This window comes from Notechis scutatus, chromosome 3 (genome assembly GCF_049901735.1).
Source record: "Notechis scutatus isolate UNSWTSFEM ecotype Mainland chromosome 3, rNotScu1.2, whole genome shotgun sequence".
Taxonomy (NCBI): domain Eukaryota; kingdom Metazoa; phylum Chordata; class Lepidosauria; order Squamata; family Elapidae; genus Notechis; species Notechis scutatus.
Genome location: NC_142011.1, coordinates 54,104,345 through 54,228,465, shown reverse-complemented (window position 1 = coordinate 54,228,465; position 124,121 = coordinate 54,104,345). Strand labels below are relative to the sequence as shown.

The 124,121-nt window shown below is 38.6% G+C and overlaps 3 protein-coding genes and 2 long non-coding RNA genes across 7 annotated transcripts; 2 read left to right on the top strand and 3 right to left on the bottom strand.

Annotated features, from left to right (window-relative positions):
* Positions 1-8,516: 8,516 nt before the first annotated feature.
* SYPL2 (synaptophysin like 2) lies at positions 8,517-26,177 on the bottom strand. Its single transcript, XM_026677897.2, is given in 7 exon segments — positions 8,517-12,721; positions 13,966-14,157; positions 16,591-16,795; positions 21,432-21,556; positions 25,837-25,889; positions 25,892-25,907; positions 26,121-26,177. Coding segments are annotated over 7 exon segments (777 nt in total). The 3' UTR covers positions 8,517-12,592.
* Positions 26,054-59,574, top strand: PSMA5 (proteasome 20S subunit alpha 5). 2 transcript variants are annotated; one of them, XM_087959962.1, is made up of 9 exons: positions 26,054-26,585; positions 43,926-43,992; positions 47,210-47,336; positions 48,112-48,179; positions 49,641-49,748; positions 49,848-49,906; positions 56,313-56,415; positions 57,149-57,235; positions 59,303-59,574. In XM_087959962.1, the coding sequence occupies exons 3-9, from the start codon at positions 47,288-47,290 to the stop codon at positions 59,378-59,380; spliced, it is 552 nt and encodes a 183-aa protein (XP_087816088.1). In that variant the 5' UTR covers positions 26,054-26,585; positions 43,926-43,992; positions 47,210-47,287; the 3' UTR covers positions 59,381-59,574. The 2 variants fall into 2 exon arrangements, with proteins under 2 accessions (XP_087816088.1, XP_026533681.2); XM_026677896.2 differs by lacking the exon at positions 26,054-26,585 and adding an exon at positions 42,271-42,468.
* LOC148131190 (uncharacterized) lies at positions 38,740-42,126 on the bottom strand. Its single transcript, XR_015748548.1, has 3 exons — positions 42,010-42,126; positions 41,220-41,304; positions 38,740-40,152 (listed from the first exon to the last, which is right to left on the bottom strand). It is a non-coding gene; the product is annotated as an uncharacterized LOC148131190 (long non-coding RNA).
* Positions 44,361-73,758, bottom strand: LOC148131189 (uncharacterized). Of its 2 annotated transcripts, none has more exons than XR_015748549.1 (3): positions 73,643-73,758; positions 66,923-67,060; positions 44,361-45,341 (listed from the first exon to the last, which is right to left on the bottom strand). It is a non-coding gene; the product is annotated as an uncharacterized LOC148131189 (long non-coding RNA). The 2 variants fall into 2 exon arrangements; XR_015748550.1 differs by lacking the exon at positions 44,361-45,341 and adding an exon at positions 46,439-46,605.
* On the top strand, positions 73,680-121,038 carry SORT1 (sortilin 1). The gene is made up of 20 exons (XM_026677886.2): positions 73,680-73,950; positions 92,627-92,686; positions 94,475-94,548; positions 96,002-96,104; positions 97,410-97,574; positions 99,657-99,730; positions 100,835-100,884; positions 101,954-102,084; positions 103,122-103,266; positions 103,928-104,083; positions 104,612-104,718; positions 106,861-106,963; positions 107,183-107,348; positions 108,490-108,680; positions 110,910-111,099; positions 114,904-115,020; positions 117,067-117,175; positions 117,650-117,756; positions 118,848-118,959; positions 119,197-121,038. The coding sequence occupies exons 1-20, from the start codon at positions 73,744-73,746 to the stop codon at positions 119,209-119,211; spliced, it is 2,382 nt and encodes a 793-aa protein (XP_026533671.2). The 5' UTR covers positions 73,680-73,743; the 3' UTR covers positions 119,212-121,038.
* Positions 121,039-124,121: the final 3,083 nt, after the last annotated feature.

The following is a 124,121-nucleotide window of genomic DNA, read 5'->3' as shown; positions in this document are numbered from 1 at the left end:
TTTTTATTCTAAATTATCCACCAAGATTTTTTGCTGTTCATCTCTGTTCTGGATCCTTTAGGAACAAATTAAATAATACAGGTAGTCCTCGACTTACAACAGTTCATATAGTGACTGTTTGAAGATACAACACTGAAAAAAGTGACTTATGACTGTTTTTCACACTTATAACTGTTGCAGCATCTCCATGAGCATGTGATCAAAATTCAGACTTTGGCAACAGATTCATATTTATGACGGATGCAGCGTCCTGGGGTCATGTGATCCTCTTTTGCGATCTTCTGACAAGAAAGTCAATTGGGAAGCCAGATTCACTTAACAACCATGTTACTAGCTTAACAACTGCAGGGATTCACTTAGCAACTATGGCAAGAAAGGTCATAAAATGGGGCAAAATTCTTTTAACAACATTTAACAACAGAAACTTTGGGCTCAATTTTGTTCATAAGTTGAGGACTATCTGTAGTGATCTTCTGATGAGAAGCAGCTGGATGTGGTGGTTAAAACACTGGCTAGAAACTAAGACCCTGAGTTCTAGTCCTGTCCTAGGCACAAATCCAGCTGGATGGCTTTGAGCCAGTCATTCTTTCTCAGCCCTAGGAATCCAGCAATGGTAAGCTACTTCCAAAATCTTGCCAAGAAAACTGCTGAGATTTTTCCAGGCACCCCCCAGGAATTAACCTGATTTGAAGTCACCAAAAAAAGGGGGGGAAAGTTTGACAGAAGGGTAGATAAAATTGTTATATGTAAAAAAAGAAGAGACATTCCATAAAAACATAACATTTTATATGCTAAACTAGCTAAATTCATGTAACAAAATATATTCATAATATTTGCTATACTATACAGTAATATTAACAGTTAAATGCAGTACAGATTTCTAAACAGTCCTATAAATGAAAGTCTTGGCAGTAGGGTAGTTATTCAAATATAGAAGCACTTAAGATTTATGCAACCAATTAATATAAAACAAAATAAATACGTGAAAACCTCCTACCCAAAAGAGAGCTGCTTCAGTACATGAAGACAGCTTGAGGAATAAATTGAATTTTGAAGATAACAATAGAATCATTACTTGACCCTCTCTCCCTTTTTGATAATTACATTAAGAATGTTACATTCAATGAGATCTAGAACATATTCTTGAATATAGCTTTCCAAAGTGGTAATTCTATGCCCATTCAGATTACAATAAGGATAATGAATAATATAATGGGATGTTGAACAAGCAATTATAAACTAAGCTGCAAGAAAGGTTTGTTCATATAAGAAGTCTGCGTATTTCTTTATGTTTGGAGAGTGAAGGAATCTACAGGATGTATGTACTGTAATTTCACACACATGCAATGTTTCCATTGCAGCAAGTCACTCACTGCACCCAGCAAGCTAAATCAAAATAGGACAGCCAATTATGTTGTGAGAACTCGAGAGAGGAGGGGAGGACAGAAAAGCAGTGAAGATGACCTTAGATCAAGACCCTCATTATCACTTCCAACCCTAATAACGTCTGCTCTGAAGTAAGTAAGAGTTGGGCATTTAAATGGAACTTATTTTAGTCTCAGTTACGTGGGATTGCAGCCTGAGCGTCTGCCAAGTAAGGCTTGCAAGTGCTAAAATCACCGTTCTTCTTCCTCCTGTGTGTGTGGAAGCGTCTGCTCTGCAGAGAAACAGCCCAACTGGTCTATTCTTGAGAGCGCTAGAGCTCAGCTGGCCTGCATCTTCTGTCACGGTGACAGAAGGCTCCCTTGGGCTTGAGAAGAATTGCAAGCTAGGAAGCCCTTGAATCCCTAGAAGCTTTTTCTGTTGCTATACAAATGCCCTCCCTCCATTTCTGGATCAATATCCTGTGTGCCAGCCAACATCCTCCTGTCCAGCCTGTACAGTAAATTCATCCATCACTTTGCTCTTTTCCTAATGAATATTTTCTCCCTTTAAGAGCTGTTGCTAAAGCCTCCAAACAGCAGTATTTCTCCTTCAGGATGTCACTCTGCTTGTGGTGAGTTTTAATAACAGGGTTTATTTCTACCTTTGCTCCAAAAAAATCTCCCCTTTTTTGAAACCCACCTTGCACAACCTTTAATGCAATTGTTGGAGACACATTAACACCAACACGTTTCTGATACGTTTCTCCTAGGCTATTTTGTACTGTTATGAAACTACAGCCTGAAATAGCAACGTTGCTTTATGAAGAAAGCTTTCTGGCTTCCTTGAGAAAGGATCCATTCTGGAGCTTCACCATCTTGTCTAATTAAAAAAAATAGTTTTATATTTTGTGTTATTCTGTTAAATTAGAATTCTATTCTGTTAACAGAATCTGTTAAAAATACTGGAATTGCTACAAATGTTCATTTCATTTACCTCTGCAGTGATGACTGCACTAAAGCTGCAGGTAGTCCTGGGTATGTCATCCCGCGAGCGAGCGGTCCACAATCTTTCTGGTACCAGGGACCCATTTTGGAAGAAAAATTGTCCTCCATGGATTGGGGTGTGAGAATTTTGCATGCAACCTAGATCTCACGGATGTGCAGGTGAAGCTTTGCTGGCTCACCTATTGCTTGTGAGGCTTGGTTCCTAACAGTTCATGTTAGGATCCTAACAGGCCATGGACCAGTACCAGTACAGAGTAAATGGTACCACGTATAGGTCCAGAGGTTGGGAATCCCTGCCTTAAGAGATACTTTCCAAGTGTTAGTCAAATATTAGGAAACAACCAACTCAGTGGTGGGATTCAAATTTTTTTACTAGCGGTTCTGTAGGCGTGGCTTGGTGGGCATGGCTTGGCTTGGTGGGTATGGCAGGGGAAGGTTACTGCAAAATCCCATTCCCTCCTCACCCACTAACCTGCTTTCCATCTCTGTTCTCCTGTGCAAGGCAACCAAAGAAGACCCAGCCAATCAGCTGGGACTCGGGAGGCAGAGAATAGATGGGGGCGGGGCCAGTCAGAGGTATTTGCCAGTTCTCTGAACTACTCCAAATTTCCGCTACCAGTTCTGGTCAGAACCTGCTGGATACCACCTCTGAACTAACTGTTAAAAGCCATATTTATAAACAAATCTACATTAGCATCTGTAAGCTGGTATAGAACTTCTGTTATTGACGATGAACTGAAAATTCGGAAAGATAAACCTTTGGAGTTTGTTAATCCGGGAAGAAAAATATCATTCAGGAATTCGATAGCAGTTTATAAAATGATAACTAAATAAAGTATGTGAGTATAAGTCATTACTCACCCCTCTTAATAGTAAAATTAAGGGTTAGTGAAATTGGGAACTCATTTTGGACTATAGAAAGTACATTTTTCAGACAGAACATAGCAAATTTCTAAGATTTTTTTCCTAGAAAAGGTGCAATGACTAGATTTAAAGGATGATTAAGTAAAAGAATGAAATGTATTGACTGGTATTATATTGAATAGTAACACCATCTGTTACTGGGGATGAACAGTCATTTTATGCACAGCATAGCTGGCTGGAGAATTCTGGGAGTTGAAGTCCACAAGTCTTAAAGTTGCCAAGGTTGGAGATCTCTGCTCTAAACAACCACTTTTGGAAAGGAGCAACTGGAGCAATTAGATTTCTAGCATTATCTAGCACCACCCTTTTGTTTTGATAGGATGGGATGGGATAGGGGAGGGGAAAGGAGAGGAAGGGAGGGGAGGAGACTTTATTGGGCCAAGTGGGATTATATACAGAAGGAATTTGTCTCTGGTGCAGAAGCTCTCAGTGTACATGCAATGCAACAGAGTAACATTGTCCCAGAGATGCAACTGGACTTTCTGTTGTTGTTGTGTTTTTTTTAAAGACACTTTGTTTCTCATTGAAAAAGCTTCTTCAACTCTGAAAGTTTTGCTTCTTGGATGAGAAGCAAAATGGTTTCAAAGAAAAACCAGAAAGTCCAGTTGCCTCTTGAAAAAATCACTTTTGGGACCACCTGGATGACTGAAAATTTCCATAGACAATCATAATAATAATACCAATAAGAGGGGGTAATAGAAGATGAGAAGGATAATAATATAGCCATACAAAATGAATGAATATACTTAGAAATAAGACAATACTGTGAGGATTAGGTGTTCAGCAGAAGGGAAAGAACAGTCCCTGTGTCTAGTTGTTTTAGCATGCAGTGCCCTATAGCAGCATCCTGAGGAGAGAAGTTGAAACAGTTTATGTCATGGTGTGAGGTGCCTAGATATTTTCAGTTTTTATGTACAGGTGAAACTCGAAAAATTAGAATATCGTGCAAAAGTTCATTTATTTTATTAGTAATGCAACTTAAAAGGTGAAACTAATATATGAGATAGACTCATTACATGCAAAGCAAGATAGTTCAAGCTGTGATTTGTCATAATTGTGATGGTGATGGCTTACAGCTCATGAAAACCCCAAATCCACAATCTCAGAAAATTAGAATATTACATGCAATCAATAAAACAAGGATTGTACATAGAACAATATCAGACCTCTGAAAAGTATAAGCATGCATATGTACTCAGTACTTGGTTTGGGCCCCTTTTGCAGCAATTACTGCCTCAATGCGGCGTGGCATGGAAGCTATCAGCCTGTGGCACTGCTGAGGTGTTATGGAAGACCAGGATGCTTCAATAGCGGCTTTCAGCTCTTCTGCATTGTTCGGTCTCATGTCTCTCATCTTTCTGTTGGCAATGCCCCATAGATTCTCTATGGGGTTCAGGTCAGGCGAGTTTGCTGGCCAATCAAGCACAGTAATCCCACGGTCATTGAACCAGGTTTTGGTGCTTTTGGTAGTGTGGACAGGTGCCACGTCTTGCTGGAAAATGAAGTCAGCATCCCCATAAAGCTCATCTGCGGAAGCATGAAGTGCTCCAAAATCTCCTGGTAGACAGCTGCGTTGACCCTGGACTTAATGTAGCACAGTGGACCAACACCAGCAGATGACATGGCTCCCCAAATCAACACAGACTGTGGAAACTTCACACTGGACTTCAAGCATCTTGCAGTGTGTGCCTCTCCATTCTTCCTCCAGACTCTGGGTCCTTGGTTTCCAAATGAGATGCAAAAGTTGCTCTCATCAGAAAAGAGGACTTTGGACCACTGAGCAACAGACCAGTTCTGTTTTTCTGTAGCCCAGGTAAGACGCTTCTGATGTTTGTTGTTCAGGAGCAGCTTGACAAGAGGAATATGACATTTGAAGCCCATGTCCAGGATCTGTCTGTGTGTGGTGGCTCTTGATGCACTGACTCCAGCCTCAGTCCACTCCTTGTGAAAGTCCCCAACACTTTTGAATGGCCTTTTCCTGACACTCCTCTCCAGGCTGTGGTCATCCCTGCTGCTTGTGCACCTTTTTCTTCCATGCTTTCCCCTTCCACATAATTTTCTATTAATGTGCTTTGATACAGCACTTTGGGAACATCCAACTTCTTTTGCAATTACCTTTTGAGGCTTTCCCTCCTTATGGAGGGTGTCAATGATGGTTTTCTGTACAACTGTCAGGTCAGCAGTCTTTCCCATGATTGTGATTCCTACTGAACCAGACTGAGAGACCATTTAAAAGCTCAGGAACTCTTTGCAGGTGTTATGGCTTAATTAGCTGATTAGAGTGGGACACTTTGAGCCTAGAATATTGAACCTTTTCACAATATTCTAATTTTCTGAGATTGTGGATTTGGGTTTTCATGAGCTGTAAGCCATAATCATCTCAATTAGGACACATCACGGCTTTACATGCTTTGCATGTAATGAGTCTATCTCATATATTAGGTTCACCTTTTAAGTTGCATTACTAATAAAATAAAAGAACTTTTGCACGATATTCTAATTTTTCGAGTTTCACCTGTAATGCCTAATGACCTCAGCAGGCTCCCCAGAACTTTGGAGGGTAGCTGAGAGAGTTCCTGATTAGAATATTCACATTTACCCTCTGAAATACATTCTCTTTGGAGAACGCTTTGGAAACCTCCTAGTGCCAGACTTTAACTGGAGTGAACTGCAGTATCACCCAGTATGACTTTGACTTTATTTCAGTAGGTGGCAGTACTTTGCAAACATCCAGGACTCAAAAGTCAAGCAGGGTTGGACCTGAATGTGGAACACCAGGGATGAGAGGGCTGTAGACTAAATAGGAAAATATCCTGGAAGATTATGGCAAATTATTTTGTACTGTTCCCCCCAAAATGACATAGACAAGTTCATGTAATCACAGGAATCAGGTGTGACCTGAGGTATTTTTCTTCTTTTTAATTTCTCACTTCTTACAGATTTTACCCATTTGTTATAAGGTTAAATTCAAATCAATAGGTTTGATCTTTAAAGGCCAACTCAAATGGCCTTAAAAAAAAAATATCAAACTTGGCTGAGTATTGTTGCTATTTGGATGATAAATCACCCAGGAAATCCTAGGGCTATGAACTATATTGGAAACTTTTTATAAAAATCCAGGAAAAAAAGCAATGCTCAACTACTTGCACGTTGTGGGTAATAAACTACATGGATAGGAGGAGTTGAGTTTAAACTGGGATCCAAGTTGTTTTGCAATCAACTTTCCCACTTGCCATATAAACTGACCCAGGAACTAGGATTGACTTCTTGGAGCTTTCTGATCTACTGCTGTTAAATGATGGATAGCTTTTCTGGAGTAGCATCCCTGGAAGTGTTTGCCTGCTTCCTTGCTGCTTTTGCAATGATTTTAATGAACAATTCTGGATGATGTATTCAAAGATTTAACACTTCTGCTTTTGGCCTGCTTCTATATATATTATTATTATTATTTCATTTTGTTAGTTGTCATGACTCTACATTTCTTTAATAAATATTAGAAATAACACAACCTAATTAAAATAACATAAATCCAGTTAATTATGTTAAAAATTCAGGACAACTAGGGAGTTTTCTAGTTGGACAATAGGCATATATTTCTGGATAATTAAGACAGTAAACCGGTCATGAAGAAAAGTATAGAGTTCAAATATTTTTTTCAAAATCTCTCCTGTATCTGCCTTTGAAAAACAATAGTTTTGCATATCTATGCTACAAAAATACAGCTTTCCTACCTTTTTGCAACATTAAAGAAGTGTCATAAATTACAACCAAAATTACATTCAGAATAAATTGTTTAGGGTTAATTAGGAAAAACATGACAGTTCTAATTCCTTGTTTCTGATGACCGAGGATCTAGCATTTAGCTGTTTTTCAGGGTAGAAGTCAGAGGAGCTCCCTGCATTGGAGGGCCCTCTTGTGCCTAGGTGCTTGAAATACACAGAACAAGGAATGTTATGGGAAATCAATGCATTGTAATTTGCCTCTCCTCTTCCCCCTCCTGCTTACTGTGACAGAATGTGACTCAGCTAAGATACTGAATCCTTTGCTCGTCTTCCCCAACCCAGTACTCTCCAGATATGAATATACACTCCCAATATTTTAAATACCATGTGAAGGTAAAGCATATGGTCTGCCAAAATGAAAAAAAAAATTGAGAAACACGAATGTTCTCAGTATTTTGTGCATATCTTTGTAAAGTTCGCTTTATACTATACCTTAACAAGAAAATTCTAGCAACCTAAAACTTGGTGGAAAAAATAGCCCCATTGTACAAACACTATAATGTGTTTTGAGTTATTATTAATATAGATTACACGGTCGTATTGTATCTGATATGTTCTGTGTATTTCTAATTTTTTCTTTTACTAAAGAGAGCACTTCTTAATTTTATCAACATAGTTATTTTTCATTAGTATGCAATGATAAAAAGCAACCCAAATGCATTGGGCAATTCTTATTGATAACTGGACCAAGTTGATTTGAAAGACAAGAGTTGCTATTGTCGAGAACTTGGAATGACAGTGGATTTTTTCCCCATTAATTTGGTAGGCTTTATAGCATGCCATTACAGCATGCATAGAGATCTTCACTTCATAATGATTAGCTGATTCAGTTAGCTGACCAGTTGTTTTTTGTGTGAGTTATTCTGAAGCAATATAGTTTACCAAACTGAATATGGACATTTGATCAGGGAGACCAAACTTAAGATCCAGTTCAATTATGAATGCAACTGAGTGGACTGTGATGTCAATGCAATCTTAGTCTTGGCTCTTAAATGGGACTAGAACTGACTTAATACGGTAAGTATCAGAACACCTGTCTCATCACAGTGCCAGCAGTGGCTTTTGTGTCCTCAATTAATCCAACAGTTGTTTCCCCTGACATCTTGACTTCACCAAATCAGAATCAGTCTGGGTGGGGAAGTTTTTCAGACTTCCATGAAAATAGCCGGAAGTAGATAACGCATCATATGGTAGCCAGTCTGACCATATGCATGAGATGCCTTGTTACAAATAATGGAAAGTGGCATCTTCAACAGCATCTATGCATGTTTCAATTTAAAATAAATAAAAAGTTGTTTTAAAAAATGCAAAATAGAACTTTTCTTCACTTACCTGAATATGTTTGGGGTTATTAATCTCCAACTCTCCACATCCCTATCTCCCCTTGTTTTCAACAAGGTAAAAAGGGACTTATGTCTATGTTTTAAAAAAACCAATACACTTTTTTGCTTTCCAATATTTTATGTTATTTTATTTTGTTACAAATCATTGAGGTATCTTGCAGAATAAAAGTTCAAATCCCCCAACACTCATGAAATTCCATGGATGGCCTTCTCTTTCTCTCTATTTCCTCACAAAACATTGTTTTAACATCAGAATGGAATCGCCTCCCACATATATCTCAATACTGTTCCTTTTTCAATGCCTTATATATGCTTTAGATTAGATCAATACAGTGAGTAAGTGGTAAAGAAGAGAGCAAGAAAAGGCTTCATTATAAACTAGAGACAAGAGGGCAGACTGCCATCAACTGCTAGCCTATTCAATCAGTGGTTTATTATTATTATACTTGCCACAGGTCAGTCAGATATTTAGACTAGATTTGTCATTTTTATCCATCTATGTTGGAATAAATAGTTCTATTTTTCAGATAAAACACACAGCCATGTTTTAAATTCCTCAAATGTTCTGGACATGGTGAAATATGCTTAATTTGGAGAGAAAAATACAACAAAAATTTGATGGCACTCTTCTAATATTTTAAAGATTATCACTTAGAAGGCAGCAATTTTTTGACTCGGTTGCCATAAAAAGGGTATATTTTTAGTTGCACATTAGAAACACATTGTTCTATTAAAAATAGGTAAAAATGAAACAAATGATTTAGAAGATTGATGGTCAGAGACTGAGCAACCTAAAAGGTACTCTTGTTTTGAATATTTTGGCATTATGCCAAAATTTCGGCTATATGCTTTACAGGTATTTGTCTATTTATAGTGCATGCATGTATTCTACATAGAATAATTACTATTCAGTTAGGCATCTCAACCAATCACACTAAATGCACACAACGAATTCAGATCACATTGGGAATCTTTTTCATCCTTTCCACTTTGTAACCACAACATAACAGAGAAAATATATAACATAGGCAATAGTCTGGCTACAAAATCACTTGCAAATTTTTGACAAAACCATTTTTTGTCGTTTGCCCACCATATATTATATGTTTAAAAGTTAGAAGACACCATGTACTGACAAGTATGTGTATGTGAATATATGTAAAACTTGTCATACGCTACACCAAATACAAAAGTTCTAAAACAGTCAATCTCTGGAAAATAGACAGTTCAGTAACATTGTCATTAAGGCAATTATACTTAGGAACTAGATAGGACATTGATCAAAGCAAAACTATAAGTGTACATAAAGGCTATAGCCCTTCAAAGTGAACTCTCCAAATATTTTATTAGAACAATACTAACAATCACTAGGAGAGTAAAAATATGCAATATCCTGTCACTAGAAGAGTAAAATGCCTGAGAAAGTAAGCAGAATTGGTAAGAATAGATGCCCAGAATTCAGTAATGACCTATTGGTTGCTCCACTTTTATTTTCCCAGGACAGAGAAGATAGACAACATGAGCATCTTAGTTACACATCATTAATCACCATTTGCTACACTGAATTTATAAGAAATGCTATGCTTCAATTTTCAAAAACCCAAAGGCAGCAAAAGCAGTGGCCCTTCATTCTTTCTAGCATATGTCATGCCCAAGATACAGCCTCAGGACAGTGAGTCAGTCATCTAGGATGGCTTTGGATTCAGTGTAATGGGTTTATCTGCACCTGCTGCCTGGTCAGCTGTTATACATCTCTCTTCTATGTTGGCTACAGAAGAAATGGCAAATGTAACACAACTGTATTTATTTCAAATACAGAAGCAAGCATATTTTAAGTCAGGAAGTGGCTTGCAGAATTTGCATGACCAATGGCATGCAACTATCGTATACTTTTTAAAGAATGTTTACTGCCAAGGGGACAGAATGCACCAGATACTTGTTTCTGTTTACAGCATCAATTTACAATATATTGTTCAATATTTGCACAAATGTCAGATCTTCAATTGGTAGCAAACAATAACGGTATTGTGACATTGATTTTTATTAATTGAGGATCTTGGACAAATCTTTGCAAAGGTAGCAAGTAATCTGTAAGATTCAGAAGAATGAATCAAAGATATAAACAAGATGAAAGACACACATATCTAACTACACTTGTAGGTTCAGTGTTTCAGAAAAAAAATAGAACTCCTTGAAATGAATGATTATCTAAAGACACACTATTAGCTAAAAGCTAGGTATGGACTAATTTGTTGCACACATGATGGACTACCAGAGAAAGCTATTCTAAGCTAGTCAAACAGTTTTCTTTTTGGTTTATAGTAACCTTTTTCTTCTTCTTCAAAAAAAAAAAAAGGACACTGCAGGGCCATTAGGAGACTACATATCATAGTTTCAATGCCAAAATGCCACAGGATTTCCTAAAAACTATCACTGTGGTAAAGAAGTACCAGTAATAAAAATTCAGGAAGAAAAGGAAGTTTACAAAAAATACAAAGGACACCTGCTTAACATGAAGGTCCCACACCTAACAAAGCACCAGTATTAGTAATATTAAGATTTCTTCTCCCTTTGCTGATAAAAGAAGATGTGGAAATAAGAGAAAGTCCAAGGCCAAACAAGGTCTGATGTAATAGATTGAATTCAACAGAGAAAATCATCATCCTTCCATACTCAGGCATCCCTCACCTTCCTAAAAGCTATCCACTCCCCCCGTTTAAGTTTAGGTCTATTTGAAACAGAGATTTAAGGATTGAGGGGTGGAAATAGCTTGAGAATAGCTGATATTCTCAAGAGCAAGTTGTTTCTAATTAAAAAGATGGAGGAAAGGAAAAGCTAGATTTATTATACTACACTTAATTTCTGGCAGTCTTGTCCTCTACCTAAGAGACACCCAGAGTTGCTAAAAGCTTCCTTAAGAATTCCCATAGCAACCTGGGTGATTAGGGTGGCTCATGTCACCATCAAATGATGTTGCTAATTGCAGCCAAATGGGAGTTAAATTCGAGATACGAACAAGTATACATTAGCAACTGATAATCAATTCAAAAAATGAAGAATTAACTATTTCCATTACAGAGGATTTAAAGGCCATTGCTAAGTTACTAGACACAAAGATTCTGAACAATATCGTAAGTTATATAAAACAATCCAATCTGTGCTCTGCATGTTTCTCAGCCAAGTTTTGGGCTGTCTTAAATTCAGGTGAATTGAATTAGTCTGCATATTCAAAGAAGTTCATATTGTGAAATATTTTAAAATAAAACAAAATTTCAAGGAGATTTTGAAACAGATGTCAAATTCTAGAATGCTAGAAGTATTCCACTAAAGCTACTTCTGGATGGTCAACATTTGTGTGCAATCTAGGGTTAGCAAAACCAGCTCACATTGGCAAGGATTACCCTTTGTGGCTCAAAATGATCAATGAGGACTTTCTCTTATTTCAATTTGGTTGTTTTTTTTAAAAAAAAAACCTTTTCCATATTAGCCATGCAAGGCCGATCAAGACACCTGTGTGCAAACAGTATCTTAAGTTGTAATCAATTGCACTTAATTGAAGCAAAAATATGTTTAGAATATGTATACTCTGTAATACAAAATGAGAAATGTAACACCCTGCTTCCTGCCTTTAAATGTATTAAAGGTAAAAAAAAACTTTTTTGTTTTTATTTTATTTTGCTGCTCAGCCAAGTGGCATGTTACTATTTCTACATCTATTATAGCTACAAAGTAGACTATTTTCTCTCTAAGGCACTTAGATGTCCCAAGTTTTGTGGTTTTAATTATTTGGTTTTCTCCAGGTTCTTATTCAACTCTACTGGCTTCATTTTTAAAAAATGATAAAAGTCATCGGTAAAGACATATTGCCATACATCCTGAGATAGGTGACTAATGTGAAAATGTACAGTAGCATATGCTTATAAAATATCCAAATAAAGAAGAGTTTTGTTGTAACTATGGATAGTCTGTGTATCTACAACAACAAGAAGACCAATGATTGCAGCTGGAGAAAGGCCTCCCATTTCAGTCACAAAGGGAAGCCAATATGACTGCTAAACAGTAGCAAAAATGGCAGAGAAGACATATTTCCTGCATGGGACGAGCAAAGGGACTGCATGTTCTTGATTTGGGGAAGGTGAGGAGAAGGCGGCTTCAATGGGGGAGTGGGGTTTCCTTATTGCTTATCAACAGCCCCTTGTTCAGCAGAATTTTCCTTGTTGCTGGTCTGTGCATGCCAAGGGGTTTCTTTAAAAACAAACCAGCAATTTCCAGCCCAGAGTATAAAGTTGACAAAACCAAACAGCTGAGGAAGAAAATGAGAAGTGTATAGTTAATACAAAGCAGTTATTGGTGAAGGCTGAGTACTTATATAAAGTCAGTTCAGTACTTTTTAATGCCCCCTTGTTCAGATTTTCACAATAATTAAAGAACAGAAAAACAACCATCTTCCACTGTTTTTACACATGTTCATGCACAGTAGAAATACTTTCTCATGCTTATTTTTGTGAGATCCAAAGTCACAGACGAACATAATTTTGAAATCGGCCTGTCCGTTACGAAATTATGCTGCCTTGACTGGATATTCTGTCTATTTGTCTGTTCTTTATCCACTGAACAATCAAATCGGTAATACTGTAACCTAAGTAGAAAATAATGAAATGAGAGGAAGGGCTAATATTCCTTATATGTGAATTTCAATAATAATGATTGTATTCAGTAGAACATAAACCCCACCCAGTTTGGAGTCAGGGTATCTTTCAGTGGTGGGATTCAATTTTTTTTTTTTACTACTAGTTCTGTGTGCGTGGCTTGGTGGGCGTGGCAGGGGAAGGATACTGTAAAATCTCCAATCAGAGGTGGTATTTGCCAGTTCTCTGAACTACTCAAAATATCCACTACAGGTTCTCCAGAACTGGTCAGAACCTGCTGAATACAACCTCTGGTATCTTTCTATGTGAATCTTACAATAAGCAGATAAAGTCCTCTCTTTTCCTCCTACTTTGGGGAGGTGGGGGTAGTAGTGTATTTTAAATCCTTCCCAAGGAATATATATATTCAGAAATGTACCTCTTCCAAGTAACATTTTTGCTGTTGTTTTTATTAGGCATGTTTGTATTGATGGCTAACGTTCTACAAATAATTTATATTGCCTGACTTTTATTTTAAACCCACTGCTGTTTTTCAATATTTCCTTTTAAATGTTAAACAATCATGTTTTAAACTGTAATATTTTAGATATACTTCTTGTATTTGTATACTTATGCTGTTCTTCATTCTTCTTTAATCACCATGATTTGCCTTCTCTTGATTAGCAACTGCTTGTTGAGCAAACTTAAACTGAAGTTTCTGTTTGCAAAAATGATGTGTTTGCTCAGCCTCTTTCATGACATAATTTCAGAGTTACTGCAGAAGACGACTTAAAAGACTAGCCCTGTCGGTTTTCGGAATGGCTTTGATTTAGTAAAAGAAATGGAATGGTACTATAGTGCAGCTGTACTCTACATGCTCTCCCTCCCAATCATTATATTACTTCCAAGCAACTCTTACCACAGAGATGTTGGCCAAACCCATAGAAGGAGTGGCCCCAGCATTGCACACTGCATTTTTGAATTGACATACTGACATGGCTGCAATAAGGCTGGAAGGCCGTGTAGCTCCTTTCACATCTGATAGACCTTTGCCCCAAGCTGAAAATGCCACCAGCCAAAAGAAGGTAAATGAGACAGACACACAGAAGTCCTGAATGAAGGGGGAAAGAGAGAGAGAAAGAGTCATGGTTAGTATACTCCATGACAGTAGCTCTATTCTGCTACATCCTTTCATCCAAAATACTCATGGCCAAATGTGGGGGCAGACCATTTATTTTAATCAGGCATGCTTGTTATTTCACACTATTTGTCGGATAACAATGATCACTCCACTGCATAGTAAGGTATACATGCTGCACCTAGTCATATTATAGTTTGTTTGCTGCTGCCTCAACCATTATTGGTTTATAAACCAACTGTGACTTATTCAACAAATCATGGATAAGCAAATCCAAACTAACCACATCACATGAATCAGATGATAATACTGTTGCATAGATTGATTCTTCTTGTGCTAGTACTCCAAGGTCAATAAAAATGCAAAACAAAGAAGATAGGACTTCCAAATTGGATGCAAGTAGTCCTCCCTTAACAACCACAATTGGGACTGAAATCTCAGACATTTAGTGAAGGAGTTGTTTATGCAAGTCATCCCATGATCTAAAGACCTGGTTTTTCTCTGGGGACCGAATGAGAGTTCCACACTGGAAGGGACTGCTGGATGGATGGCAGGCTCCACATCCCCCTCCACCTTGCTCTCTGTTTTCCCATCCACCTTTTTGGTTATCAGATTAATGTTTTATTCTTGTTGTTTTCCTTTGTCATTGTTTATTTCAGGGGTCTCCAACCTTGGCAACTTTAAGCCTGTTGACTTCAACTCCCAGAATTCTGGGAGTTGAAGTCAACAGGCTTAAAGTTGCCAAGGTTGGAGACCCCTGGTTTATTTCACTGTTCTATTATTTCACTTCTGTCTGCACTCCTTTCCTTTTCTCCCTTTTTATTATTGTAAGCCACCTTGAGTAGCCCCATGGCGAGACAGGCAGCAAATAATTTAACAAATAAATAAAACGACGGCTTCATTCAACCATTTTGGCACACTCAGTTGTGGCAATTAAGCAATCTTATGGTTGTTAAGTGGATAAAGTCCTAGTTAAGGAGCCTAGGGTACCTTGGGACTGGGAAAGACTCTAGGAGATCCATTGTAGGCTCTGCGCAAATGTATCTCCCCTCAGCAAATGTATCTTCACTTGAAATTTCAGCCTCTGAGCAGAAAGATATTCATATGCAACCTGCACCAAGCCTCCTAGGGCGTCTTCGGTCTGATTTAAGCATGGTATATAAAATCATACATTGCAATGTCCTACCTGTCAATGAATACTTCAGCTTCAACCATAACAACACAAGAGCACACAATAGATACAAACTCAAAGTTAACCGCACCAAACTTGATTGCAGGAAATACGACTTCAGCAATAGAGTGGTCAATGTCTGGAATACTCTACCCGACTCTGTAGTTTCTTCCCCAAACCCCAAAAACTTTAACCTTAGACTGTCTACTATTGACCTCACCCCTTTCCTAAGAGGTCTGTAGGGGGCGTGCATAAGCGCACCAACGTGCCTACCGTCCCTGTCCTATTGTTTCTCTTATTCTTCTTTTATTTTTCTTATATGTACCCATTTCATGTATTCACAACTATGTATACACTTATACTTATTATCTTGTAAACAATTGGCAAATCAAATAAATAAATAAAAATAAATAAATAAATACCTTCCCCTTGCACCCACACCCCTTGCCTTACCGTGCTTCCCCTCCAGTCAGTACCTGAAAATCCTGCTTGGATTTTGGCTCCCCTCTTGTCTTTGGGGGTTGGGTGAAAGAGCTCCCTGCTAAAGGATTTCAGCTCCATGCAAGCAGGCGTGAAGGATTTCAGCTCCATGCAAGCAGGCATGAAGGATTTCAGCTCCATGCAAGCAGGCTCTTTCAACAAACCCCAGAGGGGAGAGGGAGTTTTAGCAGGTGGTAGCAGCTTGAAACCTTTCCCGCTGTCTTCCCCATTGAAGATTGCAAATGTTGAATGCATTATTGAATAGCACTTGGCAACTGCGAACGTAAATGTCAGTGGTGGGATTCAAATTTTCTTACTACCGGTTCTGTGGGCGTGGCTTGGTGGGTGTGGCAGGGGAAGGATACTGTAAAATCTCCAGTCAGAGGTGGTATTTGCTGGTTCTCTGAACTACTCAAAATTTCCACTACCGGTTCTCCAGAACTAGTGAGAACCTGCTGAATACCACCTCTGGTAAATGTGAACAGGTTGCCAAACAACCAGATTGCAATTATGTGACCATGTATATGTGTGTGTGTGATGTTTTGCAATGAGGCCAATGTTCATTCGAACCTTAAACAAGGACTACCTGTAAACATACATAGTGGAGCATTGTACCCTTTTTCTCAGGTTTCATATTCAGAAATGATCATTTTGTTAATGGAGTTTGCTCTAAATGAATTGTGTTTGTATAGAATTGGTTCTGTGATGTAGGACTTGAAATCTAAAGAACTTGAAAACCAAACTTGAGATCTTACCGCAAAAGGTAGCTTCTTATTTTCCTTATAGAGGGAGTGAAATCGTAGATATACTGCAAGAGCTGCCATGGTATATAGAAAAGTAAAAACCCCCAAGGTCACGAAGAATTCAGCTGGTGCAGAAAAGTCTCCCATGAGATGCAGCATTCTTTTAGAAGTTGATCCTTCGATACAATCTGGCATATCAAATGGGATTTTATACAACCTGGTCAAATTGAAAACGAAAGCAAGAGAAATAGCTTAAATGTAATTTGAGTACTTAGTACAGAAGAATTAGGCTACAGGGTATCTCTAACATCTAGAAAACTGTATGGAGGAAATACCATATATATTTGCCTCATTCCCATCTTCGTTAAAATGTATTTTGCAGGTTTTAAACAGTTTTCTTCGAGACAAAAATGAAAAGTACCAAGCAGCCATTTTTTAAAAACAGTTGTCTGAAACAAACACCTGAACAGCACAGTTTGGCTCAAGATTTTATGAGACTGCCTCGTGTCCTATCCAGTCCTGTTTAGTGTACATCCATTTAAGTCTTTATGATAAATCTTGATAAATTTTCTTGCCAATAACAACACTAATAAAATACTTTGGCAGATTCTCTCAGACCCTATACCAATTTTAATAAATGTGAATTTAAAAAGTAGCTAAACCTTCTTTGGAAAAGATTATCAGAATTAATGGGTTAAAGAGATGATACTTTAAAATTTTCAATTTATATGCGGAGAAACCCTTTTGGATTAAGCAATGTTATGTAAACATATGTGTAAAAATATTTTTATAAAGTCAAAAAATAAAGGTATGAGTTAGGAAAAAATACAGCTAAATCTAGTTTCTCAGTGCACCTTTATAACTTTCTGTACTTGCAAGCTCTCCTTGCTTCCAACACATCCATGTATCACATCATAGACTGCCTTATTCTATTTCCATATTATTTTTAGTGTGACTCATATTGAACATGCATCTTGGAAAAAATGTAAAGGAAAAGAATTTATTTGAGATTTCCCTGTTGCAAACCATAATGTATGGGTTTATTGTAATGCTAGTTTAACAATTGACAGTGCATATACAGAATTTCTTGCAATGAAAATACAACTATGAGAGAAGAGGTTTGTATCCTTAGCAACCATGCCTAACATAAATCTGAATTCAAGAGACAAAAAGGCCTCGAAGGATGGGGAGGGAGGAATCTATTCCACCTAAAATGTTTTTCAACCCATATACAATTCATTAAGATACTATATTTTGTTTTGAACTGTCACTGCCAGTACCACAACAACCCTTCCAATTTGTTCCCCTTCTTGTCAAAGGCATTTTAAAATACTTCACAGACATGCCTCTATTTATAGCTATCAGATGTTGGCAGGGAGGGAAAGATGCACACAGATATAACCATGTTAGATCTTTCATGCATTGATTTTATTCCAGCTTAGATCTTGTTTCTGTTTATCCAAAAGCCTTGTGGTGGCATCTCCATGTAATGTAGAAAGTTTTTGTTGTGCTGATTTGTGCTCCACAAAAATATAACCTTCTATCTGATCTGGCATACCAAAAAGAAGTTTAGGATATTATGTATACTCCAATGCTGCCTCTTGTTTTTAGCAATGGCACTGGTCACCAAGGCCACCAAATCTTAGATCACTAAGATTTAGATAAAGAACTGCTGATATATTTTTTTTTGTAAATTTTATTTGAGTTTTCACAAAGAGAAAAAAAAATACAAATAAAAGATCTTTTTTGAAAGTAGCGTAATCCCGGATTACATTTCTTCGTACAGACACAAATTCAGGTTCATGCTCATTTTTATGTTCTATTCCATATCTTATTACTATTTTACATTTTCTGCATAGCTTCTCCCCTCTTTTAATTTTCTCAATTTTATTTTAATTATCTCATCTCAATTCAAATCATTGTATTTATATTTTTCCAGTATTGTACTTATTTTTCAAATTATTTTTCTTTTCTTTGGTTGTTTTTTTAAGTCTTAAATTCTCCATTCTCTTTCCCCCCCCTTTCCTTTTTCTTCCCCACATAAAATTGCTTGTTCATTAAAGATGGCTTCTTCTTTGTTCCAGTCTTTTTCTTGTTTTGCAGTCTTTTCTTGTTGTTTCTCATAGTTCCAAATCTCCATTTCTAAGAATTGAAAGATGAAGCCAAAAGAACCCTTCCCTTCTTGTGCATCTTCTTTGTACTTTTTAAATTCCATTTTCAATTCATCCAGAAGTGGTGCCATTGTATAAATTTTTAAACAACCACCCGATTGATTTTAGTCATTCAAATATAATAACCAAGAATCCAAAGATCACCAAATAATCCAAATACACACAAGCTGTTTCTTTTTTGCTCTTTTTTTTCACTTTCTCCTCCTGGGGTTACTATTTAGTTGCAAAGTTTCAGTTAAAATGTATCTTTTAGAAGTCTTGTTGAAGTTTTACTGTAGATTCTTTTTAATTCTAGGCAGTCTCCTCCCTCTTCCAGATCCTGCCCTTGTTCTTTTTCTCTCCCTTCCTGCTTATGAAAAAGAAAAATTTTAATGTCCAGAAATCTTTATTATCCCTTTGGCATTTTGTTTTATTTTCAGCTTAATTGCCTATTGATGTCAAAGTGGATTTTTCTGATTTCTTATTTAAGTCTCTTAGTTGTCAGTATAGGGAAGGAGAGAGAAGGAAAAAAAAGCCAAACCTTTCCCTTTTCACTTTCCTTCGCTGCTTCCGACTCTTCTTTGGGAGCGATGTTATTTTTTGTAAGTTTAAATTCCAGGGTACCTTAGTTGTTGCTTTTACAATTTAACCCGGTCAGCCAAAACTTTCACTTCTTATCTTCCTCCTGCACATTCTTTTCCAGTCGAGTTCTCCTTTGTGGTGGCCATTTCTGACCACTGCTACAAACGCCTTCGGGAAAGGGAGTAATGGCCAGCTGAGGAGAGATGCAGCTCTCCTCAACCCTGCTGGCAGTCTCCCCACTCTTCACCACCTCTACGGGGTGGCTTAGACCCGAAACCAGCTGGCTCGGGGCGCTCCAGCGGTGAGCCCAGACAGAAACTGCGCACGATCGCAGATTTCTGTCTGTCGCTGAAGCCCTTCAAACCGGAACCAGAACTGCTGATTTTTTTTTACTGGTTTATATGACTCTCAATAAATGACAGCTGTATCAGGTCAGCTGCTGCTTTTAAGTTTGTAACAAAAATATTCCTTTTCCTCTCAAAGCAAAATCAGAGTTTTCAGAATGCTTTATTGTATTTCTGGCTACACAGCAGTTTCCTACACAGCTAGTAACCTGCTATAGCAATACTCATCTGGAAGTGAGAGGAAAGAAGAAAGGGAAACAACAATTCAGGAATGTTGTACCATAATCATTATTTTAATTTAATTCAGATGATTCAATTTTGCTACACTATGATCTGCCAGTGTTAATTCACAGAGTACAACCATGTGCATAAAGTGCATAAATTCAATTGACATCTGCTAAACTCCTCAATGAAAATTGCCCTCGGGAAGTGGTGCTCTCAAAGTTTTAGATGATATTATTTTTATCCAACTCTCCCCCTCATATCATTTGAAATACAATTTAATATATTTGAAACCACAGCGGGGGTGTGGCGGAAAGGAATCAAACTACTCATATCAACATGCTGAAATACAAATGCAAGGCAGCTGGGACCTCCACCTGCCAATCTTGGAGATAATGCCAATCTGGAAGCAAGGTACCCAGCTGGAAACAGAATTCTCACCTCATTTGGTTGTCTCTAACCGAGATATTTCAGACATGAGCCCTTTTTAAATAGATGCAGTGATATAAGCTGGTGGTAATGCTTGTCTTAATAGTTCTGTACTGAGAATACACTCCTATTGGAGATTCTGATGTCTTGGGAGAAAAGAGGCTTGGTTTCCAGCTGTCAGAACGGAACAGATATATCCCCAAACAAAATAATGGATGGTATACTTCTAGATATAATGGCCCAGAAAATAATACATTTGGGTTAACCTCTTCACCTACAAAGTTTTCTGAAAATCACAGTAGCTCCTCTTCCTGCAGGTCAATGCATTTTCTAATTCACTGTTAAGTGTTATGTAACAAGAACTTTCTCATGTGGGAATATTCCAATATATGGCATGTAGCTTATTTATACTATATATGTCATTGAATCTTTTTTTCAAACATCAAAGATCCAATAGCACTGTGTCTGCACAGTGGGTCAGAAGTGGTTTCTATTGTGGCATGCATACACTAGTTTCTTGGATGAATTATATTTTCCTGCACGAACAGTCTTCAAATCTCTGAACAACTGGAAAAAAGAAAAGGGATTCAGAGTTTTATAAAATCTGCTCTGTGCAATCAAGGCATTGAGTAGTAATACTCTATGCTGCATGACGAATCACTTTGAAAACTAAAAGAATTCTCAAAGTGATCTGAGCAATTGGAGGCATTAAAAAAACAAACCCAAAAGGAACCCAAATTTTTTTTTAGCACATCCAAGCTAACATACTTAAGTGAGATTTCTGAATGTCATACTATGCAGAGCAGTGTCCGGCCGTTGCTGTAATAATGCTACAATTCTTCCACTGCTTAATGCAATTTATTTTAAATCAGTAGTTAAGAGGTTTAAAGCAACTCTAGAGGAATAGTTTGAAAAATAGCCTGCGATATTGAGCGATTCTAGTTAAAAAATTACTTGTCACTGAAAAAGATTTAAGGACATCTTCATAAGAAGAACTCTAAGAAATATAAAGTAACCATTTCCCCTTTACTAAAGGCTATTTTTATTTCCCCTTTACTAAAGGCTCAACAGTGTTGAGTTTCACATTATATCTTCCATATCTGTACTCTGTCAGCTTTTCATTTACCTGAAAGGATATCCAAACTGCACAGTAATAGCAGTTGTCTCCTTGGGAGGCTTGGTGCATTTCACAGTAGCCCCTGTTTCTGCACTGAAAGAACCACAGGCTCCAAAGGCAAAAATGGCAAAGAGCTGAGGAGAAAGGGGAGAGGAGTTTAGAATTAAATCTGTCAACAATCAATAGGAAAAAACCCTCTCTAAACAAGGCAACATATTGAGCTTTACCAACTCCTGTGAACAATCCCAAGACCGTACAAATTGCATACTACCAAGGTTTATAATGGCCCAGTGTTTTTAATAAAACCACATCAATCACCAATGCACATCAGCCATTGAAGAAACAATTTGCAAGCAATACACACGCCTGATCAATTTTTTAAAACCTGCATATTTTCTTGGATAGATTTAAAAAATCTTGAAAGAAAGAAAAGAAATAGCTTGCGGGAAGCCAACTCTGCAGAAAAAATAACCAGGTTTATACTCAATTTCTATAAGAAAAAAAGCATCAAATTTAAAAAAAGAACAATGTATGTCTTGCTTTTTTGCAGGATAGTAAGCAGTATTAGAATCCTTAGATATAACCAATAGCTTTTAAAAAAAGCATCTGTCAGAAAAGTAACTGAAATAATTCCATCAGCTTCAATAGAAAGCTAAATGGTTTGACTGAAGTCTGCCCATAAATATGGGACAAACAACAATTATGCCACATATATAAAAAATATTTTGTTTCAATATAAATTGCCTGAAGCTACATAAAATCAATCCCCGCCCAAAAAGTGAAATCCACAGTGTAAGAATGCACTTGAAGCTGATAGATTTATTCATTTTAAACACACCATTCCATTCAGAGATATGCATTATTTTTGTAATAGGCAAAACTCAGCAAAAGCTGTAGAAAGTCAAGACTAATAGGTATACTGTATAAAAGCAGATGCTAGTGTTGGAAGAGACCAAAATTAAATTTCAGTCTGCTCTTGCTACGTATAAACTTCGCTTATGATCACATCAGCATTGCCAAGCTTATCTCCCTTTGCATAGGTTAGAGAATACAAGAGGTTTCAGCTAATCAAAATTGTCAGTTTAGATTTGGGCCATATATAACAATGCACTAGATATCAAGAAAAGCTAAATCAAGAGTATTCTTCAAGCACTGTGGTAGATCAGATAAAAATGAATGAGGGGGAAAAAAAGGATTTGCCAGTTGAACAAAAAACTGTTTCATTTACCATTAGGCTCAACTCTCTCACACATATGCATATATAGCAATATGGGCCATGCAAGACCTGGTAAGACATCCTGGGTGGATTCAACTTTGAACAACAAAGCAACAACAGAAGAGCCTAAATCAGACACTGGTCCCTGGTTTGAAAGACCCCATTGGCTGAGCCTGAGACTAACATCCAGCCAAAACAGGACTAACCAAAATCCAACTATTCAGCTATTATAATGAAGGCTGCACTGTACTCCCTATGGGTTTCCATAAGCTCAGCTAGGAAAACCGATGAAAGCTAGCAGATGTGCTGCTTAAATACCATTATGGCTGAAGAACTTCAGAATTAGTTGTGTCTATGTAAGTGCAGAGAAATGTGAGTGATACAAGAAAGAGGGTAAAAGAAAGGAGTAAAAGAAAGGTTTTGTCATGATGTATAGCATTTAGATGGAACTAAAAGTAACAGTTGCAACAAAATTATAATATAAACAGCTCAGAAAAAGGCGACTGTATCTGTCAGGCTCTCATTTTCCCCCCCTATCCTAATAAAGCAGGTACAGGTAGTCCTTGACTTACAACCACAATTGAGCCCAAAATTTCTGTTGCTAAATGAGACATTTGTTAAGTGGGTTTTGCCCCATTTTATGACCTTTCTTGCCACAGTTGTTAAGTGAATCACTGCAGTTGTTAAGTTAGTAACCCAGTTAGTAAGTGAATCTGGCTTCCCCACTGGTTTTGCTTGGAGGAGATTGCAAAATGTGATCACATGACCCCCCCAGGACACTTTAACCATCATAAATACAAATCAATTGCCAAGTGTCTGGATGTTGACCACATGACGATGGGGATGCTGCAATGGTCATGAGTGTGACAAATGGTCATAAGTCACTTTTCCATTGTAACTTTGAATGGTCACTAAATGAACTGTTGTAAGTGAAGGACCACCTGTGCCTTGATTTAATAAACTTTATCCAGACATGTTTACTGGCAGCCAATACTGACTTTCCTTTCATGAGCTCCAGTACTCCATGAAATCTGTAATTACTATTTGCAATTCCAGATTTTACATAACAGCTGATGACAGCAGTAGGGTTCTCAACCCTACTTTTGCACCAGGGGAAGAATCAGGCTCAAACTCTGAGCAGGACTGACTTATCCCAAAGCAACTGTTTAAGTGCTGACTTCTATGAATTTAGAGCCAACTCTATATTTTCTATCTGTATAGAAAAAAAAGAACTAGCATGGTTCTCAAGTATTTTGCTAGATGTGAAACATATAATTGAGAAAAAGCTTCTACATATATAGCAGGGGTAGTCAACCTTTTTATACCTACTGCCCACTTTTGTATCTCTGTTAGTAGTAAAGTTTTCTCTAACCACCCACTGGTTCCACAGTAATGGTGATTTATAAAGTAGGGGACAAAACGCCTACCGCCCACCATGAAAGCTGGAACGCCCACTAGTGGGTGGTAGGGACCAGGTTGACTACCACTGATATATAGAAAAGAAAATTCTGTATTCAGAAAATACTATCCGTACCACTGCAGGCTGTGTGTGCAGCCACATATCACGAAAAATATCCCTGTGTACTCAAGGCAAGAAAACATGAAAAATCTGGTTTTGGCTCTTCAGTAGTTAACACTTCCCAAGCTAAGACATTATCATTGAATGAAATGGATAGATCTGGTAGGATTCTTTTAATCCTTTCAAGATACAGTCACTATGACTTTTACTGAGGAGCTTTGTCATTAGAACTTTCTTGCTTTTTTAACCATGCTAATTTTAGCCTACATTCTAAAAGGGAAGCTTCTTGACATGATTGATATAATGTCTTATCACAATGCTAAAAAGTGTAAAGAGAACTGAAAATGCTTAAGACCTTGTCAGGCAATTACACAGCATAATAAAAAAATATGAAGGGTCAATTGCAGACTGTGAAAGAACCCTATGCACATATTTAAAACAATAAAAGATGACACAAACTACTACTTATATTGCATAACCTAATGTCTTGATGTATAATGGAAGGCCACTTGTGCCATTCGTCATAAGACTTTAGAGCAACATTATTCTCATGATCCAGTGCTTTAAGCAGTCACTCAATGCACAAAATTGCCACAACCAGAATCTTCATATCGCAATTCATATTGCTGTCCTCAAGCCATGCATCATGCAAAGACAAGTCCTTGCCATTTACCAAGGGACCCACTTGCATTATCTTTAAAGTACGTGAGATGTGTTTTCATAGAAGTTTAAACTCATCCAAATTTGCTGCACACTTAGATAGAATGCTGTTAGTTCAGGTTTTTCCCCCCTTATCGCTCAGTTCCTCCCTGGTTCTTTTCAGAGTCTGAACCTGTATTGGACACCCTTTGTATTGGAATCATTAACTACATGATTTTGACAAAATGTATTCTTCATGTTTAAGTAATACCACTATTGTCTAAAGATAGAACAAATGGTGGTACAGCATGTTATTCAATAACAGTGCCATATATGGATGTTTATAACATAAAACAGAATTTTGTAAAAAAAAAAAAAAAAAAGGAAGTGGGTTTTCTTTTTTTTCTTTTTAAGAAACAGAAAGTTGATTTGGGTCCTTTAAGGCTTATTCTGTTTCTCTCTCTCTCTCCCATCCCCTAACTTTTGCATTAAAATGGGTAGAAATCTGAAAATGTCCCTAGGGATCAAATTGAAATTGAAATGCTCCTCTCCCATGGAAAGAGACACACAAAAATACAGCGTTGGAGTGGAGCCTCCTGGCACTGGGTCTGTGCTGTGGACTAAATAAACCCAGAGCTTCTAATCTCCTCTTGGGAAGGCTGAGAAGAGAGAGAATTTGTGAGCTCAGGGACAAGTTAAGGCGTGGTATGTGCAGAATCAGAGCTCCAAAAAGGTTAAACCCGCCTGAGTGAAATGTGAGCTCAGCTCGCCACTGTTCCCATACATACCCCAAGTCCACAAATCCAGACTCCTTTGCACATAGAAGGACTGCCTGAGGAGGCACTCCCCTCCACCGGCTCCTGCACACAACCCAGGTCCAATTTCCCAGCCTCGTGTGGCCCCTTTCCTTGATGAAACTTCACCAAGGCAACAGTTTTAGCGCATTGTCATCCTTCCCTATCAGGTTGGGAACCAGGTTGGGGGGAGAGGGGGGGAGAAGGCAAAAGCAGAAAAGTTGCACACCGAAAGAGCAAACTTACCCACTCCAGCACCTTAATGAATCCCAGGGGCTCCTCCAGGCGACCCCACCGTAGCCCCCAAACAGCTGGGCCTGGCAAGGAAAGCAAAAAAAAAAAAAAAAGAGGCAAGGGGTGGGAGAGAAACATGGGCAGGGATTTCAGGTCAGCCAGGAGGGAAAGCCAAGGGTGGGGAGGGCGGGGGGGAGAGGGAGAATTAGGAAAGGGCGTCAGAAAGTGAGGGACAGTCAGAGACAGAAAGAAAGGCCAAGAAGGCGGGAGAAAAGGGCCAGCGAAAGGAGCCCTACCACCAGGTTGGGAGACTCCTTGTCCGCCGCCGCGCTCTGGGCTCTGGATTCCGACATGCTCCGTGGAGAGCTGGTCGCCGCCGGGTCGAGCTCGGCTTCCTTGCCTCTCCGGCGCGTGGGCGGGGGGAGTTATCCAGGCGAGGGGAGCCCCGGCTGGAGTTGGCGGCGCGAGCGGCTGCTCCCTCCTCCGCGGACCTGCGGCGAAAAAAAAGACCCGTCGGAACTCCTGTCAAAGTCGGCAAAAGAAGAGGGAGGCGCCCAGAGGCGACGGCGGGCGGGCGGGCGGGCTCGCCTCCTGCGCGCGCTTCGGCTCCTAGGCTGAAGCCGCTGAGGGCGGGGCTCCCCTTGCCGCCGGCTCCGCCTCCCTCCGAAGGGGCGGACGACCCAGGCGCCCGGCGTCTTTTCGCTCTCCGGAGGAAGGCAGGACGCGCCTCGCTCCCTCGCTCGGCTGCGGCGGCTAAGGATGTAAGTAAGGGGTCTGCGAAGGGAACGTCGGTCTGAAGCATTTTAGTGCTGGGTGGGGGAGGGAGCGCAGAGCTTGGCCAATGCAGTAAGGTGGGGGAGGGGTGGCGGTGGGGGGAGGGAAGGGCCTTGTTTTCTTTCCTTTCGTGCGAGTAAATGCATGTTAAGTTTGAAGGGATGCGGGCACATTTACGACGCTGTTTGCAAAATCAAAGTAATCCTTGCCCGAGCACAGCTTGGTTGATGGGAAGATGCCTTTCTTCCCTTTCATATAAAAAAGGGCTGTTTGTGCTGCCTGCCAGGGGTTGAGGGACGCGTATTTAATTTTATTATATTCTTGTGCCCCACCCCAAAAACGGGGAGATCCAATTGTAAACGATTGAGTTGGGATGAATGTCATTGTCTTGCTAAGGTCTCTAGTAGCACAAATGTACAATTCTAATTTTTTTCAACGCATAGGGAGACAAGTATTTCCCATTCTTAAATTCTTCCTGTAAAACTTAGGCATGTCATTTACATAAGAATAATTGACATTGCTTCCAATAGCTTATTACTTAATGTCTAAATACTTATTTTTTTTTCCTGTTTCAATCCTTTAATCAATTGGTGTATGCTCTCCACAATGAAGAGACATATTGTCCTGTGAATTATTTTCATTGGAAATTCTGCTAGTACCTGAAGGGTTTACTGTAGTCTGCTAAGTTTTATTGACTCTCTTTCCTATTTTAGTATTTTATATTGTTCCTTCCTCTCAAATTTGGCATGATGAACAGTATAAAAATGTTTTAAATAAATGTTTATATTATAACTGCTTTCACACTTAATAATTCACAAAAGTTTTATTCTTACAGATTTCTATCACTTCATCACATAAAGTCACTGAGAGTACAATCCAATGCTAAATACTTGAAAAGCTTCTGTTGGGTGCAACAGGCCTTATTCCCAAGTACAGTATTTTGCACTGGATTGCAGTTCCAATTTCTATTGTAGAAAGAGAAGCATGAGCAATACAGGAAGTCCTAATTTAGCGACTGCCTTGTTTAGTGACTGTTCACAGTTATGATGGTGATGAAAAAGTAGCTTTATGACCAATCCTCGCATTTACAACTTTTGCAGTTTGAGTTAGGTAAGATCATAAGAACATTTTCATTTTCATTTAGTGACTGCTTTGCTTAATGACCAAGTTGTCAGTCACAATTGTAATTGCTAAACGAGAACTACTTGAATGCTGAAACTGTGAGACATGTTTTGGAGAGAAGATGCTTTGTGAAAAGTGCTCCCTTTGATTGCAAAGCATCTCATGGTTCTCACCAATGGAATTTCATTTTGAGAACAGTAAAGGCATGTGAGAGGCCAGAGCCTGGTGCCCCATATCCTATCTCTGTTATGATATACAGCAGGGGTTCAAACTCATGTCGTTATGGCGGCATCATGTGATGTATCTGCACTTTTTTTCCTTTCACTAAACCGGGCGTGACTGTGGCCAGCATGTGACGCTTCCAGCCCGCCGGCCGAAGTTTGACAGCCCTGTTATAAAGTACATCTAAATGAATCAGGAGGTGTGAACAAAGAGGAAACCATTAGACCTTTACAGGACATGATTTAGTTTGCAGTAGAGCTCTCTAACTGAGCACCTCTTCAGAACATTACAGATTCATTCTGACTGTGCAAAACAATTTATTGCAAACATCTGCAAAGGAATTGCGTTTGATGTTTAGATAGTGATAGTGATGTCTTGGTATTTGATAAAACCTACTTTACATTCAGCTGAGGCAATATTATTAATGTGGAAGTTACACTTTTTAAACCCCCAAATCCTGTTGAAGTTAATAGCAATATCACGTTTTGTCCCCCGCATCTCCAGAGCTGATATGCAGATAGTGCTTTAGAAGAATACAGGATATAGGATCAGCATGCTTCTTCCCTTTGTTATCCCCACTCCCATCCTATCCACAGTTCCTTCACTTTGTAACCCTTTTACTGACAGTGGAATGTTTTTCTAGCATATCAGAGACATTCTGTGGGCTCCATAATAATTTATGTTTTGCCTGATAGTGGGGTTTCTACCCATTCTATATAGTTTTTCAGCTGGCTCTTGAGCATAAGACTGCACTTCAGACCTTTTGGCAATTAACTTCATAATATCATGAAATCCAACACTTAACAAAGATTTAAAAACTGTTCCCCAAAACAAAGCAATTTCTTAAAGGTCACTAGTGGCTCCAAATTATAATCTTCTGTCAAGGAGAAGGTTTCCATTAGCTTTTGTTAAAGTTAGTCCACAGGAAATTAATATTCAAAAGATAATCCTGTCTCAATAAGCAAGATAAATTCGTAGCTCATAAAATACTGGACCTTGTCCATTAAGGCTTTAAACATTAAAACTAGAAACTTGAATTATGTCTGGAAGCTTATTTTTAGCTCATAACATTTACTCATGTTCTATGCGAAGAGTGTCCTATGCCAATTAAAAGTCACTTGCTGTGTTTTAATCCATTTCCTAACATTTTAGATACCATGTCATATGCAGGTCTGATATACAATGATATATTTATGTAATTATTAAGTCCGGAAAAAATATTTCCTTAAAAAGAAGTTTTAGTATTTTCTTTAATTTTGTGCTTAATGTAATGTACGAGCAAAGCTAATGTAGAGTTCTTGGTAGTCTCAGACCATGGTTGTTTGCTTGCAGGTGTTTCATTACCCAACTGCTTGCACTGATGATGTTATCTAGTTGGGTAATGAAACATCTGCAAATGAGCAACCAAGCTCAGAGCACCAAGAGCCCCACAGTTCAGTCCCGAGCGAAACATGTTTTATTTTATTAAACTCATTAAAACTATTAAAGCCAATATTATTTGAGGTCTACTAAATTGTGATTGGCTATTATTTTTATTTTTCCAGATATCTTGAAACTAACTAGTAGTATACTTTTTTGGCTCTGTTTTCTTCTCATATGCTGTTTTAAATTATTTATTTTACAGTACTGATGCTACTGGTAGTATTTTAGTTTGGTCTTCAAAAGTTATTGTTAGCTATCCTGGGAATGTACTCCAAGAGTGCAATATAAATGCTCTAATCACAATACATAAAATAGCATGTGGGCCCTATGTTCTGTCTTTTAATCGCTGGCTGAATATAAAGACAGTCAGATTAAACTCTGCAAAGACTTCCATACAAAGTTTCTTTATTAGTTCACAAGGCATCCCCAAATATAACTCACGGTTATGTCAAGATTCATCTAATGTCCAATTCTTTGCACAGCTGACTTCATAGTGTAAAATTATAGTGATCTTCATCCCATAACGATGGAACAAGGGGTAAGATACCAGCACGGTGCTGGGGTCCAAGCAAGAGTAAAGGAAACTCCCCCAACCCAACCAAGGGTCAATTCAATGACCAATCAGGATTACAGATGTGACCACATAACATGAACTACATTACCCATGATGCATTAACTACATTTACCATGAGGCATTCCCTTAAGGGGACAGCTCCAAATTCTAACTTAACTACCGTGTTGCCGGCGTATAAGACGACTGGGCGTATAAGACGAGCCCCCAACATTTCCACTCAAAATATAGAGTTTGTTATATACTCGCCATATAAGACGCACCCCCACTTGGAGGCATGTTTTTCAGGGCAAAAAGTCATACGCCGGCAAATACGGTAAGTTGTAACACTTGGGGTATTCTGGATATAATTCTGATTGACCCCCGCCCTTTCCCCCAAACTTACAAAGCCACCAAAATGCTTTAGAGAGGCAGCTTTTTCGCCTTTCTCAGACTGGCACTCAATTCCTCTCCCTTTCTTTGTGACACCGTTGAGCGATCTGCTTTTTTCAGGGGAAAATAAATAAATAAAAATAAAACTGGACGAAAAACAGTCGAGTTGTTTCTTAATATCTTTCCACCTCCCCAACCAATTTGTCTCCAAGGGTGCATCCTTTCCAGAAGTGAATCGGGGGGAGGATTCGAGCAAAGGCTGAAACCGGGAAGAGAAAAATTCCCAAAGAAAATCGCACGAGCAGCATCCCATTCCTGGGAGAAAAACAAAAAACAAAAACACGAACTCTTCCCGAAGCACAAAGCAAGGATGGCGCTTTCTCAGCTTTGAGCTGCGTCGCTGCTCAGCCCCACCCTCCACTCATCCCCACGTGCGGAAGTTTCTGCCACTGGGGGTGGAGGGGATGGAAGGAGGTGAGGGATGGGGGCAAAGCCTGGAGCCTGCCTGTCCGCTCGCACGAGCGGAGTGGGTGGGTGGGGAGGAGGAGGAAGAGAGACTCTGGCTGGGCTTGAAGGGGCTTCGCAAGTTGCGGAGCTCCGCCCCGTCACGCTTCTTGCACCGAGTGACAACAACGTATTTGCCGGCGTATAAGACGACCTTTGTTATATATACTCGCCGTATAAGACGAATTCCCCCACTTGGAGGCATGTTTTTCAGGGCAAAAAAGTCGTCTTATACGCCGGCAAATACGGTATCTCAATTCCCAATTACCTATATACTGTCTGGACAGCACACCCTACAAACATATGTTATGTTCACACATATTAATCACAGCTGTTAAACTACAACATAAATAGTATGAGATTAAAATATTAAGATGGATAGGAATTAGCTCCACCCATTTTCACATCTGGAAGGACACACTTGCATGCTTTCTCTAGTTATCCATGTATTCAGCACAACCCATATGGTTTCAAATTCAATTTCATAAATCATACATATGATATGGTCCTCATTTCTAGAAGTGAGCATTCAGCTGGGGGATTCAGGGACATACAAGTCTATTCCTTATGTAGTTCCTTAGCCAAGAAAGGTATCAGTATTTCTAGATAGTTCTCCTTTGCTTGATTTTTTTCTTTAGCTTTTAATAGCCATACAGATGTTCCAAAGGTACTTTTTCAGGAAGCAACTGCACTTTCTCGTTTTTTCTTTTGAAGACATTTCACTTCTCATCCAAGAAACTTCTTCAGCTCTGATAGGATAGTGGGGAATGGAAGGATTTTCCTATCAGAGCTGAAGAAGCTTCTTGGATGAGAAGCGAAACATCTTCAAAATTAAAAACAAGAAAGTTCAGTTGCCTCCTGAAAAAGCACATTTGGGACAACCATGTCCTGGATGATTGAGGATCTCTATAGACTTTTAGCCATACAGATTGATAAGAGACTCTGAAGTACTGCTATTTTCTATCACAGGTGATAGAACAATGGTATTAATGTGATACAATTTTCTAGGTAAAATAATTTAAATGAAAATATATTAGATAATTATATAGGTTTTCAATGTGCATTTGATCTGCTGTTTGGCTGTTGCAAAGTCATTTGTTTATTAAGAACAGCATCTTTTTCCACAAGTCCCATGAGTATTAAGTTTATGTTTATTTTATCTAAAAACTAATTTTTGATAAGAAATTGATATTGACAAATATTTAAGGAGAATAAAATTGCATTTTAATACAAAACTTAAATTATGTCTAGATATACAAGTCTAAATTCCAAGCAGTTAATATTTACATTCCCATAACGTCCTTACAAATTTTCTTACAGTTAGTTTTGAATCCATTCATTAAAAGAAAAAAAATGTATTTAACCCTAAAACATTTGCCTAAGAAGAAAACAATGTCTAGAATGCTGTCTAAAAGTGCATATTTTAGCAATATTACAATATTCATCCTTGTAGAGCTTGGTAGATTTTGCAAACTATACCACAATACAGCAATTAAAAAAAATACAGGCAGATAAAATTACTAGTTCTGTTTTGACATTTATTAGAATACTCACCAGGGCTGTTTCCAAAACATGTTATTTCTTCCATATTGGTAGCTCATGTCATCCTTTAAAAGAATAGAAGTTTCAAAGCAGAATTTGTTTGCCAAGTTTATCTTGATCACTTTCAGAGATTCCTTATAGCAACAATTATGGATTGTCCTCAGTGTTTTTAAGAATCCCACTTTTCAAAGTTGTGCTAATAAAAAAATAAGGTGTTCAGTCTATGATTATTTCATATTACTGTTTAGAATATATTTTATCCAAGCTTTATTCATTAATTAATAAGAATTAATAAATATTCATTTATAAAAATATAGAAAGTTGTGATATTTAAGTTAAATGATATTAGAAATAGAAAAGGCAGTTTGAACGTTTGCAAGGATGAGGCTCAATTTAGTCATTGCCATAACTTGCTTTAACTAAGAGTGGAAACAGGAAGTTGCTATTCATTTCCCAGGGAACCTTTGAACATAAGATGTGAACTACTACTAATAAACAAAGCAGGTTTCTCATCATATATTGATGTACATGAAAATGTATCTTATGTAGCAACACTTTTTGTTTCTGCTAAAATTATTTTACTCTTTAAATCAGATGCTTTGAAAAATTACATAAAATAATTCTCTAAGTAGGATTTATAGTAATCCTGTTAGCAAGGTAACACCTTATAAACACCACACCACAGTGACTCAGGGGGCAGTTTTGTGACTCTCCACATGTATTCTCAGGTTTGTCTCAGTGCAGATATTAATTCTCTATAGCAATTGTTGGGAGAAATATCCATCTGGTTCAGTTCCAAACCAAGAGAAAGACCCTGGAAACACGGAGGCTTGGAAAGATGATTTAATGATGAAGCAGAACCACATGGGCTCTGGGTAGCTGACCATATGGAGTTGAGAGTGAGGGTTTTTAAATACCTTCTCTTAGGCTTTGAATTTGAGCTTCCTGTTCCTGTGCAAGAACATGTATTCTGTTGACTGTTGTTAGACTCCCATGGGGCCATGTACAAATCCTAGGAGTTTGTCTGAGCTAAGTTTGGTTGAAGTTTGGGCTGCTGCAATGAAGAGGCTTGTCGGGCAGTTCCTATTGTGGCTGAGGGCTATAACCCTACCTTTGTTCAGACCTAGATGCAGGGAGTAATGGATTACCAAATCTGCATTTCTAAAAGGTGGCCTCAGCTTAGTAACTGCCTGGGGGCACGAAGCTGGGGGTCTGAGTTCCTGTCTCCCTTAAGATTTTTATTTCTCTCTTAAGGGAAATACTTTATCCTGCCTTTTAAAAACATTTCTCAAAATATTTCAATTTTCTAGGAGAGGGATGGGTGCTAACTTTCTACACAGGCGTGTCCAACCATGGCCAGGCCATATGTAAGCTCCGGACAGCTAGTAATGCAGCCTCACAAGATCATAAACATTTAATACTATGTGATTTAGATACATTAACTACATTATATATTTTATTTGTGGCCCAAGACAATTCCTCTTCACACAATGCAGCATAGACAAGCCAAAAGGTTGGACACTCACCATGCTCTATAGCTTTTCCTGAATATTCATGTGCAGATTTAACTGTACACATACTTATCCTGACTCAATGGGTCTTGTTTAGCAATAGATGGGTGTAGGTTAGTATTTCAGACATTAATAAAAAAAAAATTAACAACTTTCCATTAAATATGGAGCTGGTTTTGATATACATAGTGTCAAACCACCAGCAGTTCCATGTTTATCAAAGGAGAATTATTTTGATAAGTTAATACTTAGATAAAAATAGCGACACAATTAACATCTCCATCATTCTTTTAACAGAAGACAGAATTTTATGAGCACATTAACAATTTTTACACACTATAATACAATGAAGAATGCAGATGATCAAGTGGTAATAATCATACTTGAAATGGTAATTTGAAGCTATTCCAAGGTCACTCCTCCTGGCCATATATCCTGGTTTGACCAGGATTGTTCTGGTTTTGTGCTTTATTGCAGGCATTAAAAAATTACTTCCTGGCAAATAAAACTGCACAGCTTGTCAGTGGGCATGACAGATTTATCCCATCTGTCATAGCTTGCTTCCCCTTTGCCTGTGCAATTTAGCAGCAGGCTCAGTCAAAGGGTGAGGGAGTTTAAATGCATGTGTCCCCCTTTTTAGAGAAGCATAGGATTAGTGGTCTACGCAAACAGGCCCCCTCTTTATCTGCACACAATGAGGTAAGCTTTGAAAAAGTACTAAGATCCACACTCCCTGGCTGCTGATCATGACCTTTATCCTGGTTCGTCTGCTTGAAAATATGGTAAGCCTGTTATCAAAATCAGCCTTATTCGCTTTATTCCCAGACTTTCCTTGTGGCCATTCCTTCAAACTCACATTTACTTTACTTCAGGCATTATGAAGGCGTACCTAGCTTCTTGTGGGGACCTGCGGGTTCTCCCTCATCCAGAAGGATCATCTGTCCTCACCAAAAGGCCAAAGCCACCCTGTATCCAAGGGATCTTCTTGAGTTAGGACCAACACTTTTGTGAAGTAGGCCCAAACCAAGCTTCAAATCTTTCAGACACAATTCTGCACTCTACACTGAGTGCCAAATAGGACTTTCCCAAAGAAAATTCCTCCCCCTAAGGAAGTCTTCTTGCCCCATATTGTTTGGTAATACTGTTCTGATTATTTCAGCTTCAGAGGAATGCCAGATGTATTCGTTGTGATGAATATTAAAGTATGGGTGTGCATAAGAGGGGAACAAGGCAGGGCAAACCAGTGATGGGGTTCAAAAAATTTTACTACCAGTTCTGTGGCTTTTACTACCGGCTTGGTGGGCGTGGCAGGGGAAGGATATTGTAAAATCTCCAGTCAGAGGTGGTATTTGCCGGTTCTCCGAACTGAAAATTTCTACTACCGGTTCTCCAGAACTGGTCAGAACTTGCTGAATACCACCTCTGGGGCAAATGACATCAAACATACCCTGATGTTATAACAATGTCTATGGCATGACTATGGTTTCTACCAAATAATGTATCTGTGAATGGGGACATCATTTTCATCAACCAGTTGGACAGAAGGGTTTTTACCACTAAATGGTAGCAAAGAAAGCCTCCACTTATTTGCTACCATCAGATTTTTACGATCTATTCTCGATCCATTTTGCACTACTTATTATCTTATTGGAAAATTAATTAATTGCTCTTGACCTGAAGCAATGGAAATAGCCAAAATAATAAGAGTTATATATTTAATTTCTTTAAAGTTTTACTCTACCATATAATAAATGTACTGTACTCTGAGCAGTTAATGCTTTTAAACAATAACTGGAAGTTGAGAACAGGCCAAGTTTGTTTATGCCAGTTTATTTCAACTATAGAGGTTGCTGTAGAGACAAGACAAATAACTTTCAGATTGTATGTTGATTACAGCACTTACCTACTTCGCTCTCATGATTAAAATACATTCTAGCTAGCAGAATAGTGACATACTGGTAAAGTCAGAGTGCTGTGTCCTGTTTTGATGGGTAAAGAACATTGATAGGATAATAAGTAGAGTGACTCAAAGATGGTTATTATAGTCTTTGATTTTAATCTATGGAAGTTAAATAATAACTTACTTTTTTCCTTGGCTCACATGTTTATTAGTTTATCAAAATATAAAATAAAAAGAGAAATTCAAGAAAGTAATAGAAAACTAGAAGGTGAGGAGAAATATGGTGTAGAGAGGAAAAAAGGAAAGAAAAAGGCACCAACTTCCAACTCTCTAGCACAGTAGAAGATAACAACAACTTTTTACTTTTACACAACAGTATATACTAGCCATTTCTATAAAAACAAGCCTATCTAGTTAGCAAAAATAAAATCAAAGTTTCATTTTTTTCTTTGCAAACACAAAATCCGGAAGTAATTTCCAAATAGAAACAAGATAAATATATTCTCTTCTTTAGATAAAATAATAAATTTGACTATCTCTGCTTCTCCTTGCTGTGGGGAATAATGTATGCTTCTGTTTATTCATTAATCTTTATCATAATTTATATGAAGAAGTTAAATAAGAATTTACAAACCTAGGTAAGCAGAAATGATTTCTTACCAGCTGCTTGTTTCTTCTTTTCTTGTTATGCTATGCTAATTATGTTTTCTTTTTTTATATTGCACATATTAAAATATTCTGGAAATGCTGTTTTAAACAAAAAATAAAATAATCTATAGAATTGATTTTGAAAGCCATTCAAGTTCTCCTTTCATCTGTTGTTTATTTTCTAAACCATGTATGAAATATCATTAAATAATTCAAAAACATGAAATAAATTGAAATTTTGCTTTCTTGGTGTAGATTCTTAAATATAGCAGATTCACAGATGTTAATAAGAAAATTGTGATTTGAATATTCAAGTGTACACTATTATAACATTTATTTTTCTAATGAAAAAGAAATGTGAAACTGTTGCACAAAAGATGTTTTTATTTTAAAAGGGTTAGTTAAGAATTTATGTTTTGTCATTGTACAGTACTCCTGTTCACATAAGCACCTGAGGCACAAGGACAATTGCTTGCCTCATTGCATTGTTCTTTATCTAGTGACTTCTATACATTTGACTAGAACTTGCAATATCTGCCAGCTAGGATGGCTGATCTGTATGCTAGATGGAAATCATGTGAATTATAGCCCAATTTTTGTGCAGATCAACAGATAGTGATGATTAAAAGATGCTTGCTTGGATGTTGAATATGTTAAAAATCAAAACCAAAATCCTGTCTTTTATTCCTTGCTGGTATATTTCTTTGGGGGGTTATTTGTAACCCAAGGAAAGAGCAACTTTGAAAAGCAAGGAAATAGATTTGAGATTGCATCTGCCTATGTTAAACCGATTCTGGATATTTAAAGCCAAAATTTATCTATTATAATTTGTTGGACAATTATTATATATCTCAAAATAAAATGATACTGCTTAGATTTTACATATTTTCTAGGGCATTCTTATTTTATTTTGAGAAAAAAAATAAGGAAGGACATATAGCATATGCCCTACTCCATTTTTTCTCTGGGACTTTCTGAAAAACATTGTTTGGCTTTTTTCTTAATGCATAAAATTAAATGTTTGGTAGACGCAATCAGCAGCATAAGATTTTATTATAGATTTCTATGTGATGTAATCTGAAACTCACTTGTGAATCGCCTTCTTTTAAATCACCATTTAAGCCTTGGGCTTTACACCTCCAACATATTTCCTTATGTGTTAGAACAGAGTCCCCTAGACCTACTCTACTTATGGCTGGCTCAGCATTCCTCCTATATTTAGGGAACTAGAGCCATGAAATTAATGCCTGCATAAAAATAGTTTGTTTTACATTTTGCAAAATGGCCTCAATGTAGTTGGAAGATAACCAGGGGTGGGCTGATACTAGTTCACACTGGTTCACCTGAACCGGTTAATTTTATACCGAGTATAAGCCTAGTTTTTCAGCCCATTTTTGTGCTGAAAAATCCCCCCGGCTTATACTCGAGTCAGATTCCCTCTGAAAAAAAATGGTGTGGAGTCGCGCCTCCGGCAGCAGCGACTCCCAACAGCCCCAGCCGGGAAGGGAAAGGCAAAAAGCGCTTTGCCTTTCCCTTCCCGAGGCGGCGGGACTGGGGCCGCGCCGGCGGTAGTGACTCCTGACTCAGGGGCCTCCGAGGGAGGGGAAGAGAGTGACTCCTGCCTCCCGCTGTCATCATCATCTTCTTCTTTGGGTTAGTGAATCAATTAAACCTTTCATGATAGTGAGATCGCTTCCCAAATTAATTATTTTTATTTTTGAAATTTACCAGTAGCTGCTGCATTTCCCACCCTCGGCTTATACTCGAGTCAATAAGTTTTCCCAGTTTTTTTGTGTAAAATTAGGTGCCTCGCTTATATTCGGTCGACTTATACTCGAGTATATACGGTAATTTTATGGCCAGTTCGGCAAACCGGCAAATCCCACCCTTGGCTGCCCCCGCCCACCCCACTCCACTGCTGCCAGGAGTCCCCACGTGGCCCATTTTGGATTGCAGGTAAGTGAAGGGCCTGTGTGGAGGCTCAGGAAGGGTGAAAAACAGCCTCCCGGAGGCTCAAGGAAAGCCTCTGGAGGCCGGGGAAGGCATAAATGTTTTCACTCCCAGGATGGTGCAGGAGGCTGACTAGGCCATGCCCACCATGGCCACGCCCACCCAGCAACCGGGCAGAGAACCAGTTGTTAAATTATTTGAAGCGCACCCCTGAAGATAACCTATGGAAAACATTGATCAAATAGTTCAATGTGCATCTTGCAGGGATCATACAGATGACACAAACGTGTCTGTACTACAAGAAAGATCTGAGAGCGTTATGAACCTGAACTTGAAGTGTTGTTTGGATTTCAAAATAGTAGAAATGAGACTAACAGAAAATATACTATTCTCTGCCCAGCCCAATTCTAAAATGTTCAAGAAAGAGGTCTATGATTATGGTTATGTACTTCCTTGATAATAAGTCATGCTGAATGTAAGTTTTGATACTCAACAAATATCCATACTAGTAGGCTACAAAGCAGTTGTTTTCAAATTGTAGCTTGATGGCAGGAAATCCTTTCAGTCCAATGACAGGGGATGCTCCCATGTGAGACTGTACACGCACATTGCGTCACACACAGAGTTGAATAAAAGAACTTTATCATGTTATTTTCCATTTATGAACTGCTTTGTTTTTCCCATCATTTCTTCTGCTTCTCCCCCTTTAATGAAGAAGGAAAGACACAACAGTTTCACATTCTTTTCAAAAGGTAATGCTAGGAATAGTTCTCTGGAAAAATCCTCAAACAGGTGCAGTTCCTATTTGTATAGTATTGGTGAGATCCTGGGAACACACCTACACACATCAGATTTGAACAATTTGCTAAACCAAAGCAGTTTTGGGGCAGCTGTTGTTTTGAGCTCCGAGCTTGGCAATTTGGTTGCAAATGTTTTGTCACCATTCGAGGAGACAGTCAGTGCATTTTGAATTGAATTGAAACCCAATTCAAAACACACTGATGTCTCCTCGAAAGGTGATGAAACCTAACTACCAACCCGAGCTACACATTTCAGAGTTATTTTTTTTACTTCATAACTAACCTAAATTCTTCCATGTGTGCCTTGTCAACTAACCATTATTACCTGGATATGTGAATCTACACTCTAATCCTTGGCCTTTTATGACCAACTGGACCAATCATTCTCTTTCTGCCACCCTATCTTATATAATTGTTATAGGGAAACACAAGAATATGTCACTCTGGGCTTCTAAGTGAATAGCAGTATATAAATCTAATTAATAAACATTCACAAAAATATATTCTGCAAAAAGCTGTTCCTAGACAACTGAATCAAAGTACCTACAATTTCAAATGACACCTCTCCAGTTTAAGCCTTGGACATCTTCAGCTTGTCTTTTTAAGCAAGCAGTAGAGAATATTTTACCTAGTTATTTTCTGATCCATCCAATGCACTTCTGTGAAATGTAGGGCCCTTTTAAGTGAGGCTTCAATATTGTCCACAATACCCTAGCATCAGGGGTCAGTAGTTTTCTGCTGCTGAGGTCTATTTTGTATTCGTATTCTTGGCAGCTAAGCACAGCTGTCAGCCAAGCCATGATGTAATACCATTACAGAAGGCACAGGGTGGAGGTTTTAGTCAATTTCCTGCCATCTGGAGAGATTTGTGGGACTGATACTTTCACTGATGTATTAAGCTTATAAAAACACCTTTTTTCTCTCCCTGCTTCCTGCTGATTTTTGATACTTTTCCAACAAATTTTGAGTGCTGCAAATGGTCTCCAAGGACTGCAAAAGAGAAAGAAAAAGCATGCATGGTCAACAAGCAGGGTGGCTTTTTTCTGCCTACCTATGTAAGGATTATACAGTGTTCAGCCCAAAGATTTTATTTGGCTCCTACATCCTTTCTCAGCTATCACCAGTTTTTAGTAATCAAGGTAAAGTACATATCTTGGGTTTTATGAATGCGGGAAAGATTTAAAAAAAACCTTTTAAGTGAGATTTAAGAAGAATACTTTTGCTATAAAAATGTCTAATTTCGATTTTGCCCTCCCCCAACTTCATCTACCTTGCCCACGAATCCTTCCCAACACATTCCATAATTCCACTTCTCCCACCTCATGGCTATTAATCTAAAAAAGAAAAAACTGCATTAAAGGTCTACACAAATGTCCGAAACCTTCAACTAGAATTGTGTTGAGACCAGGGGTATCAAACCCAAATCCGGCCCATGGGGTGCTTAAATCTGGCCCACGGGGCTGCCCTGGAAACAGTGAAGGACTAGCCCATTGTGCCTCTGCCAGTGGAAATGGAGCTCGGGAGCCTGTTTTCTCTGGCAGAGGACTCGGGCCACCACAGGCGCCCCCAACACGAGTGATGTTGAGCTGGCTACGCCCACCCTGGCCACGCCCACCCTGACCACGCCCACCCCAGCCCCCTGAGGTCAAACACAAACTCATTGAAATCAAGTTTGACACCCCTGGTTTAGACAGTAGAGCATAGGAGTGATTACCGGGGACTACTTTGCTACATTCTTCAACACCAGTCTCTTCCCCTTTTCCTTTCTTTTTAAAACAGCAGAAGGTATTTTAAAGAGGAAGTTAACAATTTTATCACTTTTAAGAAAATAAGAGGACTGTTTGGTGCATTGGATTTTGGAAGGTAAGTAGTGACATTCAGGAAAGGGCTTATCTGATAGAAAACAAGAGGTTCTCCACAGCATATTCACTTTTTTGACAGACACAAGTGACCAGGATTATGCAGTTGAAATATATGGAAATATGAAAAATTTGATCAGTGATAATTTGGGGTGACAACTGGTTATTTTACTATTGCTTTTTTCATCGGGATTTCACCTTTGAGACTTTTGGAGGTATCTTCTCCACAGGTAGTCTTTATTAGTAACTGCCTTGTTTAGCAACTGTTTGCAATCACATTGTTCTGTAAAGCAAAAAGAAAGGTGAAATAAGATCAAAAGAGCAGTCATGGTTTCACTTAACAACTGCTTCATTTGGTGTCCAAGTTGCCAATTCCAACCGTGGTCATGAAGGATTACATGTAGTTCTTTGTGCTTTACGACACCCTTGGTTCCTTCTTCGGTCAATTGCTTTGACACACCAGAACACCAAGTATTGCTTGTCTCCTTAGTAGCTCGATTTAAGCCATTGTTTCACTATCATTATATAAATCACAATGGTGCCTTCAGTAACATGAACTGAAACCACACAAATCATATTTTTGTTTCGAACGGATGAAACACGGCATTGCCCTTTAACCACAATGTATAAACTGCTTCAATCCTGGGGCATATAGCTCATCAATACTTTGAATGTATTAATTTTTTTCTCCACCTATAAATGATGCTGGGTATTTTCAGAATCCTCATGAAAAGCGGATCGTTGCCTTTTGCCCCAAGATCTCACTTGAACATTGAATCTCAAAACAAGGTGAATTGGTAACAACGTGATACGAGGCGAGAGCAGATAGTGGAGGACTGGTGCCTAAATGCTAAAAATCATGAGCTGGTCCAGGTTTCACGCTTTACTATCGCTACCGCTTATGGACAATTTTAGGTAAAGATCATCGCACGTTTTTAGTTCAATATACGTTTGCCGCTAATGTTTAACTGTTAAATTATTTATTTACCAAAATAATGGAGTACTGTGTCATAACACAAAGAGACACGAAGATTGGGAAAAGCGCTACAATCGACTCCCGTAGAAACACAACGACCACATCGCATCCCCCTGTAATCTCTTAGTTTGTTCTCAAATCTTTAGAAGGGCGGGATCGATATTCCCCCGTGGGACCATGGCAACCGTTAGCCAATCCCGGTTTAGGACGAACCTTCCCAGGGCCAATTGCGCGATGGCATTGTAAGCTCCCGCTTCGGAGCTCTATTGGGCTGCTAAGCACGCGAAGCGTACGCCGTCGAGATTCACGCATGCGCGGTGTGGAGTGGTGGCTGAAACCGGGTGCTTGTGCTGACAGGGCCATAGCCTTCTCCGGACTAAAGTCGAGGCTCGAACGCGGGCATCTCTTCCTCCCTGGTGCCGCTGCGGCTGCTGTTGCCAGCATGTTCCTCACCCGCTCCGAGTACGACAGGTAAGTGCAGCCGGGACGAGCGGAAGCGCGGCCTGCCTTGGCCGGGGCTGAGTCACTGCAGCGGCCTGGCTTTCGGGAAGGAGTTGAAACGACCTCCCTCCTCCAGCTTGCCGGCCTCTCCTCCAGGGTCTCTTTAAGAGTGGCGGGGGCTTTTTGCTTCTTTCTTCGGAAAGGAGGCGCTTCGGCCGGACCTCCGTGCCTGGGAACGGAGAGCAGTTTTCCCTGGGGTGGGGGGGGGGAAAGGAAAGGTCTTACACTTTGGAGCATAAGCGCTCCTCGCATTAGAAACCGAAGCTTCCCAGGAGACGGTGTCCCGCAAAAAGCTTTTCGCCGGCGTCAAAAGCAGCTTTACGTAAATCGAACTGCAAAATTGAAGCACTCTGGCGGTGGAAAGAGACTGGATGTGTATCTGAAACAATACTTGAAGAAAAGTTTGCATTTGTTCCGAATGCTTTATTCCACTTAGTTCGTTCTTTGTGCTTTAAAAAAAAAAAAGATTTTCGATTTGCCTTAACTATGCCTGCTCATTAGTGGGTGAGAAAAAAAAGAAAAAGAAGGGATTGTGACATTTTGAAGTTTATTAGTTAGAAATCAGGCCATCCCGATCCCTTTGCTACTAGTAATTCATCGAAGTATTTCTTATCCGCAGCAGACTGGGCCTAATTCGTGTTCTGTAACTACTGTGTATTTGGAGTGGTGTGTACTCTACTAGGCCAGTACATTTCCTTAGTCATAATGATGAGCCTCAAACTTTTGCTTTCGGTTATGCTTATCAGTGATTGGACCAGCTCGCTGAAATCAAGTACTGTAATACTTCTTTGCTGAATAAAAAAAGCATATCTTAGAACAATCTACTATGTGCAAATGTATTTTTTAGAATGTTACTTGTACAAACCAATACATGGATAGCCGAATAAACTTTGTCAAGTATTTTTGGTAATACCCTGTGATATTTATCAAGAAGAGAAAGTTTAAGTTGGTGGTGACTTTCATAAATCATTTCGTACATTTAGTTTTTGCTCACATTTTGCAATATCATAAATTCTCAACACCTACTGTCACTGTTTTGTTTCAAGGGATCTGTTGAATTAACAAACCTGTTAAAATTGAAATTTCTGAGAAGTTTGGAGTTTAAAACTAAACCGCTAAATAGAATGCTGTCTATTTGGGAAACATGAAATTTTTCCCTATATTGGCAGAAATGTTTTTGCTAGAAAATTTAAGATATTTAAGATATGAAGACTGAATATTTGCTATTATAGATAATATTGTTTCTTTTATGAATTTGTCCAGTTTCTGAAAACACCCTTGTTAGTTATTTGCAACAAGTTGAGTTCAGCTAGAAAAATACTTTGTGTTTCTGTCTTTATTTGAAATCAAACTTTATTGCATAAGTCTGATTGAAAATCTAAATTCTAGTAAATGTCCAATGTGACTCTTGATTCTTTCCTTTGCAGAGGTGTGAACACTTTTTCACCAGAAGGAAGATTATTCCAAGTGGAATATGCTATTGAAGCTATCAAGGTACATTTGAAACTATTGTGCAAAAAGTACCTTGAGCTATTTCATAGAACTGGATGGACTGGAATGGGGGAATCTCAGAACAGTGAATGAAGATTGAGAGTTCAGTTTGAAAATAGTGTTTGAGCAATGCTATCCAATTCTTCTACTTTCGTTGAAGTAATGCTGGGATAGCTTTTACACAGTCACAATAATTGGTTGAGACTGGCAGTGTGTTGCATGTTATATTTTTTCACTTACCCAGTTGCATCCAATGGAATTTCTGTAAAATGTTAATGTAAATAATTGGGATAATGTGATGGGTCTTGTTGAAAAATGCTCAGGAATCAGTTGTGTAACATTTTGTACACAATATTTTGAATTCAGCTTTATAAGAATAAAGTCTTTATAATAAGTCTATAATAAGTCTGAACATGGTATGGTTGTTGAAAGAGAAAATCCATTTCCCAATTCGATTATGTAGGATGATTTTAGTAAGCAATTTAGTATGCAGCAACTGGAACATCAAGTTATGTTGCATTGAGAACCACAACTGTTGTAGTGATTACAATGCGGACTAGGATTAGTGTGATATAGGTTCATGTTGCTACTAAACCATGGAGGTTCACTGTGTGGCTTTGGCCCAAACAGTTTTACCACATTGCATTATACCAGGAGTGTCAAACTCAAGGCCCGTGGGTCGGATCTTGACTGTGGGGTCCTTAAATCCGGCCTGCGGGGGTTGCCTGGAAATATCAAGGGATCAGAGTGCGCTGCCTCTCGTGGCTAAAACGGGCCGCATGCAGGGGTTCTGTGCCTCGTTTTCACCATCCACGCGGCCTGTTTTCGGCTGGCAGAGTGCTACAGGAGGCCATGGAGGGTGAAAATGAGGTGCAGGGAGGCTATGTGCAGAACCCCCACACACCCCATTTTGGCCGGCAGGGTGCTGCAGGAGGTATCCATTACACCCTCCCCTGGGCCCTGTTGTTGAAGTCGAGAACATTCACAACGGAATACCTGAATACCTGTGGTTATTTTTGGCATGGTGACAGCGCTATTATTTTGCACTGAATATAATTAAATTCATCTTTCCTTATTCTGAACCTTCACAGTGGCACATGAATAATTAGTAGACTTAATCTATAAGCATTCCATTAGACTTTCCCAAAAGCTTCTCCTATTTTAATAGAACAAATGTAGCAGATTGAAGAGTGAGGATGTTTTGGAACCACTTGAAAAATACTGGTGGATTAGCAGGAAAGTTATCATGTCCTGATATACATTTTTGCCAGGAAGCTTGGGTTGGAGTAGAACCTGGCCACGCACAATGTTTTCAGTTGGCTAGTCAGCCAGAATTGTAGATCCCTATATATCTGTAAAAAGAGAGGAAAAACGCAATTATTCTGCTGTTTATGTCCAACTCAGTATACTAAGCATTGAGTCATCAGTGTCTACAACTTTCATTAACAAAGATATGTAGGTAATTCCTTGTTAGAGCTGCATGTCTCTCTGAAAAATTGATGGCAAACATGGTTGACATATAGACTATTCATAGCTAGTATGAATATCTTATTTGTTGTTTCAGAGTCATAATATCTAAACTAATGCATGCTATTTATTAATATTTTAAAATACGTTTATTTTTAAAAAGTTTGTATCTGCTGTAGGGCCTTTTTCAGAGCCAAGCCAGATCCTTTTTGTTTGGAAGATAATTGAGTAACTTCAAAAAATAATAGTTGCAAATTTCTACAAGCAAATTACCCTGCTATGAGAAGATGCATGATATATTTTGTACATGATCTTGGGGATTTCTTGAATGAGATGGAGCTGATCTAATCATATAAGGGCTTGACATTACTTATTGTACGTGTTAAAAAAGAATTGATATACCAGATCACAGAATGGGACAACTCACTGCGGCCATTTCAGTGCAGCCGGCTCACCATTGCCAAGTTGCCTTTGCCAACTCTGCCACTACATTGCTGCAGGACAACTCCACACAGGCCAACTCGCCGCGAGGACAATTTGCTGCACTTGGGTGTTTGGGCGAGTGAGCAGGTGTGCAGAGTGGCAGCAGCAGCTGGGGGCATCCCATTTTCACACACCCTGCCACTGCTGGCTTTGTTGCTGCCAAGCTTCAGGCTGAAGAGGCCCAAGATGTTGGCAGCAGTGGGTGGGACAGGTGGGGAAAATGGGGCATCCCATTTTCACATCTGCCATCACTTCAGCAAGCTCCTGGAACTCGGTATGGCAGAGGTGGGGTGTGTGAAAATGGAACGCATCCCAGCTGCTGCCCACCCAGCACACCACCAAACGCCCTGAACACCACCACTGCTGAACAGGCCGAACTCTGAACAGCCCAGAGTTCAGCATGGTAGAACAGGCAGTAGTGTGTGTGAAAATGGGATGTCCCAGTTGCTGACACTGCTTTGCACTCTCCCCACTTGCCTTCTCTCCTGGCTGTTCCTCCAGTGGGAAGCCACCGCTCTACCTATCTGTCTGCTCGCTCACCTGGCTCTTCCTCCAGCCACCGTGGCAAATTGTCCTTGCAGCAAGTTGGCTGTGTGAAGTTATTCTGCAGTGACTTGGTAATAAGTTGGCAGAGGTGACTTGGTGAGTTGGCCGTTCCGAGTTGTCCTAGACCCCCCAGATCAATTGGTGTAGTTAGTGCAGTTTGTCAAATGTTACATATTGACTTAAGATGAGAGACTAGTAACAGTGAATGAATCATAAAAAGTTCTTCTCCCTCATCCTCATTCCATGATAATCAATGATGGTCCAATTATTAGGACCCCTGCAGTTTAAGGACAAAACGTTGACTATTGATTTAAATGTTTCCTTTCCAAAACTGCCTATTCTCCTTATTTTATATAAATATATGTTGGGATGTTGGGAGAAATGAGAGGGTTTTGCCATTATTTGCCACAACGTATCTGTTATTGCACAATATGTCCTTATAGAAACAGATTTAAGAACTTCTATGACGGTCTAGAATCAAAATATAGCAGGTTCACACACGACATATCTGTTTAAATGAAAATATGCTTTAAATTTTCCCTTTCATGTTTGCATTCTGGGTTTTGGTTGCACCCAGCATACATCCTATTGTTTAATACTCTTCTGAAATTCTGCATCTGACTATCATAGACTGTATGTGCTGAGTATTTCTTAGATTGTATGTATAAAGCAAATTAGCAGTTCTTTAAAAAGGTTAAAAATGGTTTATTATTATTTCTGTTAGCTTGGTTCCACAGCAATTGGAATCCAGACATCAGAAGGAGTTTGTCTGGCTGTGGAGAAGAGGATTACTTCCCCACTTATGGAGCCAAGCAGTATTGAGAAAATTGTAGAAATTGATTCTCATATAGGTAAGAATAAAAGCTAATTCTTAAGAAAATTCTGCAGTGTAATTGCAATATGGATATGATTAAAATCCTTTCTTTGGTGATCTTCTAATTCCTATAATATGAGCTTATATGTAGACTTCCTTTGGTGTGAAATTAATATTTACTAGTAATGATCATTGGGTTTCTGAGTTCAAAATCAGCACAATATAGAATCAGACGTAGAAATCAGAAGCAACTTGCTACTATATGACCACTCTAATAAAAGTTTGTTTCCAAATATAGAAATTGGAGAGCTGGGAATTGCAATGTGTGCTCTTGATCCCCAGCCAACTCCTCTGTTGGAAGCTCATTGATTGACCTCTAATGTTAGTCTGTCCTCTGTACATGAGGCCATTTTTTAATATAATCACATACAAACCTCTGACGAGAACTGGAGCTAGAGTTAATTTATATCTACCTTTCTCTGTGTTTAATATTAATGTTAACTATTTTAATATAGCCATGAACAATGGTATTGTCTAATAAAGTTAATTAATAAATAAGTATAACTGACAAATATTGTAAGGTTATCTGTACCTATGTCACTTGACCTGCTTTCTTCCACATGCAAGTGCATGAACTTTGTTTATGGCACACTTGAATTTCAACTTCTACAATTTTTTAAGAGTATCAATATGCATGTGGATGGATGATTAAAACACACTGTTTATTTGAATGTTCATGAGTCAATCTTTGGTGTCTCACAGGAATCAGTGTTGAAGCTGGTACTTTTTAATATGTATCTCCCCTTTTTCAGGTTGTGCGATGAGTGGCTTGATAGCTGATGCAAAGACATTAATTGACAAAGCAAGAGTTGAGACACAGGTAAAACTCAAATACTGTTCTTTGTGCACCTTGCTTTTTTTCCTCCCACATTTTTTTTAATTAGTTATTAGTTATTCACTCAGACTTAAAACAAACATGGCAGCAGAACTGCAGAAAAGAATTACAAATTAAATTTTATGTGAAAACAATATACAAAATTCAAGATGGATGTCAGTATTCCAGCAATCGCCCGAATTAAATCATGATTCTCGAGCCAAACTTTAAAAATCTTCAAAGGATTTATTAGAGGCGACATACTGGCACTGCCCTGTATGAAGCCAACTCTGGCATACGTAATTTACAGTCACCTGTGACCCTGTTTCCTCCCTCCCCCCCCAGTGTCTCATAAACCAATTTCTCCAATTGAGCATGATCATGTGCTGGGTGTCATCATTCATGTTCTCCAATTAAATATATTCACCGGGCAAAAGTTCTATTTTAATTACAATCTTTTAAAGATAAGAGTTGGAATGTACTTTCGCTTTCAAACTGCTGTACTGCTCTTCCAGATTTCCTTCCTCCTCCCCCTTTTTTATTTTATTTTATGGCAACTACTAAAACAGGCATAGGAATGTTTTGAGTTGACATTGGATATGAAAAGGTGAAAATAAGATTCCATGACTGTACATCCCTCTTTTTTGTCACTAATTATTTACAATTACATGAATATTAGAAGAAACTCTGATGTCAGAATATGCTCTACTATCACGGCTTTTGGATTGCTTTCTTTGAACTGAGTTTGACAACATTTTAATAGCCTTATTTCTCTTTTAAAATTCTCTATCCAATAAAAAAATCATAGGGAATAGGTACATTTTAGGGCATAAGTAAAACTGTTTTCCAAATAATTAGTTTTTAACTTCATAATTGTCAGGACTCTGCTTGCTATGGATGTGTTGTTAAATTGAAAATGTGTTTCAGTGAATGACTTCCATAATCTTTGCAAGTTAACATTCTTGATTCTTGGTTCAAGGAATTCCCTCAAATCACGCTTAACAGAACATAAATCATTTTTCTGTGAGTGGTTTCTGCACAGATGGCAAAATATTTAAGCTACTCAACTATGGAATATTGATTCTGTGATTGTGAAATTAGCTTCCTTTCATGTAATAAATTACAGTCTGCATAGGAACTGCTCATGGTAGAATGCTTCCCATGTGGTTGGAAGCATTTAAAAGAACTTTAACTAAGCTTGAATAGAAAATATGGTCAGTGTTATTCATAGCACTTATCTATTCTAAAAGGAATAACAAATTAGTATGAATCATTAAAATCTTGCCCTTTATTGTGCGTTCTTCAGACCACATTGCAGCCGGTTTGCATGGTAGGTAATCTTTTGTGCATTTCTTCTTATGGTTGTAATTTTGGCTTAAGTTTATTGGGATGCAAATTGTATATATATTGAAGAAGAAATGTAACTTTTATGAAAAGAGATATAGATTTCTCTTTTTACCATCTCAGAATCACTGGTTTACATACAATGAAATCATGACTGTGGAAAGTGTGACACAAGCTGTATCCAACTTAGCGTTACAGTTTGGAGAAGAAGATGCTGATCCAGGTGCAATGGTATGTATGTCAATTATTTGTTAAATGTCCATCATTGACAATTGTATTCTTCAGTTACTAGGTCATTAAATGCCTGATCCTTCTATGATTTCATTCTAGTCAAGGCCATTTGGTGTGGCATTACTCTTTGGAGGAGTCGACGAAAAAGGACCTCAACTGTAAGTTGGGTTTTGTTTCTTCACTCTCGTTATTTATGTGTTTAAATCCAGACTATTTATCACCACTGAATTAGAAGATAGAATACCATAGAGTTTTACATAATCAACTGACAGAACAATCAACCAATGGAACACCTTGCTTTCAGAAGTTGTAGGTATTTCATCACTAGAAGCTTTCAAGAAGAGACTGTTAGAAATGGTATAGGGATGTGCTGGAGAACCTATGCCACATGTGCCAGAAGTGGCATGCAGAGCCATCTCTGGGCACGCCAGCCATCGCCTGTTGCTCTTTCAGGTTCCAGTGCGCACATGTGCACTGGTTAGCTGGTTGCGCGCCTGGGAGCAGTGGAAACCGGAAGAGTAGCTCCCTGGAGTGCATGCGCACGCTGGCTTGTTGGTCTTCACATGCGCATGCGCATTAGAAACTGGAAGACCAGGTGGCCAGCGCACATGCAGGGCTGGGAAGTTAAGCTTCCGGTTCTCCCACACGCACGCATCGGGGAGCTGCTCTTTTGGTTTCCAGCACATACGTGCGCTCCCATTTTGGCACTCGGTGCCAAAAAGATTAGCCACCTCTGGTATAGGGTCTCCTGCTTGAGCAGGAGGTTGCATTAGATGACCTACAAGTTACCTTCCAACTCTGTTATTCTATTCTAAACTAGAAATCAAGGAGAATGTCAGTAGATGAAGACTGGATTGGGTGTATGGATTGTATGAATTAACATACAATCTTTTAGCAACTACCAAACTCTTACGCTAGTATCTATCTCCACTATTAAAGATAGACTGCTCAGAAAAATAAAGGGAACACAAAAATAAGATATCCTAGATCTGAATGAATGAAATATTCTTATTAAATACTTTGTTCATTACATAGTTGAATGTGCTGACAACAAAATCACACAAAAATTATCAATGGAAATCAAATTTAGCAACCCATGGAGGTCTGGATTTGGAGTTATACTCAAAATTAAAGTGGAAAAAACACTACAGGCTGATCCAACTTTGATGTAATGTCCTTAAAACAAGTCAAAATGAGGCTCAGTAGTGTGTGTGGCCTCCACGTGACTGTATGACCTCCCTACAATGCCTGGCCATGCTCCTGATGAGGTGGCAGATGGTCTCCTGAGGGATCTCTTCCCACACCTGGACTAAAGCATCCCCCAACTTGTGGATAGTCTGTGGTACAACGTGGCATTGGTGGATGGAGCGAGACATGATGTCCCAGATGTGCTCAATTGGATTCAGGTCTGGGGAACAGGCGGGCCAGTCCATAGCATTAATGCCTTCGTCTTGCAGGAACTGCTGATACACTCCAGCCACATGAGGTCTAGCATTGTCATGTATTAGGAGGAACCCAGCATATGGTCTCACAAGGCACCAGCATATGGTCTCACAGGGGTCTGAGGATCTCATCTTGATACCTAATGGCAGTCAGGCTACCTCTGGCAAGCACATGGAGGGCTGTGCGGCCCCCTAAAGAAATGCCACCCCACACCATTACTGACCCACTGCCAAACCGGTCATGCTGGAGGATGTTGCAGGCAGCAGAACGTTCTCCATGGCGTCTCCAGACCCTGTCATGTCTGTCACATGTGCTCAGTGTGAACCTGCTTTTCTCAGTGAAGAGCACAGGGCGCCAGTGGCGAATCTGCCAATCTTGGTGTTCTCTGGCAAATGCCAAACGTCCTGCACGGTGTTGGGCTGTAAGCACAACCCCCACCTGTGGACGTTGGGCCCTCATACCACCCTCATGGAGTCTGTTTCTGACAGTTTGAGCAGCCACATGCACATTTGTGGCCTGCTGGAGGTCATTTTGCAGGGCTCTGGCAGTGCTCCTCCTGTCCCTCCTTGCACAAAGGCGGAGGTAGCAGTCCTGATACTGGGTTGTTGCCCTCCTATGGCCGCCTCCATGTCTCCTGATGTACTGGCCTGTCTCCTGGTAGCGCCTCTGTGCTCTGGACACTACGCTGACAGACACAGCAAACCTTCTTGCCACAACTCACATTGATGTGCCATCCTGGATGAGCTGCACTACCTGAGCCACTTGTGTGGGTTGTAGACTCCGTCTCATGCAACCACTAGAGTGACAGCACCACCAGCATTCAAAAGTGACCAAACCATCATCCAGAAAGCATAGGAACTGAGAAGTGGTCTGTGGTCACCACCTGCAGAACCATTCCTTTATTGGGGATGTCTTGCTAACTGCCTATGCTTTCCACCTGTTGTCTCTTCCATTTGCACAACAGCATGTGAAATTGATTGTCGATCAGTGTTGCTGCCTAAGTGGACAGTTTGATTTCACAGAAGTGTGATTGACTTGGAGTTACATTGTGTTGTTTAAGTGTTCCCTTTATTTTTTTGAGCAGTGTACAAAGATACTGGCCAAAAAGCAAAGCTGTTTTGAGGTCTATACATTTTCATAGGGCAGCTGAAGTAGGGGGATCCGGAGAAGGGTTTGGGGGTGCTGCAGACCCCTCCTGGCCGGCAGAACCCCTTTTCCCAGGACGCGTGCAGCGGCGAACCGTAATGGCCGCCACAAAGAAGCTGGCAGCCGGGTAAGAATGCGCAGGAGGAAGTGGAGAAAGTGATTGAGAGGAGAAAGTTTTTCTTGGCTCCTAGGACTCTAAGACATATTTAATAAAATTCCTGAAAAGTATGACTTTCTGAATAATACCTGCCAGAAGAGGAAAAAGCGGCTGCTTGAAGGTGCTGAAAGGATAGCTTTCCCTCTTTTCCTACGGAATAAATAACTGGATATTAAGAAACCTATTTTTAGGTGGAAATTGGTTTTAAGCGATGAGTGGGAAGAGAGAGGATTAAAAGAAAATATTTGTATGCTAAGATTTGTTGGAGCAGATGCCTTAAGGATTTGAAGACTAGAATATATTGTAACAAGACTTTAAACAGATTATGGACTTTCTTTTCTCTTTGATTGATATCACCCCAGAAGGAGAAAGTGAGAACTCTGCCTTGGTTTGGACTGATTGATAACTTTGGGACTGTTCTATCTTTTTTTTTTCTTTTGAATATTCTGGTTGTTGTAAGAAGAAAGAAGGAGAAAAGAAAAGAAAAGATTTATAATGGCTCTTTCTGTTGAGGAACTAAGAAATGGTGTGGAAGAAGCTTTCCTTTTCTTAGAAATGGCGCTACTAATTATCAACAAAAATTACAACAGATGAAGACAGCAGAGGAACAAGAAAGAAAGGAAGGAGCCATCTTTAATGAATCTCAGAATTTGATCCAGAAAAAGGAAGAGAGAAAGAAAAGAAAAGAAGAGAAAAGAAGAAAACTAAAGGATTTAAGGACTTAAGATCTAAAAACATTTAAGAAAGGGAAAAATAAAGTGCAAAACCAATATGATTGTAAACAAAGGGGAAAAGAAATACGACAGAGAAGGGAAGCCGGTAAGGCAGAGGCTAGAAGAAGGGGGGTAGAAAGGTTTGTTGGGAAAAGAAAGAAAGGGAAAAGGTGGAGAAAAGCTACAACGTTTTGAAATTAAATGGAAAAAGGAATTTTTTATGGATAATGGATAAAGTATAATTTAAAAAAAAAAAAAAAGATTTTGCAAGGTACATAAGATGAGATGGTAGTATTGCAATGGTTTAAGAGTTGATAAGAGATTAAAATGTTAAAATGTTTAAAAATGATTGGTTTTAAAACTTAATAATAGGAGAGGTTTAGAATATTGTTTTAATTAAAGAGTTTAATAAAATTATGGTATTGATGTTATTATAAAATTTTTATTATAGTATTTCTTTTTAATATTTGGATTTATTCTCTAATTATGCACTTAATTGTGTTGGATGTATTAGTTAGATAGAATGTACCAAGCAAAATCTGATTGGGTATTAGATATTATTTTAAAGATTAATTTGATTAACTTAGGGGGAGATAGAAAGGCATCATACTCTGATTAATGATTTCAGGAGAAACTGATTTTCTTTTTTTCATAAGGGATGAGACAAAGGGATGATAAAAATGGACAAAAGATACAAATATAATGATTTAAACTAAGATGATTAATTAAGGTAGAATTAAGAAGTGTGAAATATGTGGAGAAGTTAATATAGAAGGCTTAGAATGGTAAATAAAATAAGTAATGATATGTAAGATGAGCATGAATATAATTGAAGTCCATGAAGAGAGAGACACCTGGGTCCAAGTTACTTTCCAAAAAGATATTTTTTTTATGTTTTGTGTGTTGTGTGTATATGTCTTTTTTGGGGGAGAATTGGTAAAAACTTGTAGAAATATAGAATGAGAATAATGGTAACTAAGTCAGAAAGAAACAGATGAAATAATAATAATGATATTGAATAAGAGTAAAGAGAAGTAAAGAGAAATTGAATAAGAGGTTTTGGTATATTATATGGAAATGGTTTAAAACAGAATCATAATTTATCTGACTTGTTAAATTTACAAGGGAAAAAGGTTTAAACATGTAATGAATAATGATAATTTGTGTGTTTTAAAAAATTAATAAAACTTGTTTTAAAAAAAATAATAATAATTATAATCCAAAGATTTTTCAATGTTTGCAAGGACACATAGGTGTAAAAATATGATAAATTTTATTTTGATATGAGGACACAAACACCTTGTATCTATCATTAAGGTTGAAAAACAAGAAATTCAATGGTTCTTCTAGTAGATACATGCTCAAAAGCAGTTTGAATGGCACTTTATACAGAATATGACTTCGGTAGGAGTATAAAATCTCTGATAATGCAAAATTCAATGAAAATAAAGAGGAGTAAGTTTCCATTATTGTTATTGGGTGTTTTCAGAAGAACTGGCAGACTCCAAGGTAATCTAATATCTGTGATCTTCTGAGGCATTCCTTAGATAATGTTTAAGACAGTGTAGTCCTTGTAACTAGAAACACTTCAGAGTTCCAAGCACATTTTAAAGGAGAAAGTTGTCCTAAATTTTATAGTGGAAGCAGCTCAGTTATGAGTGCAAGAAAGGCTTGAAAATGAGGAAGGGAATTGCCATTTCCAAAAGGAGGTGGGAAAAAATCATCCTAAATTGCAAAACAACATTAAGCTTATGTCTGCAGATTTTTTTAAATAATTGTAATCATTAACCAGCAAATCTCACTTATACAAACAAAATATGTTTGATGGACAGCACACTCTAGGATGGTGTACATTGCATTTTAATAAACTCAGATTTTCTTTCATCTTTAGGCTGTCTTTTTTTCCCTCTCTTCAATTTCCTTTTCAGTAATTGAATACAGTTTCATGATAAGAGGAAGTGATAGAGTTGACACTAACTATTTAACAACAAAATGTTCTTTACTAAAATAATCATATGAGAAATGGTACTTATCACCATTAAGGTATATTTTAAAGAACATGAACTGTTCTCGTTTGTAAAATATTTTATCAGTTGCTGAAATTTATTAAATGGCTGCAACAAAATAAGGTAATTTATTTTAATTCTGAACCATCTCCAAATATATTTTTTTACCATTGTATTTCTATAATGAGAACTCAGTTATGACTGTAGAGATTTTGGTTCACACAATTATATTACTGCCTTCTGTGCCTTCATATTTATTCACTTAATTTAATGTGCTTGTGGACCAGTGATTGAGCTGCTAGATAAATATTCAGCAACCTGATTTTCAATAGATAACTTTGATAAAATCATAGTTTTTAGAATTATGGGTGTACAAGCAATTGCAAGAACTGAAATCCTAAAGAAAGATTCAAAAATCTGAAACCCGCAAAAAATAGCAAGGAGATTAAATTCATAGGACTCTTCCAGAAGAAGGAAAGGGCAGTGATACTTATTTACACTATATGCTTGGTTAAAAGGGGGGGGAGTTTGCTATATAAAAGTGTAAAACTAATTTCTGCAGCACAATCTTAGCCATTTTAATAAATGAAAGAGCAAATCTGACTTCAATCTTTTTTTTTTAGAAAACAAGTAGAAATTGATTTGATTTGATTGAGTGTGAGAGAAAGAGGGAGAGACTTAGAGGGAGGGAGAAGAATTTAATACAGGTGATTTTTTTGTGGCTATTAAAAGAACAAAAACCATCCTAAAGTTTATTTGAATCCAAAGTGTCCTTTTTTATTGAAGGTGTTTCTTCTCATCTGGCTGTGTATATGATGCTTTCTTGGCAGGTTCTCCTTTAAAAGAAAGCCAAGCCAGGCAAATCCTATTCACCATGCAATGTTTTCTGGCTCTAAGCCACGTAGTAAAACTGTGGCTATCCCTACTACTTCCCCAAATTTGTTGGATGTAATCATTTGATTAAATACGCACGTATGTACTTACACACAATCTTTTCCCTAGTCAAATATAACTCAGAATAAAACTGCAGACTTTATAAGTGATCTGCATGGCACTTGATGGTTTGTTCATTTTCATATCTTTTTATTTATGCATGTAGATTTCATATGGATCCTTCTGGGACTTTTGTACAGTGCGATGCAAGAGCAATTGGATCAGCTTCAGAAGGTGCACAAAGCTCACTGCAGGAGATTTATCATAAGGTGAAAGTCCATTTTATTTGGCCTTACTCTTTATTGTAGCTTTTTGATGAAAGCAGAGAGATAAAGAAAATAAGTGTGACTTTTATTGTAGCAGTATCCACAAAATCCTGTTGTTTGATTTCTTTTAAAATAGCTGTAAGTTTCATTGTTCTAGACTCACCTGGGTTATCTTCTCATCAATGTATTTTGAGCAATTTAAAAAGTGTCATTACCTATGGCATTTTGAATATTTTCAACATATTTATAGGCTCCAGCTGGTTTTGGATCTGAGAAGTTCACAGGAGTAGAACCTTTTATAGAAATACCATGAAAAGAAATGTTGAGATGTTTTAAATTAAATCTGCTTTCTTGACTAACAAGTCAAATTAATAATTTAATTTCATGCCTAAACAAGAGCTTATATTGTCTTTAAATATATGCTAATTATAATATGTCAATGACTGAAACCTGCAGTTCTCAGCCCTAAGAATATTTTCACAAAGGTGAACTGCATCCAACTGTAGCAACAGATTTCTATGATTACTTTTCCATGGAATAATTTAGATTTATGTACATTCAATTTAGACTAGCATGTGGAGTAAGAACACTGTCCAGTCAGTTTTATGCATGTCATTCTATATAATGGCTTACTTTAGCATTTGTTTAATTTAAGAAAATTATCCAATTAATGTGATAATTACAGCCGCTTGGTGCCTATCTTACCAACCTTAAGTTTCATGATTTCTCTTTACAGTCAATGACACTGAAAGAGGCAATTAAGTCGTCCCTTATAATTCTAAAACAAGTTATGGAAGAAAAGCTGAATGCAACTAACATTGAGGTATATTAATCCATTTATTAAAGGTTTTCCATCAATGTCTATGTTATGTGAATTTCAGCACAGATACTGAAGTAGCTTAGATTTGCTATGGATTGTATATTACTGGTATGTCCCAATTATTTTGGGGTAAAATTGTTGGAGTTAAGTTGCACATTTGGCTCTGATGTTTCAGGGTTGATATTCCCGAGATTAGAGTGTTGAGATCTTTGTAATGAAATAGTGATCCATATACTTCTTAACATCTGCATGCCAATTCTTTACTGCCATAGTAGCAAAAATTAATGTAATGTGAATAGATTGAGCCCTTAAAATCTTAAAAACTAACACTAGTGGACTCAAGTTCCATCTAATTCAATGTTCTACTAACTAGACAATTAGATAGGAATGTGGACAGCTACCTAACTTAAAAACAGAAAACTTTCTGTTCTCCTACAGCTGGGATTCACAGATGTATTGCTTTGATATCAGAAATGCCATATAATTGTTTTTGATGATTTAAGGTTGAGGTTATCCAAATATGGCCAGGGTGAGAAACTCAGGAGCTAGAATATATTGAAGGCTTGGAACAGAATCTAGTGACTTTATGTGATCTTTTAAAAAAGCATACCAGATCTCATTCAAACTTGGATAGTAGATCAGTAGGAAGTGCCAGGGCTGATGGTTAAATTGGGAAGTCAATCTTCCCAAAGAATATATTGGAAAGCCACTTTAATAAAGCTGCCAAGTAGTTTTATTGCAGTGCTTTTTAGGAAATTGAATGTGTGCATTGTTGAATGCAGCCACTGAGGGTAGCCTTAAGACTAACAGAAATTGTTGAGTGAATTGCATAAAGGTACCAGGAACTCACTAAAGCAGAGGAAGTTAAGAACTAAAATGTTGGATTTACATTGCATAGCATAAGGTTAACATAATGGTCTCTCTCCAAAACAGGAATGTGTGTTTTAATATAACACAACAGATGGAATATTTGGGCTATAGGGGATTCCTACTGGTGGATTCTTGCTAGGCACCCAAATCTTCTCAGTAGTATACCTTCTACCACCTCCACTCCGCCCCGCTCCCCTCATTATCTGTATATTGGCTTGTTTCTTGCCATGAAGATCTTTAAACATTAGATTACCAATGCATTCCCATCAACCTGCTGCTCAGTGCCTGGTCTGCTAGTTCTTTCTCTTCCATTCCTCATCTTCCCTCAGTCACTAATGCTGACATTGCTGCATGCATTTGCAAAAGATAAATGAAACACACACACACACACACACACTGCACTGACAACCCTCCACATACACTTCCCAATCTACCCAGCATATTTTCTTTCCTCCCTCTTGCCTTTTCTCAGTCAGTACACTATTATAGTGTCAAGGCCTGTTCCATACCAAGATGGCCTCAGCAGTAAAGAACAATCTCCCAGTGCAATTTATTTCACTAGCCTGGTGCTTTCCAATCTTCCCAGTGCCTTCCCTCCCTCGTCTTATATCAGCTGATGATGACTGCATTGCCAAGTATACCCTTTAGCTCCCACTGTTACTTACCATTCAATTCTTCCCAGAGGAATTGTATTTTGGTTACTTTCCACAACAAATGGCCCCTGTGCTTATTCCATATATATCATATGGAACCATATATCTGAAACATGGATATTTTGGTTTATGCAGACTATCACAAATCAGCTTGTTTGGGGCAGCAAGAGCTTGTGCAGCGAATATACTGCTGCATAGCCCTACGTTTCTTCTGTGTTTTATGGAGCAAAAAGAAACATGTATGGACCAGACTCAAGTTTTGATGGAGCAGTGTGGATAAAAATACTTGTTTAACCTAAAGGAGCTAAACTTAAGCAAAGGTGGTAGAGCTTTTGTAATTTCTTCTTTTCTCCAAAGAACTAGAGCATGCTAGAAATGACTTTGTTCTTAGAAATGTATTAGGATGGAAAGATCTACAAGCCAAAAGTGTTCAGACAGTCAAACAGTAGTATCTGTTTCATGGGCAGTAATCAATCTTCTGTATGTCAAGGGCTGCTACTTTCTAATGTGAATAAGTATTTATAGCTTGCCTTTGCTGTCCTTGCAGCTTGCAACAGTGCAACCAGGGAAGAAGTTCCACATGTACACAAAAGAAGAACTTGAAGATGTCATCAAAGATATTTGATGAGAGGAGGAACTCTCTCAGCTGCCTCATTCCCTGACCACAGCAAACTGAATTTTCAGTTGTTTTCCAGTGCCCGTAACTTTATTTCAGCAGCACGTATGCCTGCTCTTAAAGGCGCAAAGATTTTTTTACAGTTTCTGTACATAAAGATCTTCAACAAGAGGAAACTAGAATAAATCATTTTGTTATTCTTACGTCACTAATTCTTTGATAAAGTTCTGCGGTGGGAGGTGTGCTTAAAATTAGTAGTGTTAGGGTAGATGCATCTTCAAATGTTTTCTTCCTCATACACCAAATTTGGCTTTCTCAGAGATGCATACAAGAGGATGGGAATGCAGGTAGTCCTTGATTGACAACAGTTCATTTAGTGATCATTCGACTTTGAATATAACCTGAAAAAAAAGTGACTTATGACCGTTTTTCACAGCTACATCCCCATGGTCATGTGATCAAAATTCAGAAGGTTGGCAATTGGTTCATACATATGACCATTGCTGTGTCCCAAGGTCACTTGATCCCCTTTTGCGACCTTCTGACAAAGTCAATGGGAAAGCCAGATACACTTAACAATGGGGTTACTAACTTATTAACTGCAGTGATTCACTTAACAACTGTGGCAAGAAAGGTCGTAAATGAGACAAAACTCAATAAATGTCTCACAACAGAAATTTTGGGCTCAATTGTCATATGTCAAGGACTACCTGTAATTGCCTCTCTCTTCCACACACAAATATATTTTCAGCACTTTCTTATTCGGTACAGATAGTCCTCGACTTACAACAGTTTATTTAGTGGCCATTTGAAATTACAATGGCACAGAAAAAAAGTGACATAATGACAGTTTTTCACACTTATGACCATTGCAGCATCCCCATGGTCACGGAATCAAAATTCAGGCGCTTGGCCACTGACTCATATTTATGATGGTTGCAATGTCATGTGATCGATCACCTTTTTTATCCTGACAAGCAGTCAGTGGAGAAAGCCAGATTCATTTAATAACTCTGTTACTAACTTAACAATTGCAGTGACTCACTCAACAATTGTGGCAAGAAAGGTTGTAAAATGGGGCAAAACTGACTTAACAAAATGTCTCACTTAGCAATAGAAATTTTAGGCTCAATTGTGATAAGTCAAGGACTAACCGTATTTGATGTTTTAATAGGAGAAATCTTAAAGCTCCACCTGGTTGCAGGCTTTAACTCTTTTTTTAAGTACAAAATGCACTTTGATCCTAGTCACAGGGTCCACATTGCTGGTTGGGGAAGGCTGAATAGAAATACAGTCATTGGGATTAAAGAGGCAGTTGAGCAATAAATCATTAAAAAAGAGAAAAAGGATCCCTTGGGACAATATTTCAGGCCTTTATAGTCTCCTTTTCAAACTGAAAGATTCCCTCTCAAAATTCAGTACAGCTTAAACCACTGTACATACAGTGATAATTACTGTACATTACTTCCCTTAGTTATCTAACTGCTGGTATCTGGTGTCTTTCTAATATTACCAGTAGGCTAAACTTTCTTCCTTTTCTGGATGGCATGAGAGTAACCAAACTCCCAGACATGTGGCCTTCAAAAGTCATTCCTGGAGCTCCCATTTTTAGCCTTTTAAATTACCTAGCTCCCTCATGTGGAACATGAGATAAATCAGGCAGTATATTTAAGCAAATGAATCAGTTCTAATTACCTCCTTCACATGTAATGATTTGTAAATCAGTTATTTACAACAAAATAAACTCCCAAATAAAATATAGAGGAAAAATATGTTAAAAAAGAAAAAAAAGATTGAATTTCTTAACAATTTTTCTCTCTGTATATATATTTAGAGGCAGATGTGTGATATGGGATGTGATGAGGGTTAGAAATAATGTATAGACATTAGATGGGGTTTCGAAGTGATTGGCTTCCAGAAGTAACTTGGGGCAGCAGGGGAAGAAAGCTCCATTTGCATCTCTCCAGGCAAATGGACAGAAGGTACAATGGATTTATTGAATTTATATTGCCACCTATTCACCCATGGCGAATTTGCACTGTTTCCAACCAAGCAGGTGGCAAGCAACAGAATCTGGCAGCATTGCAGATCAGTTGTGCTTGACTCAGCTGCTTGGCAGGGCAAGATGAAATCAAGGAGCACATCCATTACAGAAGTAGTGGATACAGAGGAACAGCTCTGTTCTCATCCTGGGATGGAGTAGAAACCAATCCACTCCGCATAAAGAGATGGCAGTGGCTATGGTAACCAGGCAGCGGGAGTCCTTGGTGTAATGAAGAACCTGGATATCCAATGGGTGACAACAATGAGAGTGGGAATAAGTTGGTATTCTTACAAGAGGATCTTACAAGAATCCTCTGGCTGCATCCTGACTGACTACGTGCTACATTGGCCATTTTGATGCCCACCCCCCAATTTTTTCCCCCTCAAACTGGATTGAAATTAGCCTTGTAGTTGGTAGACCAGAGCAGATTTCAAAAGATTTAACCGGGGGATTACATTGTGAATGTTGGTGCTATGAGAGGAGAGATCTGGACTGGTTAGGGGTTGGGGGAAGAGTTTGGTTTGGAGACTAGGCAAATTGAGGCTGGGTTTGTTCACCCTTAAGCGAGAGACACAGGAAGGAGAATATTGACTGCTACTCTTGCCAGTATATGCTTTCTTCCTCCTGCTTGAAAATTGAGGTGGGGGAGGTGTGTGAGATTAGAGTGGATCGGAGGAGTAATCGAGTGAATGATGAGCATCAGATGTCTTGTCCAGGGTTTAGTTATTGAATGTAAAATAAAAGTGTCAGTATCTGGGCAGAGCTTATTTGCTCTATGTATTGATGGATGAGTCCCTTTGGCTTTGAATGAGGTCAAAGCTAGGGTGTGTGGGTGGAGGGAATAGAACGAGGATTGACATTTTTGAACTTCGTGTAGGAGAAGACTCTTGAGAATACTATGAACAAAAATCCCCAAATTTTCACTTGAGGAACAAATGACCAGGTTTAAAGTATTCTACTTCATATACATTGTGCAAAGGTTTAGTTCTTTTGAGAAGGCTCTAACCTTGGAAAGGATGGAAGGAAAGAGAAGAAGGGGTTGACGGGGTAGATGAATTCATAGCTCACTTAAAGAGTTGACATCCATTTAATGGCACATAATATGTGCAGGAATTATTTCTCTTATTTCAGTTGTATTTACCTGGGAGGCACTTGCTATTAGTCACCCAAAGATCATATGGCTCTTATTTTGACTCCTTATGTTATACCTGCCTTTTTTTTTTTTTTAACTGAGCCTCCCTTAATGGTCATTTTTTATGTTCTGAGATTATTTAGAGAAGAAACATGATTACAACTATAGACTGTTTACGCTCCTTCGGGGAAACTTCATTTTTCATATGTTTTGCGAACAAGATCTCTGAACTTATATCCTCACTTTGTATGCAAGGTATAAGGCCAAGAAAGGTAAGAATGGAACATAGGTGCATACTACGAACTGCCCAAATCAAGGGGGAAGTAAGATATTGTATCATATCCGTTGCTAGAACTCAGATTTGATTTTTAGGATAATGATCTAGATTCAGAAGATGAAAAGGTGATTCAGAGCATACCGAGACACATAGCATATATTGGCAACTCTTTAAAACCCAGTAAAATTCAAGGTTAACTTAAGGAAGTGTTGACAGGTCTGGTGTGCGTGCCCACATTGTACAGTACAAACCTTTTATTTTGCTGTGAAATACAAGAATGAAATAATAAACATTCTTGCCATATGTTGCCAATACAAACTGAAACAGGTGTTTTTTAAAAAGGTGTGAAGTGGAAACAGCAACTGAATGTTTACAATTGTATAGATCTGGAAACCTTATGTACCAAACAGAAGGAACAATTAATATTCTGTTCTCTGATGTGGAAAGTATCCCATGTGGAATGTGTCGAGGTTATATAACATTCTGGATGGACATGAAAGATGCTTTTATTGAAAGCCGAGTTGTCTTCACTGGCTGAGAATTATAGAGCGCTTCAAGGTGTCCAGTGAACATGCTAGTAAATGACAGCTGGTTACCCAGTTCTGTAATCTATATTTCTTCACTGAATTTAAGGTGACTGCTACTTTGGTAGTGAATGAGGATTTTAAGAACAGATATATAATTATATATTAAGCATATTAATATTGATTTATATAAATATTTATTAATCATGTTCTGATGACACTGGACAAATTTTCTTTAGTGTTGACGAAAGGAACCAAAGGATTAGCCCGTATTTGATAGTATGCACTGAATACTCAGAAAATATTTTAATTCTGCCAGATTTTCCTAAATATTTCTGTTTGACTTGGCTGTGACGGCAGGATGAGTGCTTGTGGCCAGCGGCCCTGAGAAGTTAACTTTTTGACTTGAAGGCATAGCCCAGGCAAATGACTTTTTTAAGGCAAAATATTTGAAGACTTCTGAAACTCTTCTGGCCAAATCATGGGTATAAAAGTTAACTTCGAACAAAATTATCCAATAGGGTTTTCACCTTATACTAAATACATCTTCCAGTATGAGGAAGGGAGGAAAATATATGAATCAGGTAAGTACATGAATAGCAACTCCAGTTCCCCAGATTGAGAACTTGGATTAACCAGTCCATAGTCAAATGAAAAGGGGATATTCTGTTGCTTGCAATTGCTCAGGCCTTAGTCACTTCCTGATTGGATTACAGGTAGTCCTCAATTTACAATAATTTATTTAGTGACTATTCAAAGTTGCAACAGCACTAGAAAAAGTGACTTATGATTGTTTTTTTTCCACAATTATGAACATTACAGCATCCCCATGGTCATGTGATCAAAATTCAGATGCTTTGCAATATTTTTGATGATTGCATTTATGTCTTGGGATCACCTTTTGCAAACCTTCTGACTAGCAAGATCAACTGGAAAGCTAGATTCATTTAACAATGGAGTTATTAACTTAACAACTGCAGTGATTAACAACAGTTGCAGGTAAGGTCATAAAATATGTAAGATAGCTTAACAGGATATGATGTCTCCAAATAGTTTTTGCTTTGCCCAATTACTCAGGTTACTCATATTCATTGATTTATATGACCCTGCTAGATCCTCCTAACTGGAATGTATCTGTTATTAAAATCATGAAGGAATCCTTGTGATTTTAGGGCTAAAGTCCTAAATGGATTTTCTATAGCCAGGGGGGAGGGGAGTGGATCAAACTTGATTTTATTGAGGGTCGCATCAGGCTTGTGTTTGACCTTGTGGGGGAGGGATGCGATGGCCAACCCGTCACTCATGTCAGGAGTGCCTGTAGTGGCTACCAAGCTCCATTTTCAGCTGCCACAGCCTTCTGCAACCCTCTGCCAGTGAAAACGGAGCTCTCCCAAAAACATGCGGCTCTCCCGAGCTCCATTTTCACTGCCAGAAGCATTGCAGGCCGGTCCTTCACCATTTCCATAGCAGCCCTGCGGGTCAGATCTAAGTACCTCATGGGTCAGATCCAGCCCCGGGCCTTGAGTTTGACACCCCTGGTCAGTGGTGGAATTCAATTTTTTTTAACTACCGGTTCTGTGGGCATGGCTTGGTGGGCGTGGCAGAGGAAGGATACTATACAATCTCCAGTCAGAGGTGGTATTTGCCGATTCTCAGAACTACTCAAAATTTCCACTACTGGTTCTCCAGAACTGGTCAGAACTTGCTGAATACCACCTTTGCCCCTGATCTATAGTAACCTGTTGCAGCTGTAGCAACTGAGCTTTGCTATTTGAGAGACTGGGGTTCTGCAATCATGAGCTCTCACACAACTCTGAAGCTTTGAACTAGCTGGGCCTCTTAGCATAAGGGTAAGAAACCTGTAGTATTCAAATCCCTGTTTTGTGGTGATTAGCATCCCCCTTCATTGCTCACTCCTACGATAACAGTTAAAGACCTCTTGAAAGTGAAGTTATCAAGGTTGAGAAAAAGATTTTATAAGCCAAGGGGTAAAAAGAAGAGGGATTTGTAGTGGAGATACCTCTGTTGCAAGGGAGATATCCATTGGATGGTGTAGATAGGCTTTTTCTAAGATATATGCTGTGAATGTATTTGGGTAGAGAATAGCTTGCGAGTTATTTGATGTGAAGTGGTGTTTTTCAACCCTGACATCTTAAAAGTTGCCAAGGTTGAGAAACACTGCTTTAAAATATTAAGTCTGCTTTGGATAATTTCTCTGTGTTCTAGGTCAGCAAATGATTAGATTAGTATTTTCCTTCTCTGTCTGGGATGGACTACATTACCTGAACTGAGTGTTACAAGTTACAACCACAGAGCAGTTACTGATGTTTCCAAAACAAAACAAAAAATTGAAATATTTTTTTCTATTAATTGATGCATGCCACCTCCTAGATTATTGTCCCACTTTCTCCTTAAATAAGGGTCAACGGGAAAGGAGAGGAAGACACTATTCTTTTTTACGAAGTTATCCAGCAAATGGTCAATATCAAAAGTTGGTTAATTTTCACCGGCCTACCTTTTAAACTAATTATAATTCAATATGTTGACTTCTTAAAAACCTGACTTCTTAAAAACAGTCCAGAAAAAGTAGAAGTTGCAGCATGAAATACAAACCTTTAGGCAGGATAAGATATTCCCCAAAGACTTCAAAATCTGGTTTGTTTAATCCCCCCCCCCCCAGCCATTTTAAAGCTTAAGGGCTGCATCAGTTGCTGTTTGCTACCATCTGGTGGCGTGTTGGTAAAATAGTTATTATAGTTATGCTGTATGCCCTCGTCTAGAAATACTCAAACTTTCTAGGTACTGTGTTTGGTGTCCATTCAATAGGTCTGGGAATTACTTAAGGCCAGCTATCCATATCCTGAAGCACAGACCACATGAAGGGAGACCTTATTCTAGAAAAAAAAAAAAAAGATAATTAAAATACATCTGCGCAAGTTTGGTCTAGTGACTAAGGCATCAGGCTGGAACCTAGAAGACTGTGAGTTCTAATCCTGCATCAGGCATGAAGTCCACTGGGTGACCTTGGGCCAGGCACTTTCAGAGCTCTAGGAAGGAGGCAATGACAAACTACTTCTATAATCTTGCCATGAAAACTGCAGTGACTAGTCTGGACATCACCAAGACTAAAGCACTGATTGCAAGGCATTGCATGATTGCATTGAAAAAAATGAAAAAAAGCAAAATTGTCTTTTAGTTTCTTACTCCTTAACACATTTAGGCCATTTGCCTAAAATCTGGGTACAGTCATTAGAAGCAAGGAGGTTCTGATGATCAATTGGAACATGGTATGAAACCGTTTTAGGTATACAATTATGCTTTAGTGCTCTTAAACTTTGAATAAAAGTGGGCAACTTTTTGCCAGTCAAACATTATGTTACAAGGAGGATAAGATCTAATGCCATCCAAGTGATAACAGATGGAGTTTTAGAGAGCTGGGGGGTGGGGGATACTCTTTAATTATGCATAGAAGAAACTAGGATGCTTCTACATTCTTTTTATGTAAAATTGGTAGGCTATTGAATGCCACTTCTTAATATAATGAAAAATCCATGAAGGATATATTATTACTAACCTTTGGGAGCATGTTCCAAAATCTGGTGCTCTGGGATTACTTCCAGAAGTCAGGAGTTATAATGAGCAATAAATAGAAAAGTTGCCTGAGCATTCTTGGAATTCTGGGAGTTGAAGTTCATATCCACCGAAAAACATCCTATTGGAGAATAAAGCATAAGTTAAATAAGGAACCTGGGCAAAAAGGGACCTACTCTCCATTCTACAATGGGACTGTGTGTTTGGGAAATGCAGTAAAGGATGGGACTGGTTCTTCGAGAAAACAAAAAGTTTCCTTTTTCACAAATAGTTCCCCCCCCCCGCCCCTTTCTTGGTTTGCACAAAAAGAATCCTCCAGGCACTTAAGACAAAGGCTTTTTTATATTTTGCTTTGAGCACAGTTGTTAGTACCAGCTACAGTGTGATGGTCTCATGATTTCTCTAAAGGCCTTCTTTCGTAGTTTAATTTATGAAGTAACTTTTGTTGATGGAAGTCACCCAAAATGTAAGATCTTTAGTAAGTAAGGTCTTAGTCCAGGAGATAGGATAAATTAAATAAATATCTCCGTTATCTTAGCTTTAGGACTCAATAATCTTCTTCACTTCAAATACATTTTGTGCGAGGCTATGGTACTTCTTACGTTCTTATGCCTGTTGACCATTTCAGGAACATTAGACTTTGTGATACTTCTAGTGGATCAAATTATGTATCCCATCAAAATGCTTCGTGGTTCAATGAAATTGTTCTTTCTTTTTCTAACCCAAATACTGATTACTTAGCTGTTTCATTTATTACTCAGTAATAGGTATATTACTTCCTGTACCTACTGGATCCATATTGTGCTAATATGTTCTAATAGAACAGAGATGTTTTTAAAAAAAGGATATGGGGCTTCTTTTTCACAGTTTATTTACTGAGCTGAATATTGGTCATCAAAGTAGATGATGAAATAATAGTTAGGATTTTACATTGCACTGCATTGTTCACTGAACTTTGTTCATTGAACAATTTCCTGGTTTAGCACATAAACATAAATTATGGTTTATGAGCTTCAGATTGTAATTTAATCAGTAAAAAAGGTTTATAAACTTAGCATAACATAAAACATGCTAAGGCCAAAATAAATGAACGAACCTCGGCCATTATTTGTCAATCTTTTCAATATTTTATTTCCTATAGAAATTTAAAGAGTGTTTAACTATATAAAAACTAATGTCTCTTTATTTATTTATTTATTATATTATATTATTTATTTATTTATTTATTTTATTGGACATGCACATTTCATAATTCAAAAGTTTTTTTTCTTGATTTCTGTTTTATACAAATAATTTCAATTTCTATCTGGCAGATGATCACTGCTTTAGTCAATGTTCATCTGGAACATGGCATGGAAAAATTAGAGTTTTGTTTACAAATTAATAGACAATATTACTGCATATATCATGAAAGGCATTAGCCAGGTTTGTTATATCAAATCATCCTGGTTAATTAATTTCATCTTAAATCAAATATACAATTTGCAGTTGCAATACAAGAATCCAAGTTAATGTGCCTAGTGCAGCATTCTGTAATTTAGTGACCACCAGATATGTTGGAGTTTCATACTGCAACTTTCAAAATGCCCACCCAACATAGTCAAATAATAATCCCAACACTTCTACAGAATGCCAACTGGGGAAAAATGCTTAAGGTTTATCGACTGCTACAAATCTGAATATTTGTAGGCTCACTGTTTGCAAAGTTGATTTTTTAGCTATCTGTTGGCTTGCAATTCATTTGGCTTAATGTCAATTAATGTCCCAAGTGGAGCTCTACAGTAGATGGGAGTTATGAAAGTTGAAGTCCAAACTATTTAGAGGACACTAAGTTGCAGACATTTGCAACAAACAACTGAACTCAGAGAGCAGCAAAGACCTCACAGGTCAAACCTGAGCCACAATATTCTCTTCTATTAGTAACACTAAGTCAGGGGTGGGCAAACTACGGCCCGCGGGCCACATACGGCCCGCTTGGTCTGTCCAATGCGCCCGCCCCTGAAAAAAAATCACTGCCATTGGTCTGTCCAATTCGGCCCGCCCTGAAAAAAAATCGCTGGGCGTGGCGTATTGCCCTGTGCCGCATGGCCCCCAAAGCTGCAAAACAGTGCGGAGCAATCTAGGGTAGGAAAGAAAAGAAATTTGCAAAGGCCTCGGCTGGGAGTTGAAATCACCTTCGAGTGCGACCTCTCCAAGGTGAGTCCCCGCCGATCCCCCTTTTTTCTGGGGCTTCTAGGCTTAAACTTTGCAAAGGCAAAGCTTGCAGGCTGGAGCGTCTTCCCGCCGAGGAGCGGGAAGGGTTCCACCCGGCGGGCGGGCGGGCTGCTTGGAGCCACCTAAAGCTAGGCTGCTGCTGGTGGAGCCTTGCCCTGCCTTGGTGCCCGTTTCCCAGCTCGGCGGTCCTGCTCGGGCGGCACTTTAAAGCCTGCTCCCAGCACCCGAGCAACTTCCCAGCAACTTTCAGCTTCCTTTTAACTCGCGGGCGCCGCACCTGGCCCCGAGCCGCGCGGCAGAGGGAAGCCCGGCGGGCGGGGGCTGCTTGGAGGAGGCGACCGGCGGTGCTCCAGCAGCAGCAACAGGCAGTTTCGCCCGGGCTCCGTTCATGTGTCCGGCTGGGGCTGTCAGGAGTTGCTACCGCCGGCGCAGCTCCGTGCGGCTCCAGTCCCGCGTTGCCTTGGGAAGGAAAAGGCAAAACCAGGAGCCGCTGGGCCTGAGCCTCTGGTGCCGCTGCTCCCATTGCAAAGCACCGCCGCGGCTCTTCCTTTTGCCTTTCCTTCCCGAGGCAACGCGGGACTGAGCCGCGCGGAGCTGCGCCGGTGGTAGCAACTCCTGACTCAGGGGCCTCCGAGGGGAGGGGAAGGAGGAGAAGAGGGGGAAGGTTGGGGGGCGATTCCCAAAAATCTTGTGCTGACCCGGCCTGTCTGTCAAATTTTAAAAGTCAATGCGGCCCCGAGCCAAAAAGTTTGCCCACCCCTGCACTAAGTTGTGTTTTTCTTTATTATTCTTGTTTATTAAAATACTTTTTTTCGTGCACTTAACCCTGTTGCTTTCTCTTCTGCATGATTCCAACTGTATACAAGATTGCTACAACTTGTGGTTCTTGTTGCATGACATTGTCTTTTTTTTCCCATGCTTCCCTGCCAAGTTTCATGTTGCAATTTCTCAATATGCTAGCTTAGTTTCCTGTTCACCTTTTCATGTACACGCACCTTACAGCATTGTTCCAAATACAAATAATCATACTCATAAATTCATTACTTTCACACTAAACTGGCTATGTAATCATGGTCCTCTGTTATCTTTAAACAAATTGGCCACTTATGATTTTTGAGCTGTCCTCATTTCCATTTTTGTCTCTGTTTGATTTTCTCTCTTGCTAATTCACTAGGATCCTCAAGTTTGTTGTAAAAAATACATTAACATTTGGGCTGCACCTACGTTTTGCACATAAAGTATTCATTCAGGATGTAATATTCCCTTTTCCTTAAGAATGTTAATAAAGAATGATAAGCCCAGTACTCTTCAATATCTTCATAAATTATTAAATGATAGCTTAGGGAAACTCATCACATTTGCAGATGACATCAAGCTGGCAGGAATAGCCAATACTCCAGATCAGTGGTACCTAATCTTTCTGGCACCAGGGACCAGTTTCATGGACATCAATTTTTTTCACAGACTTTTTTTTTGGGGGGGGAGGAAGGTTTTGCATGCAACCTAGATCCCACGCAGGCAAGATGAAGCTTCATTTGCTTGCCTGCTGCTTGCATTGTCCGTTATGCGGCCCAGGGTTCTGGGATCCCTGCTCCAGATGATAGGCTCAAGATACAGAAGGATCTTGACAGATTTGAATACTGGGCCCTATTTAATAAAGTGAAATTCAATGGTGAGAAAAGTAAGGTTATAAATTTAGACAAGATAAAACAAATGAATAGGTATAGCTTAGGGGTTGGACTAGAAGACCTCCAAAGTCCCTTCCAACTCCATTATTCTGTTATTAAGTTTCTTACTTGTCTTTTTTCAGTCTGAAGATTTATAATCTCTTCTGGTTTATAGCTTTGAGAATACATTTTTATTTTGCATGTAACCTTAAATTTACCTATAGTATGAATGAGGTGAGAGCATGCATATTATTCCCTTTGTGCACTTCACTATTCATTTTATGCAATTCTTTGGATTTCATCTATTGCTTTTTTTTAAAAAAAATACAGATTTAGACAAGCCCACAATTTGTCACCTTACTAAATTTCTTAACGAGGTTTAGATCGTAAGAACGTGTATGTCAGAATTTAGCAATCCTATTGTGCTCCAGGGCTTTTGTAGATCATTATGTAAGATGCAATTTAACATTAATCATTAGAATAGGAAAAAATATTACTACATTAGGAGGATGGTATTATCACACTTTTTTTTTTTTAGTATGAATTGGATCTTTTCAAATGGCTGCTTATATTTTAATACAGTACATTTTTATATGGTGTAGCACTTAGGGTTTTCTGTATGTCCTTTGGATGAAAAAAATATCAGTTTTTTAGGAAAAATATAAATACCAACTTGTTACTAATATCATAATTTCTGATCTACAGGGCATGCTTTTAAGGCAATGGGATTGTGCAGATCAGCCAATTAATTAATCTAACTCATTGATTTAGCATACTAATGATTCTCAATATTTTTCTTGCATGAAGAAAAAATAGTATTTATCCAGATCCTCAGAGAAAATCTGTTTGCTTTTGTTGGGAATATAATAGTAAAACTTAAAAAGACTGAATAAAGATTATCTGTTAAATTATCAGCAGGATCATGGATGATGGCAAGCTGCTTGTTGCATCTGATATATAGAGTCCTTAAAAACACAGGAAGTAATATTATGTTTCAGACTGTAATTTCATATTCAAAATTAATGAAGACCTTTTGAGTAATTCATGCAAGATCAAGCAAAGAAGGAAATGAGACAGGAAGAGAAGAAAGGTGGCAACATTTGAAACTACATGTAAATTGTTTGTAGAGACAAATTAGAGGTCTTTGCATTAATCTGTGACAATTGCTGCACATTCTAGATCACTCCCAACAAGGGCCTAACCCTTTCTCTTGGTAAAAAAAACAACCCAAAATTAATCATTTTGTCAACCTGAACGGGAACATGTAGCAATCAAACTGAATGTAAAGTACTCCAAACAGCTTTATATAAAACTGGTATATACTGTGTTAATGTAAACTAGATTTTTTTTAGTTTCTGTTTCAATTATTTTTTTATATTACTATTCATTTTTTGTTATTTCCATAACTATTCCTTACTCCCAAAGTGCATGATATGATGTGTACGTAATGAGTTGGTCCAAGGTGAGTTGAATATAACTCCTGGTGAATTCATAGACATGCCCACATACAAAAGTGGTTTATCACTGCCTTCTTCAGGGGTTCCACCCAACCACCCTGATTATTTGCATAGTTTATAGCAAATGTTTCTCAACCTCAGCAATTTTAAACTGCATGGATTTCAATACTCGGAATGTTAGCTGGAGAATGGGATAGGATCTCCTCCTTTTGAGCTGGAGGTTGGACTAGGATCCAAGGTCCCTTCCAACTCCATCATTCTGTTATTCTTATCCTGAATTATGGAAGTGGAAGTCCACAAACTTAAAGTTGCTTCCTGGAGGTGTCCCATCCACTACTTATCAGTACTACCCTGATTAATTTCTGCATGCACCATAGCTACCTCTTAATACAGGCCTTACAACCACAACTGAGCCCAAAATTTTTGTTGTTAAAAGATTTTCGCCCCATTTTACGACCTTCCTTGCCACAGTTGTTAAGCGAATCACTGCGGTTGTTAAGTGTTAAGTGAATCTGGCTTCCCTATTGATTTTGTCAGAGTCACAAAAGGTGATCACACGATCCCAGTACACTGCAACAGTCATAAATATCAGTTGATTGCCAAGGTCTGAATTTTGATCACATGACCCTGGGGATGCTGCAATGGTGATAAATGTGAAGAACGGTCATAAGTCGCTTTTTCAGTGCTGTTGTAGCTTCGAGCTACACGAACTGTTGTAAGTCGAGGATTACCTTGTCATATATTACATGATTCTCTAAAGATCTGCAGAAACAACCTAGGAGCATTGGGCTGGACTAGAAGACCTCCAAGGTCCCTTCCAGCTCTATTCTGATTCTGATTCCTATCGTGGACAGCTTTAAATCTCTCCTCCGCCAATGAGAAGAAAATGCTTGATAGGAAGGAGAAAGGATCCCGTCCTACCATTCGACCCGACGGCACAACAATGGATGAAAGGCGGCTCTAATCGCTGCCCTTAAAAAAGTGGGGGACAGAAGCAAAACCTGTCGGCTTCGCCTCCTAGCAACAGGAGTTAAAGCCTTCTCGTGAAGCCTTAAATTGCACGGAAAATCTGAAAGAAGAAAAGCTTTGCAGGAAATCAACCAATGAGCAAAGCGCTCTTCGAAGTGGGGTGATATTGACCGGCCGGATCATTTAAAGGGAGGAGGCTGGCAATAAGAATAGCCAATGGCCGCTGGTTGGTGGAATGAAGCTTCCACTGCGTCGAGATTGGCAGTTCAGCGAGCCGCTTAAAAAACAGAGGTGGGAGAGCTGCGCGAATGGGGGGGAAAAAGCTTCAGGAGAGGTTGGGCGACGGTTGAAAGTCGAGCAGATTGACGTGCGTGGCAGCCAATGGCTTTCGCGTACCTGTTTTGGCTCAGCCCAATGAGGCGTTCGTGGCTCTGGCGGCAGGTGAGCCAGTTCCCCGAAGGCGGACTGGAGTTTGGTGTTTGGGACCGCGGATAGAGATGTTGCTGTCGCCGTCCTTGGTGCGCGCAGGGGTGTTTCTGCTGCTGCTCCTCCTGGCGGCTCCGCTGCACGGCCGACAGATCCGGTTCGGGGCGAAGGCTCTGCGGGTCAGGCGGGGGTTACGCGGCGGGGCTGAGCCGGAGACTGGATGCGGCCCGCAAGACGAAGGATTCGGCAAGGAGGTGCTTGGCAACAACACTCACAAGGTGAGGGCAGGAAGTGACCTTCCTGGCCGGGCTTGGGCCACGGAGGGGTACCGCTAGCGCCGCTGCCTCCGCCAAGGCTCGTGATGCAGAGCGGTGGGGCTCTGACTTTGGAAAACCGAACTTCCCGCTGGAGCAGGCAGCGTCCGGCGCAATCTTCTCTGCAACACGCGAGGGTCGCTTTGGTGCCTTTGAAGTGTGTCCTCTGAACATGGGCAGAGAGCTGTATTTTTATTTTATTTATTTTTTGAGAACCAACACAACAGCTGGCTAAGCTTCCTTGGTTTTCGCCCTGTTTGTCTTGGACTGGGGGAACAGATCAAGTAGCCATGACGCCTGAGCAGATTGTTTGTTTCTTTTTCTGTCATTAGGCAACACGACACCTAGTGTGTGTTTGGGTGATGCATAGGTGGTAAGACAACCACACCTTTAGATGACAAGGATCCGGAAGGTTAGTTAGAGGGAGTTAGGCATAAAGTGCTTATCTCCTTTCCCCTCCTCCTCCTGCGCTAAAGGCTAGGCTGATCTTCACAGTTGTATTGGAGAAATAGGGTGAGAAAGACGCACCGTTTCCCTTGGTAGAATAGCAGCCCCCCCAAGACCCATTTGGAGCTTTTGAAAAATAAGGAACGATTTAGTCGGTTATGCAAATATGGATGACATTCATAAAATGCAAAGGTTGCCTTTTAGAGTGTACTAAATTCTTAACTACTCTGCTTTGGGTGTTAAAAGTAATGCTAACTGAGTTGAGATTAGCATTTGTATGATGGGGCATGCTACAATAAGCAGGGCCAGAAATTACTAGCTTGATTAAAATAAAAAGTCAGTATTCAGGCCCTTAATCCTAGCATACACCACTGATGCTATCTGGAAATGTGAAGGTTTAATGCATTTGGTGAGCACCCTCTTAAAGGAAGAAAAAAAAGTTCTATCAAGATAATATGACAGTTGGACATGGGAATGGCCGTTGACAGAAAGTTAACTGTTGAAAGCCATTCAGGAACAAAAAGCCTATTTGGTTATCCTGTTCCTGAATGCAAAAGGTCTAAGATTATTCTATTTTTTATGCATGTCAAGCAGCTCTGCTAGGCATTTGAAATGGAATGAAATAGTCATGTATCAAATACTAAACAGTCAAATGTCTCAACATTGGTCTCAAGGGAAATCCGAAAACCTCAAGGGAAGTTTTCTAGTTATGTTTAAGTTGATAACTCACTCAGACCTTTTCCTCATTTTTTTTGCCCTATCCTGTTAAATATCTTCAGTTTTCATTATTTTTTTAGTATCATTTTGTTACATGTTTCCTCTTTTTAAAAACAATTTTCTAGATGCATTCTCATTTTTTAAAAACTTACAGTAAATATTTGCTTCCTATTTTTTTCTACTTTTGTTTGGTAGGTCTATTTTTCTTCCTTTCAGACAGATTGCTAATTCAATTCATCATTTATTCCCAGTATTTTGTGACTTTGATACTTCTGATATGTATAATATGGTCTAACTTGATTACTTTCTTGGTGTATTTTAATGTTAGATAACTTGAATCCATGCATTCACATGTCTGCGTTGCCTCTCCATTCCTGTTTCCTTGTTTGTGTTTGCTTAGCTTAAAACAGAAAATCCCAAAATACGCCTACATTTTATTTCTGATTTATGGAAGGCACTTAGTGATAATAACCTTATATTATTTTTAGGTGTACATAATGTCCAAAAATAGTTCTAAAAAAAAGAAAGAAAACCGGTTTGCATGCTAAACTTTTTCTCCACCTGTCAGTATTCTGCAAAAGCTCTTTCCTGTGGTAGTAGTTTTAATTTCTGTTGTGTTATTTTTGGAATTACATTGTCGCTTGCTTTTAAAATAAAATTCTAAAATGGAAAGAATAGTGAAAATCCTCTGAATTGAGAGTTTCATAAATATATATCTATCTACCTTGAACAAATTACTGTTCCCATTCCTGATTATTGTTACATTTATTCTTTACTGTCCATATGGTTGATGCTGGTTTTCATTATTACTGTTATATATGAAAAAAATAGAGCAGTTGTTGTTCTGCCAGCGATTACTACAAGTTCTCAGCTGGTATTTTGTTAAATTCAAGTTTTTATCAGTTTTGTGAGCATGTAAGACTGAAAGCTCTGTTAAACGCAGATTGGCTCAGTTGAATCTGGTTCTAAAGGGTAATGTTCTTCTGACATATTGTATAGTGTTCTTTCTCAGCAGAGATTGTGCTGCTTTTGTATTTTGTGTATTATTACCATTAAATATATGATACAAAGTATTGGTATTGATTTATTGACTATAATTTGTCTCAATGTGCTTTATCATAACTGCTTTAGAGCCAATATAGTACTTTACCGGATTTTGAAAGGGATGTACATATTAATACCTAAACACTTTTTATAGGGAAAATAATTATTATAAGAAGCAGAAATGTTTTTTTTCCTGAAAATTTTCTTATGCAAATGAGTATGATTCTAATCAACATATTCATCGCAGTATCTATAGTTAATGGCATTATACATATTGTATAGTGTTCTTTCTCAGCAGAGATTGTGCTGCTTTTGTATTTTGTGTATTGTACTTTGGAGTTTTTTTCTGGTAAATCAGAATATTGCATGTGTGTGTCAGTCTAAAAATCCTAATAGATAACTGGATCATCTGAGCCCCTCTTAGTGAACCAGAGTGGATGGGATTTCCCACACATTGTACATGCTTGTTTCATTATTTTCTGTTCCCATTCTCTAACTGACTTAGTTCTGAATATATCTTTACGTTGAACTGTCATTTTCTCCATGATCTGCAGCTGTGTTTAATATGTATGATTATCACATCAAATGGAAAGTTTATCATAGTTTGCTATGGGAAACCTTTATATTTTCTTCTTGTTGAAGTTTGTCCATTTTCATTAAGCTAGTTTACAGCATGTATTTCTAGCTTAGTTTCTCCATTGAAATACTAAGAGGAAAAGTTGAGATCTTAAGCTCAAACTCTTTTTAGTTAGGATAAATATCAACTGTGTTAGGTAACAGTGAGTATGCATTTGTATATGTACTTCTAATAACAGTATACACGGTTGAGTTAAACAATATATAGCAGCAGAAAGAATTCTAATGAATTAATGAAATATTCTGAAAATATTAAGAAAATGCTATATTTAGTAAACCTAAAATCTTATCTGTCTTAATCTTCTGCAATGTTTAAATTTAAAAATTTTAAATTAAATTTTGTGGTTTATGTACTGCAAAACTTTCAATTTTCGAATACTTATTTATCCATCTGCAGCTAAATACTTATCTGAAAAAAATATTTACAATTCAGAAAAATCATATAATTATGTCCATGGGATATAAAAAAAGTATTTTGGGATATGTGAAAAAAGAGTACCCAGTATTAGGGAATCTCTGTCCTTATGTCTAATTCGATGACATTTTGCTTTTTCACTTTTCCTCCACCTCTTGTCCATGAATTGTATTTTTTTAAATTTGTGTTTTGTAACAAATCAATGTTGTTTATATATCTATTGAGAGTATTATACTGTATATCAATTTGTATCTTTGTGTATTCATTTTCCAGAATCATTAAGGGAAGGTTGCCTCCTTCCCCCAAGATCTGGCTTTTTCTAGTTATTTTTTAGAGAGTACAAAGCAGGAAATCAGGTGAAACATTCATTTTATACTCTTGCTAGCCAAGGCGGAGATCTGGCCTTAATAGAAAGGGAAAACCTGACCAACTGGTAAGACAGTGGGCCTGCAATTAGAATGTTTTCTTTAGGCTATTTGTTTACAGGATAGGAATTATGTTACAGTCAATTTACCAACTTGTTTGAAGTTTCTTTTCCCATCTTTCCTGGTTTAGGAGAGTTTAGGGGCTTTTTTCAAAATATCTTAGCAATCCATTAAAATGTGTGTCTCTGGTACTATAGATATTTTTCCTAATATGTAGATAATTTAAAGCAAAGTTTGGCTGATCTTAGAAAAGCTTAGCTGGATCAGACCTGGTCAATATTAAACAAGAGTCTATTAAGAAATCTTAGAGTCCCATTGTCTCTTACCATTACCCATACTGATGGGAAATCTGAATTTAATATTTGGAGACCTGCATCTGCCCTCTTTCATTTATTCCTGTTTTTCCCCTGATTGCCCTAAAATTTCATTGTTATTAAAGTATCCTCTATCAGTAGAGCTTTGGAAGTTGGAAGTCATGTCTTGTTATGTGATGTATCTCAGATACTTAGCTTATAGTTATGATAAGCTTCTAAAAGCCATTTATTTATATTTGCTGGAATGGAATGGAATTGAGATCTTGGTTTAATTCCATTTGCCACTGAACTGTGAAATACTTGGATACTTTGCTCGCCAGTCCTTTGCCTTCAGCTTACACAAGGATATTTTTCATCTGTTTCAATGCAAAGCTTACATGATAAAAGAGCCTCACAAGAGCTTGATGTCTCAGCACGTGAAAGAATGTGGAATTGTTTGCTTGTAGTGTCTGTTCAGTTGCTGTCATCTGTAATAGAATAGACAGTGCCTGTTAGAGGCTAGAAAACTAACAATGGCTTTCACAATGTTCTTTTTGCACATTTAAAAAGTAATAGTTAAAATTATATCTGAACCTCATGCTGCTGTCTCACACCCATTGTATCAGCGAATTAGGACTCTTCTTCCAAATATAAACAGATATTTAAAAGTGCAGCCAAATAAAAAGATAAAGAAAAAAATAAAAAATAGAAAAATATTACAAACTGTGTAAAATTAAATAATATTTTTATTAACTATAGTACTATATTTAAAGGTGATCTTATATCAGTGTACTACTTTAAAACTATTGTTATCAATAATTAGGAAAGGCAACCAATATGATATGAATAATCACGACAAACCATTAATAGCAATTTTGGTTGAATCTGATAGCGTCTGTAGTTATTATAACAAGTAAGCAAAACCTTTTTTAAAGTTTGTGCTAAAGAAAACTCGAACTTCAGGTGTAGTTTAAGTCTATGTCCAGTATAGTCAATAAATGGTTTCTATTTTCTGAGTTAAGTTTAAATTCAGTATCAGATTTATTTGATCTAGCAAATGTTTTCAAATGTTATGGTGATCTCTACCCTATTTATCTTTAATTTATCTTTATATTTTTATTGGAAAAAAAACCCTTAGGAAATGGTCATGGTGTTATAAAGTGCCAGAGTCCAGTATCATTGTCATAAGAATTTTTCTGGATCTTCTCAGTCTCCAAGACAATAAATAAAAAATAAAAACAGGATAAATATCCAAATGTCATTATTTTATTTAAACAATAAGTAATTTATTATTTAGCTAACTTGGAAACTAGTAAGAAGTAAGTAAATGTGGTATGCAATGTGTTTTTTTTTAAATATCTTTTTAAAAATGTGTATTTTCTGATTGTTGTGGCTTCTAGAACTTTCTCAGGAGAGGCCACTCTTTGTTCCTCATTAATCATCCTCTAAAAGTTGAGGATTCTTTTTAGCAGTGCCTTCTTTACTATTTTATTATTTTAAATATTCTTTATTACTGCTATTATGTTTTATGTTTTTGTTGTGGTTTGTTGTAAAATGTCAGAGGGTAGTTAGGAATCATTTCTGCAACCAATGATCTATATCATTACATGTGGTGATACTATTTGCAATAAATATACTATTGAGAAGAATGAATTACAATGTTAATACTGTACTGGTAGTTATATGTAGGAGTTCTTTATATTTAGATGTGTAGGCAACCCTGAAAAAAAAATCAAAGCTGTTTTGTGTGTCCATCTCAATCCGTACTTTTAGGTCATCATGATATCACTTTTAGTAAGGAGAGCAGTGTATGATTTATGGCTCAGTAAACTGGTGAGACAAGTTTTTCATGTTTTGAATAAGTTTCTAAGAGTGCTAAAACTTTCCCTGCCCCTTTTCTAGGACAAGAAAGATTTGAATGGTTAGATACTGTATTTTTATTTACTTTACTATGAACGACAGTAAGAACTACATATTTGAGAAAGTACCCATTACACTGAAAAGGGCTGAAGTTCAATTTCAAAGCCTCCCCCCATTTTGATAGGGGAGGAAGTTTCAAGATTTAATACAAAATAAGTATGTAAGCCTTACAACAGTGGTGGGATTCAAAATTTTTTACTACCGGTTCTGTGAGCGTGGCTTGGTGGGCGTGGCAGGGGAAGGATACTGTAAAATCTCCTGTCAGAGATGGTATTCACTGGTTCTCCGAACTATTCAAAATTTCTGCTACTGGTTCTCCAGAACCGGTCAGAAACTACTGAAGACCACTTCTGCCTTACAACCTTTCCTCTCTGCAAAATACACTTTGCGTTGCACTACCGTATTTTGGTAGCATAGTGTCATCGGTTCTTGAGGCTTCAGAAATACTCCTGGAATAAGTGATGCTGAAGAGGTTATTTCCTTATTTTTCTCTTGGGTTATTTCTTGAGTGCCACAGTGTTGGAATTAAATTAATAATTTCTCCTCTGATATGTGTTCCTTGCTGTTTCCATACTGGCCCTAATGGGAAGCTAATTTTGGAAGAATTCTGGTAAGTCAACAATAGTGAGCCTTACTTATAGCGAAGTCAGTATTTATTGCACCGAGTTGTGTAAAGGCAGAACATATTTTTCTTGTAGTCAGAGCACCCATGATTTCTCTTGTTTTGGCAATAGACAGATTAGATACCTAGTTGCTTTTCTTAGACCAGGAGACAACTAACTCTCACAATTATTTTCACTCTTCCTGAAGTGAGATTGCAGAAAGCATAATTAATGCTGATATGCCCAATTTTTATCCCCTTCAGGTTCTGTATTATAAATTGTGAATACTGCTCACTATTACTAGTGTTAGGACACATTCAGTATACGCCCTTTGAGATGAGTCACCTCACTTGAGATATTGGCAGTTCTACCAGTATCATTTGTTAGGATGGAAGAATTGAAGAAAAGGTTGGTCTAGCAATCTTGCAAATTTATTATACTGCTTTGAGCCCTGGCGAAACTATAACCTGCCTCACAGTAATCTCACCTATGTGGTTAAATAGGTGATTATGACTTTGCCATAAGTGCATTCCTTTCACTTTGTGCTATCCCTCCTACATAATTGTGGATGTTAAACAGCATCAGAACTTATAAATCACAGTTCTCCAGATGACAAATATACTCTGGCAGTGCCATCTGAATGATTCAATGGTAATTGAACTGCCTTAAGTCAAGACCTGGGCAAATGCTGTGATCCTGCTATTTACTGTAGCCTTCCAGAAAGATTGTGACACTGATGTGCTAATGACACTAATTTGTGAACTTTATAGTAATTCTGGCAAAACAAAGTGCTAAGCTATGCTTTTCGCTCTCGTTGAATGCTAAATGAGTTATTAATAGTGAGGAATCTCAAGTAAACAATTTTGATTTTGAATGTCTGTTTTATTGAAGATCTAAATTTCCCCAGCTGTTCCCCAGCTAACATATCATTACTGCTGCATTTTAGCTTGGCAGCCTCTCATGTAACCCTTCATATTATTGCTAAGGTAGCAGTGATGCAGGTGCAGTGTTTTCATAGCTATAAGGTGCAGATGTAGATGATATATGCAGTTTGGTGCTAGTATTTGTGCTGCTGTGTCCCATATTGCATTTAATTTTATGTTAATGTTAAGTCGATTATTTTAAAGAATTATTGTTTGATTAATTTTGGGCATTTTGAAGAAATGAGAAGCAGGGGCATTAAACTATGACCTCTATGTAGTAGTAGAGAATCTTTCAGAGTTATATAAAGGGTTGCTATCCTTGCAACTGTATAATGGTAACGTGATTAAAAAGCAATTTAATTCCAAGCAAATATGTACCCCTTAAATCAGCTTTGGCTAGATATTATTTGGTCTGCTATGCTTTGAATATGTATGTAACTACTATAACAATGCATGTATAGCCAAATAATACAAGTGCAGTACCAGATTTAGGGACACAAGAAGATCTCGTGGTATATGTTGTGCTTAGGAGCAGTGAAGAAATTAGTTCAAGAAGCATAAAGCATAAAGAGTAAACATTAATGTTCCAGAGATATTTATAGAAAGAAAAAAAATTGGCTAATACATCTGTTACCTTGAGCAGTGAACTGACAGTATAATCAAATGATTAATACTAATGATAGAATAAAACAAAATGGTGCTGAAAAATTCAGTTTGTTGAACAAGATGCAGAAAAATGTCTAGAATAATGATAGGGCATTGATTGAAGACCTAACTGTACAGCAGATGACTAGTCAGCTTCTGCTTGAATACTTCTGGAGGAGAATCTACCCACTTCCCAAACTAGTGGTTTCTGTTGTTGAACAACTCTTATCATTATGGTGTTCAATTGAACTCTATTTTCTTGCAATGTAAACTGACTATCTTATGTTCTAGAGCAACGTTGTTCAAGTCTATCTTGTTTTCTACATGAGGATCCTTTACATGTTTCAGAGACTTCCCCACTTATATTTTTGCCAGGCTAAACAAATCCAACACTTCCAACTGTTCCTCCTGGGTTTTTCCTTTTTTATTTTTCAAAATGCACAAAACAAAATATTGACAAAACACTTACAAATATTTAAACAAATACTTCGTTTTCATTGCATGAATATTTGTCAATGTCTTTCCTAAGCTGCAGTGCCAAGAACGTGGTGATGTATTCTAGATGTAATCTGAACAATGCAAAATAGAGAGGAGGAAAGTGGGGGTAGTTTTGTTGATCTTAACCCGTTCCTTCTGGGGAATGCAGTTTAGGATTTTATTTTATTTTGAGTTTTTCTGCGTAGGCATCATATTCTTGGCTCATGCTCAGCTTGTGCTTCATCAAGCTATCTCAATAATCTTCTCATGTACTGCTACCCAGTGTGGTATCCCCCATTCTGTGGACCTACTTTTAATTTTTCCTACCCAAATTATTATGTCTGTTCTACTGAAATTAATTTGTCTAGCAGCTTATGCCTATTGTTGCTGCTTGAATCACCTGAATCATGATATTGTTCTACAAGATGTTTGCTATCCTTCCTTATCTTTGTGTTGTCAAGAAATTTGATAAACTCAGTTTTAACCCCTTCTCTAATTTGGAAATATATTGAATAGCACAGGCCTGAGGAGACCTCTGCAGTACACAGCTCAACACCTCTTTCAGCTTTGATGAAGAGCTGTTCACATAAACTTGTTTGATAGGATTATTTAGCTATTTTATAGCTGAAGCCATCTGGTTTTTATCCTCTATTTGTGTTCCTTTTAACTCTTCCTAGTCCTTGTGCATTTATAATGGAAACTGCCCTCCTTTTTTTTCTTCCAGAAAATGGTATGTACTTCCACCATCTTAGATTTGAGAACTCCTCATTTTTCTAACTTAAAGCACTTTATGGATATTAAAAGGTGCTTTAAAAGTTATCCTGCAGCACCTTCAATAAAATACCACAAAAACCAGCAAAACTAAATCCACAAACATCATCAATTCTAGCATGGCAGAAATGTTAAAGCCTATAATCTCAGTCTGTAACATATATCTAGTTTTAATAAATGAATATAAACATAGAATAGTCTCACGTTGCAAACTAACAAGGCAGGGGGATTTCCCGAATAGATTCAGTTAAAATCAGTATTTTAATTGGATTGTGAAATATATCAGCAAACTGCAGATGTTGCAATATGGGAACCAAATATCTGAAGAAATTTGAAGAACTAGGCACTTGAGATTCAACACGATTAGGAGTTTTCCAATTTTATCTAAAAAGTATTTGTCATGTAATTCTCTCATTCTGCAATCCATAACTTTTGGTATGCAGTTACTTGCAATATATTGCATATTCTAATGTACATTTAATTAAATTAACAGTAAAAGCTTAACTAGGTTAATGCACAAAACTTGCATTAAATTCTGATTTTGACCAGAAACTAAATAGATTAATTCTTACCTTCTTCCTGAGCTACAAGTTCTCATTCTGTATGCAACAGATGCTAATTTGACTTATACTGAAATGGGTATTTTGCATATTTGTAGAGTCCATTGGAGTTGGGCAACTAATAAAATTGCTTTGTAAAAATTAATGGTGAAGAGAAAACATAATTTATGTTGTATATCCTGAACACATCTAATGCTATAGACTCAAAAAATATAATCTTTGTATCTTGTACACAGTGCCTGTGACATGTATATTGCAATTTCTTAAAATGAATTTCACTGTAAAGTTGCAAAAACATTTCAGCACATTGAAATTATTTTACTGTACAGGTAATCCTCAACTTACAGCCATTCTTTAGTGACCATTTGAACTTAACAAAGTGACTTATAATTGTTTTTCCACACTTATGACAATTGCAGCATTCCCATGTCACGTGATCAAAATTCAGGTGTTTGGCAACTGGCATGTATTTATGACTGTTGCAGTCTCCTGAGATCAGCTTTTGGGACCTTCTGACAGGCAGTCTCACTTAACAACTGTAGTGATTCACTTAACAACTGTGGCAAGGAATGTCATAAAATGGAGCAAAACTAACTTAGCAACTGTCTTGCTTAACAACAGAAATTGTGCCCTTAAGTTGTGGGCTACCTGAACTTGCTTCCAAGGAAGATGACCTTGATTTTAAAATTCACCCAAATAAATATATAGAAGGAAAATGAATATAAACAGAAATCTGTGCCATGTCCAGCTTATAATTTTTAACTTTGTCAGCTGTTCAATTGTCAGTTGAAATAAATGTATAAATGTTCAAAATAAATGTTTTGTAGCAACCATCAATTGACATAAAATTGCTGAGAATTTAAGTAGCAAACTCTCCATATATTTATGAATGTGTTTATAAATGTTATTGAGTACCTTAACGTGGGATACAGTCTACTTACATACGGTAGAAATAGGTAGATTGTACATAAATATACTTTATAAATATAACTTATAAGAAGGCCCTGAGAAATACAGAAATCAAGAAAATTGATGGGAGCAATATCCATAATAATATTCTCAGAAATGCTTGTGAGCAACAGAAAAAAAAATCCTTCCTTATTAAAAACCAACTAATATATTAAGAAATGCATGCACTATTAATATGTACAAAAAGCAGTAGAAGCTATTAAAAACTAACAAAATAACTAACAAAATAACTTCAGATGCCTAGTATGTAGTTTTGTCTTGAAGTAAGAAGTCTCAAAATTAATAACATAATGTAGCAATCTCTAACAAAAGATTACAGTGCTCTGAAAATGAGGGCTAATGTGGAAGGAATTGCAAAGTATTTCAGAGCACAGCTGTTCTGAAGAAAGTAGGAGGAATCAAATTAACTGTTCTACAGGATTCCAGTGTACTACTTGGGCTGCTGTATCAAGAACTGACCAGTGCTGATTAAAATTTCTGAATGCAGTTATGAAGAGAACACTGTCAAAGTGAAGTTATTATTGTGAGGTCAAAAAGGAACCTTGGTCTTATCATTAATAAAGTGAAAGGAAGCAACTTTCTGATGCTGTTGACATAAAAGAGTTGAGTGTAACCTTGGAAAAAGGAATAGGTGGTTATAGAATTAGAACGATAGTATAAAAATTGGGAGAAAACCATGTAACCAAATTATTCAGTACTTAGTTTTTCATATTCAAAGACAAAAAGGTGCTTTGGAGCATTCTTTAAAGTCAAAATGTTACACAGTTCTATGGAGATTAGACAATGATGATGATGATGATGAAAATAACCTCGTTGACCACCCTCACTCTGTCAAGGACCTTGGAGTACTCATATCAAATGACCTAAGTGCCAGAGCTCCCTGTAACAGCATTGCCAAAAAGGCATTAAGAGCTGTAAATCTAATCTTAAGAAGCTTCTCCTCCAGTAATATTGAATTGCTAACTAAGGCATACAAAACTTTGTTAGACCAATACTCAAATACAGCTCATCTGTCTGGAATCCGCACTATATATCGGACATTAATACAATTGAGCGAGTCCAGAAGTATTTCACAAGAAGAGTACTACACTCCTCTGCTCGCAACAGAATACCCTGGCCTATACCATCGGGCTTGAACTTTTGGGCTTGGACAATCTTGAACTACACCGCCTACAGTTAGACTTAAGCATAGTACACAAAATTATCTGCTACAATGTCCTACAACAGTGATCCCCAACCTTTTGACGCCGTCCGGTACCGGCATCAGCTGGGCGCCGCATCTTTTTGATGAAAACGTGCTTCCGGTGAGCTTTCACCGGAAAAGCTCACGGAGCGCTGGCGCCGCCATCTTTTTTGATGAAAACGTGCTTCCGGTGAGCTTTCTACCGGAAAAGCTCACTGGAAGCACTTTTTCATGAAAAAGATGGCGGCGCCCAGCAAGCTACGGCCCGGTAGGAGTTGTTCCACGGACCGGTACCGGTCCGCGGACCAGTGGTTGGGGACCCCTGTCCTACAAGTCAATGACTACTTCAGCTTCAACCACAACTATACAAGAGCATACAACAGATACAAACTCAATGTAAACCGCTCCAAACTTGATTGCAAAAAATACGACTAGCAGCAGAGTGGTCAAAGCCTGGAATGCACTACCTGACTCTGTTGTTACATCCTCTAACCCCCACTCCTTTAACCTCAGACTATCCACTATTGACCTCACCCCATTCCTAAGAGGTCTGTAAGGGGCGTGCATAAATGCACAATTGTGCCTACCATCCCCGTCCTATTGTCCCCATTTATTTGTACCTATTTCCTGTGTTCTTACTCATGTTTATACTTATACCTATTATCTTGTAAGCAATTGACAAATCAAATAAATCAAATAAATACAAATAAAATAAATAAATAATTCTTGAAGAGGAGTTAGCTATCAAAAGGGTTCCTGTGTGGGAACCCAGATTCAGATTTATCCTCAGTCATGGAAACTTCATTAGGTGACTGTGGATCTATCAAATTCAGCTTAGTACGGCTAGTCCTCAACTTACAACAGTTCACTTAGTTACCGTTCAAAGTTACAGTAGCATTGAAAAAAGTGACGCATGACCAGTTTTCAGACTTAAGACCATTTTAATCATGTGATCAAAATTTGCATGTTTGGCAACTAGTATGTATTTATGACAGTTGCAGTGTTCCCTTTTGCAACTTTTTTTTTTTTTTGCAAGCAAAGACAATGGGGAAGCCAGATTTACTTAACAACATTTTGACTAATTTAACAATTACAGAGATTCATTTAACAATGGTGGCAAGAAAGTTTGTAAAATGGGCAAACTCGCTTAACAGATGTCTCACTTAGCAACAGAAATTTGGGGTCAATTGTGGTTGTAAGTCGAGGAATATCTATACACAGGGTGGGATTCAAATTTTTTAACAACCGGTTCTGTGGTCATGACTTGGTGGTCATGTTATTGGCTGGGCGTGGCCAATTCAATATCACTCACATCGAGGCACGCATCTCCTCGCCTGGCGTCCATGACTGGGGATGCTGCAGCAGTCGTAAGTGTGAAAAATGGTCATAAGACACTTTTTTCAGTGTCATTGTAACTTTGAATGGTCACTCCACACAAGCAAAGTACCAGTAAAGGAGGGGGAAAAAAACTCCAGAGAAGTTCCTGAGACAGGAAGTCTAGTCCTGCCAAGAATGTAATAAGGTTTAATGGAGAGACAGTTTCTGTAAGCAACACCAGAATGTTTCCTTCCTGCCTTCCTTACAGGATTAGGCCAGTAATTTCTTCTAACAACCGGTTCTCCGAACTGCTTAGAATGTTAACAACCGGTTCTAGCGAATAGGTGCGAACTGGTAGAATCCCACCCCTGTGTATTTATCATAAGAGTTGAGTGATTTTTAAAAATGAGCTCCTGGAAAAAATGTAGGATTAACTGGTTGGGGTTCTTTTAAATACCGTATTTGCCGGCGTATAAGACGACCCGGCGTATAAGACGACCCCCACCACCACCGGAAACGCCCTCCAGAAATCCCGGGGCTGCAGCGGCAGGGCGGAGTGCCAGGGGCCATGGGAAGAGCAGGAAGGCTGCAGCCTCGGGCGGAGCGAGGCGAGCGGGATGAAGCGGAAGCGACGCAGGGGATCTGGGAAGCCAGAGGCGCCTTCGCTGCGTCCAACAAGCATCCGAAAGCCGGTAGTGGATATACGGCGTATAAGACGACCCCCCACTTGAGGCATGTTTTTCAGGGCAAAAAAGTTGTCTTATACGCCGGCAAATACGGTATATTGTTGAGTAATATGGACAGTGCATTGGGTCTCCAGTGGAGCCATGCAGCAGTTTAAGATTGTTAAAATGCTCTATTTCAAGTCACAAATAATAACTCTTGGTTTTCTCTTCATTTTTCTGTATTACTTGCTCCTGTTTTACTTGTTCTTCCACCAAATGCTTGTATCCAATTTTACTGCTGCTTCTAAATTTTAACTCTACAAGTAGGCTGATATTTAGCAACAAAGCTAAAGATATATTTGAATCAGATACCAGCTTTTAGAATAGTTCATATTTCTCCTTCTGTGCCTTTATTGAAGAAGCTGTCTGTTACACAAATAGCTCTTAGCAACCTCTTCCTCCTTCAGACCGGTTGCTAATTACAGCTATGTTTCCATAGCCAAGGGTAATTTTATACCCATAGGATCAGTTTTCTCTATTTTACATATCTGTGTAGCTATAACACAGTATTTGCTTTTTCCTTAAAATGTTATTCATATGAAACACATTGCTAGTTGCAATTATAACATGACTATGATTTTATTTGTGCAGCATTAAATATATGGTGTTCAGGAAAGTAGTATCAAAATGAGGCTGTGTTTTGCAGCATTTCTTGTGCCATCTCCTTTCCTCTGGGAACCAACATTTGCACCTGGATTCCTGAGGATGAAGTACTTTGTTTAGCTTTCTGAACAGTAATTGTTCTGCCAATGTCACATTTTTTAGTGTGCTTTTATTTTTCTTATTTTGAAGATATATTTGGAAACTCGGGTTGTGTATTTCATATTGATTCTTACACTGGTTTGATTGATCAGTAGTCTGTTTTCTACTCTACAACAGTGTTTGAATTGTGATATTTCTGGGCTCAGGTGCTTATGGAGCTGTTAAAGGAAGTGTTACAGCCTTTGTAGAAGAATTAGTGATTTGAATTTTGAATGTATACTTGTTTTTCTTTCTGAAGCAGCATTAACATATATTTTTAGGCAAACAATAATATGGTTGGCTTGTATGTTCGGAACATTAAGAGTGTCATGCCTTATGCAACACACAAGTTTATTGTTATGGCTGTGATCCTGTTGAGCAAGTTTTGCTACAGACTTCAGGAAATATAAATAAGAGAAATGTGGACCATTATTGTATATTACACAGAGTTCTCTAATGCTATACTCTGATTATGTATTGTAGCGGTTTTTTTAAGACCAGATGCATACTGGAACGATGGATGGTTGGCCTATTTAGTTTATTTTTAGCTTACAGTTGCTCTGCCCAAATCATTTTTAAGCCATTTTAGGGGAGAATGGGAAATGTGAAGAGCCTTTTTTATTTTATTGTCACTTGGGCACTTGGGTTAAAAAATGTTTGAGTGATATGATTTTGTGCTTGTGTCATTGAAGCAGACTACCTTAATTCTAATACCAAAAAGAAAGAGGAGAATAAATTAGAAGGAAGTATGAAAGGAAGTACTGTAGTAATATTCTATTCTAGAGCAAGAATTGCTTTTGTAATGGTGTTTTGCCACCTGTGTATAGCTAACTAAAATGCTGGCTAACAACAGAGTGATATGCTAGAACAGGGGTGTCAAACTCACATCGTCATGGCGGCGAAATGTGACGTATCGGGATTTTTTCCCCCTCTTCGCTGAACCGGGCGTGGGCGTGGCCAGCACATGACAGCCCTATGCTAGAACATTATTTTAGCATTTAAATAAACATAGAAACTATGACATTTAACCTTATAAACTTCAAGAGTCTTTTTTCCGCTATGTGTTCTAAATGGTCTATGATTAATATGTGTGTGTGTATCTGTGTGTGCATGACACGTGTGTTTGTGTGTATAGTTTTGAGAGTGGGAATCAGAATTTCATTTTTTAATGTGTGCCTGTATATTCACAGAAAAATGTGACAATAAAGGTTATCTTATCTTTATAGATAATCTTGTAGGAAAGATATATTTATTTGCTTCAATGAAGTGACATAGTTAGAAGAAGGCTTTTGAGCATCAGCTGATTCTTATCTAAGAGATCTGTGGTATTTGATTCTGGTCAGACTTCATTTGCAGGAAGAATACATTGATATTGCCTTAAGAGATGATTATACTGTTATCCAAGTCTAAGCGTCTAGAGCAGGGGTCTGCAACCTTAAACAATCAAAGAGCCATTTTGACCCATTTTCCACAGAAAAGAAAACACCAGGAGCCACAAAACCTGGGGGGCATGGCCAACTCAATATCACTCACTCCCACCAGTCACATGACCCTCTCAGCCACGCCTACCCAGGTTTTGTGGCTTCTCTGTCTCTCTCTCCTCTCTTTCTCTCTCTCCTCCCTCCCTCTCTCTCTTCCTCTCTGTATCTCTCTGTCTCCCTCTCTTTCTCCCTCTCTCATCTCTCTCTCTTTCTCTCTCTTTCATCTCTCTCGCTCATCTTTCTCCCTCTCCCTCTCTCTTTCTCCTTCTCATCTCTCTTTCTTTCTCATCTCTTTCTCACTCTTTCTCCCTCTCTTTAATTTCTCTCTTTCTCTCTCTTTCTCATCCCCCTCTCTTTCTCATCCCTCTCTTTCTCCCTCTCTCATCTCTCTTTTTCCCTCTCTCCTCTCTCTCTTGTGTGTGTGTGTGTGTGTGTGTGTATGTGTGTGTGTCTGTGTTCCCTCTTGAACCATTTCCAAACACGAGGGTTGCGGGGTTTTTTGGCTGATGTTATTGGGATTTTTTGGGGCTGATGTTCTTTCTTCTTCTTTATTATATGATTTAAATCAAGAGACATTTCAGGTTCCCAGATAAATGAAGCTCTTTTGTCCCCCTGATGTGGCTTCCTTTTGACTGAACCCACCACTGGCAGGCACCGCCCCTCCCCCTCCCCTTCACTTCTCGCTTGCCCTGAGAAGCTAAGGTGATGGTGGCTGATGGAGACTCGCTCCATATTCCAGAGTGGGAGTGAAGTGCTTCCTCTTCTTCTGCCCTTGTTGGTGCTGTGCACACCTCAGTCACTTGGGGAAGCATGCAACTTTCTCTCCAACCCGAGACACTGGCCCAGCCCAGCTGCAGCCGATGCTCTGCATCATAATGGGCTCCAGGAGGAGGAGGGGACGCTGTCTCCCTCATTGTGAAGCAAGCTAAATTTAAGTGTGCTGTGCAAGGTGCTGCAACAGCAGTGAGCAGGCCATGGAGGCAGTGAGAGGAATATGGGGAGACACACATCTTTCTCTCTGCCCCGAGACACTGGTCTGGTTTGGCTGTGGCTGACACCACTGCTCTCACCACCTCCATGGCCTGTTTGCTACTCTTGCAGCACTTTGCACAGCACACTTAAATTTAGAGCACTTCACAATGGGGGAGATGGTGTTCCCTCCTCTTCCTGGAGCCCATTATGATGCATAGCATCATCTGCAGCTGGGCCGGGCTGAGCGTCTCCCTGAGCGAGTGAGGTGCGCACAGCACCAACAAAGGCCGGAAGAAGAGGCAAGTAGAGGGGTGGTTCACTCCCACCTTGGAATACGGAGCAAGTCTCCATCCGCCGCCATTGCCCTTACCTTCTCAGGTGAGAAGTGACTGCGAGGGAAGGGTGAGAGGCGGGGCCTCCAGTGGTGGGATCATCTGACAGGGAGCCACAGGAGAGGGCTCAAAGAACCGCATGTGGCTCTCGAGCCGCAGGTTGCCAAGCCCCACTCTATAGCATGGGTGACCAAGCTCTTGGCTTGCCTAGGCTGCATTGAGTGAAGAGGAATTGTCCTGGGCCACATTTAAAATATACAATATAGTTAGTGTATATAACTCACACAATAATATTAAATGATTACAATCTTGTGGGGTTACATTACTAGCTGTACAGAGCCATATGTGACAGGGGGCTGGGCCCGCATGCTGTAGAGCAGGGGTGTCAAACTCTAGGCTTGGGTGCTGGATCCGGCCCGCAGGGCCGCCCTGGAAAAAAATGAATGACTAGCCCGCAGTGCCTCTGCCAGCAAAAATGGAGCTCAGGATGGCTGTGCACGGCCGTCCGAGCTCCATTTTCGCTGGCAGAGGGCTGCAGGAGGCCATCGCAGCCAAAAACAGAACCTGGGTGGCCACATGCACCCCTCTTGAGCTCTGTTTTGCTCTGTTTTTTCTGGCAGAGGGCTAGCAAAACAAACTACTAGCAAAAGTGCATTTGATCACAAGGTAAGGAGGCATGGAGAAATTCCTCCCCTGGAGACAATGGATCCACCCAGCCCTGCCTGGGCCATCATGTGGGGCTGGCCAAGCCCTCTCCAGCCATGCCCTCCCAGCTCCTGAGATCAAACACAACCCTGAGGTGGCCCTCAATGAAATTCAGTTTGATACCCCTGTTCTAGAGGATCAATTCCATAAGGGTTATATTATATACCTTATTGGGAAATTATAACTATTAAATTTAACGGGCAATAAGATTGTGAGGAATATGGTGTCCAGAAATAAGTTTCTAGGAAGAAACTTTCTTGGAAGAAAGGGAAAGAGTGTTTGCTGAATAATGTAAGCTACAGGAACAGGGACTAAAATGTATTTGCAATTGTCTTTACAGCGTGTCTTCAATGACCTCAGTGGCTCAGTGTCCCTTTCCTGGATTGGAGATAGCACTGGAGTAAGTAATAACATTGGTTGAGCAGATATTTTAAGTATTCAGACGGAGCAAAAGTATAATATATGAAATAGTTACATGCAGTGACTGGTTTCATACTTTCAAATAAAGATGCTTTTGCCTTAACCTTCCCACATAAAAAAGAATTACAGTATTTTTGGCTGGTGGGTGATAAGAAGTTATTCTCTACAGCTGCAAGCTATTCTAGTTCTTCTTTTAAATATTGCCATCTTTCTCATGAACAAAGAACTATTGTGGGTGTTTTGTTGTGTAAATGAAGTGACACACAGGTTTGGTAAGTAACATCTATCTACCCATTCAGGGTTGTGGTGATAATTGCTTCAGTGATGAAGCCTTGTTGATGTGGAGAAAAAACCCACATATTTCTTAATATCCTCCACAGACCTGTTGCTTGTTTACCTCACACTGAAAGAGAATGCTGCAATTCGAGCATTTTTTTATTTGTATAATTTTGACAATCCTTAGACACAATTAAGGTTATCCATTGTACAGTGTAGGGCAGGTGACAATAGTAGGAAGGATCATACAAATTGTCAGCTGACTTCATGGAGAGTTGGATTTAATCCAGCATATTGAGAGAAGAATTAGGAAGAATCACATATGTTTTTCCAGTTCTTCCTTTTAAACCAGGAACAAAAAGAGACACTGGGGAAGTACGCAGTAGCAGCTGATGTAATTTTGCCAACTTCCTTTTCTTTCTTTCAAAGATAATAGAATCTTAATGTAGTTTTTTCTGTTTGCTTCTCATACTCCTTTATTTAAACTACTAACAGTATCAATAACTAGGCCAACATTTATCTGCAACTAAAAAGCAGACACTTCCAATTAATAATGTGTTAAGATTGGGAATGTGTTTTTTGGGGGGGAGAAGAAGGAACAAAATATCAAATTCTAAACATATTTATTAATGTCTTAGTCTCATCAGTATACAATTCAGGTATTTACACCGTTTCAATAATCAAAAGGCAAGTGGACATTCCAGAAAAAAATGCACATTTAAAAAAAGATTGCCAGTCAAATATTTTATACTTAGACAAGTGGATTATCATATATTAGATCTGATACATTTCAAAGCTATATCAATATTTTTTTAAACTAACAGTCTACTGACTGTTTAAGTTCCACTTTTGATTAAAGACTTGCATTTCTAATGAATAGCTAGAAATAAGGGAGAAAATTTGTTCCTATTGTGATATTGTACACCGAATAACTTAATATACTATAGCACAATTTGGAGTCTAATGATAGCTACATTTGATACTATTCCGTAAAGTTCTATCTAGAGAATTAACTTGACACATTATTTTATTTTGTTATGAGGACTTAAAAAAATTATCCTTCCTTCAGCAAATAAAAGGAGAAATAGGTGATGGTTTGGGATAGGAATTTAAGCATTAGATAACTGAAATAACAAGGAGAAGATTTTTTTTTTTCATAAGATGATCTAATTTAATAGCAAACTGTAATATATAACATCTAATTTTTGAAATGAACATGAAATTATTTCTAGGGAATTATTCAGCTGTCTGTATAAGTTCTGTTTGCTTGATCTACCTTTTGAATAGTCATACTATGAGTATGCTGAAATGTGGCTGAAACCAGTTCAGCCTGATAGAAACCAATCGTTAGCCAGATCCCTTTTATTATCTTTTCTATGTTGCATCTATTATAGTAATTAAACTCTATTAAAATAGTTAAATAACATTAAGACAAGGTTTCTTTCTTGGACTAATCTGAGCTAAATATTAACCTTTCCATTTCTGTTTCCAGGTTATTCTTGTGTTGACTACTTTCCAGCTTCCCCTAGTGATCATGAGCTTTGGTCAGTCTAAATTATACCGAAGGTAAAGATGTTATAGTTGTCTATAGTTCTATGTAAATATATATTTATTATATTTTTCTTTCTTTTTAAAAGATAGTATTTCTTCTATGCCCAATTGCTACAACAGCCTTCTCTGGTTCCATCCATAAAGTGCTGGGTAACCTGCTTTTTTCAAAAGCTGTTTTCCTGTAAATACGTATAGTTTTTCATGATTAACTTTTAAACAATGGCACTATAAACCTGTTTTCATTGAAATAGGAACATGTTGACTCAGGATAATTTTTATCTTAATAGATTGTCAAATATAATCCATCTCCTTCCTCTGCCTGTTGGAAATCCTTCAGAAGAGCCCCCCTTTTGACTACTAGTATAGTTAATAAAACTTTGAGATAAGGTGAAGGCCTCACCTACCTATTAACATTCCATATATTTCATGCTAGGATTTCAGCCATGTATTTTTTTTTCTCAGGTGGAAACAAGAAATATTGGTTTAGACTTTTTCCTCCAATATTTACTTTGGTGTGGCTAACTCTTCCTGCTTTTCCATTTTTCAGTTGTTATGTAGAACAAGTTGCACCAGAGAGGTGAAGCCTGAAGGGGTAGTTCTTTTAGAAAAGAATTGCCTCCTGCAAAGGGTAGGCATGTGGTACAGTGGTAGATTTGCTTCCAGCTTCAAGAATCCAACAGGCAGAAAAGAGATTTACTGGCATGGGGTCAAAGGTTAATTATTATTTGCAGTGGAATGGGAAAAGAAAGAATTGAAAGGCCTGTTGCTCCAGAGCAGAGTTCCTCAGTGTCCGCAATTTTAAGGTATGGACTTCAGCTCCCAAAATTGCCCAGCCAGTGCTAGGAGTTGAAGTTCACATTCTTAAAATTTCTGAGACTGTGAAACACTGTTCTAGCACAATCCTAATACAGAATCTTGCATGCAGTAGTTACTGTGTAGATCCTACTAGATATGTTGTGAAAACCCTTCTTTAACAGAATCATCAACGCTGCTAAAATTATTTTACAAATATCAAGCCAAATGTTCCTTAGACGTTTAGTAGAACATGCCGTTTATGATTATGGTCCCTGCTTTTACAATAGGTACAGATTTATGGATTCTAAATAGCATATTTTTACAGTTTAATTGAATGCTCATTTTAATTTGTAATTGTGTTAACTATTTTGATGTTACCTGAAAGTGAGAGGAATTTTAAAATGTGGGAGCTATTTTATATGATAAAGTATAGTAGCTGTATCTGTGTAAAGAATAATTTTCACTGCAGTGTGTTTTTTTAGATATTTGTACACATATATGAACGTTCTATTATTGTGCACGTATTTCATCATTGAACTAAATCATGCCATAGAAAACCTCTTAAATGATTTTTACATTGTTTACTTTTATATTTTTCCAGTTCTTTGTGATATTTATTTTATTGCATCAATAATTTTTGTCCTTACTTTGTCTTTTTTCCCTTTTATCTTAGCGAAGATTATGGGAAAACTTTCACAGACATTACAGATCTCATTAACAACACTTTCATCAGAACAGAGTTTGGAATGGCTATTGGGCCAGAGAATTCTGGGAAGGTAGGAACAATTGGTTATTACAATATAATCTAAACTGTTTGTTAGCCTTATTCTTCTTGATAAAAATTGAAGTCTTGAGACTTCAAGGGTCTAAAATGGCTGCATTTTAATAATTTAGCTTGGTATTGGAAAATAGATTTAAAGTGGTACTTGAGCTTTAACATGGCTAGAACCTAAGTGGATTTAAGTTTATTACTAGTTTTCCAGCGGTTGCTACTTGCCAAGACATTCTAGAGAAGTAGTGCAAAAAACTGACTGGGCCCATCCTTCGCCTCTGATCATCTACTGAATAGCAATAGTACTTAGACTTATATAGAACTTCACAGTGTTTTACAGCCCTCTCTAAGTGGTTTACAGAGTCAGCATATTTTCCCAAACAATCTGGATCCTCATTTTACTGACATTGGAAGGATGGAAGGCTGAGTCCACTTTGAGTAAGTCAGGATCAAAGGAATCAAACTCTTGGCAGTGAACAGAGTTAATCTGCAATACTGCATTCTAACTACTGCGCCACCACAGCTTCATGAACCTAACAGATAGGGCCAAAAATATTGACTTTTTCTTGGTTTTTAAAAGGTCAAGGGAAGATTTGAGCAAACTGTGTTTCTTAAGCTTATTTGGATTCCTAACTATCACTTTCCACGCTTGGATTGTGTTTCTTGATGTGCTGTTCAATATCTGGGGAGCTGTTGACCTGAAGAAACTTGGGCAGCTCTGCAATGCAACCTTACAACCTTACTAGTTAGAGCAGGCTAGTATCATCTAATTCTTCTTTCCCCTTCTTGCTGCACATTATATTAAACTGTATAGGACTTGTCTGTCATTAATGGGGGGATAGAGTTATGGTTGTGATTTCTCTAACTTGTACTGGATTTTAAATTACTGTCATTAGTTCGCTTCCACAATTAAATAAATGTTTTTGCTCCCAACACAGTTTCATCCTACATTATTGAGTCTGTCCATGGATATATTATAGATAAGATGTTTCTTTCAATGACACTCCTATCAGAGGGATAAGCAGGAATAGTTTAATTTTTTAGAGCTTTCCTGAATGGGTTTCATAAAACCCTTCGGCGTAGCAAAGCAGTTCCTTTTGTCATCACAAAAGTCTTGCATTACCTTAAAATTTCTAATTCTACTTATGCTTATTTTTGTTTTTTTCAGGGACTTATATTGTCCTTTAAAAAACCCAAAGCTATGGATTCAGACATACTAGTTTTAACACATGATAAACTGGCAGTGTGGATGAGCTCCTATGTGAATGTTTAGAAGATGATTCTCATTTTTACTTTTCCATCTGTCTAGGTGATACTGACTGGGGATAGATCTGGACATAGATCTAGTGGAAGAATCTTCCGATCGTCTGATTTTGCAAAGAATTTTGTACTAACAGACCTTCCTTTCCATCCTTTAACTCAAATAATTTATCACTCTCAGAATTCTGATTTGTTATTGACCCTCAGTACAGAGGTAAGATTTGGAGAAAGGGGATGGAGGTATCTTCAATTGGTGTAGCAATTGAAATTGTGATCTTGTGATCTAAAATGAAGTATATTGGGGGGGGGGGATGATTTTGAATGACTACTTATAGTCACAATTTTTATGTAAAAAATATATATGTTCTCCGTTAGACTGCTGCAAGAGTCCAGGTTAGGTAAAACTCCGCCTCCTTCATCTTGTGACTGAGTCTGCCAAGCTGTTTAGCCCTGCCTCCGTTGCCACAGTTACCCAGCTTTCGACTCAGTCCCTCGTCGGAACTGGTCGTGTCTGCACTCTCTCTAGAGCAGTGGTTCTCAACCTTCCTAATACCGTGACCTTTTAATACAGTTCCTCATGTTGTGGTGACCCCCAACCATAAAATTATGGCTCAGTTCCTAAGACCATTGAAAATATGTGTTTTCCAATGGTCTTAGGGGACCCCTGTGAAAGGGTCATTCAACCCACAAAGGGTTTGCGACCCACAGGTTGAGAACCACTGCTCTAGAGCATAGCAAGCAAATCAACTTTAATTTGAACTTTGACTGTTTTAATCGGCGTTGGACTTTAAATCCTGCTCCTGGGAACCCAGTAGAGTGAGCGCACCACCGCAAAGGGTTGGGAAGGGCTCTTCCCTCCCCAGGAGTGATTCCAGGGCCGGAGCTTCATCTCTATATAATCATTACTGATGATTATTCAGATATTAGGACAGCACTGAATTAGGACAGCATTGGATAAATTGTGATTATGACTTGTCCTCAGAGTTCTGGCCATCTTTGCAGTCATATGATTGCGATCTGGCCATTTGCTAACTGGCTTACACTTGGGACCGGTTGCAGCACCCCATGATCACATGATCTCAATTTTCAACCTTCCCTGATGATTTCTTCAGAAGGTCAGTGGGGAAACCGGCAAGGGAAGTTACAAATTGCTGAGTAAATCTGCAGGGATTGCTGTCACTAAGTGATGTGGTCATGTTTTACATCTGCATCGAAATTCAGCTATCAACTGCTGTTGTAAGTCAAGAGCTACCTGTATTTATATTCTGCTTTTCCTTATGGAGCTCAAAGAAGGTTTTTCTTCATTTTGCCTTTATAACATCAATTCCACGAGGAAGGTGGGGTTAAGAAATAGGGATTGGTCTAGAATCAAACTTGGGACATTTTATAATACATGGGCCACATCTGGCAAGTCTCAGTCCGGTTTGTGTTATCAGTAGTGTTGGTGGCAGGGTCTGGGGTTTCATCAGAATCGGCATCAATGTGTTGATGGGGGTGGGGGCGGGGGGCTAGTGTCAGTGCAGTGTTGGCAGTGGGAGGTTAGGTGTCTGCAGCTTAGAAATTGGGATGTTAGCAATGGGGAGTGAGGCAGAAATGGCAGGGCCCTTCCACAGCGAACCCAGATTCTCATGTCACTCCTTTGGAAAATTAATTGCCCACCCCGGCCTAGATTGAACAAGTCCTTTTCTTTGAGGGGTGTAAAACATTATACATTTGATTGAAGTATGATTAAGCTTCTTTGGCCAATTTAAGTTGATAGACTTATATTACATAAGCTTCAGTTGGTCCAGAATGATAGGACCACATCTGGGAAGGTCTGGTTTTCAGGAATATGCAAATTCTTTTTATTTCTAGAGTTTAACTAGTTTCTGCTCTGTTTCTGGGCACATTTCAAAGTGCTGGTTCTGGACTTTCAATGATTTAAGCAATTAGGTCCAGTATGTTAAACGAACATTTTCAAAAGATCCATCAAACTATTCTTTACGTTCAACACATTTGACCTTTATTGAGGCCATGTTCTTTGGAATGTCTGCTAAGAGAGGTCCCCTTCTGCTACTGGAATTCATCTGGTTCTTCTTCTCAATCTTACATTTGGCCTAGTGAGTTAAAATGATTTTTAAATGTTTCCTTTTTTGCTTTCTATTCATCTTCGTTTACTTCATTAATTGTTTTACATCAGCAATTTTTAATAAATTGCTCAGATTAGGTTACAGTTTTATCCCTACACTATAAACATAAAAATGTGTCACTTGAATATGATGAATCAATAATAAGCAACTTTTTCTAAATGTTCCAGGGTAGCTTGTGGATATCAAAGACATTTGGTGAGAAATGGAAAGAAATCCACAAAGATGTTTGCTTGGCCAAATGGTAAATTTCTTAATGAATGCTATCCAGGGAAAAGTGGTAGTTTAATATATATATTAAATGAGCTTAAATGTATATTGAAGGTTTAATGTATATTAAAATAATTTAAGTGTATATTAAAGGTGCTATACCTGGTAGTTTGTAAAAACATGAAGAAAGCTGTTGAGAAAATGTTTAATGTTATTTTCTCAGTTACAAAAAAGCAATTAAAGACTTTATTTAGGATTACCATTTGTAGCATATGGTACATAGTACATAGCAAGAACTCTATAAAGAGCCAATTCGTTAAATTCAAATGCATTGCTTTTGCTAATTTTCATCTTGAGTATACCAGGGTCATTTAATGAGTAGATATAAAACAGGTGGGGAGATAACCACAGGCCAACATAGGAGAGACAGATTTGGAACTAACATTTCCAAATAAAAGTATTACATAAATGAGAAAAAAAACTTTTGCACAAGACCTTGGGAAGTTGTTGCTTCGTAGCATAGTGATAAACCAATGGTCTAATTTATATAGAAGTGAACTCCTTATTATAGTGTGACTGTTACTTTCAGTGAGGCTTATCGATGGATTATTTCATGCAATCCTAACACTTTTTCTGCCACTTGATGCATTTTTAACTTTCAAAAATCTTAACTTGGCTTACTAACTAGATACAATTTGTGACAACTCATCTCTCTGGATATAATGTTGCCCAAACTGATGCCCTCCAGATATGTTGAACTAAATCCCTCATAATTCTCCAGCCAATTTATTGAAAATTCAGAGAACTGAAATATCCATATTTGGGGGTTACATTACAGCATTCCTGAAATTGAATTTCAAAACAACTGGAAAACTTGCTCTATGCTGAAATTAAGATGATACTTTCACACCATTCTGATCTGATGTTGATTTAGTGGTTTCTATGTCTACGCAAAGTGTTATCACCTAGCCCAGTGTAGTAACAGAATCTGGTTAATTGTAGGTTATTTAATAAATCATAGTGAAGCTATAATTTAATGTGATATATGAAGTCATTCCACATAATTGAAGTCCCAATTGTTTAGTTAGCCTACATGTTTCTGCCATTACACTAATTATATTCTCTTGACCTTTAATAGGGGTTCTGGTGGAACCATCTTCTTTACTACCTACCTGAATGGCTCTTGTAGTAAGTAATCCTTAATATAATAAATAGAGCTACTTCAGTTTAGAGCTTTTTTGGCAGATTTTTGTGGATCCTTTTCTTTGAGTCCACAGCCTCAAGAAGTCTTGACCATAGCTTATTCACCTGCAGTAATGTGGGAAAATCATTCTTGCTAAATGTATATATTTGTTTATCAATATTTGGAATTTTTCCCCTGGAATCCACCCATAGAAAATTGTAGTTATAAAAAGTCACTGTCTTGTGAAACAAGAGTTTGTCATTTAAAAAAGCCTCACTAAACATAGTGGGAAGTGTCAAAACTTTAGCTGGTTTGCTAGTATGTAGGAGTTACAGCAGTTCTGTTTTTTTCCTTCTTTTTTATTAACCTTTTCTGCTGCTGATGCATTTCCAATTTACAGAACTTTTGCCTAGTAAATAGGTATTTATTGCCTTTAAATGGCATAAAATTAACTTTTGATTGTGATATTGAAGGGAGTTTTAGAAGAGAGGGATTTGACATATGACTCTGGGTTTTCACGTTTTCCCTTTTTCAAATTACTTATGAATAATACCTAAAGTTTATAAGTATGAAGATAAGAACAAGTATAAATCTGACTAGCCATATTGAAAAAAAAACACCATTGTATCACTGAAACCATAATCAAGACAGCAATAATTAATTTTTCTCCCTTTCCCATGACATATTGCAATGATTATTGCATGAAATGTAACAGAGGAAATTTAAGTAGCTAATTCTTTTTTAACTAAAAAAATGTAGTTCCTGTTCATGAGTGATGGTGAGCAATAAAAGAATCTTATTATTACATTACAATCAGATATAAAATACAGTCTTATGTGAATGAACAGTTGGAAAATCTCTATACAACATAACCATAAATATGAATCAACTGCATTTTTGATATAAAGAGGTCTTCAAATATTGACCTACCTGTAGCACTCTGTTTTTGAGGTAGTTTGCTTTTCCATCCTACACAAAGTTGGGATGAGATTAGCTGTTCCTTTAGCATGTCATGGAGGGAATTATCTGTTTTTTAAATGGAACTATCTTAATGCATCTACTTCTCTTCTGAAGAAACTGATATCGGATTATTGGACTTAAAGAAAACTAAAGACTTTGGGAAGACATTCAAGACCATAGGAAACAACATCTACTCCTTTGGCCTAGGTGGTCGTTTTCTTTTTGCATCTGTGATGGTAGAAAAAGTAAGAAAACTATTCTTGGGCTTCTTTTGTGTTTCTATAGACTTGTTGCCTTCGTTTGCATCATGCTCTTTTTTTTCTTTCCTCTAATGCAATGTCCCCAAACTGTGAGCCGTTGAGGTATTGCGAGAAGTCCACAACAAATATAATAAACAAGAAACAAAATAAAAATGCTGATGGAAAAATATTTCACTGGTTGATGTGAGTGGAAAGGAGACAAATACTCAACTGGCCTAGGAGAAAGATTGGAGAAATAGCACCAAACAATTTGGTCTGGTTCTTCCTCTTTCCTGGCCTGCATCGGTAGTTTTGTTCCTCCCAAAATATACAATATCATATGCATGAGTTTTCCCCTACAGCCCAAGTATCATGGTTGGCTATGAAATCCCTAGATGTTGCCAGATGTTTTCACCTTATAATCAGTATCACTGTTCTGTATTGTCTATAGCCTCCTCTCCCTCACACAGCTAGCCTGTTATCTACCAGAACTTCCTACCAGGTATCCCATCTGTTGAAGGTTCTTTTATATATATTCCTCCATCTATACATTTTGGCACCTTCAGCCTCAAGGTCTAAAGTCCTACTAATGGCTGTTCCTACCATTTCAAATTTAGGAAGCAAAGACTATTCTACAGAAGTTGAGAAGATACTCTCAGTGCACACATATCATTTCCATCACCATAATTCCAGCATCCCCATTGCCAAAAGCTCCTTCGTTCATCTAGTGACCACTACCAAGCACATACTGGTGTTTACTTGTCTGAACGGACCAGACCTGAGGCCCAATTGAGTCCCAGAGGACTTTAACTTCATTTTGCGTGCCCTAAGTGTTTGTTATATTTTCTCAAAGACAAGCCTGCTCTAATGTGCAAGTTCTTTGAAATTCTGTAATTGCTTAATAAACAGGATTTTTTTAAAAAAAAAGTTATAAAAACAATATATCATTATAAACATTTTCTAGTTGTTTTATATTATGAACAGCTTCTTCGTAAATGAATATGGATGGTTTTAGAGAAAAGAAATATTTTTGCTTTGTCTAGACCAAGACAAGGAGAATCCATGTGTCACTAGATGAAGGTGAAACATGGAACATGGCTCAACTTCCTTCAGTTGGACAAGAACAATTTTACTCTATTTTGGCAGCGAATGATGACATGGTGTTCATGCATGTGGATGAACCTGGAGGTGAGAGGGAATACAAAGTGGGTGATGTATCATTTAGTATATCCAAATTTTGTTTGATTATGGTTACAAAATTGCATTTTAAAAGAAAAAAATGGTTCTCTAAATTGTCATTATTATATAGGCACAAAGATTTTACCTAAGACAAAAGTGTTTGAATTGCATATTTAGTAAATAGATTTCCAGCAGATTTACAAATTGTTGTTTTGAGAATCTGTTCCCAGTGTCAGTATAGTATATATAAACATGTGGGCTTCCTCACAACTTTCTTTTCCATGCCAATTTAAACCAGGGGTCTCCAAACTTGGCAACTTGAAGAATTGTGGACTTCAACTCCAGCTATGCTGGCTGGAGGATTCTGGGAGTTGAAGTCCACAAGTCTTAAAATTGCCAAGTTTGGAGACCCCTGGTTTAAACAAATACATTGTAAGAACATGTTGTGGAGTATCAGGTAAGAACCAACGCCCTTTTTACTTAGGTAGAATTCATGTAGTTCTTCATTTAGCGTACTATTACTGCAATAGGTTTTAGGCTGATCTAAAATACAGATTGTATGCAGGAATTTCCTAATAACTTACAGCTTGTTGGTGAATTATGATACAACTTAAAACCACCGTCTATAAAATGCTGTTTCTCACCTTTCAATTTGCTATTTCTTTCCCAGATACTGGACATGGAACAATTTATACCTCTGATGATCAAGGCATTATATACTCCAAGTCCCTGGAAAGGCATCTCTATACTACCACTGGGGGAGAGACAGATTTCACCAATATAACTTCCCTACGAGGCACCTATATTACCAGTGTGCTTTCAGAGGGTGGGTTTTCATTTTTAAATTTCTTTAATTGTCACTGAAAGTTTATAGAATTGCTGAACTCTGTTAAGAAAATGATTAAAATATTTGGATACAATTTCATTTAGAATCAAAGAAATACTCCTGTTATTTTAAGTAATATATCGAGACAGTGTTCTTGTGGACCACTTTTATAAAACTCTTAATTGTAATTAATTAGCTTTTTGGCAGTGATTGTTTCTCTGATATTGATTAGAACTATTTAATTTCTGCCTGAAGTTAAAGCTGTTTACATTACTTGTGAAAAGTAAGAAGATAAGATTAATATGTGCCAAACTGTGATGTAAGGCAAGCAATTTCTGTAGATGGTGATCAGAAGTTTTATTCAGAGTAGAAATGTCAAGCTGCAGTGTAAAACTTTGAAATTCTATATGGCAATTACGTTTTATTCAAACCAAAAAAATAACACTTCTGCATAGAAGTGACTCAGAAATAAACAAACAAAAACCATCAAATGTTATGGATTTTTTTTCTTTTTCTTCTTTCAATCAGATAATTCAATTCAGTCTGTGATTACCTTTGATGAAGGAGGGGAATGGGTACACTTGAGGAAACCAGAAAATGCTAAGTGTGACTCAACAGCCAAAAATAAAGAAAAGGTTTGTTTTTTAATGTGTTAGCAAAGACGAGGTATAAACTTAATAAATGTTGATAAGCAAAAGAAGTAGGCAGGCCCAGACTAACTTTTACTGCAATCAAGAGATGCTGTAATGTTAAGATGTTACATGAACAAAATAGATATACACTGCTCAAAAAAATAAAGGGAACACAAAAATACGACATTCTAGATCTGAATGAATGAAATATTCTTATTAAATACTTTGTTCATTATATAGTTGAATGTGCTGACAACTCACACAAAAATTATCAATGGAAATCAAATTTAGCAACCCATGGAGGTCTGGATTTGGAGTTACACCCAAAATTAAAGTGGAAAAAAACACTACAGGCTGATCTAACTTTGACGTAATGTCCTTAAAACAAGTCAAAATGAGGCTCAGTAGTGTGTGTGGCCTCCACGTGCCTGTATGACCTCCCTACAACGCTTGGGCATGTTCCTGATGAGGTGGTGGATGGTCTCCTGAGGGATCTCTTCCCACACCTGGACTAAAGCACTCCTGGACAGTCTGTGGTGCAATGTGGCGTTGGTGGATGGAGCGAAACATGATGTCCCAGATGTGCTCAATTGGATTCAGGTCTGGGGAACGGGCAGGCCAGTCCATAGCATCAATGCTTTCGTCTTGCAGGAACTGCTGACACACTCCAGCCACATGAGGTCTAGCATTGTCGTGCATTAGGAGGAACCCAGGGCCAACCGCAGCAGCATATGGTCTCACAAGGGGTCTGAGGATCTCATCTCGGTACCTAATGGCAGTCAGGCTACCTCTGGTGAGCACATGGAGGGCTGTGCGGCCCCCTAAAGAAATGCCACCCCACACCATTACTGACCCACTGCCAAACCAGTCATGCTGGACGATGTTGCAGGCAGCAGAACGTTCTCCATGGCGTCTCCAGACCCTGTCATGTCTGTCACATGTGCTCAGTGTGAACCTGCTTTCATCAGTGAAGAGCACAGGGCGCCAGTGGCGAATTTGCCAATCTTGCTGTTCTCTGGCAAATGCCAAACGTCCTGCACGGTGTTGAGCTGTAAGCCCAAACCCCACCTGTGGACGTCAGGCCCTCATACCACCCTCATGGAGTCTGTTTCTGACTGTTTGAGCAACCACATGCACATTTGTGGCCCGCTGGAGGTCATTTTGCAGGGCTCTGGCAGTGCTCCTCCTGTCCCTCCTTGCACAAAGGTGGAGGTAGCGGTCCTGATGCTGGGTTGTTGCCCTCCTATGGCCTCCTCCACGTCTCCTGATGTAATGGCCTGTCTCCTGATAGCGCCTCCGTGCTCTGGACACTACGCTGACAGACACAGCAAACCTTGCCACAACTCGCATTGATGTGCCATCCTGAATGAGCTGCACTACCTGAGCCACTTGTGTGGGTTGTAGACTCCGTCTCATGCTACCACTAGAGTGACAGCACCGCCAGCATTCAAAAGTGACCAAACCATCATCCAGAAAGCACAGGAACTGAGAAGTGGTCTGTGGTCACCACCTGCAGAACCATTCCTTTATTGAGGATGTCTTGCTAACGGCCTATGCTTTCCACCTGTTGTCTCTTCCATTTGCACAACAGCATGTGAAATTGATTGTCAATCAGTGTTGCTACCTAAGTGGACAGTTTAATTTCATAGAAGTGTGATTGACTTGGAGTTACATTGTGTTGTTTAAGTTTTCCCCTTATTTTTTTGAGCAGTGTATTAAGCAGCCTTTGGAATTGCTCAGTTGGAAGTTGATTTGTTTAGTTGTTTTAATTCAAATGCAAGACAGGTTAATGCCTAGAATTTGAGATAAAGTTAAAAATATTATTAGGAATATATTGCAAGGAAAATAGAATGCTGAAAAAATGTATACTGAGTTGAATTTAATTTAGCCAAAACAAGAAAATAGAAAACTGTTGATCCTATAAAATTAGAAAGTTGCTTGGACCATATAGGTTCTGAATAAATTCTTTCACTCTTCAGATTTTGATTCTTAAATTTAGTCTGCCTTGGCTTTGCATTAGTAAAGATTTTCTATTTTGGCAGATACATTGAGACAAGTAATGATGCTAGCTTTGTGTTTAATGAAATCAGATCAATGATGCACTTGTATTTTGTCCCTCATTCTTGATTTATCTTATATTTACAGTGCAACCTTCACATTCATGCCTCCTATAGCATCTCCCAGAAGCTGAATGTACCTATGGCACCTCTGACTGAACCAAATGCTGTTGGAATTATTATTTCTCATGGTAATGAATTAATCTTATGCACATGTAATATGTAATGAAATACTGTGCAAGAGCAGAGACTTTTCTTGTGCTCCTTCAGATTGCTTTTACTCCCTGCTTGATTAGGAGAGATACTCTGTAAAAGGATGTGAGAGACTGTGGGCTTGACAAAGAAATACATGTGGTAGGTCTTCATGAGAAAATTGGCATAATTACCATTTATGGTGCTTTATGTTGCAGGAAGTGTTGGAGATGCTATCTCAATAACAAACCCAGATGTTTACATTTCGGATGATGGTGGCTACACCTGGTCACGGACACTTGAAGGTCCCCATCACTATGCAATCTTGGACTCTGGGGGCATCATTGTGGCTGTTGAACAAACTCATTTTGTCAGAGAGATTAAGTATGCGAGAGTTTTGCTAATATTCATTTAGTGGGAGGATATAAGTTCTCTGTTTGCTTCTAACCTCCACATTACTGAATGTCTATGGAGATTCTCAGTTATCCAGGTCATGGTTGTCCCAAAGGTGCTTTTGTTTTCTTCTCAAGAGGCAACTGGACTTTCTGGTCCAGAAAGTCCAATTGCCTGTTGGGGATTTAAAAAAAGCACTTTGAGACTCCACATTACTGGTTACAGCAGTTCAAAGAAATTATTTTCCTGGTATAATGTCAAATTGGATCGCTTTGAAATTAAAGCATATGAAATATATGAAAATGGATAAGAGTCAGCTTTCGATAAAAAAAGATTGCAAGATAATTTATACTCTTATTTCGAAACTAAACTCTCCAGACAAAGGGGCTTAATTTGAAGTTAATATACATGGAATTATATCCAAGAAAAAAACTTAGGAAAAAGGATGCAAAGAAGAAAGGAGGTGGCAGTCATACTTGAGCATATAATTTGGGGTAATAGAGGTAATCCGTGCTTTAGTACTGTAGTTGAGTCCAGAATTACAGCTGTAAGTCATGCTGATCATTAATTGGGATCATTGACCTAATTTTATGACATTTTTTGCAGCAGTTATTAAGCAGATGTGGCAGTCGTTAAGTGAACATCACTATCACTAAGTAGTCATAAAACAAACTCATTGTTTGCAATGACCACTTTTGTTGGAAAACGAAAGTAAACATTGGTTTATGGCAAAAATAATAAATTGCAAGTTATGTGACCTTGGGATGCTGCAAACTGCTGCAGATGCAGGACAGTGGCCGGGTTTCTCAGTTTCTCAGTGACTGATGATTAAGACTGACTTCCTGTAATCTCTTGTGAAGACATGAGTTCTTGAGGAAAAAAGGAGCTTTGTTTCCTGAGAGGAAATCTATTTTTTTTACCATATCCTCCTTTCCCCCCCCCCCCCCAAAAAAAGAGGTGGGGAGGAGGTTGTGTTATATATATGCTTGGATTTCTTTTTCCTGAATGATTCCACATTTGGGGGCCTAATAAGATGAATCATCTTGTTAAGGACAGTTGTTAAATTAGCCGTCTGATTAGTTTAAATAGACTGGAGCCATGCTTTGAAATTTTTAATTCTCATTTATTTTAGGTTCTCAACAGATGAAGGACAGTGCTGGCACAGCTATATTTTCAGTGAGGAACCCATCTTTTTCACTGGTTTGGCATCAGAACCTGGAGCAAAATCAATGAATGTTAGCATCTGGGGATTTCAAGAGAGTTTCTTATCTCGCCAGTGGATCTCATACACCATTGATTTCCAAGATCTCCTCAGCAGAGACTGTGAGTGATCTTACTATTTACAGAAATACCAGCAGCCGCACACTATTATGGGCTTACAAATCAGAAAAGTAACTGAAGCAGAACATCTTGTATTAGCTGCGATGTTATTCAGAGAAGATTCGGTACCTTTCAAGATTAGAATACAGGGTAGTCCTTACTTATCAACTGGTTGTTCAGTGAGGGTTCAGTGAGTATTCAAAGTTGTGACATGAGTGGTACTTGCAACTGGTCCTCAAAGTTCCGGCCCTTCCAGTACCCCCACAGTTATGTAATCATGATTTGGGCACTTGGCAATCAGCTTGAATTTGGAATAGAATAGAATACTTTTATTGTCATTGCATTCCACAAATACAATGAAATTTGAAAGCTACTCCAGTACAGTGCCCCAAACGCCACATCACAGTCACACTACAGAGTATTTAATAATAATAATAATAATAATAATAATAATAATAATAATAATAATAATAATAATAATAGTAATAATAGTAATAGTAATAGTAATAGGACTAAATCACAAATGCACTGTTTGATTCAAGACAATTACTGCCTTGGAAAAGAAACTGTTTCTCAATCTATTAGTCCTCATTTTAAGACACCTATAATGCCTCCCTGATGGTAACAGTTCGAAATATGAATGTCCAGGATGAGAACGGTCTGTGGAGATTTTTAGTGTTCTAGAGAGGAGTCTGGTCTTTGCAATCTCTTCCAGAGAAGAAAGAGAGCAACCGATGATTTTTTGTGCTGTGTTTATAACTCTCTGGAGCATCTTCTTCTCCACTGCAGAGCAACCAGCATACCACATCGTTACACAGTATGCCAAAATGCTCTCAATGGTAGAACGTAAAACGTAAACCAGCATCTTCTCACCCAGACCACTCTTTTTCAGCAACCTCAGAAAGTGCAGGCGCTGTTGGGCCTTCTTTGCAGTGGCCATAGTGTGGACCAACCAAGTAAGGTTGTCGGAAATATGAGTTCCTAGAAATTTAAAGCTATGAACTCTTTTCACTCAGTCTCCATTGATATGTAGTGGGAGAGGCTCTGCTTTGCATCTTCTGAAGTCTATAATTAATTCTTTGGTCTTTTTGATGTTCAGGGTGAGGTTATGACTCTTGCACCATAAGACCAGTCTGAGAACCTCTGACCTATAGGCCCTCTTGTCTCCTCCTGATATGAGTCCCACCAGCGTGGTGTCATCTGCAAATTTTATTATAGAGTTAGTGGGACAAGAGGGAGTGCAGTCATAGGTGTAGAGTGAATACAAAAGGGAGCTCAGCACACAGCCCTGTGGAGAGCCAGTGCTGAGAACAAGAGTGGAGGAAAAATAGCTGCCAATCCTGTTTGGGGTCTGTTAGTAAGAAAGTCCCTTATCCAACAGCAGATGTGAGAGGAGAGGCCCATTTCTAGCAACTTCTTAATGACAGTTGTAACGTCTCACAGTCCCGTAATCACCATCTGGAATCTTCCCTGTGGGCTTCCCACATGCAAAGTCAATGAGGAAGCTGGCAAGGAAAACCACATGTTGCTCTCTCTCCGCCTTCCTGTGCCAAACTCTGCTTCCCTCGGCCTCCCTGAGCTCCCACCCACACCATGCCTTCCTCCGCTCAGCCTCCATACACTCCTACCATGCTCTCCTTTCCTCAGCTTCCCTGCACTTGCACTGTGTCTCCATCCCTCAGCTTTCACACCACAATAGTCCCCTGGCCCAATTTGCATGTGACCTGCACCTCCCCCTCCCCCACTCCACCCAGCAGCATCCATGTGAGACTATATTAGTGATCTCCAGTCACTAATATTTTCAGAGCTAGGCAAAATAATTTTAAAATGTATATTTAATTTCTGTAAATCTCTGGTTTTTCAGAAATAATGGAAGAATTTGAGCAACTTTTTTGGGCCAAAGTAAGGGCACAGATAAATACTCCAGCTATTTCTAGACTGTTTATGTAATTCTACAAAACATTTCCTCCATCTTTGTTCGCTTAAGTTGATTGTACAGGGGAGCAGGGATTTCTCCCTTCATTCCTTCTTGTTGATTGGTATGTGTTGCAAATGCAGGGCCTGTGAGATGCAGCTTTGCAAACTCTAAACTGGAAAAACTACACAATTCCCTTAGTAATACCTGATTGTAACACTGTGTGAAGAATTGAAAATTGTCAGGAAAACCACTTACTACTCGATTTAGTTTCTTTTGGTAATCTTAGAAATCTGGCCATTATTTTTTTTCCTCAGGTGAAGAAAAGGACTATACAAAGTGGTTGGCTCATTCCAACAATCCCAGTAACCCCTCAGATGGATGCATACTGGGCTACAAGGAGGAGTATCAACGCCTTCGCAAATCTTCTGTCTGTAAAAATGGCCGGGACTACATTGTGACCAAGCAGCCATCTGTCTGCATTTGCACATTAGATGACTTTCTTTGGTACGCTAAAAATCAAGAATCTGGTAACACCTTTTCCAGTTAACAAATTTTACTACAAGGCATAAGCTTTTACTTTTCCTGTCTTTATTTTTCCATTAGAGCTTACAGTAATAATGGCACAGTATCTGCTCAAGATTTGCATCTTGTGGTTGAACTGTACCAGAGACACTGTTTCCTCCCTCTTCTAAGGCCAGGCCCCATTTTTCTGCTTCCTCTGTTCTGCTGCACTGACAAAACTCAGTTTTCTTACTGCCATCTTCAAGTCTCTTCTATTTCTCAGGCTGTGACAGCAGAATCCAGCCCCATTATCATCAGGGAAGTTGATCTGTGTCATTGATGACCTATTAAACGTCAGACATTAGACCAGGGGTCCCCAAACTTGGCAACTTTTAAGTCTTGTGGACTTCAAGACTTGAAGTACACGAATTTTAAAGTTGCCAAATTTGGAGACCTCTGCATTAGACAATGTCCTGATTCACATATAGCAGTAAAATATGCTTTGTTTTAAGCATTGGACACATCATAGTGGCCTAGTTCTGATCTAATTGCAAAGCTATGCATGCTTTATAAGATCCAATGGCTGGATTAAAAAACCAAAGTACTTTAGAGCCACACTAACCACATTAATAAACACTAATTCAAATAAATTATAAAATAAATAATGAAGTGTGAACACTGCTACCTTCTGTGTATGACATGGCATAGCATGCTAGTATCCAAACTACAAAATCTATTACAATGAGTGACCACGAGTGAACAAGAGAAAGCAATGTGACTTAGTATGTCACAAAGATTAGTAGAGATTACTACAGCAAGCAGTAAGAAAGAGCTGGGCTAGAAGCTCGTTATGATTACCAGGTTTTATTAATAGGTTTGTTTGAGATGACACTCTTTTGTGCTTCTGCATGTTCTCAGTTATGGTTGCACTTGCGAATATTTCTTTAAAAAGGGCATTTTCCGCCTGCAGTAGGACACCTACAGTAAGGGCACCTTCACGCCCGCAGTACTGTCAACAAACAGTAATACAATTGTTCTAAACGTCTAATGTATATCATGTCTTTAATTTTGGCACAAGACCTATTTTTCATGTATTTTTCATTCATGCAATATGTGAATGAATATAATACATTCAATTATATACATGTGTGCCTTAAATATTTAATGTACTACAAATTAGGTGCTTATTCTCAACGCAAAAAAGTGTCCTCTGGAAATATGGGAATCTTCACTAGCCAGCTCATCAGCTGGATGTTTGCAAACATCACCAATGGTAGTGAGAAATCAGCAGGCTGTTAAGCACTAACTAATTGGCTGCTTGTTTCATACAGTGTCCCATTTTCCTTTCTTAAAGATTAGTGGACCAGTAAACATGGTAGGACCAGATTTCTAATTTACATTACTAATGAAAGTAGAAACCAATGATCTTAGGTAAGTTTGTTGTGGGAGGTCCAAGAAAAGGCTTCCTCTCTAACAAGTAACTGTTTACCTGTTACATGAAGAGAATCTTGAAGATCATTCAAGAACTAAGATACTATACAGTACTACTGTTGAATATCATAACCCCAAAACAGCAACAGTATGTGGCCTGAATATGTGCTTTAACCTAAATTTAAATAGAATTTGTTCCAGCTTTATTCTACCACTCTGAACTTCCTGGAAAATTAGCAAACTTGCTTGACTGTATTTTTATCATTGCATTGCATGAACTATCTGTCTTATTTCCTTTTTCAAGCAGTTGACTAGAATTTCAGTAGAATCATGAGCTGATAAAAGAGAAACATGCTGAGCCATCTCTGTACATTTCGTAGTAAACCTTTCATTCCTGTAAGTTTTATAGGCTCATATTGTCCAAAGTAGAATTAGACAACCTAATGCCCTAAGACAGCATGGCCAACAGTAAGGCACTTTGAGAGTTGTAATCCAAAATATGGAAGGTAACAAGTAATGTACACCAAACTAAAACTTACTATCACCTAATGATCTGTCCATGAAAAAAATTGAACCCAATAATGTCCAGAACATCAGAGTATGTCCTGCTACATAGCAAAATACAGGCAGTCCTTGACTTACAACTGTAATTGAGCCCAAAGTTTGCTAAGTGAAACATTGAGTTTTGCCTTGTTTTATGACCTTTCTTGCCAGAGGTGTTAAGTGAATCATAGCAGTTGTTCAGTTAGTAACACGACTGTTAAGTGACCCTGGCTTCTCCATTGATTTTGCTTGTTAAAGGTGATCACATGACCCTAGGACCCCGCAAATATGAGTCAGTTGCCAAACGGCTGGATTGATCATGTGACCATGGGGATGCTGCAGTGGTTGTAAATCACTTTTTTCAGTGCTGTTGTAACTTTGACTAAATCTCTAAAAAAGAGCTGTGATGAAGCAGTGATTAGAATGCAATATTGGAGGCTAAGTCACTGCTCACCGGTAGGGGTTTGATTCTGATTGGCTCGAGGTTTACTCAGCCTTCCATCGTTCCCTGGTCAGTAAAATGAAGACCTAGATTGTTGGGGGCAATATGCTGACTCTGTAAATTGATTAGGGCTGTAAAGCACTATTAAGTGATGTATAAGTCTAAGTGCTATTTCTGTTGCTAAATGAGCTTTGTAAATTGAGGCCTACCTGTATAATTCAGGATAGCCTAGTGTTTGATATCCTGAATAACTCCCAAGAAAGTAAGATATGGGGGTTTCTAGACTGGCCATATCATCCCACTTCATTACTAATGAAGTGGGATGATAGTGGGATGATTTCACCAGTCTGAAAACCTCCAATACAGTAAGCTCAAATGGAGAAACTGCCTGTGGAATTAACAATACAAGTAGTTACTGTATTCTTGTGAGATACTCATGCACTTTCTCCCTGCCTGGCGACAGCCACCACCGGTCCTGCAGCACTCATACCATCCTTATCTGCTTACTAGCCTGTTTGCAAAGCACCTGTGACTCACAGTGAATAATTCTCATTTAATGACAGCATTGGAGAGTGCTGGGATTGCTGTTGTTAAGCAATGTGGTCACATGACATTGCGCTTTACAGCCACATTGCTTAGCGCTAAAAATTCTGGTCCCAATTTCCAATGTTAACCAAGGACTTGCTGTAGTTCTGGTGAATCTTTTTTTTTTGTTCTGGTCACTTTTGCTCAAAGAGAAACATTCAAAACTCCCTGGGCACTTTGCAGGGCACTTTGTTGGGAATGAAGTCATTATAAACTGAAGCAACTATGACTTTTTGTCCCCAGACCAGTATGGCAAAGAGAACAGGGACAATTTCACCTCATCTTTTCCACCAACCTGATCTCTGTAATACGTGTTAGGTAAGGTCAATAGTGCACAGCCAGATCCTGAATGTTACCATAATTTTCTTGTTTTCTAATCTGGCATTCAGGAGTACCATCTTCATACTGAGTTGGGAAGGTCACCATCAAGTAGAAGACTATAGCTGAGAGACTAACAGAAATCAGGAACACCTGTCATTTCTGTATCATCCTCTGCTTGCTATGCTTGCAATGCCTGCCACAGAAAAACCTTTCATTACTTATTTTGAAAGGGTATGCATGCACGTGTGTGTATATGTGCGTGTGTATGTATGCATTACATTCATGATAAAACACCTTAATAATCACCTTTCCCCTCAGCAGATATTTATATAACCACAAGTATCATGATAACAGTCAAAATCTTTACGGTCTTCTTTCCACATAAGCTAAATATCAGTAAATATTTGTGTACACATGTCAATATGTTTCAGATGAAGTCAATGGCTTTTCTTCCCTATGTATTTGTTTATTTATTTGTCCTCCAGTGATTTTGGCTATTTCCGCCCAGAAAACCAGTCTGAATGTGTGGAACAGCCAGAGCTGAAGGGTCATGACTTGGAGTTCTGCTTGTATGGGAAGCAAGAGCTGTTAAAGACCAGCGGGTAATTTTCTTGTAGGATTCTAATGCATTAGCAGTTGCATGCAAATGGATGCCCTTAGCCAGCAAGAGAAATTGGAAGATGGCCTTAGTGTTGTGGATCCTTTTGTAAACTGTTGGGTCTTTTGGGGGCCCATAGTGCTCTGTTAAACAGCATCCCCCTCTACAAATTATAATTTGAGCCAATAAGAAAACCCCATGGGATCAGGGAATGCCTATGGTGGGAAATGGTTTGGCCAAGTCTGGAAAGGTGTGCCTTGCAGACTCTTCCTGCTTTTAAGTGATCCAGCCTGTTTGTGGAGATAAAGTTTGTACTCGAATGAAGGCAAATATATAGGTGTCCCAGGATAACGTTGTAGGATCCAATCTGGGTCAGTCATGAGGAGTACAGGTTTAGCCTTCTGAGCTTTCGGACTCATTCAGGAGCCTGTCCTGAGGGAACTTTTCTCTTACCATAATGTGTCTCACTCTGGTGAGACAGAAGTTCCCTGAGAATGGGCTCCAGCCAGGGGTGGGATTCTACCGGTTCGGACCACTTCGGGTGAACCGGATGTTAAATTTGCATCTGGTTCACCGAACGAGTATTTCAACTGACTGGCTGACCCTGCTCACCCCTCCCCTCCCAGGAGTCTCCACGTGGCCCATTTTTGATGCAGGTAAATGCAGGGTCCGTGTGGAGGCTCTGGGAGGGGGGAAAAATGGGGCCTGTTTCCGGCTTCCGGGGGGCCTCCAGAGCCCGTGGGAGACCGTTTTCACCCTCCCAGAGGCCTGAGGGAAGCCTCTGGACTCTTGGGAAGGCAAAAAATGGCCCTCCCGGAAGTTCCAGTAGGCTACGCCCACCCAGCAACTGGGCAGTGAACTGGTTGCTGGGATTTTTGAATCCCACCCCTGGCTCCAGCCCTAGTCCAAAAGCTTGGAAGACTAAATCTCTGGTCCCAGCGACCGACCCAGATTGGATCCTGCAACATTATACTGGGACACTTACATATTTGCCTTCATTTGTATACAAACTTTACTTCCAAAACATTAAACCTCTGGTCCAGATTGGATCCTGCAAGGTTTGTATAGCCAAAAGAGAGAACGTACAACCTAACACTCTTGTGTGAATAATACAAGGTAGAAATGTGAGTGAGAGATGAAGGAGTTTCAGTTGCTGTTTGAAGTTCACTGAGCCGAGAAAGTAAAAGGAACACTGGTTTTTAAGTACATGAGATGGAAGTTAAGCAGATGGAAGTCAGAAGGAAGCAACTGTTGACAGCTAGGTGTGCTGTTGTTCCAACAGTTGGAGAAGATACAGCTAAGGCAGCTCAAAAACAGAAAGACTTAGTGGGAGTTAAGTATGTGCTAACCAAGCTAATTCAGCAACACCAGGCTTTGAAAAAGCTTGCCAACAGGCTTGGGGCTGGAGATGGTCCAGGAGGCAGGTTTAGTAAGGGACCCTGGGGCTCTACAGGGTAGTGACGCAGGCCACTGAGAAAGTCCTGTGATAGATTGGATGACCGACTAAGAGACTCCTGAAGAAAGGCCTTCCAGAGAAACCTCAGCCACAGAGGACACAAAACAGGTCCAGCAGTGGAAAAAATGACTGCCAGTTGGAGACAGGCTGACTTCACTGGGGAGGCTTCCTGAGGCAGGGCGATAATAAATATTTTTAATCTTAGCACATTTGGAGGATATGAGGTTAGAGAAGATTCTTTTTCCGGGTGAAACTCTCCTGATGTATATGTTATATTGACCCAAAAGTTCTATTGCCGAAATATTTTGAGAGCAGAGAGCTTGATAAGAACATTCATTGATTAAAGGCCATCATGTTAATTGTTTAAATATCATTTTGAAGGGCCAGTCCTAAAATAATGCTGACTGTAGGGGAGTTTTGTAGAGCTTGAGATAATTCAAGGTTAATCAGACAAATAAATACCATTCAACTTCCCTGTTCTGAACTGGCACTGACACAGGTAAGTAATCTTTGCTGGCTTGGGATGCAGTCACTCATTAAAAGAAAATTGCCTGTTGCAGAAAATTACTTATTGAAACTGGGTTTCCTTTTCAGATATCGGAAAATCCCAGGGGACAAATGTGTAGGTGGGAAGAATCCCAAACGTAAAGAGACCGATCTGAAACAAAAGTGTACAAATGACTACTTGAAGTCAAGTCCATTGGTATGTTACACAAAAAATAAAAGGGAAAAAAAATCTGCTGAAACAATTGTGATGGATAAGGGAAAACATTCTAACATAGTCTAAAAAGAGGGAGGGGGGGCACTGCCAGTTAATAATTAATGCCTACGAAGTATTTTTCATAAAATGTTCTGATACTATTAACCTCAGTTTTGTGCAGTCATTGTGATAAATGAGCTTTGGAGATCAGCTGCCAAGAGCAGCTGCTTTGCAGTCTAGCTGCTGATTAGCATTTTGAGTGAGGGAAATCTAATTGCAAAGTGCTTCACCTTTTTCCAATTTCTTTTTGCTTCCCCAAATCTGCTGCATTCAAGACAGGAGTGCAGTCCCTTTTGGTAAGGAGCAATTGAGAGACGCTAGAAAGATCATTATAGAAGCACTTTGTAACTACAGTGTTCCTGTGTCTAATAATGTGTTGCTTAAAGCTTCAGACAGCTTTCTGCTTTCTTTCTGCAGAATACCTCTTCTAACTCTACTCCAGTCATCCTGGCTGTAATTGCTTTGATGCTCCTCACTGCCGTTGCTGGAGTAGTCATCATTAAGAAATACGTCTGTGGGGGAAGGTGAGCCTCAGAGTGGAGAATGACAATAACAGAGCTGTGTGTGTGTGTGTGGGGGGGAATGGAACAGAGATACTATGCCATCTTTGTTACACAGATGTGGAAGCAAGAGAACTGGAACTGAAATGCATTGGTAGCAATGTGATCCTTGTATGAGGAGAAACAAGACACATGTTCCTATAAACTGAGCGTTAGTGATGCTGCTAAGCACTTTCTTTTTTTCTTTCGTCTCCAAAGAAGTCATTGATTTTGTTTGTTTCCAGAATTGGGATTAGTGATTGAACGAAAGCAGTGGGGAAAAGGTAGCCCCCTGGGCCCTTGGAGCCACCTGATTGTTCCAGATATCAGGCTGGGCTGCTGTGAATAATCTAGAAAAATCTGCTTTTAGATCTAGATCAGGGGTGTCCAACCTTGGCAACTTTAAGACTTGTGGACTTCAACTCCCAGAATTCCTCAGCCAGCTTTGCTGGCTGAGGAATTCTGGGAGTTGAAGTCCACAAGTCTTAAAGTTGCCAAGGTTGGACACCCCTGATTTAGATCAACATGAAATGGGGGGGGTTGAGTATCATGATCAGCTGGAAGGGGAAAGATAAATTTCTTTTTCTTTTTTTTTAAAGTTGAAAGGCTTGCATAGGCAAAATCAGAGCAGTGACAACATTCACTTATGTTCGCCTGGGCCAACCCATAAGAGGTTCACCCAGAGCAAGAATAAAGCTCAGATCAGATTTGGCCATCTGTCAGAATCATTCACCAATCACTGTTGCCTAGTTGTATATTGGATGGAGACGGAGGATTGCTTATCATTTAGGGAGAACTTGGTATCACAGATTCAGAAAAACCACTGATACAATGAGAATCACTGATTATTTCCAGTCTTAGTAACTTCTCTGACCACTGTTCCAGTTTCTATAATCTTGAAGGTTCCTTCCACTTTTTATAGCTTAAAATAGTTTACTGAAAAAAAAATGAGACCAGTAATAGCAGCCGATGTATTAAGACCTTCAAAAGATCTCTACTTTAACTTCTTAAAGGAGTCTGAACTGATATAACCGAATGTACAATCGTTCTTTCATTGGTGTTTTTCACATTCCTAGATTTCTGGTTCATCGGTATTCTGTCCTGCAGCAACACGCAGAAGCGAATGGCTTTGAAGGACTTGACATACCTGGGGCCACTAAATCTGGTTACCATGACGATTCTGATGAGGCAAGTGACATGCATCTTTTTGGGTAGTATTGGCTAGATGAGAACCTGACAACTGTGAATTGTCTTTCTATATTGTTTTAGCACATGTCACTTTAAAAAGATCATCTGTTTTCTCAGGTAATGGGGATTCTAAGAGACTAGCTGGCTTTATATTTACCACAGCCAGTTTGAGGAGAACTCTTAATTCAAAATGCTAATTAATTTATAATATTTTTTTTTCTTTCTCTTTCTGCCCAGGATTTGTTGGAGTAGCGATGTTCTCACTAGGACTGCACACTTCATGGGTTTGGCTGCTGCTGTAGAAGGGCATGATTGCCAACAGTCCATTTTACTTCCGATATCGATGCCTTTCCCTTTTCTGAGAGAGTCTATATTCCTTTTGCTTCTATCAGATGTCTAAAACCAACAGAGCTGCAAGAACTGCATTAGATTTTTTTTTAAAGGGTGAGGTCAAGGTTCTCTAACTCTGTGGAATGAAGAAGGAAAGCTGTTTAATTTAAATATAGTTTTATTTTAATCAGATTTTTCCAGCTCTAAAGGGAGAACTAATAGGACTGTGAAATAAGGATTTCACTAAATATTAGCATTACTAGGTACAATGTACTATGCTGCTGGAAGAAACTCCCAAATCCCCAAATGGGAAACACATACTGCGCTCCAACACTGTGATAAAATTGCATTGAAGATCTTAAGCATGACAACACTCCTAGCAAACAGAGCAATGAGATGCTGGTCAGAGATTGTGGGTATTAACCAGCATCACAATGGGCTGTGTGCCAAAATGCATTTTATTTTTGTTTCATCTAAAATGTAATCAAATGGGTAGATGTGTACTGTGTAATGTAAGGATGACTCCAAGGCTTGAACTGAGTCTGCAGCCCAATATCCTATGATTCCAAGGAACTGAACTGTGAAATTAGCATGTGTACTGCCATAAATTCAGAAACAAACTGCACCATTCTGGATGGGAAAGAGATGGTTTAAAAAAATAATAATCTAAAAATAAGCGGTACAGATCTGTTAGAAGTAAGAACTATTTAAATTGTTTAGGTACTAAATTAGATACATTAGATCAGTTTCTTGAAGGAAACCTTTGTTCCATGCTACAGCACTATGAAGGTTTCCGTATTTTCCTTTTCACTGTTTTCTTGAAAGCAATAGGTTGGTGCTTGCCACTTCATCACCATTTTACTATTGTGGATTTATTGTGGAGCCCCTCTGTATCAATGCAGTTAAACTGTTGTAAAACCCTTCTGAAATCGTATGCTTGATTTTCCTAAAGCAATAGAAATTGAATCTTCACAATATTTAATTCAAACTGTCTTGAAGTCTAGTTAGAAACTGATCTACCAGAAAACCAGTTGACCAGTTGAAAGCACTCCAGACCCCAAAAGACAACTTTGAATTTTATGTGGGGAGACTTTTGCTTTCCCAATAGGGCGATTCTAATGCTTCCCTCCTGCAGTTTTCATCTGTGCTCTGGGAGGTTCTTTGATCCTCAAAATATATTTGGGGTGCAGGTTGGGATGGAAGGAGAGCAATATTTTCCAATACATTCAGCTACTGAGTGAATGTTTCGGCCAGTTGCTGAAACATATTTGGGTAAATTCAACTGTAACAATGGTGAGGTTTTTCCACTCATGGTGGAGAGAAGAGCTGCAGTGTACAGACAGTAATACATGGTTATTGAAGTTGAAATTTGAGGTGTCCCCCCTCCCCCTAAATTTGGGGAAAACACTGGAGGAGGATTCTTCATTTAAAAAATATTTCAAGACTATTTTAGGGATTCCATTATAGATACCATGTGCTTGCTTCAAAACGTTAGAAAACTGTTTCCAGATTCAACTGTTGCATCCAGAGTGATAACTAAGCTGCAAAACACTGAGCCATGTTGCTCACCTCATTGATAAAACAAATGGAATCCTTTTATTTGCACTCCAAAGGAATGTTCATAAACATTAACCTTGGTTTTTGATGGTTTTTATTCTTCCTTTCATTAAAGGATCACACCCATAAGAAGATACTCTTGTTTCAGATATATGAATTCAGTTTCTTTAAAAATAAAGAATTGTGACTGACTTTTCCTCATTTGAGAGTTGGGCTTGGAAGGTAGAACTTTTTTAAAAAATGGAAAAGAACCTGTTCTTTTAAGGTCAGTTCTAAATCCGGATCTCAGGGTGTTTTGCGTGATGATGTTCATCCATCTATTCCCTTTCAGTCTTACCTGGAAAAGGATCCAACCAGCAAAAAATACCCATTCAAGGTTCGTGCATGAGATTTCTCTTCTTCTCTGCTGCCATACTACCAATCTGGCACTTGAGATATACTTCGAAAGATTATGATACTTGAGATGCTGCTATCATAGCGTTGGAAATCATAGTTGTTGGGTGGGGGAGTATGCAAAGACTCTGGGCTGACTAAAAATGGAGGAAATTGAGCTTATATTGCACTAAATTGGGCAACAAATATCACAAATTTCATATGTTACACAATCTCATCCCGATCTAACATACACATTCCTATTTGAAAATTACCACCTTCTGCATTCTTTGGTGATTGTTTAATATTTATCTCATCATTCATCTTCATTTTCATTTGGACTTAGAATAACTTTATTCTAATTTCACTTCATCTTGACGTAGTCCCTAAGGGTAAGCTTGATCTGTTGGAGATGCAGTTAGCTTGTTACTGGTGACTTGCATCAGATCAGTTAGGATTTGTTAGCTGTTCAAAAGCTAGCTGGTACTTCAAGATAGAGCGGGCTACTAAAGTTATAATGCTTTCCAACTCTCCTTTGATAGCAATAAAATGAGAGTGAAAAGCCTGAAGACAAGCGGTTGTCTTGAATTTGTCCCCCATCTCTCTCAATTCTTACTGTGGCCTTACTGTGGTTTCTGATCCTTTTTCTTCCTTTGTACCATTGCATAATATAATTGAGCCCAGAGTACTGTAGTAATCTTTCCAGATTGTTGATCCCTGATGAAAAAAATGAATGCACCAACACGAATACTCATAAGCAGTGGCCCCCAACCTTTTTTGTGCCTCGGCCCGGTACCGGCATCACAAAATGATCCGCGGCCCGGTACCGGCATCAGCACGCATGACAAGGCAAAGGCGAGCCGAGCGACCGGCCAGCCAGCCGTCCCCGCTTCTCCCCGCCACCTTCAACTCCTCTTTGTACCTTTGTCGATGGGCTTCGCCGGGACAGCTTGGGACAGTCGCTCGGCTCGCCTTGCCTTGGGTGCTGAAAGAATCCTCGCGCCTTAGTTTCATTCGAAGCCCCCCCTTTCGATGAAACTAAGGCGCGAGGATTCCTTGAGGACCCAAATGCCGCTTTCCAACCGGAAAAGCTCACCCGGAAGCAATTTCTCGTCAAACAAGATGGCGGCGCCCAGCAAACCGCCGGCCCAGTAGGAAATGTTCCACGGACCAGTACCAGTCCGCGGCCCGGTGGTTGGGGACCCCTGCTCATAAGACAAGCAAAATGGCAGGAAGAAATGTTCCTGGAAGACCTGTTCCTCATAAAAATCCCACAAGTTATTTTTTGCTTATAATATTGGATAGTACACAAGCACACCTGATATATCAGGTATGTAACTTGTACAGTGCAATGATGTTGCTTAAAGCTCATGATTACCAGTTCTTGAAATAAAAGATAATTAGTCCTTTATTACACTCTAAAACTATTTAAACGTACTTGTGCAGAACCTCCCCTGTGTAGAATTAAATTGCTCCGCTAAATTGGATGTGATGACTGAAATCTGGTACTGGAAATGTAGGAGAAAATCTGTCATAGATCTTCCCCAGCACAATGTGTATATGACTACTTCCTCTTTCTAGTATATCTTAATTTTCCCTGTATATGAAGCTGTCTCTGAGAGGTTTAGAAATCTTGTTATTGGTATTTATCTCTCTCAGGCCTGGGGCCTCTTCCTTTGCCTCATTTCTGTTAGCCTTTTCTTCTCAAGGTAGAGTACATTGACGTGGTGAGAACATTCCAATAAACTGAAATCTGCCCAGTAAATCAGGGGCTTACGACTGCTACACATCTGTGCTGGGCAGTGGTAGTCTTCCTCCCATAGTGTTGAATATGTAGATAATGTGACATATTTCTCACTGTTTTGTAAATGTTGCCCAAGCAACATAGCAACCATGGCAGTGTTGCCATTGCATGCGCTTTGAAGCATAATTGTCTTCCTAATGTGCCTGCAAGGCAGACCGTTCTCGTTCCATACCATCTGTGGGATGGCTACGGAATGCTGTGTAGCCAAAAGCCATTGTTAATAGCACTCCTCTATACAGAAATTTCCTAAGATGTACAGTCTGAGGCAACATGCAAAAGATAACACAAAGGAGCCATGTATAGAGTTTTGTAAATATGCCTGGCTATATTATAAATTTGTACTGGTATTTTTCTGTATATTTGCAATATTTGGGTTAGAATTAATAAATGGGCTTTTATTTGGAGTTTATGTTGTCTACCTTTACTCTTTGAGTATCAAAGCTCTTATAGGATTATGTTTACAATTAAGCATTACTTAGCACGTGTTTTCAGACTTCCTGCACAATATTCTGGTTTTGTATAAATGAAAGAGGTCTAGTTTCTATCCCTGGTTTGCCTTCACAATTAACTGCTTACTCTCTTAACCATTGTGTTCTTCTATATAGTAACTTGACCAGTTCTTTGATTTCCCCTGTGAATAGTCTGCAGGACCTCTCTATTAGAAAGGTTAGGTCTCTTCCTTTTGTTTCATGGAAGAAGCTCAAGGCCTTTCTTTCTGAAAAATTATGCTTCAAGTTAAACAGGTCATGAATAAGAATGCATGGAAGAGCACTGGGGCATCTGTCATGACACTCTGAGTTCCACAAAGTTTGTATTGTTATCAATCAAGAAATTGCCAATTCTTTAATACAATATTTTTCAACCTCAGCAATGTTAAGATGTATGGACTTCAGTTCCCCAGCCTGGAAAGGGACAACTTGAAGTGGGACAACTCACCCCAGGATAATTCAACAAATACAAAAGTTAAATTAATTTCAACGGGTTGTCCTGTGGCGAGTTGGGGCAGTGAGTTGTCCCTTTCCAGGCTTCCATTCTGGGAGCGGAAAGTTGAAGTTGAGCAACAGTTTCACTTTTCTTGCTGTTCAGATCTTAATACGCA

What these genes read in the sequence shown, in the direction of transcription:
- PSMA5 (XM_026677896.2), top strand. Translation starts at nt 42,308, where the DNA reads ATGCGCGGTGTGGAGTGGTGGCTGAAACCGGGTGCTTGTGCTGACAGG. An exon ending in AGAAATTGATTCTCATATAG is followed by an intron (nt 47,337 to 48,111) that starts GTAAGAATAAAA and finishes CCCCTTTTTCAG; the next exon opens with GTTGTGCGATGAGTGGCTTG. An exon ending in ATGCTGATCCAGGTGCAATG is followed by an intron (nt 49,749 to 49,847) that starts GTATGTATGTCA and finishes ATTTCATTCTAG; the next exon opens with TCAAGGCCATTTGGTGTGGC.
- SORT1 (XM_026677886.2), top strand. Translation starts at nt 73,744, where the DNA reads ATGTTGCTGTCGCCGTCCTTGGTGCGCGCAGGGGTGTTTCTGCTGCTG. An exon ending in GGCCAGAGAATTCTGGGAAG is followed by an intron (nt 96,105 to 97,409) that starts GTAGGAACAATT and finishes CCATCTGTCTAG; the next exon opens with GTGATACTGACTGGGGATAG. An exon ending in GCATGTGGATGAACCTGGAG is followed by an intron (nt 103,267 to 103,927) that starts GTGAGAGGGAAT and finishes TTTCTTTCCCAG; the next exon opens with ATACTGGACATGGAACAATT.